The sequence below is a fragment of the Pleurodeles waltl genome, chromosome 1_2 (genome assembly GCF_031143425.1).
Source record: "Pleurodeles waltl isolate 20211129_DDA chromosome 1_2, aPleWal1.hap1.20221129, whole genome shotgun sequence".
NCBI lineage: Eukaryota > Metazoa > Chordata > Amphibia > Caudata > Salamandridae > Pleurodeles > Pleurodeles waltl.
The window spans coordinates 476,360,685-476,504,863 of record NC_090437.1 but is presented as its reverse complement, the minus strand read 5'-3'; the positions used below and the strand labels follow the sequence as shown (position 1 = coordinate 476,504,863).

Below are 144,179 nucleotides of genomic sequence, written 5' to 3'. Positions count from 1 at the left end.
ACACAAACCACATATTCAACAAGGCTTTGAACCACTCCTCCATAATCACCCACCAACAGTAACGAGGGAAACCTTACCTTACAAAACAGTGAAACACCATCTTGATTGCCTCTTTCTTTGCTGTAAAACCGTTCAAGTATCAACTGGAACCAACAACAACAGGAAACCAAAAGGTCAAACAATCCGTGAATAACTAATTTCCAATTGTCTGAAGAAACACCAGAATCCAATGACATAGGCACAGCTCAGTCCCAGAAACATCTGCAGCGGACGGATGCACAGAAAACAGGACACAGGTCACGTAGAGCCACCTGTCACAACCCCTCTGTTCACACTCAGGCCGCTACACTCACTTTTCGGAGGGTTCATTCAGTAGGCCTGGTTTAGGACAATACCCAATAAGGCACCCCCAAGAGTTGCAGAAAAAGATTCTTAATGTAACACCTGGACTATTCATCTCATCCACATTATGGGGTCGATAATGACTGCCGTGGATGGAAAAGCGAGTGGGCCGAAGTCCCAATGGGTAGGTTGCCACCAGTGTGTCCGCCTCCCGGTCTGCCCCATTACAAGTTTCTCACTGGGTTAGTGGGAAACGCCCTACAGCATTGTCGATGGCTAGTAATAGAGCCTGCGGCAATGCTGTAGTGCATAGGGTGCACCAGTACCAGTTGCAAAGTTCCCTGTCTGCTATGCAGACAGTAAGCTTGGTGACGGGGCCCCCCTGGGGCCCCGTGCACCCCTTCTCTGCCAGCCATTTCATGGCAGTGCTATCACCATGAAACTGCTGGCAGAGAGGGGAGTCATAATCCCCAGGGCAGCGCTGCTTGCAGCACTGCCTCGAGGATTAGGACTACCAGCACCACGAGTCCGTCCTGCAGCAGTAATGTGGCGGTGCTGGTGGTCCTACTGCTGTGCTACTGCCGCAGTCTTAATGTGTCGGTCGGACTGCAACATTGGCGGTGGTCCGACCGCCACCACGGCCCTGGAGGTCTTAAAACTGCCAGGATCGTAACGAGGGCCTATGTCCACACATCTGTTGTCTGCAAAAGGACTCTAAGCAATTATTTGCTCATCTTTAATTTAGCTTCCAACATACTAGTTAACTGATTTTCAGAGAATCTGAAATCATGTTTTTTTCTTCAAATGTATAAAATAATGCATATAAATAATTCTTATTACAAACGTCTTCACATAAAATAAGGGGCCATTACAAGTTTGGTCTCAGGACTGCCAACAGCCTGGCGGAGAAGACCGCCAAATTATGACCATGGCGGTATTCACAACAGAATACAGCCAAGCCACCGCCAACAGGGCAGTGTGGTCAGGCCATCACGGTAGCCTGCAGGCCGGTGGAGACCATGTTCCTCTTGGACATATTACGAGGCTGCACACCGCCAAAGTTTCTGCTGCAGTCGCACCACCACGGAAGTCCTGGCAGAAACCAACTGTATAAAAGGATAAACTTACCTTCAGGAAGCCATACCCATCCGGTGCCACCATGGAACCAGAACTACACGTCTTCCCGCTGCTCCTGTTCGTCCAACGACTTTGGAACCAGTGACGATGACAGCAACCGGGAGTAAACACACTTATTTGTCACTGTTGCAAAATGGCAAAGTACCTACGCCCACACAACATACCAATCAGGAACGGGTGGCGAGGGCGACATACACATGTAAGCTCACACCAGCATGTACACTCAGACACAGCCACATACCCACATGCACATACAGAGTGCTCACACTAAGGCCAACACACACACGGCTAAAACACACACCAACCACTAGATACACAGCACCAGCACAGTCACACACAACAACACACAACACCACCAAAAGACACAACTACACCACAACTGCAACATCACCAAAGCATCGTCAAGCACCCACAATACACACCACCACTTGACAAATCATACATACAACACAACGTACCAACACCAGAGAATGAACACTCAGTCAATAATCCAAACAACACAGCATACAACATACCCACAAACACACATCATAATGAATCTGACATACCAATCTCCACACATACGCATGCACACAGTACAACCACACAAAGACACACAACACTGCAAATAACACATGTCAACACAAACACCACACAATACCAACACAATATGTCCCCAACAAACACATGCCCATCACACAATACACACCTATCGCTGGGGGACCAATGCACTGCACACAACCACACATTCTGCCCAGACACAACATCAGCCAAGATCAAAACTGCCCTAAAAAATAAAAGCAGGGCAAAGATGTAACCTTTGAACCAACAACAGGTTGGCTGTGATATATATCAATTGTAAAATAAGGGTTGGGAACTATTGGGAGGAGCAGACTTCTTGGCAGGAGGGGGCATGAGTACTTGCAGGGGAGGCAGGGAAGGTGGTGGGGGTGGAAGAGCTGGACTTAGGGAGGGACACAGAGCATTTTGGGATCACACAGGGTGGGAGAGGAATAGGGAAAAGGTTTAACTCCGAGAGGAAAGCTGTCTTTGAGACACAGGACGGTCATGGCCAAAGGGTTTGGGTGTGGAGGGAGAGGGAGTGGTTGTCTGAGGTGTTTTGAGAAATGTATTGGGTGCATGTGTATGTGAGGTATGTTTGTGGGTGCTGGGTGGGTGAGTGTGGGCGTTTATGTGTCTTCGGAGGAGGGGGTTGGAAGTGATGGGAGATGCCATGGTGGATAGGTGACTGCCTGTTGAGGTTGTGACTGCAGGCATGGTGGATGTGATGCATGTAGTTGTGTCTGTGGTTGTGGTGCCTGCGGATGAGGTGAGTGGGGTGGATGTCTGAGGGTCTGCCGTCGTACTGATTGTGGGTAGGATAGGTGTTGTGGCTGTATGGGAGAATGGTGGTGTGGTGACTGCAGGTGTGTCAGATCTTGTGTATGTGATGGTGGGGGTGGTGGGGGTGTCAGGGCAGGTAGTCACTGTTGGTGTGTCTGCAGGTGGATGTTTCTTGTGTGCATGCCTGTGGTGGGTAATGTGGTGCTTGTGTTTGTCAGCGCTACCCTCGGGTATTGAGGTGGATGCATGCCTATCTGTGTGTGTGTTGTGGCTGGGTCAGGGAAGAGGTGTTTGAGAAGGGAAAGGTGGACGGGGAATGGAAGACAAAGGGTGACTGGCTGCCGTCAATGTGGAGGCCAGAGCCTGAAAGAATCTCTGTAGGGTAGCCAGTGCACCGTGAATGCCCTCCAGGAACGCATTACTCTGTTGTATCTGAGTTGCCAGTCCCTGGTTGGCATTCACGATGGTCGACTGACCACAGAGATCGACCTCAGGAGGTCAATATCCTCCTCACTGAGGGCAGCAGGGCTGGCAGGGGCAAAGGTGCCTGTGGCAAAGGAGACGCCCACCCTCTTGGGTAAGCGGGCATGGGCAACTGGGTGGGGAGCGACAGAGAGGGCGGTGGTAGAAAGGGGAGTGGCGGACAAAGATTGTGCTGGGGTGGTCTCAGATGGCTCCATCACTGTCAAGGAGTGTCCACTGGAGGAGGATTCCAAAGATGATATGCTGGATCCAGTCTCCCCCATAGCAATCCCCTCAGGGCCACTGGGTCCCTTGCTGTTGGTGGTATTAGCACCCCTGGTCCCGTAGCTGGCAGCATTCCCACTCGCCTGTGCCCCATATCCCTTGCCTGCCGATGCTGATGCACACAAACAGAGAGAGAGGGAGGGCGAGATAGAGAGGGAGAGAGTGGGTCATCACATTCTTCACATACACACATTACAACATGCACAACTGTAGGTATGCATCTCCTGGCAATGTAAACCCATATTGAAACCCACAGATCCTACATCATGCCAAAACATGTTACTTCTATCTATCCCATTCGTCAACTCTCTCACCAACATCATAATCCACGTAAGGGAGCACAACTGGAGCAACCCATAAAATCACCTATAAATTTAAGTCTGCATGCTCATCATGCCCTTGCTAAAGCCGATATATCGTCCTAATCCAGATCATAATTTACCATAATCTTGTCACCTTTAGGAAATGCTGTTGACTGATAACATAATCATGCCTATTCCAAATGTACACCTGACCAGTCCATGACCATATCATGTTCCATGCAAGTAAAGACAACTCTCTTTACAAACAACATGGCACCTGCTATTCCAATCACATGCTTAGCTGTTCCCTCTGTACATATATGAAACAATGGCAGCAATCTCTTATGAAGGCACAACATGTGACAGTCCCTTACAGTTGCTATCACATTTTTACATTCTATGTCTGGAGAACAGCTTTGTCACTATGCGTACCAAAACTTAGAGGAATAGCTGCAGTCATTATTCACAGATATTCAATATCACAGAATAAACGCAAGTACAGCTACAGTGGCCTACCTAGCACACATTAGACATCCACTGATAATCACAGAGAGCACAACTACTAAACAGAGGACTGCCTACTAATTCCTAATAGGTCACATTACATTCCACCTGACATGCAGAAACAGAGCCACAAAATTACAACATGAGTACACCAACATCACTCACACCGTTTAGGACATGTGATTTCCAGTAGCTAAGTCCATACAACACACATATTTCAGTGTAAATACGAGTACACATGATCCTGCACGACTGCCATTGCACTGACAATCTATTCCACAACAACAACACCTGTATGAGAAATAGTAGTACAGCCAAATCATGACAAATCATGATCCCACTACAAGATCTGCCCCCAAGTAACCATTGAGACATGATGTAGGCAGCTAATTCCATATATTGCACTCCTATTGGTAGGGCATTGGCACATATAGCATGGACATTGCACAATGTCAAAAAAGATAGGACAGCATAGCCTCTTACCTCCTCTACAAAAAGGGCATTGGGATAAAAGTGATTTGCCCATGTCAATGGCATTGGAATGCACGGTAAGGGCAAATTGACTAAATCAGACCCCTGTAGTTGGATGTCCTTCCGTTACAACCTTCACATACCCCATTGTGGGACAATGGGGACACCTTCACAAACCCATTTGAAAAGTCCAATACTGGCCAGACCTATTGACTGAATGAGATGCCAGCCTCACATGGAGGCAATACCAGTACCAGGACACAAGATAACTAGACCCTGTACCAAATATGTCAGGCACTATGTAGCAAATACAGCTACATCTTTACAGCTTATCTTTACAGATAAGAGTGGTCTAGCACCTTAGAGCTACAAAGTTATATATTCAGATTAATGGACCGGGAAATACTAGATGGGTAGGATGATACAGCAGTTTACAGACATATATTTGGCTGGTTAGAGTCACACATGTGGCACTGTCAAATGTGCATCTCCACATGCAGTCATAGATATTACTTGACACAGGTGATCTAAGTATCCACAGGCACAGCCTCAAGGCCAGATCTCCATATTTTAGTCAGGCAACCTGAGTACTATCTATTCCCAGTAGTCAACATACATGTAGCACCTACTACAGTGTCACAGCTGCTAAAGTGTGACAACAAACACCCTCAGTCCACTCTGCCTCCGACCCCGCATGTAGCTGCTGTGCTGCCCTCAAACACCCATCCACCTCAGGGTAGGCCACTGCCAAAATGTGGGCCATTGGGGGGGGGGGGTCAGGGTCCAACAGGCACCCCTCCTTTGTTATGAGGACATCCCCAGATGGGCCTCAACGGTCTTCCGGACCCAGCATCACAGGTTCTCCCACTGCTTTCTGCTTTCTGCAATGGGTGCTCCGCCGGCTGTGGACCCCCAGGGTCTGCATTCTGAGCACATTTCAAAGATGGAAGTGTTTACTAATCTGCTTCATTCACTTACTCCCCTAAAGTGTTGTATATCTATCGAGTGCCATCATGTTTGTGTACATATTGCGCAAACGTGAAGTAAAAGCTGTGTAGATGAGAGTAAACGCAAGCGCATAAGAAAGAAGAGTCCCATTTTGACATCTAAAGATGGAGTTGGTCCACTTCTATTTCTATGTTCTTGCCGCATATATAACGCCGAAGAAAACAATGGCATCTTTCAACAGCGTTCGGCGTACTTGCAGCGCATTACTGTGTAGAACAAGGTAAGATTGTAGCGTAACAGGACGGTATAAGACACATCCTCTATTGATGTAGTCTTGTGGAACTCTTAATAAGACTTGCATATTAAGATTTATGATATGCTTACAGGATACGCCGGGTTCCGGCATACAATAGCGAGCGTGTCTGAGATTCAACAGACAGCGTTGTGAATGTCTTGAAACTGATTACAGGTATGCCCTAGGGGCTTTGTGCATTGTGCACGGGTGCGTAATAGGGACTTACATTACACTGATCTGTACTAGTGCAGTCAGCACCATTTGGCTACTACTAACATTTCCATGTACCTCTAATGGGATTATGATTTGTAGGATTAATATTAGAGACTAGAGATAGCACTAATTGATTAATGTACTAAAATAATGTATACCAACGATCACAATCACTCGGGGCACATTTAACTAAGAAAGCTTGCACTTAAATATTACGGCTTTCATATGTAAAGCATGTCACAAGGAAAATATACTCATTATAGGTGGTTGAAGGAAGATATTGAGTTAATAATGATGATTGTTAACATGTATGTAATTGAAATGTTATTATAGGAGGTCCTGATGAAGTCAAAGAGGGCACTCCCTAGACGAAATACGTGTTGACAAATTGGACAAGTGGTGATGATAATAATAAGTGGTGATTTTGATGGAAATATGAAATATGACAAGTGAAGACCTAATCATGGAAACTTGGAATGCGATTTTAGGATGATTGTATGAAGAAACTTTGGACATTATGAAAAACACTTGATGGACTTTGAGAATAAATATAAGAAGAATAAATAAGAATTTGTTTATGAAACTGATCGGATGAAGACACTGTAAATGCATTTGCAGCATTTCTGTCACTCATTTCACACTTGTGTCGATTAACAATCCAAGCGTGTGCTGCTATATTTTGAATGTCAGGATAGAGGCATCTCTGAGGAATGCCTCATGGGTAGAAAGTTGCACAAAAGCATTTTTTGGGGGTGTAGGGGATCCATGGATCCCCTTAGGCACTCAGCACAGCCTGCCAGTGTGAATCCATGACTGATCCGCAAATCGAGTCCCAATAAAAAAAAATACATCTACTCAGAGACCCACTCACACACACACACGCACACTTACAGACCCACAAAACCACTACCACACCCAGTCACAGACCCACACAGGTACTCCCACTCCCACTCATAACCACTCACACACCCACTCACACATCCATACAGTCACCCACACACCCTCTCACAGACCCACAAAACCTCTCACACACCCAGTCACAAACCCGTACAGCCACTCATTCACCCACTCACACACATACCAACTTACACACCCACACAACCAAACACCCACTCACAGACTAACAACACCATTCACACTCACAGTCTCACAATGCCAATCACACATTCAATCACACACCCACTTCTACACTCACACACCCACACACACCCAGCCACACACCCATACAGCCACTCACACACCTACTCAAAGACCCGCAGCGTGGGGTTGGCATGTGGGGGGTTGGCCCCAGTCAAAGGCAGTGTGGCCAACCTTCTGCCACGCTCTGCCTTTTGAAGTGAGCTGCGGTGGTTGAATCAAAATATGATCATTAACTATTACTTTAAAAAACCCTAGAAATTCAATGAAGAAAACACAAAGGTTACAGGGACGTTATAGTTAGGAAATAAAATTAAAAAAAACTTAGAAATTAACTAAAAAACATAAAGGTTACTAGATATTAGCAAAACAAAAACAAAAAAAAACCTCTTCCTATGAAGGTGTGACCTACCAGTAACTACACAGTGGTGACTGCCACTGTGTTTATATATATATATATATATATATGTATGTATATATATATATATATATACTGAAAAAACTAAGTTTACAGGGATGTTATAGTTAGGTTCTGAATTTACTTATACAAAATTCATCAGCTATAATTAGAGTTATTTCAAGTAATTATAACTCCACCCTGACCCTTTGTTCCACTTTTCATTTTATTTTGCAGTCCCGGGAACCATGTCTCTTCACCTAAAATGGTGGCCGAAAACTTCCGGTCATGTTGCCACCAGCCACTCACAGCATTCCTGGTGGCACATGCATTTGTGAATACGCCATGATCTGCGCGAAAAAAGTCACAACAGATCCGCAGGCATAGATATACAAATGTATTTGTCCTTTAAGATCTCAAAAACTAGAGAACGGATTTACACCAAATATGCAAACGCGTAATCTACATACTGCAACCTACCTTTCTGCCAAATTTAGTGTAATTCCATCCAGCGGTTTGGGCTGTAGTCGTGTTCACAACTCCTATTGTAATTAACATGGGAAACGCATGTTTTTTGCCCCCCCCCTTTTTTCTCAGCCCACACTTAACGGATCACCCTGAAATTTCCCATGCGCAACAAAGATCACTGGTACACTTCCACTTCTTTATAGAAAATTTTGTGAAGATCCGTCAAACGGTGCCAAAGATATAGGCAAGTTAAAAAAATCTGCTTTTTCTATGGAAACATGGTCCTAACTATAACTACCTACTATGTATATATATATATATATATATATATATATATATTCACTGAAAAAACAGAGGTTACAGGGACCTTATAGTTATAGTAAATAGAATAGTTAGGAAACAGAATTTAAAATAAAAACCTTAGATTTTCATTATAAAGCCAAAGGTTACAGGGACTCTATAGTTAGGTTCACATTTTACACACATAAAACCAGACAAATTCAGCAGTTAGAGTTATCTCAAGTAACTATAACTTGTGGTCTAGGGTAACTATAACTCGCGCCCCGCCATGCACGTACATCTATATATTCACTAAAACACCAGAGGTTACAGGGACATTATAGTTAGGCTCAGATTTTAGACGCACAAAACCATAGAAATTCAGCTTTTATAGTTAGAGTTATTTCAAGTAACTATAACTTGTGCACTAAGGTAACTATACCTCATGCCCTCGCCTTGCACAGTTTTCTCATCAGTAATTTTACTGCAGATGTTACAGTGATATTATCAGTGATATCATAGAAGATATCATGAGTGATGTAATATCTGTTATAATCAGCAGTGAATGGCGAGGGCACGTGTTATCATTACTTGAAATAGCTCTAACTATAAAAGCTAAATTTTGATGGTTTTCTGCGTGTAAAATCTGAACCTAGCGATAATGTCCCTGTAACCTTTGTTTAGTTCAGTGAATTTCTAGGTTTTTTTAACATTAAGTAAGATGTCTATTGCAGTGGAAGGGGTTGGACGCAGGGTCTGGCTTGGCATTGTGCTGCTCCAACTTGAGCTTGCCACTCCTACACCTTCTCCTCCTTGCCATCCATTGTCTAAGTCAATGCCCCTGCTCCCTCATTACAGCCCTGTGTGGCTGTTGTTCTGCCATTGCCCTGCCCACCTTCCCTGAACAGTTAGCCCAGTGCCCCATCCACCTCCCCCCCACCCTTTGTTGTCTGTGTCCATGTACCAGCACCCTCCCTCCTGCCCTGCATTGTCCGATATGCTGCCACTGCCCTTCATTTTGCATGATGTCCCTACCCACTCCTCCTGCCCTCCGCTGCCCAATTGTAGGCCCTATCCACTCCCTCCTGTCCTCCATGGCCCATTTTGCTACCACTCCCTTCTGCCCTCCATGCCCTTTTGTGCTACAACTGCTCCCCCTACCTACCCTGCGTGGTCTAGCCCCTTCACCCTGCATCTGTATAGTCTGTGTCCAGTCCCTACCCCTCCCTTCTGTCCTCCATGGTCCTTTGTGCACACCCCTGCCCTCTCCATCTTGCTCACCATCGCCGTTGTGCTGCTACTAACCCTCCCGCTTGGTATACATGGTCATCTGTGTTGCCACAGCCCCTCCCACCTGCCCAGTGTGGTCAGTTTGCTGCCCCAAACCCCCTTCCACCTCCCCTCTGTTGTCTGTGTGTATGACATTATAGTCTCACTGTTGCCCTCCATGGTGTGTACTTCCAGGGCCCATCCCACCTGCCTCCCATGGTCAGCTCACTCCTCCTGCCCTGCCTCATTGCCCTCTGCTCTCAGTTTTCCGTGTGCAGGTCCCTATCCCCTCCCTCCTGCCTTGTCTGGTCTCTTGTCTTGCCTCTGCCCCATTCCCTCTTGCCCTTCATGGTCCATTATGCTGCAACTGTCCCTCCTGTTTGTCCGTTAAGGTCAGCTTGCTGCCCTAGCCTTTTCCCATGACATAGCAGTACCATCCCTCATGTCACAGTGATCATTTACATGTGACAGTTTGTGCATTATGTTAATCAAAGTACTAATAATTTGATTGCAATGTGATGCCTTGAGAAGTTATGTTAGTGTGCATTCACCATAGACTAGTCCCCTATGTGGTATTGAGATTAAATTACATGTTTGAAGAATTAATCTGTCATTATGTTATAGTTTAGAGTCTAAACTAATAGTTTGCATTAACATGATATTGGATTTCTGATGAAAAGTGATTTAAAGTTGTATGCAAAAATAGAGAAATGCAGTTTTGCTCCACATTAATGGAAATGTATTAAAAGAGTTGCTTTGTTTTAAAATTACTGTAACATGAATGTTAATTAAGTTTTATTAATTCTGAATTCATAGTTTGCGTATTAAAATGTATATTATTTGAATGTATTAATGTGCTGACCTAATTCACTTGCATTAGCCTAAGTAAGGCCTGTTAGGCCCTGCATCTGTTACTGTGCAGAAAACGTTAAGTAATCTAACTAACGTTTACTTTTCTTTTAGAATGCTAGCTTGGTAATAGACATCTATTGTTTTACACATAGTTTAGGAAGTCATCCTTGAGGATGTAACAGGACTGTGGACTGACAATTTGTATAATTGTTGCAATCTTGCATGGAAGAGTACAGATGGACACCATTCTCATGATAAACCAGTGAAACCACACCAATGTTTCAAGTTAGAGTCGCATGATTGATTTCTATTGGATGTAACCCTATCAATATCAGGTGGACTAATGAACCGACAAATCATCTTGCCCTATAAGCTTTAATATACCGATACCCAGCTGTGTTGCGGTCAGAAGAATCCCAGAACTCGTGGATCCGGGGTGGTTCTGGAGTTCTTGGATGGAGTTTCCTTTTGGACAGGGCTTCTGTCCACGGGCATTCTTGGTCCTCTGTGATGTAGGCAGTCCTCTGGAGGCTTTTCAGAGGCCGCTGGTCCTGCAGGATATGTCGCCTTCTTTTTGCAGGGCTTTGGAAGCTGGAGAGTCCGGTTGCACTGGGGCCTAGTCAGTTTGCATCTTCAGTCTTCTCTGCTGGGGGTCAGCTTAACAGTCCTTCTTCTGTCTTCTTGCAAGGTCGCCAGGAATCTGACAAGCTAGGTTCAGGGGAGCCCTTAAATCCTGAATTTAGGGATGTTACAGGGGTCAGAGGGCAGTAACCAATGGCTACTGTCCCTGAGGGTGGCTACACCCTTCCTGTGTCCACTCCCTTTGGGGAGGGGGACAGAGACCTAACCCTATTGATCCCTGTCCTCCAAACTAAGGTGGGGGATTTTGCAAGGAGAGGGTCACCTCAGCTCTGGACACCTTAGGGGTGGTCCCAGCTGAGGTGGTCACTCCTCCTTGTTTTCCCTAATTGTCCCACCGGACCTGCCACCAAAAGTGGGGTGTTGCCTGGGGGCGTGCATCTCCACTAGCTGGAGTGCCCAGGCGGCACTGTAACAAGAGGTCTAGGCCTTTGAGGCTCACCGCCAGTTGTTACAGTTCTTGCAGGGGGGAGGCGTAAAGCACCTCCACCCAGTGCAGGCTTTGTTTCTGGCCACAGAGAGCACAAAGGCTCTCACACCATGTGGTCAGAAACTCGTCTGGAAGTGGCAGGCTGACACAGACTGGTCAGTCCTTCACTAGCAGTTTAGCTAGCATACAGGGGGCATCTCTAAGATGCCCACTGGGTGCAATAAATCCAACACATGCATCAGTGTGTGTATATTGTGCTGAAAAGTTTGATATCAAACTTCCCAGTATTCTGTGAAGCCATTATGGAGCTGTGGAGTTCATAATGACAAACTCCCAGCCCATATACTCAATATGGCCACACTGCACTTACAATGTCTAAGAATGGACTCAGACACTGTAGGAGCATATTGCTCATGCAACTATGCCCTCATCTGTAGTATAGTGCACCCTGCCTTAGAGCTGTAAGGCCTGCTAGAGGGGTGACTTACCTATGCCACAGGCAGTGGTTTGTTGGCATGGCACCCTGAGAAGCGTACCATGTCGACTTTGACTTTTTCTCCTCACCAGCACACACAAGCTGCAAATGCAGTGTGCATGTGCTTGGTGAGGGTTCACCTAGGGTGGCATAATACATGTTGCAGCCCTTGGGGACCTTCCCTGCCACAGAGCCCTTGGTACCTTGGGTACCTTTTACAATGGACTTAACTGTATGCCAGGAGTATGTCAATTGTGGGAACAATGGTACAGTTTTTGGGAAAGAACACTGGTGCTAGGGCCTGGGTAGCAAGATCCCCAGCACACTCCGTGAAGTTGGCATCAATAGCAAGCAAAAAGTGGGGGTTAACCATGCCAACAAGGGCACTTTACTACAGTTTGACATTGTGGTTCCGAGTGATTTGTGTACTGAATACATAGTTAATGTTGTTTAGCTAGACCTTAAAAACCCAAGAGACCCAGTAACGGGTGCACCATCTGAAGAAGGGATGGAAAGGTATTACAAAGTGATTGAGTTCTTAAAAAACAAGGGTGTCTCTGAAAGACATTGATTGGCAGAGGATTGACAAGATATCGAAGGAATCAATTCATGCCTACTACAAGAGACTGTTGCAGGCTTTCAAACGTTTCAGTGGTACAGAAACCATAGAAGCTAAAGATATGGGTCATTTTGTGTTCAGATGTGTGCGGGGATTGAAACCAGACACAAGTGAGTTGTTTCAGCAGCATTTGATTTGTTGGCAGAACAAACCAATTGATGAGATGCAAATAACTGTAGTGATGAACTGGAATTGAAGTAGAGAATTTGAAAGAGGTGGTCACGGGCATGCAATTGAAGGATGCATAGAAAATTAGTCAAAGCCCACAGATGATGGTGAATACTGGTGGTACGCAAGGAGTACAACCGCAGGGGACGAATGTTCTCCAGCCTAAAGGGATGCAGTGTTCTGGTGGATAAGACTGGTGTTGTTGATGTCCAGGCTTTGAAGAGAACTAATCTGTGTCATGCTTGCCGAAATATGTGCCATTGGCGAAGGGAGTATCCCCTTTATAATGTAAATATCCAGGAACAGACTAATGCAGTTGCTCAAGTACAAGGCAAAAGTCAGGTTCAAATTCAAAGAGTTCAAAGATCCCGAATGCAAAATGTAAATGTGCCCCAAAGACAACAGATGCAAATACCGCAAGCTTCAATGACTCAACAAATGGTTGTTACCCAACAGAATCTAAATCAAATTGCATATGCAAATGTGAACCAGTTAGTATCACAGTTTCTCTAATGGATCTGAGTGATGAGGAATTTTCAGAAATTCTTCAAGCAGATAGCTCAGATGACGAGGATTGGATGTGAGGGGTATCCTTATAAATAGATCAATGTAGTCCCTATGTAAATGCTGATGTAATGGGTCACCATGAATCATTCCTGGTTGACACCAGGACTACATGCTCCACTGTCGGAACAGCAGAAGTACCTAATTTGCCCCTTTCAGGAAAAAGGATCCAGTTTATAGGAGTTGCAAATAAACAATTGACCAACTTAAAAACTCTGTCCTGTTAAAATAGGATCCTTTGAAGTTGAGCTCCAATTTGTAGTTTGCAAGGAATCGCAATCCAGACCAAATGAAGAAGATGTGCCCTGCAAAATCGTGAAGCCTTACCCGAGTGTCCATTGTACCCAAAGCTGACATGTAATAATTTGCCCGAAGATTGAAGATCACAGTGACACTTGAAGTTTGGGATTTTTCAGGAAAGAATATAGGACTCATTAAAGGAGTTGAGTCTGTAAACAATGAGGCCAAATACAATGTATCCAAAAACTGTTCTTTATAATATGACACCTGAGACAATTGCGGGGATAACGCCCTTAATAAACAGTTTGAGCAGGGTATCCTGAAAGAGATAATGGTACATCCATGTAACTCTCCCATCCTAGGACTGTGGAAGCCCAATTGAAAGTACTGCATAGTCCAGTACATGAGAACAATTAATGAGATTGCTGTCTCATGTTGTCCTGTGGTACCAAATCCTGTAGAGAATTTATTTGAAATTCCATGTGAAGCAGAATGGATCACTGTGATTAATTTGTGCCAAGCATTTTTCTCCATATTGTTGTGTGAGAAAAGCCAATTTCTCTATGCCTTCCAATTCAGAAGTTGTGTTTTGACATGGAGCCACGTTTCACAAGGGTATACAGAGAGTCTGTTCATGTTTAATCAGATCTTGAAAAGGAATGAGGAGTCACTTAAAATGCCCTATCATTTCATATTAGTGCAGTATATTAAAGACCTTCTTGTGGGATCAAACACTCGAGAATCATGCAGGAGAGACACAATTGCTCTCTTGAATCATTTAGGAGAAAATGTTCATAAAGTATCCTTAGCCAAACTACTGTATTGCAAGAAGGAAGTCTGCCACAAGAAAGAATCTCAGCAATTATGGAAATGAATCCCCTGCCACTCAGAAAGAAGTCTGAATGTTCCTGGGAATGATTGGCTACTGCAACCAGTGGATTCCAAACTTTTCCCTTTTGGCCGAACCTTTACAGGGGCTGACACACAAAGATGTGTCTGCTCTGGTACCATTGGATCACAACTACATATATGTGTCTTCACAGAGCTGAGAGAAAGCCTGTGTCACGCCCCAGTTATGGCAATGCATGATTATAACAAATATTTGTCTTTGTTGTGTTGTGAGAGGAATGGATGTGCTCTCTCAGTTTTGACTCACAAGCCTCTTGCTACTTTTCTGCCACTCTTGATCCTGTGGCCTCTGCGCTGTTTGGTTGTTTGAAGGCAGTTGCAGCCCTGAGCGTCAGTATTGAACAGTGCCAAGGCATTGTTATGGGTCACCGTTTGAATGTTTTTGTTCCCCATTCCGTGGAAATATTGTTAACCTGAACCAAGACTCAGTATCTTACCAGCTCACGTTTGACCCATTATGAGCAAGCTATTCTCGGTGCATCAAATGCCAATCTCAAAAGAAGTACCATTTTTAATCTAGCTACTCTGTTGCCTGACCCTGTTGAATATGCCAATGAATTTGCAGATGAGGTTGAGGATTACTATCTTGATGTGACTGAATTATGCAAAAATACCAAGACCTGACATTCAAGACATTCCCGTAACTGAAATAAACTATGACATGTTTATTGATAGCTCCTGTTTAAGAGATAAAGATGGTACCCTGAAAGCTGGCTATGCAGATTGCACAGTCTCAGGTGTGATTGAAGTTGGTTGGCTTTGAGGTGTCTTTTCTGCCCAAGTAGTTGAACTGGTTGCTTTTATTAGAGCATGCTGTGTTTCTGAACAGCTGAAAGTGACAATTTTCACTGATAGTCCGTATTGTTGTTGTTCATGATTTGGGGCAGTTGTGGTCCCAGAGAGGGTTCATGACCTCCTCTGGATCCCCTATCTGCAATGGAGGTAACATTTATAATCTTTTGAATGCATTGCAATTGCCTGCACAAATTGCTGTCAAGTATGCCGCTCATAAAAAATCTACTGACAATCTAAGTTTGGGTAATACATACGCTGATGAAATGGAGAGGTATTGCACCCTAAACTGTACCTTCTTTAATAGAGAGTAAACAATGATACCAATATTGAGACAGGACAAAATGTCCTGTTAACTGCTGTTGATATCTGGGAGGAAGTTAAGAGATTACCGGAAGAAGTGACAGAAAAGAAGCAGCAAAGTTGGGTTAGAGCAGGATGTGTCAAGAGAAATGAGGATGATATTTGGGTTTCAAGTAAGCAGTTTTGCTGAATAGTTTATTGTCACTCATGGCTAGACACTATCATGGACAGGCACCTCTATGTAGAGATACTGTGGTCAGAACCTTTAGACACACCTGATTTAATCCCAGATTCAGAATGATTTCAAAACCTGTGTGCCACAGGTGTGTCACATCAGCAGATGAATATAGAAACATGCACAGTTGTTACACTGAGTCACATAAGCAAATCAGGAGGACTGTTCAACAGGATGCAGCTGGATTTCATAGACCTTTGTGTGTGTAATGGACTGAGTGATGTTGTGGTCATTTTTTGCATTTTCTCTCATTGGGTTGAGGCCTACCCCACGAGGAGAAATGACATTCACACAGTAGAGAAACTGTTACTTAAGGAATAAACCCCTATATTTTGCTACCCGACTTCTCTAGTCAGATAGAGGAACCCACTTCACAGTCAGGTCCTGAAATTATTATGTGCGGCATAACAAGTTAAGCAAAGATGACATTGCAGCTACAGACCTGAGGCTACTGGACTGGTCGAGCAAGTTAATGGTATTCTGACATCTAGATTGGCGAAAGTATGTGCATCCACTACTTTGAAATGGCCAAACACACTGCCTCTTGTCTTGATGAGTATGCACAGTGCGCCCAACAGAAAGACTAGTTTATCCCCGCATAAAATCATCAAGGAGAGAAACATGAGATTATCAGCTGTGCCAGCAAATGGCCTTGTGAACTTTACGGATGACTTGGTGCTGTAATATTGCAAAGAACTGGCTGATGTTGTTTGTTCTTTGACTCATCAGGTTAGATAAGCCACAGTCGAGCCGCAGCACGAGCTCTGCCATGACCTATGTCCAGGCGAATGGGTAATGGTGAAGAAACGTAAGGAAATTCTGCTTGGAACTGCGTTGGAAAGGTCCCTACCCTGTGGTTTTGATAACTGCTACAGCTGTGAAGTATGCTGTTCTCCTAACTGGGCACATGCAAGCCATACTCGCAAGGTTCCAGGTCCCCTAGATGATACAGCACCTGTTCCAGAAGAGCCAGTTACAGTAAGTGAGAGGGATAGGTTAGTCAAGTTTTTAGAGCTGGACAGGTGGCTGCTACAGCACAAGAATGGTCTGAAGGGGATCTGAGTGAGTCACCATCAGTGGTTAATACAGAAGAGTCGAGACAGAATCAGTTGACTCATGCAAGCTCAGGTGCTGATAAAGGACCAGTTGCTGTAGATAAAAGAGCTGTGCCAGAAGATAACTGGCCAAGTGAGCAGAGAGTGCGAGCTATATAAGTGCCTGCGACAATTGCTGAAGGGACTGATTATTAGTGATTATGAGCTGTGCTTTCATTAGAGACATTTGAACTTTTAGTAGGAGCTTTTTAAATATTTGCAAGTAGAGAAAACTCTTGATGAACTTTCTAGAAGATCAAGGAACTTCCAGTGAATAATTTGAACTTTTAAAGAGACTATTTTTGATTTTGCTTTGCTCACAAATAAAAAGGACTGAAAAGAGATAGTGATATCATGAGACCACTTTGCTTTTTTATTTTTTACTTTTGAATTCAAATGTGTGGTCTGAAATTAGAGAACTCATGGAGTTGGGTAGAAATAGAGGTAGTTAGTGTAAATACATATGTATAGGTTTAGTGGTTGTGACAGTTAATGATCATATTATTGCTCTTTTGACTGAGCCTACCCACAAGTGATTCAGAGGAAGTTACATCCACAAGTGTCCTGAGTTTGCCAAATCCCACAACAGGTCAAGATCCATTTTAAAATGATGATAAATACACACTGATGGTTCTAGAGGCGATTTATCCACAAATGTATATTATAAGCTGTTATATTAATACGCAGATAGCATGGGAGCTACAGACTGTTACATGTGTACAAAGTTGTCTCCTCAGTGAGTGAGGAAATCACCTACCATAGTGTACCCCTAACCTATGGAATGTCATGTAGCCTGTTACTAGCACTTTTCTATCAACAGGAGTGTTATCAATATTATTCCTCAAATTATAGCCTTGTGTTTTCAGTTGTCCCAACCATGAACAATTTGAGCTGCATTGCAAAGATGAAAAACATTGACACAGTGGGAGGTTTCTTTGAGACTACATTGCCATTTAGTGCAGTCTATGCCAACAAAAATATTCTGACCTGTATTCTTACCTCAGTAGAGAAAGTGCTCACTGGACAAGTTGAAGAAAGGGGAAAAGCTATGAAGGCCAAAGTAGAAAGGAGAATAGTTTTACAAAATTGGGGAAAAGATGAGCCACATTCAGTAGCTGGAAATCAAGGATTCCTTGCTTTAGATTTGTAAGGAAGCTATGTGTATATAGACCTAGATCAAAAACTGGAAACTTTTTATTAGGCCTGGTGAATGTAGACGTGTTTCTGTTTAAAACTGTTAGGACCTTCATGTTGAATGGCAAAGACCCTGCTATACCAAGTGTTTATTTCATTTGTGTAAAGTATGTCTATTGCAAGCTGCCAAAAGGTATGGTACATGTTACCCAAGAGTAGTGTTTCCAAACAATTATCATGTGGACCATTTTAATGATCCAATTTGAGAAGAGAAATCAAACACCAGAGTCAAGAGAGGTGCTAGTGCTTCAGAGATATTTTTGGTGCCATAATTCCATCACTAGGTGTTATCTTGAATGACCTCAAGGAAGTTGTCTGCCATAGTAGATAAGTTATCAACAGGCAACCCAGGCACTGTTTTAATAATGGACACAGAAATAGTTGTTGTGAGATCAATGGTTTTACAAAATTGCCTTGCGTTAGACATTCTCCTCGCAAAGTAGGGCGGAGTTTGCAAAATGTTGGAAGCCCAACAATATTGCAATTATATTCCTGACAGTAGAAAGGAGATAAGAAAGTACATTGCAAATATGACAAACTTAAGATAGGACTGGAAGGAGTTAACTGCAATAGTTGCCTAATATTGTACGAGAAGGTATTTATAAACTATAGTTTTAAGTATTCGGAATCTTACAAGAACTGCTTACATTACAAATATCTAAGATATTCCAGCATTCATGTTGTTTTGATATGGTATACAACGTTCTAAGATGGCGCCCACACGTAACAATGTCATTATACAAATTCATGAATTTAGTCCTTTGTCTATGTCGAGTATACTGGGTGTGAGCCCCTTGTTTATGTTGATGATATTTAGTAGTATATGTATGGGGAGAAGTTTAAATACAGTTAACCCATGACAAGGCCCGGCTGGGCCAAAACATGATGGGGATGAAGCCTTAATAAATATTTATTTAGCACATCACAGCTCTGTTCAGGCATATCTCTTGTGTGTAGATACTGTTATATATATATATATATATATACGTATATAGAATCATCAAACACTTCACTGAACGCCCTTTTTGCTATAGCAAATGCCCTCCACATGCGGCGTTATGAAGCAGGCAGCACAGTTTAGCAGACCTTATAATCCTTTATTTGATTTCATCCAGAAAGTGCAATAGTGCAAACATGGGTGACATTTCGGCCAGAGCCTTCCTCTGGGCCATAGAGTTACATGTGAAGAGTGTTGTATTAAAGGGACAAGCCCTTCTCTGCGCACCTCCTAAAAATAAACTAGATTGCATCATACTCTATTCATTCAATCTTTCCCGACCTCTGCTATTTTACCCCTCTCGTTCCCACAAATGCAACTAAGAAGGAGGGAGAGACTAAACAAGACAGTGTGTTATTACAATATTGCCTTATGTGGGATACCAGATTAGGTCACCTTAAGCCTTTTTTTTGTTTATGTGCCATGTTGAAATCCTTGGTGTCTAGTGACCTTTCTGTCCCTCGGGGGCAGATTTTGGGGTAAGGACCCTCAATCCAACCCCAAAGGGCAGAAAGACTGACTGATGCACCTCTTCTAGGGCGGGATCATGGCAAGGTGCGTGGGTGAGCCTCCCATCCTTTTTTTCGTTTTGGTTTTGGTCTATTTTTCCCTGTTGTATAGTGGGATTTCTATCCCTTAGTGGGTGGCTCCCTGCTTGTGGATCGTCCTAGCGAAAAATATCATTATAAATGGGAGATTCTCCCCTTTCTAGTGATACCTTCCCCATGCAAATTGGTGCTCGGGGCTGACATATGCCCCTGAACACCGATGCAGTGAAGGGGAAATGAGCCAATTGGCTCATTTTATTTTCAATGTAATTCCACCAGCGCACTGTGTGCACTGACATCATTACAAAGAAATAAACAAAAACAGCTTTGTGCTGTGCCTTGTGGAAGATCTTCCCCAGCAGAAAAAATCCAAAGCGACAATGGCGATGATATGTGTATCTCTCAAAACAAAAGAGACTGTGCAAGCAATAGGATATTTTTAACATAAGCCCTCTTAAAAAACTCTGGCCCTCTTATGCAGCTTACTTAGAACTTATATCTTTCCCACCTAATGCTCTAGTTACGGGATAGCATAGGCTCTGAGTAACTTCTAAAAGGAAACAAATATTGCAACCATGTGAGACTTTCTGGGGATATGTCTATCGCTATCAATCCCTCTTTTAGGGGCCCTCTTGGTTACTTGATATATCACTCAGGGGGGGCATTCACAATTATCTAAGTTTTGGGAATTCTAAATTTACTACCAGAAATACATTTGGTGCTTTGTGACCAATAAGGAATGCAGACTGGGTCAGAGGAAACAAAAGTCTTGAGAATCCAAGGGGGAAGTTCAATCAACAGTCTTTGACAAAGTGCATATTTCCAATAAATTTACATAAATCCTTCATTGTCAAGAACTTCAGAAAACGGAGTATTGAAGTACAGATAAAGCCTATACAGTATGATAAGTATTACTCTAAACAACTCTTGTACATTACACCTTACCACCTTTTATGAGCATCCCTCTGTTGGGCAATGGTGCTTTTAAACTTTGTTTTTACAGGTCCTTTTCATTCTCGTGCAGGGTAGGGATTCAGGCACATAGAGAGCAGTCAGCAGTTGAAATTTCCGGGCACCAGGACTTCAGAATGCATGAAAAGGAAGAACTGAAGTGTGAATTACAAAACTGCAAAGCAGCTCTACAGGTCAGTATTGTGGGTCTGTTTAGTTTTAATAACGGGCCCAGGAGGCTCTCAGATGCGACTTTGATGCACTGCCACACCTGAGTACAAGGACCACGTGGTGTGAAGACATCTGTGGGTGTGTCTTCCAATGCACGAAGTACGACCATAGTAACTAGACTGCAATCTGCTTACAGGAACTCCCCTCTCCAGGTCACAGCTGCGCCAGCGTTTGCTAGAGAGCCACGGCAGCCATGACAGTTACACTCTCACATCTCATTACCTTCTCTCACATCTCATTACCTCTTACACTCACTCTGCCAGTATCTGGTTTACAGGACTACTAATTGATTTAAAAAATTAAGAGTGCTATATTCAAATGTTTTAATAAACAAATTCCTGGTCACAGTTGGGGGTCACTCACCTACTACTTACTGAATATTATGACATTATAAGAGTGTTCAACACTGCCAACAGCATAGAACCTTGTGCAACCTTAAACATTTTGAAATACACCACAATATTTTATAGCCCTGCATTCTAAGACACCTGAAACCTGATGCTTCAAGCATGCTCACCACTGCTTTTCTGCACTTTTTGCCTGACTAAATTAAGGTGGTGGTGCTTCTGTTGTGTGAAAATTTAGAGCTGCCTAGTGTCCCCATGGCAAATCTCACTTTAAGTCAGTTGTGACCTTTTAACAGACATCACTTTATATTATAGGCCTCGAAATTTTACAGTTAACATTGTAAATATGGGTTCATAAACACTGGCAGGAAAGTGAAGCTGGGCAAAAAGCCAGGATTACAGGATTAAAGGAAGGTATCACAAATAACATTGGGACAACTTGAGGCTATGAATTCTGTTGTATGTTTAAGGTCGCGTCATGTTTTCACCACTATCCCATGAGCATGGTGACATTGCTCTTTTCACAGGTGTTCCTTTCACTACAATTAGCACTGAATATATAAAGCCTGGGATGGTTGCCCGGTGACCTGCTATCAATACTGATGTGTTAGAAAAGGGGGCTGATGTATCAAAAGGTTTTACCTATTAAGCGTCTGTGGGTAAAGGTGATAGTACATATTGTCCAAGATTCATATAAGCCAGACATTTTACCAATTAGTGAAAGAATTTAACACTGCTACAAGATCAAACTAATTTTAATATTCCCAGATTCTCTGCTGTGGATAAAATAATTTACCAGACCTAAAGTAGGCTTCTAAACCCCAGACCTTTAATCCAAGCACAGAAAACTGGAAGAAATAAATGGAATTAAAACAATATTCTAGTGACATCCCTAAACAAGCAATTTATTCTTAGACCAGTCTTTCTTGCTGCTACATATGTATAACAAAATTACATTGTATTGGCCCCTCGTCATACAAGTAAAAGTGATCCATTCTCTCTCACTTTCTTTACTTTGAATGATATTTTAGTTTGTGGTTGTGCACGTATTTATCATTGGTCATGTGTATACACTGGCTGTTTCCCTTTTGGTGGGATTTTATCAGGTAGCATAGGTTTAAACATGAGACAGGATTGCCTAATCATAACCAACACACTTCTCCCCTTGTTGCCCAGTTTAGTGCACCTAGATCAGTCAGGCTTGATTCAAAGCAGGTCACCCTTTGACAACCTAATTCAAATGGTAAATGAAATTATGATAATTGGTAAATGGTCTAGTCTACTGGAATGGGAAGTCGCACCCAGCAACCTATGTTGACATTTCCCCTACAATGGTAGACTGAACTTATGCAGTATTTGAGCATTCAATAACATTGGGGCGTGCCCACTGCAGCCAGGGAAAATTATGGGAAATGCATAGGTGACACCTCAAATCAACTAGGAAGGTGAATTAAACTACCATTAACTGTGGATGGCAGAGTGGCTCTGATGAAAATGGTGATACTACCCTAACGTCTCTACCTTGTTAGGTGGAGCCTAGGCAGCACGCAAGCGCTGTCTCTCACCATGTTGTAATGTATATCTGTGGGCTTTCACTACGCCCATCACTTTCATTCCTCCGTGGCCTGCCTTTCAAAATTCTCTTGAATTTGTAGGTAAATGCTTTACGTTTGTTCTGCCTTGTGTCTGCTTTGTTACCGCCTTGGAGACTGACCCTGTTACTTGGATTATTATACAATCTGATATGTACCTTAGTGTGGCACACTACTTTTATATTTTACCTCGCCGCTATGTGCTGTGTGGCCATATGTTGTTTCTTCCTCTTCCTTGTTTTGGGCATGCCGCTGTTTTTTCTGGAGTCTGCGCACAAAAGCTGCAAACTGGAAGGTGGTTCATTTTTATTTATTATATATATTTTTTTTTTTAAAGGTTCAGGGAGTGCAAACTCGATCGGAGGAGCGCTTTGCATGAATACGTGAAGTTTCATATAGCGCAAACTCGATCGGAGGAGCACTTCTTATGACTATGTGAAGTTTCATATAGCGCGACTTTGAACTGAGGAGTGCTGTACATGAGTACCACTTAAGTACAAGTTTCGCAGTTGAAAAATCTAGAAACTGGAGCATTTAAAACAGAAAAAACCCACAACATCCTCAAAGCTGCTCTACTGGCACAATGGGAGAGCCGATACTACAACATTCACTGCACTTGGGAAACTCACCCCACAATCCTTTGCAAGGCATGTCTTTCAAAAAACATTTTTGCCCACAACTCAGCCTGTGGGGGTCCTAGGACAATAGGACCGCCACCAAAACGTTCAGCACGACACCCTCTTTCTGATTGTGTAATCTCTGGGTCCCTACACAATGTCTTTTTAAGCTCTCTTATTTCTGGAACTTTCGTTTTACAGCTGGGAGTAGTTTTTGTTTTAAAGGCTTTGTCTGAAATAGTATTGCAGTAGGCCTGCAAATGTGTAAGGCATTAGGACCTCTAGGGTTATATAGATGGTTATACTGCATTACTTTCTGCTATTCTGTTTTCATGTTGTTATGCCCTCTAGAGGCTGACTATATGGTTACATGACCATGTTTCCTACAAATGTTATTTTTATCATGCGGTCTTCGAGGGGTTGTCCTGAGCATTACAATCAAGATTGTACAATATTCGCTGCACACGGAAAATTGCCCCATAATGCTTTGCTAGGCATTCCTTTTACAAAACATGTTTGCCCAAAACTCACCATGTGGTGGTCCTAGGACAATGGGACCACTATCAAAATGTTCAGCACAACACACTCTTTCTGTCTAGGGCATCTCTTGGTCCCACATTAGGTTGGGGGGACCCCAAAATAATAACCCCACCCACCAGTCAATGTATTTTTAAGTTCTCTTATGGCTGGAACTTTTGTTTTACAGCTGGGAGTAGTTTGTGTTTTAAGAGCCTTGTTTGTAATATTATTCTAGAAGGCCTGCTAGGCCCCAAAATGTGTAATGCACTACACCCTCTAGGGGCTCAATATATGGTTACACTGCATTACGTTCTGCCATTCTGTTTTCATGTAACTATGCTCTCTAGGGGCTGACTATATGGTTACATGACTGTGTTTCTTACAAATGTTATTTTTATAGTGGTGCCCTCTAGGGGCTGTTCTGAGAATTACAGTCAATTACCACGATATTCGCTGCACTCAGAAACTCGTCCCATAATACTTTGAGGACCATTCCTTTTACAAAACATTTATGCCCATAACTACATGTGTGATGGTCCAAGGACAGTGGGACCACCAACAAAATATTCAGTACAACACACTCTTTCTGTCTAGGTCATCTCTGGGTCCCTACACTAGGTTGGGGTGGACCCCAAAATAATAATATAAAATAATAAATAATGGCAATGGTTTTATTTTTTGCTGCAGATGGAGGAAGAAGGTAAATGAAAGTGCTTTATTTATATGCAGGGCCACTGGAATTATGTGGCAGAGAGGACAAAACTATGCAGCAGGGTTGACCAATTTATGTGGCAAGAAAAGTCCAGTTATGCATTTACAACGCCGATAGATCTAGTGCAAGCAAATGGGGACCTATTGCATTGCAAATGCTTGTTTAAAATGCAAAGGAAAGAATGGACCAAAACGCAGAAGCCTCAACCTGGGTAGCTTTGCAGCCTCTAATTTTGAAACATACTAATTGGTGGTGCAAGCCCAGTTAATATATTACTGGCTCAATAACACAAGATAGTCGCTGCACAGCAAAATGGAGACCGGACTAGTTGCCCCCCACTCTATTGCGAAATGCCATTCAATTAAAAACACTGCACTTTCATGCTGAGATGCACATAATCAAATTCAAAGGGGGGGGGGGGGCATGGACAGAACTTGCTGCACTAACTGATACTAAAGAGATATGCTCACCACATCAACTATTAATTTGAAACCCACAACTGAACAGAACTCACGAGCCTGGAGTAATTAAACAATTTTGTTCCAGAGAATGAGAAGTGTACATTTATGGGAACCTTTTCTTTAACAGCCACTTTATGATGCTTGCAGATTATTTCGAAACTGCCCCTACCAATCCTATGAATTCACTGGCATACCAACATGTCTGTAACTTCTTGAAGGAGCAATACCCCACAATGCCTGATGAGCCTCCAGGGTGACTTTTAACAATGATGTTGGCAAACCCTAGCCATTTAAATTAACCACACACGTATAATTGCACAGTATATGCCATGCAGATTAAAGACTTGAATATGAAGGCCATGTGGGAGCATGAACTGGGCAAAGAGATCTCCAACGAGTAATGGGTATTCTGTTTTGGACAGATTAAAAGTGTCTCCTCCAACGGCAAATTTAGACTTGCATAGTTGAAATTTATACAAAGGGCATACTATACCACATTTCAATGGCTCAATACGACCTTATAACTGAGATAAGTTGCCGAAGATGTTGCACCACAGATGCACATTTTCTACACATGGCTTGGGTCTGCCACACATCCACTCATGCTGGCAGACACTTTGTGGGGAACTACAGCTAATGAGAGCCTCCGACTTTCTACCATGTCCCTGATCAAACTACTTGGATATGTTAAGTAATTGCTAAGTCTTACAGTAAATTTGTTGCATTAGCCCTCTTGTTAGGCAAAGGGACTGCCATGCACTCCAGGGGCAAAGGAACTCCCAGATGTGCTCAGAGGCTTAGAGAGTTGACCATTTGCTCTGAAAAGGCTGTCATCTTTAGCACCCTGTTACCTCTCACAGGCCATCTCAGAGATGTATGGGGACCACATTACATATATCTTGCCAATTTTTCACTGAGCTTTTTATAAATGATTTTAGAGAAAGTGCAATAATATTTCCAATTTTCACTGTCTTGTACACAAAGCATTGTATCGATGGATGGATTTGCACTCCCTGAAAATTCCCTGCCTTCACCATCCTTTCGTCCCTCAATCTGGGGACTCCTGTGCAGTGAGAGTACCATGTCCATTGAAATGGGCCATCAGTCTGCACCCTGCCACAGCCAGTCCACAATAGGAGTTAGAATTACTCCAGATCTTTTCCCATGTCCTGGGGCATTCACTGCCTTCGTATATTACCTTTTCCATTATCTTGCCAATCTTAATCACCATCCATGATTCACCAGGTTACACTCCAGCTAAGAGTACAGTATACTCATCACATTTCTGAATTAGTCTTTACATTATATATGTGTGCCATGCCTGACTCCGAAGGATGTTTTACAATTACGTTCTGCTGTACCACATGCATGATCAGTCTCTGTACTAATGTGATGCTGTCATTCTATTCTAAATATGCTGAAATGTATGCACTTGTTTGAAACTGAAAATAAAAGTTAAAACAAGCAAAAACCTTTTCTATCCTTACTGATCCAAAAGAGTCACACCATCAAGAAGGAGAGTCACAATGTTCTTATGAAAGACATAGCCAGACTAGTAATCTTGCTAGCCTCTTCCATTCAAGCCATTTTCCAAGGTCCTTTGCTGTACTGTGATTTACAGAGATTAAAGATCCCACAATTGAGGAAGGTCTGTCATTGTCAGACCAAATGCAAGTATGTCCGAAACTTCAGTGGCGGCTAGATCACATGAAGATGGAAATGGAGGGGCATTTTTGTTCTTGCTCCAGATGTGGTGATTTAAGTGGGTACCAGCCACTTCTGCTCGGGTGCAAGATGTGGGGAAATAACTTGCAGATTGTCTAAGAGCTTTCACTATACATCAACTGTGCTTCCGGCTAGATCCTTTGTGATCCTCTCCCTAAAGATGTCCCATTGCTTCATCTTTTTTAAATGGACAATGTTTTGGGAGTACAGTTTGTCAACAGCTTGAGGGGAATGAGGTCTCGCTTATTAGCAAAGATCGCCTAGGATTTTTCTCACATGACTGCCTGGTACACAACATATTTGTGCTAGCAATCCATCTCTGAGGCAAGGGGAAAATGTAGCAGATTGAAACTCCAGGCATCTCCAGGAATACAATGAGTGAAATTTAAGCTCATCTTTGTTTGCCAAGATAATAAAGAAATGGGGCTCACCACAAATAGATCTTTTTGCCTGCCCTTCCAACTGCCATTATTTTACAACTGGAGCCCGGATTGATTGTTACTTGTGACAAATGTTTTTCTGCAGTACTGGAAGGGCTTGAATTATACCTTCCATCCCATCTCCATGTTCCTGACAGTAGCACTCTATATCAGGAAACAGAAATCAAAGGTGATTTTAAGTTCCCCTCTTGTTTCCAGTCCTTTCCAAGCTATTTTGCCACAAGCCTAGATTCTTCCAATCCATTTGACTCTACACTTGGATCCAGTGAGTCAGCTACATCCTTTGATCATCCAACAAACTGCATCTGGTAGCCTGGAGACTTTCAGAGACAGATCAGCCTGATGCAGATGGCCAATTAGTGCTTGAAACAGGATTTGGATCCTGTGGCAGCAGATGTGACCTTTGTGGTAAATTTCTGGCAGAAGGTCTCTCTTACATGGCAGTGAACTCCTATTGCTCAGCTATTTCTAAAGATCATATTCTTATTGCTGACCACCCTAATGGTAAATGTCCTTTTGTTTCCAAAATGTTGCAGGCTATTGGTTTCCTTTCTGTCCCTCACCCAAAATATTCTGTTTTATGGAACGATTCTAGAGTCCTGAAATTCCATCATTCATTTTCTAATAATAGGTATCCAGGAAACAACTATTAGATGGGTTAGCCATTCTTCTTTGCCTTGATTTTAACAAAAGAGCATCAGACGTTCTTGTATTGGGCCTTTTAGGTATGTACTTTTGTCCTGAAGGAGTTCCCTACATCATATTAAGGAACAAAATTCGCATCTAAGCACATTTCTTTCATAGCCTTTTCAGGGATCCAAAAATTGTGTGTTGTAAGTTGTGTAAGAGTTAATGAAGGAGCCACTTGAGACCTCATATTGTTAGTCATATTCCGGTCAATTACTTAGATCCTTTTTTCGACCTTATGGTCCCCATTTATGCCCCACTTTAGCTCAATGACTCGTAGTTATTTAGTCCGAAGCCGGTTTTCTCACTTTTACTACATTTGGAGGTCACTCAGTAACAGGTACAGTAGCTTCCAAATTATTTAATGACGGGGCTGGCCTGGATGACATCATTCACATAAGAAAATTGGTCATCAAATACTATGTATAAGGAATTCTCTAACAAAGCAATAAATTATCCCTTTTTTCATGATTGCTGTTCAGCTTTGAAACTGCACATCTGAATCCTTCAATCCCGTCATATAATTAAAAATTTTGTACCAAACGTGAACATAAATTGTCAATTGCATTAAGGACACGAAGGCAAGGATTTTCCCACCAGGCCTTCTTTCTGTCATTTAGAAAGTGCACTGGATTTTGCAATCTGAAATGGCTTTACTTATTTTATATAAACCCCCTCCACCAGGTTTGATATCTAAAATAATTTTTTCTCATTTATTTATTTAGTAGTGTTTTCAGCGTTCTTCGATTTGGAATCACAAAAATAATAATGCTCAACGTTACTTTTCAGGATGGCTTTCACTCCTTAAAGCAAGAAGAAGCAGTTCTTATGTGGTCAAAGATGCTTACATGTACATCTATGTGCGAATTACAGACAGCCGAGTCTCACAATATTCATAGTTTTCTTTTTGTTTCTAATGGGTTTCGTAGTCTTTAGATCTACAGCGTATTGTGAAAGGCTTACACTGTAATATGGCAGCTAAAAATAAAAGTAGAGAAGATACTGCCTAACCCTCGCCTCCTTGTCCTTAATAGAATTGAAAGTACGTTTTCATGCCATATCAAAATAATAAGCTGTCAGTCTCATAATTATCTCAATGCGAGTTCATATCTTTCTGCCAGGAAAAATACCTACACCTTGAGAAGATAAAAATTTCCTAGAACTACTCAGAAATCAATGTGGGAGTCTAAACGAAACCTAACCAGGAAAACTAGCAATATTTCTATTAAACTACTTACAGGGGGACATGCATTCTGATGTGTTGCTTGACACACCTTTAGCTCCGAGTTCAATTCAGACAGCCTCCCTATGCTAAACTAAAAGTTGGTGGTGTGCTGAGATCAGCAGACAAACATTTTGCTTGGAGTCAGCTTCTCAACTATTTCTATTTCTAGTCTGAGTTTGAGAAAGTTATTATAACAGCTATTTTTTAGTGTTTCGTACAGCATTGTCAACATCTTTAAACACTTCAATTGACAGATGCTGCTTTAAACACATTTAGTGGAACTAAATGTACAAAACTCTCAGGGATAGCAGGTGGATTGTGTGAGAAAGTAGCCTCTTTCTAGCCTTGTTACCCCCACTTTTGGCCTGTTTGTGAGTGTATGTCAGGGTGTTTTCACTGTCTCACTGGGATCCTGCTAGCCAGGGCCCAGTGCTCATAGTGAGAACCCTATGTTTTCAGTATGTTTGTTATGTGTCACTGGGACCCTGCTAGTCAGGACCCCAGTGCTCATAAGTTTGTGGCCTATATGTATGTATTCCCTGTGTGGTGCCTAACTGTCTCACTGAGGCTCTGCTAATCAGAACCTCAGTGGTTATGCTCTCTCATTTCTTTCAAATTGTCACTAACAGGCTAGTGACCAATTTTACCAATTTACATTGGCTTACTGGAACACCCTTATAATTCCCTAGTATATGGTACTGAGGTACCCAGGGTATTGGGGTTCCAGGAGATCCCTATGGGCTGCAGCATTTCTTTTGCCACCCATAGGGAGCTCTGACAATTCTTACACAGGCCTGCCACTGCAGCCTGAGTGAAATAACGTCCACGTTATTTCACAGCAAGTTTACACTGCACTTAAGTAACTTATAAGTCACCTATATGTCTAACCTTTACCTGGTAAAGGTTAGGTGCAAAGTTACTTAGTGTGAGGGCACCCTGGCACTAGCCAAGGTGCCCCCACATTGTTCAGGGCCAATTCCCCGGACTTTGTGAGTGCGGGGAGACCATTACACGCGTGCACTACCTATAGGTCACTACCTATATGTAGCTTCACAATGGTAACTCCGAATATGGCCATGTAACATGTCTATGATCATGGAATTGCCCCCTCTATGCCATCCGGGCATAGTTGGCACAATCCCATGATCCCAGTGGTCTGTAGCACAGACCCTGGTACTGCCAAACTGCCTTTCCTGGGGTTTCACTGCAGCTGCTGCTGCTGCCAACCCCTCAGACAGGTTTCTGCCCCCCTGGGGTCAAGCCAGGCTTGTCCCAGGATGGCAGAACAAAGGACTTCCTCTGAGAGAGGGTGTTACACCCTCTCCCTTTGGAAAATGGTGTGAAGGCAGGGGAGGAGTAGCCTCCCCCAGCCTCTGGAAATGCTTTCATGGGCACATTTGGTGCCCATTTCTGCATAAGCCAGTCTACACCAGTTCAGGGACCCCTTAGCCCTGCTCTGGCGCGAAACTGGACAAAGGAAAGGGGAGTGACCACTCCCCTGACCTGCACCTCCCCTGGGAGGTGTCCAGAGCTCCTCCAGTGTGCTCCAGACCTCTGCCATCTTGGAAACAGAGGTGCTGCTGGCACACTGGACTGCTCTGAGTGGCCAGTGCTACCAGGTGACGTCAGAGACTCCTTCTGATAGGCTCCTTCAGGTGTTAGTAGCCTATCCTCTCTCCTAGGTAGCCAAACCCTCTTTTCTGGCTATTTAGGGTCTCTGTCTCTGGGGAAACTTTAGATAACGAATGCAAGAGCTCATCAGAGTTCCTCTGCATCTCTCTCTTCACCTTCTGCCAAGGAATTGACTGCTGACCGCTCTGGAAGCCTGCAAAACTGCAACATAGTAGCAAAGACGACTACTGCAACTCTGTAACGCTGATCCTGCCGCCTTCTCGACTGTTTTCCTGGTGGTGCATGCTGTGGGGGTAGTCTGCCTCCTCTCTGCACTAGAAGCTCCGAAGAAATCTCCCGTGGGTCGACGGAATCTTCCCCCTGCAACCGCAGGCACCAAAAAGCTGCATTATCGGTCCCTAGGGTCTCCTCTCAGCACGACGAGCGAGGTCCCTTGAATCCAGCAACTCTGTCCAAGTGACTCCCACAGTCCAGTGACTCTTCAGTCCAAGTTTGGTGGAGGTAAGTCCTTGCCTCCCCACGCCAGACTGCATTGTTGGTAACCGCGACTTTTGCAACTTCTCCGGCCCCTGTGCACTTCCGGCTGAAATCCTTTGTGCACAGCCAAGCCTGGGTCCACGGCACTCTAACCTGCATTGCATGACTTTCTAAGTTGGTCTCCGGCGACGTGGGACTCCTTTGTGTAACTTCGGGTGAGCACCATTTCACGCATCCTCGTAGTGCCTGTTTCTGGCACTTCTCCGGGTGCTACCTGCTGCTGAGAGGGCTCCTTGTCTTGCTTGACGTCCCCTCTACCTCCTGGTCCAATTTGCGACCTCCTGGTCCCTCCTGGGCCACAGCAGCATCCAAAAACGCTAACTGCACGATTTGCAGCTAGCAAGGCTTGTTGGCGTTCTTTCGGCGGGAAAACACTTCTGCACGACTCTCCACGGCGAGAGGGATCCGTCCACCAAAGGGGAAGTCTCTAGCCCTTTTCGTTCCTGCAGAAACCTCAGCTTCTTCTGTCCAGAAGAAGCTTCTTTGCACCCACAGCTGGCATTTCCTGGGCATCTGCCCATCTCCGACTTGCTTGTGACTTTTGGACTTGGTCCCCTTGTTCCACAGGTATCCTAGATTGGAAATCCACCGTTGTTGCATTGTTGGTTTGTGTCTTTCCTGCATTATTCCTCTATCACGACTTCTTTGTCTTTGGGGGAACTTTAGTGCACTTTGCACTCACTTTTCAGGGTCTTGGGGTGGGCTATTTTTCTAACCCTCAATATTTTCTAATAGTCCCAGCGACCCTCTACAAGGTCACATAGGTTTGGGGTCCATTCGTGGTTCGCATTCCACTTTTGGAGTATATGGTTTGTGTTGCCCCTATCCCAATGTGTCCCCATTGCATCCTATTGTAAAAATACATTGTTTGCACTGTTTTCTAAGACTATACTGCATATTTTTAGTACTGTGTACATATAACTTGTGTATATTTGCTATCCTCACTCTGAGGGTACACTCTGAGATACTTTGGCATATTGTCATAAAAATAAAGTACCTTTATTTTTAGTATAACTGTGTATTGTGTTTTCTTATGATATTGTGCAAGTGACACTTGTGGTACTGTAGTAGCTTCACACGTCTCCTAGTTCAGCCTAAGCTGCTCTGCTAAGCTACCATTATCTATCAGCCTAAGCTGCTAGACACCTTATACACTAATAAGGGATACCTGGGCCTGGTGCAAGGTGTAAGTACCCCTTGGTACTCACTACAAGCCAGTCCAACCTCTTACAGATTGGCACTGTTAGGATTTAAGCTTGGTATCTGCAGGCCAAACTTGATGTCAGTATTGAGAGTTTAACTCACCGAATCACCTTGCTGGCATAGTTCTATAACATCAAAGTACAAACTGAAATTACATTGCTTATGCTGTGCAGCATAACTAATAAAGAATAGGTGGAGGGGCTTATACAGCCAGGTGGTCAATTTGTAGGCACGCGGACCAAGTATGTGTGCCTTCAAATTGATATGAGTGTTTCTTTTTCTTTCTGTTTACCAATCCGAGTTGATTTGGCAAACACAACAATAACACAGGTGGGGGAAAGAATGCTGAAGGGTGGAAAGAACGAAGACGAGCGAACAATCCAGAGGTTGTAGAAACAACACAGGGGGTGGGAAGGAGCAACACTGTGTGGATGAGGGTGTAGAGACACAAAAGGGTGCAAGAGGAGAGGCACACAGTGACAGGGCGACATGGAGGGAGTGGGAAGGAACAAACAAGAGTGGAGTTGAAGTTCACTGTAGAGCGGCTCGCTGGGTTAAACTGCATAAAAATGAAAGCGTTCGTAAGATTAGCTTGAAAGGCAAAGGTGTCGAAAATTTTAAATTTTATTGTGTTAAGAAAAGAAATGTGCTGAGAGAAGCAGGCAACAACACTGAATGGTAATAGAAGAAACACAGGCAATTTCATAGAATGCATAAGAAAACTGTGGCTTAAGTTTTTAAACTTATGATTGTTTTAACGGTAAGGAATAAAATTTGCACAAATGTGTAAGAAAGGGCCTAGATGAAATGGTTTAAAATGGATAGTGCACAGGAGGCTAAATGGAAGGGGCAACCTGTATAAAACTGCAAAGGAACTGAGAGCCACTCAAAGGAAAAAGGTGTTGAAAGTAGAACTTTCATAATGTTATGAAAAGAAGTGTGGTGTGAGAAGTGGGAAAACGCATGCACTCTCATGGAGTGCTTTTTGAAAAAGAAAGAAAAAAGTTCCCAAAAAGCAGATACTTGTGGTAAGATAAAAGGAGCCAATCAGGGAGATGGTGAACAGGCTACTCCCCACATACGTGACAAAGACTAGATGGAAAGACTAAAACAAATAACACCACTGAATAGAAAGCAAGTAAACAAGAGTGACAAAACAGAAAGCCAATGGAAGGCAATCAATCCTTGGAGTTAATTTCCAGGCCAGCTATCGAAATGTCTCCAATGTGAGTTTTGGCAGTCAGAGCAGAATTCGACCTTACACAGCTCAATCATCTTGTCTTCATTTGGATTTACTTCTGCTTGGATCCTTGAAGCAACGCTAGCAGTATTTGTGTTAGAAGACAGCTCTTTTGCAGGTTGATCCAGAGATTAATCATCATTTCAGCAGATCCAATGACTGAAGGGGGCATACCATTTGCTGCACTCTATGCATTCCACTTGTGGGCTGAGCCAAGAGATGAATGACAACCCAACTGAGCTATGGCTGAAGGGGGTTGACCAAAAGCCACTTATTCTATATATTATCAGTGTGAACAATGTATTAAAATGTGGGGAAAAGCAGTAGGCTGGCAAGCCTGATAAAGCTGATATAAAAAATAAAGGGGTCACAAACTCTGTTGTATCCACTGAACAGAATGAGCTGGCACAGGGCTGGGTGCAGGCTAACCATTGCATCTGAACAGGAAGTATTTGTTCTTACCTTTCTGAAGTCAGGATTGCCTAAAGAGGTTGGTCCAGTCTTGCCACTAAAGCCCCTGGCCTAAGTGACTGTGCCTATCCTGGCTTCCAATTTCAATGGCTACCTTTCTGGCATTCTGATCAAAAGCTGGAAGGTGAGGGGTGGTTAATCATTCCTCTTGAACCCTAACTTGGATTTACATACCAAATCCAACTACAGACCAATCACAGTCCTCTCCATCATGGCCGAAATTGGGGAAAACATTTTGCTACACGCCTTACTAACCACCTTGAAGAGTTTAGTCTTTTACACTCTAGTCAGGTGGGCTTCACACCCAGTACAGAAACCAAAACAGCTCTAATTACAGTTCTCGGTGAGGGAAGGATAGGTGTAGATGGCTGACATATCACCTGCCCCAACTTGCTTGATCTCTCTCTGCTGCCTTGGATCATTCTATTCTTCTTCATCTGTGTAATTACATGGGTTAGCCCTGACTACTTTGCCTCCTATCTATAAGAAAGAAGCTGACATTTTGCCTTACTTCCCCATTACTCTAAACCTAGCATGACATACTGCTCAGGTGCTCTTTGACTTTCAAATAACCGACCATAATATAGTAAACCATTTCTTTAGAACCCATGTACCTTTCATTTCATAAAAATACTTCTTAGGCAACATTCTGCTACATGTTATGGGCATTATATGGAGACCATGATGCTGATTTTATCTAACCACCCTGAGAGGTTCCACTGGACTTAATAAAAATATAAATATCAGCATAGACTGTGTGTTTCTGTCCTGGTTCCAGCATCTGATCAGGTGCAACTGCAATTCCCTTAGATTAGCATAACCTACAAAGGTTTATGCCATGCTTAAAGGGAAAAGGTTTGTATACATGTTCGAAGAAACATACTTTGTGATCTGTGTGGTAGATTAGTTCAAAACATTGGGTGGCTATTCTGAAATCATTTTTTGAAAATCCTCGCACACAGGAATATGACAATAAATTGTCACAATATGGAGGAGTTTGTTAATAGACTCAGTGAGGGGCATTGTATTGCACAAGGTCTCGCATTTGCACAGGCATCCTTTGCACAATTTGAGAAAGGAAAGCTTCTTTCACGTTTTATTAAGACTTACATACGCAAACATGTTTGGGAAGTGTCATTTTAGTTGGAACAAATATGTTTCAGAATAACAGCGGCATTCACATCCTAAGAAGCGTTTTCCCAAAAATGTAGTGAAAACTGCTTGCTACCAAGAGGATGCCAATCGGGCTTCTCTGTCCATGAACACTGAAAGGCATGTATTGAGACATCCCCAGACTGAAATTTAGAAAACAAACTCTATGGCAGAATCAATATATTTGGTGCTTCGATCCAAACGTCCTCATACTGGCCCTCGAGCAAAGTTCAGATTCAATCAATCCACAGGGAAATGCAGGTTTTTCCTTACAGTTTGTAAACATTCTGAGGAGTAATCAGCACATGTAATCTCAGTGCCATCAAAATTATATTTCTACACGACATTAAACATTGTTCAAGCAAACTATTATCCATACATTTCCTTCTCTTATAATTTGTATTCCACTCCTGTTTTAGGTAATGTTTGTCTCGCTGGCCTTGTTATTATACACTAACAGCACCTCCACAATTTTCTCAAGCACCCTTCCTTACAGTGACATTCAAGCAACTCTTAGTGCAAGGAAGTGCAAATGGTGTAGTTTTCACAGCATAAGATATGCTAATTCTATATCATGTAAATATGCGATTACAATGTAAATGAATACTTCACATAATTACAATCAGGTAAATTGTGAACCTTTTATTATGGACCTCATCCATGGAAGTTTATAATGTATCTTCGATTTCTTTCCTCTCTAGCTACAGATCGATGTGTTTTGAACGTTATAATGGTGTGAGCTACAATGAAACAAGCTTACTTGTAAAACCACATCATCAATTACATTTTCTGTAAATTATGTTTTGGTACATAGAAATTCGAGGTGGTTACAGAAGTGCAGACATGTTTTACAATTATTAAAAATGCCAACCTTATTTTATTGCACCAGTACAACAATGCAGACCATTTTCTATTTGTTCCGGCCAGAAATGTACTCTGAAATACACATTCTCAAAATGATTTACTGTTGTTTTCAATAACAAATGGAAGGGGTTACCATAACTAATGTGATAACCGATTTACACCGAGAAAACGAATGTTTTCATCTTTCTCAGAACCCAGGTCTGTGAGCGGATGTTGAGACCAAGAGTACCAAAATATTACATATTGAAGGTTTCTCGTTCCCTTACCGGGAGTGTATAATTGTTGAAGCAAAGATGAGTAATGTATCTTATCTCAAACTGGGTGATCACTGTAAGCCTAAAAACATTGCAGTTGTTCAGCCATGTACAACAATATATTCTGTTAGTCTTTATTTTCGAGTTAACAGCAGTCTCTGGTGTGGTTTAAGGAAATGAGATAGATGGGCAAACATGCATTTTCTTAACACACCAAAGACCAAGTGAAGTGACAAAGCGTAGTGATGCTTTAGCAGAAAACTGATGGTTGAAATAATATGAAGCCCTGTGGAAGAGGGCATAACATCTCTAGTTTGTATCTAAGGACAATTAAAAGACAATAAAGGCAGGTTTATGCATCATGAAAGGCTGAAAGGGAAGTTCAATATACAATGACTTCACCACCACAGAACTGAGATAGAAGAATGCGCCATATTTGGAAGTAATCACATCCGAGTCATATTTCATGCCAGGATCAGGATGGACCTTAAAATCATTCCTTGAAAGCTCCTCTTTGATAAAATATTGTTTCAGACGCATCAAGAAAGAACAATCGAGTATCCTAGGATTCATCTCCAGGTCAGGCAGAAGAGGATGAACAGAAAATTCATTCATGCTAGCAGAATGAGTCCAGGAACATGACCTGTCTGTAAACTTAAAATAGCATAAAGAGATCCAGACCAGACAGAGACAAGGAGCTTCTGGCAACTTCGATTACTCATTCACTGTTTTGAAGAAGCAACAATGATTCGTGTTTCTACCCTTAAAGAGAGTTTTCTGCTGGACTACACAGTGCCTCTTACAAGGAGGTAAATGTCTGTGGCTTGAAATGTTTACAGGACCAGAAAGGATTAGAAGACTGCAATCACAAAAGGGCTTCTAGAAGAGCCACTAAAACACCACAGCACACCTGTGGTCTTCAGCATAACATAATGTCATAGTAAAACATCTCGTACCATTGGAGATGGTCTCTGGTGGATAGGTTGAAAACCTGGAAAAAATCCTGGGCTCAACACTTGACAAATAACTGTCCGATTCTGGGCAAATAACCTTGCCTCTGTGTGTCTTCAATTCTAAATATGTGTATTGAAATAATGTGCAGTGCACTGTTATTTCTACTGTTATGTGCAAAGTACTATTAATGAATTGCTCCATTCATCACAAGTCAGTTTGGCTAACTCTGTATGTAACTGTTTCGCCGCTAATGACCCACTATGAATGAGACTTGTGGTAGAGAGGCTTCCTTCATAAATAAATAATTAAAATAAATAACATATAAGACATGATGCATAAAACTGAGGCTTTGCTGACTACATGAATAGCTAGATGGCTCAGTGGATTAACCATTCACTGCAGAAATCTACCAATTCCAATCCTGGCAATGACAATTCAGCCTTTCATCCTTCCAAGTCAGTAAATGAAGTACTCTTAAATTACTTGGCAGTATCAACTATTATAAACTGTGCTTACAGACGATCAAAACGGCAGTGGGAAGCACTATATACAATTTAAGTATTGCATTAAAGTACTATCAACTACCACCAAAACTGATGAGTTTCGCACCTCTGAAGTTAAGTCACAGCAGCACTCAAAGGTTGGTAGAGCTGCTGATGGGTCGGACAGCCGCTATAATATTAGTGTGGATGTGTGGATGAATGATATGCAGATGTCCTTTCTGCATTCCCTCTGTAAGCCTAAGTGTACTTATCCTAGGGCAACACAGCCACGTCTTCCGAGAGAGCATGGGGTAGGTGAATCCAGTGTATTGGCCTCTGACCTAGTACTTGGGTGCTCACTGGATCTGTTCCAGAGTGCTTACCTGAATTCACTCCTGAAAACATAAAGCCTACCAGAGAGGGTTGGTGCAACAGAAACTACCAGACCAGTGCTGAAACAAGGTACTCACATTCCCTTTTTTTTGCTCATCATGATATATAATGTTGTAGATTGAAATCAAGAATTAAAGAGTACCATCACACTTAAAAACAAGACAAGTTAGTAACATGTCAAAGAACTTGGAAAGACAAACCAAAACCTAGGCAGGTCTCCACGCAAGACCCTAAAAAGTGTGTCACTTGCACTGCATGTCAAGTGGGAAGTACAGAGACCCGTAAACTCCACCACCACATACAAAAATGATGGGACAGGGTGTAACTCCACGAGTCTACAGCTTTGCAAGCCAATGTTCTACAAGAGGTGGAGCTTTGTCATTGAACACAAGGGCAGTTATGTCTTAAACGACATTTTGGAAGTCAAAGCATGCCACTACAAAGATTAAGGGAAAACCCTGTCTGGGTTGCTATTGCTACTGGAAGATTCCTTCTCAGACTCCAATAAAAGCACATCAAAATCACACAAAACTAGTAATAGCAGCTCAAATGCCTTCTGAGCCAAGCTCAAATGCCTTTCTCCCAACTTTAATCAGCTGTACCTTATTCGCTATCACACGCACTGAGGCACACATATGTGGGCAGCGAATCAAGGGCTATCGCTGGTCTGATTTGAAATTATTTTTTTTACTAGGTTATTTAGTTGTCAAAACCTACACCCTAGATTTAGAGTGTGTCCAAGATGTCCAGTGGTAAGAGGCTGAACAAGATCTGCTTGTTCCAACGCTGGCATCAGACTTTGGCTGAAGATTAAATCAAGATTCTACAGAAGTACAGTGGGCGGCAAACAATGCTTTGTAATGCTGCAAAGAGCAGTTGCCAGTGGTTAAGACTATTTGCAAACATTCCACCCATCATCTTTTGTGTGTTTGGCTGAAGATTAGCCACAAATAAAACAATGGAATCCCAAGTCCTCAAAGTCAAGGCATTGTACACATTTTAGGTTGGAATTAGATAAATAAGGCATTTTTGCAGGCGAGAGAGTTTTTTTTTTTAAAGTAGATATGCCTGCTGCAAGGACAGAGATGAGTGTAGCCAAGGTGCTCAAGTGGAGAGACACTTAACACTGGCATAATTTCTCCGACTATCATGTTGAACAGGGGCAGCAGGCAAGAAACAAACTGGAGTAGGAAAGATAGCATGAGTAGTACCAAACCTTCATACACGAGTCAGTAGTGTTTCAAGGTCCTTCTTCACAAGTAAAGTAGAGGAAAATGAGAGGCTGAATACCATGCAGCAGGGCAGACAATGTTGTGTTTGTTGTTAAGGAAAGGAACAGTTGTATTATTTTCAACATTTCACACAGAGGAACCCCTGCATTACCAGCTTTGCCATCTCTCAAGTAGGTTAGCTTAAACAGATAAAGGTCCAAATTGTCTATAACTGTAACTTCTGTTTATCAGTACAATTTGTAACATTCCAATGCTGGCAGTGAGGCTGCTTCAGAGAAAAGACAATCTTTGAAAAAAATGACTTTGAATCGAAGAGTGGGATACCCTACTAAAATTTGATACCAGGAAAAAGCGGACAACGTTCAGTGGAGGTTTACATGTGCAAAAAAATGGCTATACCCTAGTGAAAGTTTACACATGCATGCAAGTGGTATGTACTTTAATTTTCTAGAGAAAGCACCTGTCCGAAGAAGGCAGTTAGGCTCAGGTGTAGTGTGTAAACGATCACAGGAAATGTTATATCCCCTCCCCCCCCACGACTTTGCGCAGGGTGCTTTTTCTCCAACACCAGTGTTTTGCTAGGTGCAGAATGCTCTTATTGAATAGTAAAAGGCCAGACTGTACATTTTCTTAGTATGTATTCACAGTATTCCGATTGCTATATTAAATTTGAGAGTTAGATCTAAGACATCTTAACAATTGTTAGTCCTTGCATCCTTGGTGTGGTTTATCCTGTCTTTTTTGCCTTTGCCTCCTATATTTTTGACTGTGTGTCTGATTTTTGTTTTTGCTGGTTTTGGTACTCTGGGCACTTTACCACTGCTGATCAGTGGTAAAGTGCAAGTGCTGCCTGTGTTAATTGTGATTATGATTGGTTATCCATGATTGGCATATTTGATTTTCTAGTAATTCCCTAGTATAGGTCACCATGTGTGCCCAGGGCCTGTAAATCAAATGCTACTAATGGGGCTGCAGCACTGATTGTTCCACCCACACAGGTAGCCCTGTAAACAGGTCTCAGAACTGTCATTGGAGTATCTGTGTGTGCAGTTTCAAACTGCCATGTCGACCTGGGAAGTGCACTCTCTTGCCAGGCCCAACACTTCCCTTTTACAAAATGTAAGTCACCCCTAAGGTAGCCCCAAGGGCAGGGTGCAGTGCATTTAAAAGGCAGGAGACGCACTGCTGTGTTTTACATGTCCTGATAGTGAAATACTGCTAAATTCGGTTTTCACTATTGCAAGGCCTATTCCTCCCATTGGTTAACATGAGAATTGCCTTGAAATAGTTTTTGAGTGTAATTTCCCATTCAAAGCAGATAGAGATATAGAGTTTGGGGTCGCTGAACTCAATTTTAAAATACATCTTTTGGTGAAGTTGGTTTTCGATTGTAAGTTTGAAAATGCCACCTTTAGAAAGTGGGCATTTTCTTGCTTAACCATTCTGTGCCTCTGCCTGTCTGCTAGAATACACATCTGGATCAGACTGACAGATGGGCTGTTTGTGAATTTACTCTATACAGTCACACAAAGGGAGCAGAGGAGTGTCCTGCAGATCCTGATGGGTCTTCTTGGGGTAGTGTGGAGGGAGGTGTTGAAACACCTAAATAGGGTCCTGTTCTTACATAAAGAAGTCTCTGACCTCCTGTAGTGTGTCTGGGGCCAGGAGAGGTGTGGTCTTGTGCACTACAAAGACTTTCCTTTGAAGTTTGCCTACTTCAAAGGCAAAAATGTGTATAAGGATTGGAATGCTGACCACCACAATTTTAAAACACTTCTGGATCAGGAGGTGACTCTGCCAAGGAGAAGAGCTGAAGAGCTATGAGGAGGAGTACTACCCCACTGCTGTGTGTGCTCTGCTGGGTTGGCCTGCAGTTGGTGCTTTTGCTTTGGAGAGCACAAAGACTGGACTTTGCTGTGTATCGTGTTTGTGAAGTTTATCCAAGGGCTTGACTGAGCTTGCCTCCTGTTGTGAAGTCTCAGAGACATCAAAGACTTCATCTGCCAGTGCCTGTGCTCTGCTGCTGAGAGTCCTGACCTGCTAAGGGGTGTCAAATCCAGGCCTTGGTCCCTTAGAAGTCGAAGTTGGTAACCTATGGGGGACAATCCACATACTGCTGTGTGCACATCAATAAAATCGACACAACGCTTGCCCCACAGCTGAAAATTCGACACAGCGCCTGCCTCGTGGCTGGAGAATTGACACAGCACCTGTTCTCAATGCAGTTCCTTCTCACAGTACGTCAGAATTTTCCATGCATCAATCCTGGGCATCAAATCTTTGACATTGCAGCAAGGACCTGAGGCTGCATGTCTGGAAATTGACACATCGTTCCCCTGCGGGGGAAAGAATCGACGCATCGCACACCCGGCGAGCAAAGAATCGACACATGGCCTCATTTGCGAGTAAGGAAATCAACGCATTGCTTGCTTTTCTGACGCATCACGTCTCCAATTGCTTTATTTTTGACGCATACTAGGTACTTTGTGCTAAAACAATGCATGCATTGATTCCTATGTATTAAGACTCTTAAAATTAAAAATGTATATTTTTTCTTGTGATTGTTGGATTTTTGTCATTTTGGTCTTGTTTAACTTAGATAAATGTTGCCTATTTTCGTAACTGGTGTGGAGTACTTTGTGGTGTTTTTATTGTGTTACTCTGTGTGTATAAATACTTACCACATTGCTTCTGAGATAAGCCTAACTGCTTATGCAAAGCTACCAAGGTGGGGTTATCTCGGGTGTGTGACTCCCTTACCCCGACTAGAGTAAAGGGCCCTACTTGGAAACGATGTAAACTGACTTCTAACTAGAAACCCCATTTTTAACAACAACTAACACAAGTCTACCTACATAAACTACGGTGAGCCACAAAGGTGTAATTAGGATGTACTGGTTCGACTATAAAACACTCCTCCTTTCAAATGGCCCTCTACTTCTAATTGCGAGAATGATGCATAAAAATTAAGTGATTAACACTAGTTTCCTGACCATTGAACCATTTTTGATTTCCTTTAAAATAGAATATGTAAGTGAGTTCACTAATACAAATAACTTAAAAGTTAGAATGAAATAAGTGCCTAGACAAAATAAAATAGTTTATCTTTTAAATCGGATTCTATGATTACAATACACAAAAATATATACAAAAAATCTGTAACAAAGTCTTATTCACAAAAGGCACGTTTTTGCTTCATAAAAAAACATAGTTCATTTGCACTGTCTTCTGTTTCTTTTCCTAGAGGTCAATTTTTTCTTCATAACGACACATACATGCAGACCGTTGACTTTCCAAATAGGGTTTGCATCCTAGATGTATAACAGCACTGAAGAGCAGTGCCACTGTTGATTCACAAGCTGAAAGACACACAAAACAGAGATCAGTTGAGGTTACAAGACAATGCTCTCTCAAATAATCCCTGACTCAAGGATACATTCCTCAAAGGCATACAACGATTTTTTATATATTTATGTTTTCTGGGATATTTAAATATATATTGTCACAAGGTATTGTAGATGTATTCAAGAGTTAGAAAGCACTTTAGGCTTTGCAAGTGTTTTAGAAAGAGCAAAAACAATACTAATAGAATAAAACTGCAAAAGAATGCAGTATTATAATAATCCCATCAACGATTGAATAACATGAGGGCAGAAGTGGAAGGCTGGAAATAGCCGTGCTCTTGAACACAGAATGCTCTTTCTATTACCAAAGTCTTAGGGTTTGATCATAAGTATAGGTGTTTTTTATTGCACCTGGTAGGTTCTTTATTTATCAGGTGGAATAAATAGCTCCTATTATGCGTTTCTGGGGAATAACATGCAGAATTTGGAGTTTAATGCACCAAAATACTTGTGTCAAGGTAATCACCATATGATTTTTTCCCCTCTTAAATTCTGTCAGGTTTTACCTGCCAGAATTTTATATAAGCTGAGGTATTTAACAAATCCGATAATCACTGTTTTCGATCATCACCGGGTGCACTAAATAACACTCACCTCGTAATTCCGACCAATATGTAAACAGGGGGTTTATGCACAGACAGGAAAAAAGTCCAACTCATAATCAGGTACTTAGACTGAAAACTGACAATATTCTGAAAACACAGATTTTTACTGGGACCATATCTATTTGTGACCTTTTAAGTATAAAACTAATTGAACAAGAGTTAAGAGTTTTGAAGAAACAGTTTTGCCTCTGGTAGCCAATAAGATGTTCTAAGAGGCACAGTGTGGCAATTCAAGTGTTTTAACTTATGAAGATTTATCAGTTTTCTGTTAAGTTCCAGGTAAAAAAAAAAAAAGACTCCCATACCCAAAATTTGCTCTACCTAGACCAAAAGCAGTTATTGTATGATGGGGCCGTGAAAAAACGCCTACACAGGATGAATGGATGAGAATTCAGACATAAAAGTGATATATTTTTAACATCAGTAATATGACGTTTCATAGCCATACACGACTGATATGCCCAAAGTGTGTTACGTGTAATGCCACCTGAATGTGTTAGATTCAGTTTACCTTCAGGCAGTGCACAAGTTGGGGTAAACGCAGGCACACAGCATCCACCCACTATTTTCACAAGGTGGGCACCATCCACCCTGCCAATTAGCTATGCTGCACTGTAATATGCTGAACTTGTCCAGGTGTAATGTTTAAACACCACAACGCATTCAGCAGCTCCGGCATGTTATCCGCTTTCCTTTTGAGCAGCAACATCCTGGTGGCAGTGAGGGGGCTTTTTTTTATTTTAAATTCGAGCTGGGACCAAAACAAAGTTAAGTTGTCATTAGCCTCCTTTTGTTCTTGCTGGAGCTATCTGGAGCCTCACACTCTCCTGCGAAAGCAATGGAGTGAAAACAAAGGCATACCGCATGTTGTCACTTCACAGGTACTTGAGAGGCACGGTTTTGATTTTGGTCAGTCCCTGGAATTAAGAGATATGCATGCAAAGTAAGAATGTCAGATATGCTGGTCTGTTCCTGTATTTACACAAATAGCAATTTAAATATCACTATTTTGTTTAATTTCTTTTATAGCACTACTTATCCCAATGCAAAGTGTCAGAGCGCTTTACATCACATGTACACATTATACATTGTTAATAAATCACATAAGTAAATTTATGTACATGATGTGATACATAGGATAATGAGGGTTACAAGGCGTAATAGTTACATGTCTTTCATAGCTCACTGTGCTATATTTAATTTCTGAACTGCAAGTAACAAAAGGATCCTGTGATGTCACTTGCGATGTCACATGTCAGGATGTCACATGCTGTGATATCAAGTGCCATGATGTCACTCGTAAAATGTCTAACTTGGTGATTCCCTCCACTTGTTATTTTAGGACTTGTGCCCTACCTTTAGGTGGTAAAGGATAGCACTTTGGTAGGTTAATAATAAACAGAACAGCACCAGTTCAGATGTTTTCGATATCAAACTAAGCTAACTGTCCTACATCCGTGTATAAATGGTCAGCTCATGTTAGATGCAGCATGTACTCTGCCTAGTTCTCATAGATTTCCAGAAAAAAGCCTGGGTTTCATCAACATTCAATATGAAACAAATCCACATCCTTATGGCACAATTTTATGACAGAGGTGATGTTAAAGTCGAACAGGAATTGGTAGAATATCGAGCCATGTAGAACTTGCATAGAATGCATGTTGGATTCAAGGAAACACATTTCTAGATGCGAGTTGTAATATTTCTTGAGAAAAAAATGAAATCAATTTTGGGTGCAGCTCATACTTTTCGGCTTTGTTAACTCTTGTTTTTGTCATGGTTTTTTACAAATGCTATCGTTAGAAATGCTGCCCATACCACATCAATCTAAAAAATGCAAACAATGGCAAAAAGCAAAAACATTTTTGGTCACAAAAAACACACACTCATATGGTAGTCCTGGCACCTATCAGAACTGCTCTTTGTGGGTCTGCTCCTTGTGATAGGACAGAACGCTGTCACCCACAGTGGCGTTAGCCAGAGAGTTAAGTGGGCTGACCCACTGCCCATACTGTATGCTGAAGTGGGCAGAAGAAAAATGTGAGGGACATTACAACAGGCCAGTGGACAAACAGGACTGGCTAAAATCCCTTATAAGGAGAATCACAAGGTCTAGCTGGCGCCAGACCAATGCGTGGAAACGTCTTCATCTCCCATGAGACAGCACAGCTTTGCATGGCAGGTTAGTGTCTACACACTACAATTGCATTTATGTACAGCACTCAAGCGCATGGATGAGTTTATGCGCGAATGTATGTATGTGTGTGCTAGTAACCTTTTATGAATGAATGTCATTTGTATGTTTGTTTAACAATATATATGTAAGTGCAAGCATTTATAGAAGTATGTGTGTGTCTTTATACACGAGCCTTCCTGTACATGTACTCCTGTGAATACATATGTAATGGGTTTAAAGTTGATCAAGTATAAACATATGTGTGCATGTAATGATATACGCATGCTTACAATGTTTTTTCATGTGTATGATCTTTATAGTATGTCTGAAATTGCAACGTGTAATGAAGAAAGTACAATTTTACATTCGAAACTTATTTAAACTTGAACATATATTTCTAATGCTGTTTCCCTTGCAGGCCACGCGAGCTGTTTTGCCCCAGATTTAATCTACTTGTTCTTGTGCAGCTGTGACGTGCATAATTTCCCACCTGTTTAGAATTCTGCCCACGCCTTCCTGAGGTGCAGTTTCAAAGCCTGCTGCCTGGACGCCTCACTGAAGATGACCAGTGATGAAGAGGGTGCTGCTTATTAGATTCAATACTTCAATCTAGGAAGGTGGCATAACCGACAAGGCAGCGGAAGGGAGCTCTGTAGCATAAACTATTTACAGCCAGAGACGGACTATTAAAGCAGGAACAGCAGCTGATCCACCCTCACTGAGTGTTAAAGAACGTTGACACTGTGGATTATTAGCTAAAATGCCTGGCTGAAGGTATAACACTTTAAAATATGGGTACACCTGCCGGCCATGGAAGGTTTGCCCCACTCTGACCCATGCTTCTCCGGAGGCTTCACATCTGCTTCCCGTACTGTACGTTTTACAAGAGGGAACGCTGCAAGGTGTCCCTGTGCTCTACCTCTTTTTGTGATGGAGGCTTTCTGGGCTGCTTCCTGTGACACTTCTGTATGAGAGAGGCTTGCATTGCTTCTGTCCATGCTGTGGAGGCCTGCACTACTGGCATTGCTGTATGTGAGAGGATTGCTCGGCTTATACCATCTGTGCAGCTTTAACCATAAGGTGGGGAACAGAGGTACGGTTGCTTCCTTTGGTTTTCATTTGTGAATTACACAGTTATTCTGTAAGAGAAATCCATTGTCAGATGTGTAAAAGAAAACTCTCTGTGTGAGTGGGAAGACAGTGGGTGTATGAGATCACTGTAATATGTATGTGGATGTATCCGGCAACACAGGGCCTAAGAAAAAATAAAACATCAGATCCTTGCACATACTGTTAGCAATGTGGTTGTTTATTGTTCTAATTATACATTACCAATCAAAATGTACTACTGTGGAAGTAGATGCAACTCATTTAAAAAGGGAATACCTTTCTAAAACATTAGCAAAACCAAGAGGTTTCACCTCAGGCTTTTTCTCCTTACTTTCTGCCGATGCTGTTTTGGCAAAGCTATTAGGGCCAATAGGCGAGACCAAGTGGTTTTGTCAATGGTATATAATGAGCAATATCCGATACATCGATTAAACCACGAAGGCTAACTCTGCTGAAATTAAAAGAAAGCCATGAGGTCAAATCTCCAGTTAAGTGGACGTTTTCAACAGGGGTCTAAAGTTGATTAATAAAGTTTATCCCTCCTGTAGTTCCTGCTTATGAGCACAAGATGGCACTAGACCACTTAAAATGTTCCACACTCTGTTTCGTTTTCTTATTAGGAAAAGTACACAATGTTTCGGGGACGCGGAAAAATTTTAGGCAAAAAAAATCTGAAATTTCCGGAGGAAAAATTACAATTTAGCACATCTCTCGATACTCAATCGCACTACAATGGCAATGAAAAATCACAGAGAAGGGAACGAGCACAAGCATGGAATGTTCATTAACATGTAGAACGCAGGTGAATGGTTTCTGCGCTGCAGAATATCCAAGAGTTTTACTGGGAAATGGCTAAGGATGCTGAGCCTTGGCATGCAAATTACTGATATGGGGAAGGTTTTGGTGGTTAATACTTTTTGCTTTTTCAAAGTGGGGCTGACAGAGTCAGTAATGTTGCGGAGAGGGATCAGGATGCATTAATAGTATCTATTTAGGAAATAACAGTTATGGAATGTTTCAAAACAGGTGAACACGGGGTGATTCCTCCATCTCTGCAGTGGGGGTACGGGAGTGCATTAGATAAATGTCCGGGTGCTGCTCAGCACGTGCGCTCTCGGGGAGATCACAAATCCCACAACTGGTCCTTAACCATCTCTATAGAGCCTTCGACGATTACCTTGGCTCCCTCTGATGCCATCTGTTGTCTATCAGAGATAGGGTGAGCACCTCCCTACAGGTCATGACAGATAGTTTCCAATGGCCCCGTAAACTCAGACGAACATCGGAGATCCTTAGTATGCCCTATGACACCCACAGAAGGCCTTGAGAGACCCTTACCAATGACCTTCAAGATCAACACACAACCATTGCCAGTCAACCCTTAAACAAGCTGACAACCTTTGGAGATACTCTGCATGCTCTCACCCACGCTAAGGCTTCAGACCTCTTCAGGCCATTAGATACTTCAGCAAGTCTTGTACCCACCTTCACACATCCCCAATTGCCAACTAACTGCCAGATGTCCCTCAGACAATCTCTGCCTTCTTCAGACACCCCACAAGACCCTGACAGACCTTCAGTTAGCAGACAGCCAGACAGACACCTCCTGGCCATTCACATAATTGCCGGGTCAACTGATAAGGGTGTCTTCAGAGACTGACCTACCAGGCAGACCTTAAGAGACCACCAGCAGCCCCTCATACACTCCCAGGTAACCCTCAGAGGTCACCTGTAGATACAAACAGCTTGCCCTTAAGAGAAAAATCAGGCTGCTTTCAAGCACACTCTATTGGTGGAGACAATTAGAGACAGACTGATAAATGGAGATCGGCCCACTTCTGTGAACATGCTTCTGAACTCATGGACAATGGCATCCCAGGGTTCAAGAATGGTGGGAACATGTCTTCTGCACAAACAATGCAGACATACCATCTGCCCTTCTCTGCGTTCTGCTGACCCACTAACAGGGTAGAGTATAGCCATTCCTGAGGGCACTGGTTTCCATCAAAAGTATCCATATGGTACCTTGATGCCATCAGAAGCAGCTTTAAAAAGGCCACCACAGCCTACTGGACACAATTCCTCAAAGTGTAGCTTCTACGCGGCACCACCATTTAAACAACTACAGTCCTGTACACAAATCTTCAAAAAGGCCCTTCATGTGCTGTAAGAAAACTCCCAACAGGCCAGGCATATTTTGTATGTTGGCCTTGGAGATCATTGCAGAACATGCATTAGTTTCAGTAGTTTCCCCAACGCATCGTGCACCTGCTTTTAAAGAGATTTCACCTCCACTCCCCTAGCCCTAAAGCCATTCGCAAAGCAGCTCACGCTATCTGGATAAGCGGGGCGTCAGGAAAATAATATCAGTCATATCAGTGGAAGATACTAGATTTTGGCCCCCAATCATGGAAAAATCTCCTTCGATCTTGTGCTATGCCTTTACATGTAGAGTTAGATTACTGCCCCGTGCCTGTCCCAGACCCTTCGGATTTAAATACTGATTTCCCCCGGCTTGTTTTGCTGCATATCTTTAAGTTAGGATGTTTCCTTTAATGGTAGTGCATGTGAACACATTTGCATACCCCCACCTCCAACTTGTTCCTGAAATACAAAGTGTCGGCCATTTTCATTTGTGAGAAAACTCTAAGCTTAGAGTACAGGGTAAAGTACTGTAAGATAAAGAAATGTAAATACCCCATCTGTACCACTCACTTGTCCCGGTATTTGCACCTCACCTACCCTCACCCTGGTGCTTAGCTCACCGTGTCACCACGATGCGTCCATTTCATTATTTTCAGGACATTTTCTTGTGGGTATTTAGTCATGTATTACATTGTAATTGCAGACCATGCTATCGTTAGTCATTTCATTGTAAGTTATACAATGAAAAATCATATATTTTAGGATAAGGAGTTAAGGTCAACGGTTTAGGAGTTAACAGTTAAGGGGTAAAGGTAGTTGGGGGTTTGGTCAGAATATCATGATTCAAAACTTAAATAAAGGAATAAAAAAAAATAACTTTAAAAAGAGGTACGGAAAAAGTCACTAGGTAAATGTACAAACAAACAGCGATAATTAAATAGCAAAACGTGAGTTTACCTACACAACGTTGAGGAAACGGAAAATGAGGAAACGGAAAATGAGGAAAAAGCGGCAACGAGATGGGGGACATATACACGAGAGTCGAGGAAATGGTATGTATCCTCTGCCCTTACCCGCACAAAGCATTAACATGTCCTGTAATCACTCCTCAAGGACCAATGATACTGGCAGGATTCTTGCCTCTGATATGCCGCTGTCCTCTGCTGAAGTTACACCAATCTACTCTATGGAGTGACTTATTAAATGGTTTTGTAGCACTGCTCCTCAGTCCACTCCCCCATTCTATTAGGTAAATGGTCTTCATTTTGTAAGCCTAGGGAGGATGGGAGGCTGAGTCAGCCTTACCAATCCTTTAAACTTATTCTCTTTTGTTTATGAAAAAGACTGACAGTGATTTTGTTTTTTGGCAAATTTACAGTTTCACTTTAAAATAATCTAGTTAAAAACATCACTTTTAGTCAATCCTGTTTTTAAAATCATACAACAGGCCCTTTCCAAGATGTTTTACTAAACTGGGTTGTATTTGTTACAGGTCAGCATTAATTAGGAGAACAGAGAAGTGTACCATTTATTCAAACCATTCTTGCACGTTTCATCATGGGGAATTCTGCAAAGTCCAATCCAGTTCAAAAAAGCACTTTATTTTTCTGCTGGAAAGTTACACAGTTTTCTTAGACAGCAACAGTTTTCTTAGAGAGATGCAACCTTTGCCCAACAAGCGTTGCTTTTACTTAGTCTCCAATGGGTGATGTTGATGCATACATAGCAGGGCCCGACATGATACCTAACGATCGCAATCTTGGCAGTTAATGAGATTCCCAAGTCTAGGAAAGTGGCACCGATTATTCCTATATTCAAAACAGCATTGCAGCCATTCGTGCAACTACAGGCCTATTTGCCTGACAAACGCTGTATTTTTTTTTGTCTTCAAAGACATTTTTACCCATTTTGTAGATTGGATAGACCATGAAGTGTTATCCAAATTCCAGGGGGGCTTCAGAAGTAAAGTTAGTACAATCAGCCAGGTCTTTCGCTTTACCACCATCTACTGGAAAACAGCCTTAATTGATGTCGGCAAACTGCATGTTGCCTTGGTCGAGTTATAGGCTGCCTTTGACATGTTCCCTAGAGCCATACTTTGGAAGGTCCTTGAGGAAATGGGTATCCGAGCCAATCTCCTGAACCTACCGATTTAGCTGCATGCACAAAACTATGCACAAGTGAGGTGGAGTGAACACGGCCAAATCATTGTTTTTTTTTTTGTATAAAGTGAGGTGTTCCACAAGGCTGCATTTTGGCTCCCAACCTATTTTCGCTGTATATCAGTGGGGTGAAGAGGTTCCTGAGTGACAACATGTATGAATTGCCAAAGGTGAGGGGCAGGAGGGTCCCTGCCCTTCTTTTTGCAGAATATGGGGATTTGGTGACACCCAAATTCTTACTACAGCAGAGAACAGGTTTTTAAGATCGCTTTTTGGATTACCAGCAAGTATCTGGATGACACCTCTTTGTTTTGATTTCGCTCACAGGCATATTACTCGGAAAATCAAGTGTAGAATGCTTGCCTACTGGCATTGATTGTGGCCATCAGTAGAGCTAAGCTCCTATTGTGTGGGTCTGAAAAGCCTCATGTCTCCAACGTGTTCGTAAAATTCCATGGCTGAATTCCATTTGATTGCTCCTGGGTAAAATTGGGGCTAGAAGGCGTTTTGGACTTCTCCTAAAGAGATCTGTGCAATGTCAAAAGCTAGATTAAAATAAATGTACTGGGAATTTGCATCTACCCGAACAAATGTGTCCAGTAGTGGCTCCCTAGTAAACGATTTTCGAGATGTAAAACCACTTCCAAGGTATGAACAAACTATAGATAAAATTACACATCCATCCCAGCCCACCCCCACTCGCAAATTGTACATTCAGTTCAGGTATAGCATGCTCCCGACCAAGCAATTTTGTAGCAAATGATTAAGCGATGTACAAGGGGATGACTTGTGCCCAATCTGCTGAGAGGCTTTGGAATCATTATCGCATATATTGTTCTTTTGTCCTGTGTACAGACTCCAAAGAAGAAAGTGGGTAGCTCCCCTGTGCAGGAATCTGGGCACAGACAGCTACATGGAGGCATATAGAATCCTTTCAAATGATCTAAGCAAACCAATGTTTTTTTTTCTAATTTCTAGAGGTTTATTGTCAGTGTGAATGCGGCGCACCAAGTGTATTAAAGCAGCTCAGGCAAGTGTAGAGCCTTTGTAAATCCTTGAAAAGAGTGGCTTGCAGGAGGGAGCTTTTCATATTATGTCTTAACACTTTATTACAATTATGTACATCTTGTGGATCTCCACTTTACTGCAATTTTTGCACATTTTGATAGAGCAAGGCCCCCCTTTGCTTGTCCATTTTAACTTTTTCATCTTATCTACTGGAGTCAATCTCTTTTTAACTTAAAATGTTACACTCATGTAGACCTGCTATCGGACACTGTGTGTTTGATGACAGAACTATTTTTTTGATCTTCCATAATATTTTGTATGCCTCTGCGAGGATGTTTTTTCTGTGTCCTTTACATATGTTGTACGTTTATGATCTTAGAGATCGAAGTAAAGTTATTACACACATGCATATCTCTGGTGCATAAGTAGCCAGTGAGTGTTTTCCAAAAATATTCCTCTAAATGGAGATTAACCTGGGCATGATTTAGGGAAGAGAGAAATGTGTCTCCTTCCTATTCTTCTTTGGAACTAGGCAAAGTTTTATGGCTTCCTCCTTAGGAACAAGTTAAATACCCGGATGAAACAAGATGCTGTGCTCTTTGCTAGTGCTCCACGTGGTTATATTTAAGTTTCTTACTTTAATACGCACTACAGTTCCATGGACCAGCTACAAAAAAACATGGATGTGCTGCACTATATTTGCTTCTATCCTCTCACACCTTTTGTCCTCTCTGCCTGTCCTCTCCCTCATATACCATCTCAGTGCCCATGTCTGTGTGTGTGAATAGTCAAATGTGTTTAGGATACCAAGGCTAAAATAAATGGCTTGTTTAATAAGTGGAGTGGGGGGATTCGACACTGCAGTGGAAAATGTGAGCACATATTGTAGAAATGTTTTCTGCAAGGACACCCATCTCCCGCCCACTCCCCACACCACCCCACAACAGGACAGCTGTCCAGACGGGCTCTACCAAGGCATCTCATCACGATGCTAACGTAAGGTGGTCATGGCTAGGCATTACCTCCTCATTTGCCGCTCGTTCTTTCAAAAATGAAAGGGAAACTGTATGCAACTTCTTTTTTCTGCCGTGAGTTAAACCTTGTCTCGTCACACTATCCTGTTCCTCTGTCAGTGGGGAGTGGCGGAGACGGCCATAACTTCTCTACGGGATAAGTCATTTTACTAGTAGATCGAAAAGAAAAAGAGAATGAAAGACTCAGCCCCGAACTTGGGTACATTTTTGAGGATGGGATTGAAGTGAATAAACTGTGTCACCGAACACGAGTTTGACAAGAAAATACCCTCCCTGCATGTACCAGTAAACTCTGAAGGCTTGAACTGCTCCATCCACACGGGGGAACAGTGCCATCTCGTGGCGTCGACTACATCATGCGGGAAACTAATTGGTGAACGACAAGTAGAATCAGAAGTCGGAAGCACGAAGCCTGTCGCCGTCTCCCGCGCCCCTGCATTTATCGAGAGTGCCTGATCTATTTTGGGAATGGAACGCATAACTCATTTCTCCCTTACTTTGGCCATGATCCTTGGTTAGAGAGAAGTTTCATGGCTCATGCGCAAAGGAGTCTAATTAGAACCTTGATAAATAGTAACGTTTGGGACTACCTCACAGCCTTTCATGGGTCTCCGTGAAAGGCCCCATGCTCCCCCTCCCTCGCGACAGTCCCGATTGTACTGTAAATAAATGCTTATGATATGTATTCATTTTATTGTGTGTGCCACATACACAAGTCTTTCAACAGAAACAAGATGACAATGACTGTAAAGTTGGGCGGCGCATGCGCGCTACGCTACTAGGTGCACGTCCTTGGCCTGACGAGCATGGCCTTTTCTGCTATTCAAGCAGCAGTCAGCAGGACCCATGTGAAGTGCCCCACCTCGTGCTGTGCAGGAACCCGCAGAGGCTCAAAGCCAGGACGTCGCTTCTACCAAAACTGAAAAAACGAAATGGCTCAAGGGCCAGGTCTTCAATGGCGCATCATCGGACATTCCGAACATACTGGAAGACGCCTATATGAAGCCAATGTCAGCTGCACACAGGCAGGGGCGTAGGAGACAATACATTTCTGGGGGGGACAGGGACAGCCTTGGGGACTTTCAATCAGCCCTTTACAAATTGCTCGTTGTTTACGAACTGCAGGCTCCGATAAATATACACAATCATATATATTGGAAGTGAAATAGGGAGAAAGGAAGGCATGTTTTCACAGTCTGAAAGTATCTTTAATTGTTATTTACATTCACAAAGTAATTAGCTAAAATGTGAAAATAACATGTTGATTAACCTTGCATCTTCATGCACCAAGCAAATAAAGGTAGGAGGGTAAAAAGGAAGAACATACCCTTTGCGCCCCACACCCACCATGCTCTTCGCCTCATGCCAATTGGAACCGCACTGGAGATATCAAAAGCGATTACGTACAAGAGTTGTAAACTGTGCTCGGAAACCATAGTTCTAATAACACTTCTGCTCCTTTGTGTGATCTTGGGCAGCTCAGCTTCACATCAGTCATAACTAGAAGCATTTCAACTGAAGACGCTCTTAGAGTTACAGGCTTTATGAAAATGGATTGTCTAATCTCTGTATAAACTGCAGTCACTAATTTCTCTAGAAACGGCTGTTTGTGATGCACCAAGTCACTGCGTGTAAAGAAAAGACATTCACTGATTATAAAGAAAAGACATCAGAAAATGACTATGATAGGGTTGTTACAGTCCAGTTCTGACATTACAATGCCTTCTGCCAGAGCTAGCAGCCAAGGTAAAAGGCAGACCAGGTCACAGAGCATAATTAATGCAGCTGTTTAAAGCAAAAAATGGAATGTTGCTTTTCTTTCACCTGCTCTACTTTCATAGCTTTGAATGTCAGAAGCTATGCACTAAGGTTTTAAGTGGTTTGTGGGAAAGTTGGTGGTGTGACCATGTATTAGATGGGGTAAAATACCCCCTGCGTACATAAGGATATTGCAAGTCACCTTGAAGTTCATACCTTATAAACAAGCATTGGCAAAGGGAATAGGTCTCGCCTATGCAAGTTCTATTGCCTTTGCCAATGTGTTTTAGCCATGCTGTACACTAGTGAGACTACTATTCAGCATGGCTCAAAGTTAATGGCATAAAGGAGAATGATGTGTCATCGACTGGTGTGGTGTAGTGTCATGGAGTAAGTAGGGTGTCCTAAAATGGAGCAGTAAACTAACTTTAAAGGAACAGGGGTCCCTTGAATAAAATGCAACACCACTCCCATAAACAATGATATTAAAGTAGTATGCAAATGGATTGTTTCATACATTTATTCAATCACAATATAAAAGATCAAATGTAGTGGGAAAACATCAACAGGGGAAATCGAGAAAGACTGGTATTCGGGCATTACACAAGTTATCTGGATGACCCAATTACAAGAAAAATGTAAAAAGTAACCTATATAGTACAGTGGTTTAGAGGAGGCTGGCCTGGTTTGTATTGGGTACCTATGGTACTTACACCTTATACCAGGTCCAGTTATCCCTTATTAGTGAAATGTAGAGAGTGTCTAGAAGCCAGGCTCTTTAGGGGTAGCTGTAGCCAAGGCTTATCTAGGAGACGTGCAAAGCTCATGCAATACCACTGTAGTCACACAGCACTCACACACATGAAAGAAAATACTCAGTGTTACAAAAATAAAGGTACTTTATTTTAGTGACACAAATGCCAAAAATACCATAGAGACTATACTCCCTTAGGAGGTAAGTAATACACCAATTATATACACTAGTATGCAGCAATAGCAATAAAAAGTTAGAAAAGTGCAATTAGTGAAAATCACAATGGTTAGAAATGGGCCTAGGGTAAACACAAACCATATACTAAGAAAGTAGAATGCGAATGTCGGTTTCCCACCTAGACAAGTGTGGTGTGTAGAGGGGCGCTGGGAGTATTAGAAAACACCAAAGGTAAGTAATAGAACCCACCTCAGAGCCCAGGAAAGCAGGAGTAAATGACAGTAACTTTCCTAGAACACACAAGAACACGAGAAAGAAGATAATGCAAGAACCAGAAGATACTTGAAGACACAAAGGGTAGATTCCTGGACCTAAAGACCTGTGGAAGAATGGGACTAGGTCCAAGAAGCACAGAAGAGTCCAGGGAGGACAGGAGCCCCTGCTAACCCGAATCTAGGTGCAAAAGAAGAACCACTGGTGAAGAACAACAGTCAGTACTGCACCCAAGAAGATGGATGCGGGTTCCTGGTTGGTGCAGATGATATCCCACACCGGATGGATGATTGCAGTCTGGTTGCGTCGCTGGATTCTGCCAACAAACCTTGGCACACGCAAAGCTCACGGTTAGCGGAAAATGGCACTGCCTGGGACCAGGAGGGACCTGGTGGACTCTACCCAGGAGGAGGAGTCAGATGGGGCTCTCAGCAACTCAGAGAGTCCACAGAAGACCAGCCAGTGCACACAGGAGTCCTCCAGCACAGGGACAAAGGAGTTGCAAAAGGAGGCCCACGCAGCACAAAAACAAAGGATCCCACACCGCCAGAGAACCGCTCAGGAAGCTGTGCATTGCCGGAAGGAGTGCTGGGGGCCAGAATTACATTGTGCACAAAGAATTTCATAGAAGGATGCCAACAAACCTTGGCAACTGAAAAACACGTGGTGAACAGGGTTACTGTCTTGCGTGGGAAGGTAAGCTCTTACCTCCACCAAAGTTGGACAGTAGGACGTCAGGACCATCGGGACCACTTCAGTCCACCACCCGTGATGTAGGATCCATACAACTCAACAGGAGAGGGGACCCAAGCAGATGGTCGTCGTTGAAGAGAGGTGCCTGCTGAAGCAGGGGAGTGACTCCTTCACTCCAAGGGAGATTTGTTCATTCTTCTGGTGCAGGCTGAAGACAGGCTGTCCTCTGAGGATGCACGACCAGGAAACAGTTGCATATGCTGGCAAGAGCTGAAGATACAATGTTGCAGAAGTCGTCTTTGCTTCGTTGTTGCTGTTTGTGGAGTTCATGGAGGGTCCAGATGCAGTTTCTTCGGTGAGAAGGTGAAGTAAAGGATGCAGAGGATTCCTGGTGGAGTCTTGCAATCCGAATCTGAAGAACCTCCCAAAAGAGAGACCCTAAATAGCCATGAAAGGGGGATTGGTCAGCTAAACAGGTAAGCACCTATCAGGGGACGGCTCAGACACCACCTGCTGGCGCTGCCCACTCAGATGCTCCCAGAGTTTGCTGCCAACTTGGAATCCAAAATGGCAAAACACAGGGACCCTCTGGAGGAGCTATGAGCACCACACCTGGGGTGGTGATGGACAGGGGAGTGGTCACTCCCCTTTCCTTTGTCCAGTTTCGTGCCAGAGCAGGGACAGGGGGTACCTGAACCGGTGTAGACTGGATTATGCAAGGAGGGCACCAAATGTGCCCTTCAAAGCATTTCCAGTGGCCTGGGGAAGGAAGCTACCCCTCCCAAGCCTGTAACTCCTATTTCCAAAGGGAGAGGGTGTAACACCCCTCTCCCAAAGGAAATCCTTTGTTCTGCCTTCATGGGCTTGAGCTTCTCAAGCAACAGGAGGGCAACAACCTGTCCGAGAGGTGGCAGCAGCTGGGCCTGCCTGGAAAACCTCAGAAGGCTGGAATGGCAATACTGGGGGTCCTCTAAGGAGCCCCCAGAGTGCATAAAATCATACAACCAATGCTTGCAAAAGCCTTGGGTTATGATTCCAACATGTTTGATACTAAACATACTTATGTTCCAAGTTACCATTATGTAGCTGGGAATAGGTAGTGACCTATTTCAAGTACATGTGTAAAATGGCATCCCGCACTCAGGAAGTCTGGGAAAATGGTCCTGGAGGTCGTGGGGGCACCTCTGCTAGTGCAGGGGTGCCCTCACACACAGTTACTCTGCACCCTGCCCTCAGGGCTGGAGGGCCTGCTATAGGGGTGACTTATAAGTGACCTGGTGCAGTGCAACTGGCAGTGAAAGGGTGCATGCACCTTTTCACGCAGGCTGCAATAGCAGTCCTGCAGAAGCCTTTGCATGGGCTCCCTATGGGTGGCAAAAGAAATGCTGCAGCCCATATGGATCTCCTGGAACCCCAATGCCCTGGGTACCTAAGTACCATATACTAGGGACTTATAAGGGGGCACCAATATGCCAATTTTGGGTGAAATACTGGGTTACCAGTATGCAAAAACCATAATTTAAGGGAGAGAGCATAACTACTGGGGTCCTGATTAGCAGGATCCCAGTAGACACACGCAAACACACTGGCAAACAGGCCAAATGTGGGGGTAATCAAGCTAGAAAGAGGCTACTTTCCTACAAGGTTAGCATCCACAACAATGATTTACAAGCTTTTATACACCGACTTTTACATGAATGACTCAAATAGTGAATCAAGAAGTCATTAGCTCATAGTACCTATGCTAATGCCAACTTATGTACAATATCACAAATTCAAGTCAAGGTACTTTGGCCGACAATATTTTGATCCCCTAGACAAGTATCAGGATCATCCTAAGCCTTCGTTAAGCTTGAGTTAAAAGGGTTACAGAGTGCTTGTAACCATAACGGCGAAGATAAATCGGACTCACGTCTCATATGAGTGAGAAGGCAATCAATGGAGATCTGAATCTCTAATCAAGCGCCAATGCCATAAAGTAGTATTAGAGTGGCGTAGTGTCACAGTGTCATAGAGTGGAGTGGCAGAGTGTCGTAGAGTGGAAAGGCATAAAGAAGAGTGAACTGGAGTAGAGTGAAGTAAAGTAACGTGAACTAGCATAGAGAAAGTTGGGTAGAGTGTCGTTGAGCACAGTACATTGTTGTATATTGGAGTGGCGTAGAGGGTTGTGCAGTGGCATTGAGCAGAGTATCATAGATTGAAGTGGCATAGAGTGGTATGGAGTGGCATACAGTGGAGTAAAGTGGAATGGAGTGGCGTATAGGGAGTTGTGTAGGGAGTTACAGAGTGGAGAAATTGTTAGAGTTTAATGGAATAGAGTGTCAGAGTCTAATATCATGGAGTGTAATGTCATAGTGAAGTGTCATAGAGTGGAGTTGGGTGGTCTAGAGTGAAGTGGCATAGAGTACAGTGGTGCAAACTAAATTGGTGTAGAGTGTAGTGGTATAGAGTGCATTGGTTTTGAGTAAAGTGGTGTAGAGTGCATTGGCGAATACTGCACTGGTTTAGCGTACAGTGCAGTAGCGTGGAGTGGTGAAGAGTAGAGGGGAGCACAGAATAGATTGAAGTGGTTCAGAGTACTGTGTCACAGAGTGATGCGGTGCATGGTAGAGTGGAGTGGTGCAAGGTAGAGTAGACTAGTGTAGAGTGCAGTGGTGGAGTGCAGTGATGCTGAGTAGAGTGGCATAGAGTGTAGTGGCATATAGTACGATGGTGTAGAGTGCAGTAGAGTGGCATATAGTTGAGCGGTGCAGAGTAGAGTGCCGTGGTGCAGAGTAGAGAGGAGTATAGTTCAGTGGCAGAGTGCAGTGTTGCAGAGTAGAGTGTCATAAAGGGCAGTGGTGTAGAGTAGAGTGGCATAGAATGCATTGGTGTAGGCTGCAGTGATGCAGAGTAGAGAAGAGTGGCTTAGAGTACAGAGGTGCAGAGTAGATTAGAGTTGCATAGAGTGCCGTGGCATAGAGTAGATTGCTGCAGAGTACAGTATAGTGGTGAAGAGTAGATTGTTGCAGAGTGGAGCATAGTGATGTAGAGTGCAGTAGCATAGAGCGGTGCAGAGCAGATTGGAGTGGTGCAGGGAACATTGGCGTGGTGCAAAATAGATTAGACTGGCATAGCATAGAGTAGAGTTGCGTAGATTGCAGTGGCATAGAGGAGATGATTTCAACGTAGAGTGAAGTGCCCTACAGTGGAGTGGTGTAGAGTAGATTACAGTGCAGTGGTGCAGAAAAGAGTGCAGTGGGACAGAGCACAGTGGCATTGAGTGCAGTGGTGCAGAGTAGAGTGGCGTGGAGTTCAGTGGCAGAAAGTGCAATGTTGCAGATTAGAGGGTCGCAGAGTACAGTGGTGTATTGTAGAGTGACAGAGTGCAGTTGCATAGAGTGCTGTGGTGCAGAGTACAGTGGCATTGAAAGCAGTGGAATAGAGTGCTGTGGTGCAGAGTAGATTGGCAGTGGGATAGAGTGCATTGGTTTTGAGTAAAGTGGTGAATAGTGCACTGGCAGAGTGCAGGGGTGTAGTGTACAATGGTTAGAGTAGAATAGCATAGATTGCAGTGGTGTGGAGTTGTACAGCATAGATTGCAGTGCCGTAGAGTAGCACAGAGTGGAGAAAAGGGGTGTAGGGTGCAGTGGCATAGGGTAGATTGTTTCAGGGTAGAGTGAAGAAAAGATAGAGAAAAGATAATATACTTCAATATGCTGAAGTATGTAACGATAACAACAACATAAATAATAACGCTAGGCATAACGGCCCAAAATGAAATATGGCTTCTTCCTGTTAGCCATGCTGTAATCAAGCACTTCATTACCTAGAAAACAAAACATTAAACATAAATGTTAGAAAAATATACCCTTCTCATAGCTAAATTGTTGTGTAAAAATGTAAAATCTGGGCTCAGTCTCGACTTCACTGTTTCACCAACTGGTGTGATCTTAGGCAAATACAAATATTGTGTTTCACAGAGTCTCCTTTCTAGCCTGCAGGCATCACGGTGAGTGGGACTCTGTTCTCTCTTTAGATCTTCCTCATTGATTTGCAGCTCCTCTTGAAGGTATCCTGCAGTGCTCCTCTTCAAGGCAGCAGGTGACAGTAATCATCCAAAACTCTTTTCTCCTCCTGTGCCCTTTGTTCTTATGAGCACCCTTAGAACAGGACAAAAGGGCAGAGGGCGCAGGGGGCCTCCTGACTCACCTTCCTTTGGTTACCATCAGCTTGGAGGATTTGTCTGTACAGGGCTATCGTAAGTAGCGCTTTTGTGCGCTAATGGCCCTCTGAATGACAGATGTGAGAGGGGAAATTATTGTGTCCCCTTGTCCCCCCCACCTTCGTCCCCCGTGTCCCCCACCCTCCAAAATCTGGGGGGGATACATCCCCCGCGTCCCCCACACTTCCTACGCCCATGCACACAGGTCAGTATTAGAACACACGCTACTTACTGAGCAAGCAACTGCTCTGAGGCAGTCTGGCACTCGTTTGTTTCTCCCAAGGAATTTCGGGAAATGGGGACTTTAACACCTCATTTCTCAATACATTTGGCCAGTCACCGTTTTCTCCATTCATTCTACACACTTTCTATCCATCCACCTAACCTTCTGTCCACCCTTTTCCTCATCCCTCTGCCCAATGGACGTCAATTCACCAAATTGCCAGGGTAGCTGAAGTGACATCACACGCTCTTTGACCTCCAATTTAATCCATTCACATACATTCAAATTCACACTTCCATACACACTCGTTCACATCAACACTCTCACCCACGAGCACACAACATACATTTAAACGCATTCTTTACTTACCTCAGCTCCATGGAAGGGCATATTTCAGCTGATTGTACTCCAGTTTTATTACAATAATACTGAATAATATATTGTTATTTACTATTAGTGTCATAAAAAATTGACGGGAAACAAAGAATGGCACCCCACCTGACGTCCATAGCGAAGAGCTGCCATTGTGTACCTGGCACTGAATTTGCCACCTCTGAGGCCAGGGGTCGAAAAGGCAGTGCCAGGGTTAGCAAAGGGCAAGCCAGGGGTCGCAGCTCCGACCTCTGGCGACCCCTAAATGACGTCTATGCTCTGCCCCCTTCTTTCTTTTTAGGCCCTCTTCTTTCAGTAGCTGCCCCTGCCCACACGGCTTTCATATTATTCTCTTGTAGTAGTTTTTCGGACCTGTTTCAAGACCAGTGACTGAAATCACGGTCAAAGTAGACATACGAAACATGTTAAAAGTTTTAGTTTTACACGCTGCCCAGTGACACACATTCAGCTCAAGCTGCTGAAGTGGGGAATTCATGACACTCCTGCTTTGGAATGTGTTTGCTGCCTGGAGCGCAAGACTGAAAGATCAATTTAAACTGATGGATAGTTCCGCGGTAAAATACCTCACCCTGTGTATTTATTTTAACATGAAAATCAGAGTTTCTGTAGGAAGCCTCTCCTGTTGCACTGATAAGTTCTGCAGAGCACACTTAAGCAACTATACTTGCGAAATGTTTTGAGTATTCCGCCTATAAGTTTATAACATTTATAAATACCGTCAATGCTCTGGAAAGAGCTGCAATGTACACAGCATTTTTCTAAAATGAATCTACTGAACCAGAAGCACTAAATGTCTGCTATTTGGTTCCTTTATTGGTGGATGTGGGCTAGCACTTTAGTCTGGGGCAAGTGTAAAAACAGGGGCATATGCAAATTCTACAAGTTCTTACGTTAGCAGGTACTGAGTTTACTGAAGGCAGCACTCACTTCTGTGTTCCTCAGACAGCACCAATAGCCCTCCTTTGTGGCAGCTGCCCATGAAAACTGTACTCTGGGTTAAACATGTCCCAAAACATTGTTTGCACACATTATTGCCACACAACCAATAACCTGGTAAAAACATACAAAATGCAATGCAAATGTTACTTGTGCAAAGTGTTTTGGACCCAAGAGTTGTGAAAATAGGCCTCTAAAATATGTAGTGCCCAGGGCCCCATCAATGCTTAAGATGGGTCTGCCAATCCCTGCCTAAGCAAGTTATCAGCTATACCCAGTTTGGACCTGGACTGGAACATTATAACCGTGGGATTCAGTACAACTCTACATTTAAAAGGCTAATCATTCACTTTGGAGCAACAAACGGCTATATCAGAACCTGGGGGCCTTCTCGTACCCATCATCAGTACTCTGGCGTAGTGTAAATAAGGACTTTCCTCCACAAATTAACATTTTGGAAAAAAAGTTATGCATTTCCTTTCCGAATGTCTCTAACTATCCTTACTTAAGAAGTGCTTATTTTTTTTATACAAGATATAATTGAGTGCAGATGGATTCTTGTGCAGCACAAGTTAGCTGACTAGCATTTAGAGCATCAGACACAAGGTACCAACGTACTGAATGTGGAAGTTAAGTACATACACAAGGGAAGAATGAAACAAGAAAGATATGTACATGTTGGTCTCTGGGTATTTGTGACTTCGTTCTTCAGTCACTTCCCAAGCCCCTGAAATATTACACGCTTCAGCTTGCGTAAAAGGATTCTTTGTATCAAGTTGCTTCATGAGTGCCAAGTGATAACTGATTCCAATCCTCCAAGTAATAGGTGAGGAACTATATGTGTAGAACCGGACAAGATTATAAAGGATCGTGAGGTGGCACTAAATATGATTTTCAAGACACTGGCAGTTTCTTGGCCATTTTAATATGTTAAAGGACTCAGTAAGTGATTTTCAGTTTACAGTTTTGCGGAAAGGACGTGTGGGGTCTTTTATGAGGGTATTTAGAGGTGGATGCTTTTAAAATTGTAAAGTTTTCCCCTCAGTTTTACATGTCCTCATTTCAGGTTGGCTTACATGGCAGATTCCAACAATAATACAACCACCACTTACTTTTGTAATAGAAACTCCTGCATAAAACCCTCGTTTGGCTTCTTTTCACTTAGCCGCACAAGAGGTTTATTCCTTCAGCCTCTTCCAGTTTATGCTTCTTGAATTTGGGATTTCACAAGTTGTAACGTTTCTTCTCAACTTTATTTCTTCTAGAAGGCTTTATTCCACACTAGGGGACACTGATTCTACAAATTCAAGGCGTTACCAATGTTCTTTGTGTGATATCTCTTTTGACCCCATCCCTGTAGTGTTCTTTAGAGCACACTGTAGCCTGCGATTTTGGATCTCAGATTTTCCATAAAAGGATGCTAAACAGAAAAGGAACACCGCAGGCTGGAATGGAGTGTGGTGGCGACAAGGGCAGGAACCTGCTTCTGGGGCCGAGTTAATAATCTGGTATTTTTCCAAGAGTTTGTAAAACATGCAAACATTTGGACACTAGCTACTCATGACTTCATGGTTAGGCTCTTTACTTCCATTGTGTTGTTGTTGTTATTATTATTATGCATCCGTTTCATTAGGCATCAGACAGACTGGTGCATTACTTGCTTTGCTCATTCCTTCTGACATCTGTTCTTCAATGGAATTAGCATCTCTTATAACTTTAAGACCTCCAGGAGAGGTGTCGCTGCCTTTCTTTGACCCACCTCTGCTGCTTCAGGATATGTTTGTCGTATAGACAAACCATACGCATTTTTTCAATTTACTGGTACTGTAATGATTGTGTTTTGTAGTGGAACAAACCCGCATTTTTCCTTTGGGCCCTTGCTTAAGAAGCAGCAGGCCTACGTTGAAGCTAAATTAGCGAGTTTTTTCTTATTGTATTTGAAATCGTAAACTTGACTTACAGTGAATTTACACTACTGCACACGAATAACTAAATAATTGTGAAAATGATGTTTCTTATAAAAAAACTAAAAAAATCCAAGCGATGTGATTACTGTTGTGCGATTCTGATCACTAATCAGTCAGCTTTGAAGAATCAAGAATGAAGCGGTAATTCAGGGGTGATGGATAAAGCAGGAAGTTTAGAGAGTGCGGGCACATTACAGTACTTAGAAGATAGCAGAGTAGATTCTAATAACACTCCCACACAAATCATTGACAAGTGAACTCCGAAATCCTGCACGTTTAAAGATAAAATAGTCAAACATAACAAAAATATTGTGTATGGTGGATCAACTTCAGACGCGACTTACACTCGGGTAAGACCACCATCTTTAGAAAACACCATTTCAGACAAGTGCAAAATGTCATCCTTCAGAGGCCAGCAGAAATGTATTCGATCATTGAAAGAACGTTGTTCCACAAATGACCTTTACAGGAAACATAAGCTGCATCCTAAAGCCGGAAATCCTTCAGTATATATGATTATGGCAACTGAATACTGCTATTCACGGCTTCACAAATGTGATGCAAGGAGTGCGAATGAAAACATGATTAGTAAACAAAGTAATGAATCCCGACTTCCCAGGCAGCAGCACAAAACAAAGCACTGAAACATAACACCGCTATATCCTGAGTGTAAGCCGGATGCAGTAAGATAACCGAAAGCAGGTTAGACTGGCCAGTAGATGACTGCTCTTATTCGACACGTATGCCTGCTCGAAACATCTGCAAATGCTTCCTCTGTTGCTCTGAAGCTGCAGCTTCAACACTGGTAATAGTAGCAGCCCCTGCCAAAGGTCAGGCAGACACATATTTAGAAGGACAGGGCATCGGTGGCTACTTATTTCTCCCCTCCTTACCTTGAGCCAGTGTTGCTATTAACTTTCCATTTGTCTCTATTGACTGAGCAAGGTGACATCCAAGTGGCAGTATTCTAGTATGTTTAGTGGCATCATCATCCTGAGTAGGGCTCGCCTCAATAATGGAAATAACTGGGGGCCAGTTGCAGCCACCGCTTCCTTACCCACAGAATCACCTTATGTCGGGGAACTGTGAAGGAAGGTAGTCTCAAAGCCACTCTGTCTTTCAGTGGCAGATAGTGGAAGGCAGACAATGTTGAGAGCAGGCTTTTTGGCACACACCTCATAGACTACATCAGACCCGAGGGTGCGCCAGAGAAGATGGTGGCTGTTCAGGTGAAGTTCAATCATGGCAGCAAACTCTTCATGGCAAGGCATTTGGGTGCTTTCATCATGACCGAGCAAACAGAACGGTGAGAGGGAAGGCATGCAAATCTTAGGAAGTAGGAGGAAAACGTTTGGTGGAGCCTTGAAATAGCATATGTATGAGCATATTTTCAAACTGTGGGTCGATTTAACAAATTTGACTGTTACACAAAGGCAGCACTTGGAATTGGGCTTAGTTTCTTTTCCATTCAACAAAAGGGATACTGATGTCACCCAACATAACATTTCATTATTATTCTCAGGGAAGAAGGAGAGTTTTTATGACTTCAATGTTGGTTCCCATGATAACAGCTTTACTGATGGGCAGAAACACTGATTAAACTTGCAAGCTCGTCCATAAAAGAAGTAGCAGAGAGCAACAGAGAGGTACTCCGCCCAGGATCAGAATACCATAAACGAACAAGTTGCTCTAATAAGCCCCACTTATCCGTCATGGAAATTAATTTCTTGACACTAGATAGAGAGACCTATAGGTGACAGCTTTACATTATCAGGCATGGGCATCTAGAGGTTGGAGGGCTGAGGGGACACTGAAAGGTCAACCCAGGCTTGAGCCACATGTCTGGCTCGGGCTTAGCTCGAGGTCTTCTTGGGCCCTCGATCCCAACAAGCCGAGCTTTCATTTGTCTGCCAAAATGACCTAACCTCTTGTACCAAGAACTGAAGACAAATCATTAACTGTTGCAAAGCAGGAGACAAAAAAAGATACTCATCTAACGCCACAAGAAAACCAGTGGTTAATCTCAGCGGCCGTGGTCGCACACTGTATAACCCTAGGCAAATATTTACCTCCAGAGCCACTTTTTCTTTATCACCACTTATGAGAGCCCCTACAGACAGGTGAGTGCCAGATGTGCGCTGTTTAAAGACCACTTCTGCTTGATTTAACAGACTACAATGTTGCTAAATGTATAATAAGAAACTGTCCCACTCTTAGATTATGCATGACAAGTGACTTGTCTTTTAGTTTACTAATGCCACTATAGCCATGGTGGAGTAGGCGTGGGCAGAAGTGTTTCCATGTTCATGTTGAAAAACTATCACGTTTAATAAATTATTTTCAATGCAGTGTTATAATCTAATGTATTAAGGTGAATCGTTTCCGGTTGCTATATAAATACGGTTCTTTGAATTTTGAAGAGACTTTATCATATTTTTACCTGAGCTTGGTTGCATGATTTAATTGCCTGACATTTCCAGGGCTCTACTCTTACATGGGATGTTACAGCCGAGTCAGACTTTTGGCTGCTCTCTCCCTTTTTTTAGGGCCGAGCCAGCGTTGCATGCGCTCGCGCATGCGTATTGCAGTGAGACTCTTTTGTATTTAGAAAAGGGCTCGGAGCCCTGTCAACTTCACGTCAGTGTTTTTTATTGGTTTGTGGGCTTCCCTAATAAAATCTGCTTGCTTTCATTAGTCGAAGGCACGCATAAGTCATGCCTTTTCTGGTGGCTAGCCCTCCTCGAGCTCAGCGACCAAGTACAGAAAACATGCGAGGCTTGCTGTTTACCATCGGGCTCGTGGACTTCTTTTTCTCTAGTTTACGAGCGCGATCTCGCTTGGCAGAAGTCGAGCGCTTTACATAGTTGATTACACTTTTTCGGGTTATGTACATAAATGCACTTTTGCCCTATAGGTGAAAAGTCGGGTTAGGAGTTTACAACGCGATCAGCTCTAACATGAGCAAATGAGAGACCCGTTGCATTGTAAATGCTTGTTATTTTTTATTATTGATTCCCCCATCTTTATGGGCATCTATTACGAAAAGCTACTGTGACAGTTTCTGCCTTTTCGAATGCACTCTTTGATTCCCAGGAGTGGCGTGTTGGCTTTTTGGTTAATATCGAATTATTAGAAGTTGCCAAGCCATTACATTCATATTTTCAACACCATTGATTGAAAAAAAATATTTTTTAAACGTTTGTGATTAGCCCGTGGGACATTCAGTGTTAAGAGACCTCCATGCTGAGAGGTAGAATTCTCGAATAAGGTCGGCAGAAATAAGTTCCAACTAATATGAAATTTGATTCACTTGTGGCAGGAAGACAGATGTGTTGCCATAAACATTTCCTGGCGGAATATTGTATACTTTTTCTGACAAAAAGGTTCTGAATCTACTTCACTATATGAGCTGATATTATCACTAGAAAAGTCACATTCCAAGAATAACTGTGCACTGAAGATTTATGGGTGCGTTTGAAGGCAGAACCATCACATTCTAAAGTGTACAATATTGAGTTCATATGGACAGAAATTCCTTCTAATATGGGTAGTGGGATCCGGGGTGGAGAATTTTGCCTTGGAAATAGAAGAGGCAAAGTACAGATCTGTGTGGCTTCTTTTATTTTAGTTGCAGATTTGGGAACCGCCACAGTCAATGACATTCTGGACACAGAATCTGCAATGGCTTCAGAATTACAGTCTGAACCAGAAGCATGGGAAGAAAAGTGTCAAGATATTTCTGTGACCCGCTAACTCAAAGGATATGGTCTTTTCTGAGGAACCTGTGGTGCCTTGTCACACTGAAAGGCAATTTTAGTTGCTCATGTTTACAAATAAATATTTTTTGCGAATAGCATAATTCCTGAGGAATACATTGTGCAGGGCTTAGTTGTATTTGAAATCATTTTTTCATTTTCTTGAATAATTCTGCTTATCGGGTCTTCTTTCACATTTTATACCTGGAAGATGGGTTGCCTTTGCTATAAGATTTCTGGTTAACAGCCAGTGCCAGATCACCAGGTTCATTTGGCAGGGTATTGAACTGTATCCTCCTTACTGCACAAGTAGTACCCAGATGTAGTGGTACTGGGTAATGGGTAGAACAATTTAAGGGCTAGTTGTTCTGTCCTGCAGTGCAGAAGACTAATATGCTATATTTACACCTCTGGCAAACAGGAGCTCTGAACCTTGAAACAGCCATGTGTGTATTAGTACCAAACCACTGAGCATCTGTCACCACTGTTTGAGCTGGGAGCTGCTGATGGAAGGAAACTTCTGCCACCAGGTCCCTCTGAGAACACCACCATTGAATCAATAGTAATGCTGGTAATGTACGAGACGGTTTGTTCCCCAGTTCTCAAGTCCACTGGCTTTAATGGTACTACAGATACTATTGCAGGGGCTGTAAGTACAGCAAGTCATTTAGGACCATGGACGTACAAGATGTCACCAAGCACTGTATGGTAGAAGTGAAACAATGAGCTAAAGGATGGAATGAGAAGAGTAGAAGTGAATATTCCGTAGAAGAATACATTTTTCCTTTTTGTGTTCAAATTGACTCCCAATTAATAAACCACCTGCATCTACGTAGACATGGATTTGGGGAGATGCATCTGGAAATCCTTCAGCTGAAGAACACCGTTGTCTGAAAGTGGGACTGTGCCTTTTTTGAAGAATGAGGTTTTGATTGGGCAGCAGTCCAGGTAGGGCTAAATTAAAAATGTTAGTCTCCCCCAGTATCCCCAGATGTGCTGGCTGACACAATCATGGATTTGGAAAGGCATGTAGAGGTGAGTTCAGATCCAAGGGCATCACCTTATACATGCTACACAGTTTACCAAGAATGAAGCAAAGGAACTCACAACGCTTTGCTGCAATGCAGGATGTGAACAAATGCATCCTGTTCTCATCTGTGCATATCCAGTACCCAGGTGGATTTGACAGACATTTTAATTTAGGGCTAGCATCCTGTATAGTTTTCATGCTCTGCATTTATTTGCCATTTTCATGTTAAAATGAGTGGGCAGTAATTATGTTAATAAAATGTATTTGTTTATATAGCGCTTCATAGAGCCCTTCTTCCTTTTCTAAGCTCTGGATCTTCTTTGTATTACAGCGTAGTAAAATTAAACTCACTTTCCTTTATAGGGTGAAGGAAAAAAACTCCACCTCAGTTTTTGCAGATGCTAATGACCAATGTTATCAGCTGAGGTTAATTAATGATTAGAATTATGGCTCATAGTATTTATGATATTTATTTTCTTGCCCATTTCCGTAGGTATTGACTTATTTTTGTTGTGAAAAAATGAACCTGCAGCTAGTATGTTTGCAGATGTATTTAACTGATAAAGTTACACTCAGTCTTGCAAAGGCGGTTCGTTTTAGTGCTACAGAAAGCCATATACATTGCATCACTTATATGCGAGGCACTCACCTGCAGCTGTTTAAAGCTTCATTAGGAAAGCGTTTTTCTTTCTGGGAACTCCCCTGCACGTCAGTCCGCAGAGGTGATTGCTGACAGCATCGAAGAAATCTCAAAAATATTTAGTTTCTGTTTTTCCATAATTAAAACTAAATACAGATCGAAAAATAGATGGATTTCTGTTTGTATTAATCTGCAAAATTCAGTAAATGGAAAACTGGGAACCTTACTCATAATACACGGTAATACGTGCTTTGCATGGAGTGGAGGCTTCCATTCCACACACAATAGGAGTGTTCATTCTCACCTGCTTCTTTGCTGTACTCTTTCGTAGTATGGTTGTTGGCTACCGTCATTCCCAGTAAGGGGTTCAACCCTATACATATACTTGTTCTTTCGAGACTTTGAAGTGAGGTTTGTGAACGTCCTTCTTTTCCTCCATTCCCATAACGTAACATTTTCTCCCTCTGCCTTTCTTGTGTGCGGGTGATCAGTTTCATGAGGGCCAAACAGCAAAGAACCGGGGAGGGGAAGGCTGTGTTTTTAATACTAAATACATGGCTTCAGGCCTCTCACTCTTATTCACGATGGTAATATTAGGGGAACTCCCTGTCTATATCCATGAGCTTCATTCAATGTTTATGAGCAGCCATGCCAGATACGTCAGCTGCAGCTTTTTCATTTTACCTGAAACCAAGAGACATGCACTAAGATATTATGCCTTTTACCTGAATGTTATTCCATTAGAATTTCTCTGCAAAATTGTAAATGGGGGTCAGCGAGCTCTTGCTTTTAACAGTGAAGTGGAGCCAAAGCAATGGCCACCTCCACTGAAGACACTCATTCATTAACTGAGATACCAACAAAACCCAGCTTCTTCCTTTCCTGGCATGGAGGCGTGATAGAAATCAGAACAGGTGAAATCATTTTTCTGAATGCCACAATGCTCAGAGAATCAGGAATGGGCACATTGAAATGGGTGAGCTGGGTATTTCTTTTGAAAGTTTGAGTATGCTGGCCCAGGGGATAATAGACTCCTGCAACAAACAACAAGGTGATGGTAGGAATGCCAGAATTATTCTCAGCCACTAGAGATGGCTCAGGGCAGCATCCCAGGCCATCTTTTTTTCCATCCACTATGCTACTCTAGACAGGGACCTGCTATGTGTTGATTCTGCTTCAAGGGAAACGGCCGAGCTCAAGGGGCAGACCTCCTTTAGATGGGAATAGAAGCACCCCAGACAAGTTTCGACCTACTTAGGTCTTATCAGTGAGGAACAGCTTGAGTCCTGTGGCAGTCAGCACACAACCTACATCCAGGCATATCTGTTGAACTTAGGGTGTCGATTGCAACAAACAAAAAGGTGACAGAAGAAATGCATGTATTAATCTCAATCAATGGCAATTGATTGGGGCTGAATTCAAGACCACCCTTTTCCACCCACTATGGTACTCTAGACACAGACCTGCCATATGCAAAGTCTCTTGGTTCTGCCCCAGTAGGAAACTGTTCAGCTCAAAATGCCAGACCACATCCTCTCCAGATGTTACACAAGCAATCCCAGGCTGATCTGTACCTACTTAGAGGCAAAGCAAACAATCACAGTCATCTGAAATTCCAAAGTAGTCAATAGCAGTAGTTTCTTCAGCTCAATTAACATTAGCGACCAGAGCAGGTTCATGATGTAGCCTACTAGGGCCAGCTGGAGTGAGAATTTTAGTGCTAAATTCTTCTAGATGTGGAAGTGGTTTACCTTTAAGCTGCAAATTAATGGCGCAAGGCAAGGAAAATCTATATTCTATCCTTAATCAAGCCCATCACATCCACATTAGAAAGAAATTAGCAAATTAAATCGAGTGAGAGCAGGAAGAAATTCTCTTATTCAATACATGACCGCATTATCGGATATCAGTGCCTCAAGTAACTAATCTAGAATATAATGTTTATCTAATATTTATTGAGAAGAGACTCCTGATCTCTGAAATGAGAAGATAATTTATAAATAACCTCCGTACATACCAGACAACCTATTTGCTTAACTGCAAATCGTGAAAAAGGCAATCTGGATCTCAGGGGAGTGTAATGAGGTAATGGGCCATGAAAACTATGAGGATCAAAGGAGGGAAGCTACCCCTTGAAGGGAAATATTGGTCATGACTTTTTTCCCTCAGATCAAATGAACGAGGGACCGTTTAAGCACATACTTTAGTGACCTTCTTCAAAGCCTAAATTGTCATGTCCCATGTTAACCATAATGGTTTTGGCTTCAATTTTTCACCATCATGAGTTCTTCAGTGGTAGTAAAAAAACACATTCTTTCCAGTAAAGAATCCCAACATACTCGAAAAAGAGACAATTTCTTCTTAAATACACTTTTAAGATATGTGTATAGGTGTACATACAGTCTACATTAAAATATTTTTTCTTTTGACAGAACATCCTTCATGACGACAAAAACTCCTGAAGTAGATTCCTATTCCTGGGACATCGTTCAGTAATCAATTTTAAAGAGAAACAACAAAATAAATCCGGGTAAAACAGACTAGATAACAACTGTCCGCTATAGCTACAAAAAACAAAAGTAATTTGTCTTTTTGCTAGGCAGCAACTACTCTTTCCCACAATGCCCTTCACTGGCAGTTTGTCTCATTTATTTTTTTCGGACTTTTTTTTTAATAACAATCTTGGAGCTATTGATTCTCTTCTTATATCCTTGTTCTTTCAGAAATGTTGACCCTTTTTGTTAATCTTTTTCACTTCCATGCCATATTTTATTGTTAAGGGTGCTTTCCTCTGGTTGCAAAAACTGCATGGTTTTGCAGTTTTCTTTTACTCCCCTTCTCCACTTCGTCTCTGTAGTCTTCCACCCGATCACATTTTGTGAAGTGCCATTCATGTGGCAACAAAAACCTCTTACCATGTAAGTGCTTGCAGCCTTTGTATGGTGTTTTTTCCTAAAACCCACAACAAACGGATGCCCAGTATACCAGCATATGGCACAGAGACTTTCAAGAAGCACTTGGCAATCTGGCAGAGAGAATTCCTAGACGGTGCCAAAAAATGCAGTTGGTCTATAACTGCAGTGATAACAGAAGTGACTAGGTGTGGTGCCTCCTCTATCTCAGAACATGACAAGTTCTGAGGCACAACAGGGGAGCAAGTGGGAACATTTTCAATGTAAAGGCCTTTACCATCAAAGTTAAAAAATGTTATCAGCGTTGAATTAAGAATCATCCTTGTCTTCAGTGAACTCCTTTGAAGAACTTCAACCACAGATTCTATTGACTCTTCAAGATACACTCTTAATGTAGTACAAGAACATTGTTTCTTCAACTTCGCAAACACCTAGTGAGCAGGCCATACCACACCACTCCAGACCATACCATTGCCCCAGGACACTTTGCTCTTCCAGAATGCCTCAATAATCTAGGAGTCCTTGACCGGAGGGAACACTGCAACCAGTAATGCTATATCCCAGTACCCCCAAAGAATTGCATGAAGTCTAGCTGTACAAAGGAATGTCAGAAACTTCTAGGTGTACTACGTTTGATAAAAATATCTCAATGGAGGCTCCACATATCTTTACTTGCTTTCCTCTACTCTAACATCACAACTGAGAATCTCAGTGGTACATGACATTGCTATCTTTCATGTCATCTTGGTGGTGGCAGATCTCAGTTTCCTTTGTTGACTACACAAGATAAGTCAATTGGTCCCTGGATTGATTTAACCAGCTCCTGACATTTTCCTGACTTTACCCTCTTCTGGGGAAAACACAAAAGTTCTGGGTGGATTGCGTCAATTAATCTCAGCTACTGGCAATTACTCTGTGCTGCAGTCAAGTTAATCGTTTTTTGCCCACCATGCCACCTCAGACAGGAACCAGCCATATTCTGATCAGCCTTGGTCATTCTCCAATGGGACCATTCTATTTATATACAGATATGATATTTCTATAGCACGAACCTAGCCAAAAGGCAGCGGAGAGCCTTATATTGTCAAAGAAAAGCATAACTCCAATGATCAGGAGCATGCATTGTGATGTCTAGCCCGAACCGCAGGCCCAGGTCCCCTCAGAACCAGAACACAAGCACCCCAGATTGGTTTCAATCTATTTGGGCCTCCTCAGCAGGGTGCAGCTTGAGTCCTATAACACAGTGAGCTCATATCCATTCATATCCATCACGCTAAAGGTGTCACACTGAGGAAATCACAAAAGCGGTGGGTGGACTGCTTATAATAATCTCAGCTACCGGTAATCACCTTGGATAAATCCAGAACAGGAACACAGCCAACCAGGACACAAGCTATAACTGACTGACAACAATCACACAAAAAGTGATATGAAGAATGCTTAGAAACAGTCTGCTAGCACTCGCCCTGGGTAGCATTCCAGTCCAGAAGAATGGTCAGTATTGACCTGCATAAGGCAGACCTTTGTCTTCAGTGGCACAGTGGGTGAAAAAAAACATTGGAATGCTACCCTAATCAACTGTCAGTGGCTAAACGTTTTGCAAGTATTCGTTCAATCACCTTTAGTGTGATTATTGTAACAGTGTTTGCCTGGTAAATGACACTGCTAAAATGGCATTCTGCAAATGCTTCAAATACGGTGAATAACATGTAGGGATTTTGAATGCCTTTGAGAGCTGCCTGCCTATGGCTTATAGATTTACTTTAAAAGCGGCACACACGTTAAATCATGGTATTTTGAGATCTTGCATGGCATCTCTGAAGCTAAAAAGATGGTCTACCTCAGTGGAAATGTGCATGCTTACAGAATCAGAATAAGAAATGAGTTTGCAGTGAGAACTGTTGATTGGTGACTGGGATGAGCGTGTCTACTATGTATATCACAGGGAATGTAATTGCTTTGGTTGTCGAGGTTGCGTAGAGCAGAATCATGATCGAAACACAAATCACTATTCTATAAATAAGAATGAGAACAGATGAAATATTTATTTGTGGTACTTTCTTAGATGAGCCCTTCAGTTCACTGATGCTGCATGAACTAAACATCACTTTTGCTCATAAACCCAGAACCTCCTTATCTGCATGCCCTACAGTTCAATACTTTTTCTAATTTCACTTTATTGAAATTTGAAGTCAGGGGATGATTATATCATTTTTCCAATCAAAGAAATCACCATGTCTAATAACAATGTACACGTTGTACAGTCTAGCATTAAAATATACATGATTTACACAGCAATCAATCATCTGTAAGTTATTTGGGAATGCACTAAAATCATGGAAGAGAAACTCTTCCACGGATAGGTTTCATTATTCTCAGTAGGATTTCCTTGAGGAAAGTGTACACAGAGTAGGTGTCTAATCACTGTTGTTAAGTATGCAGTTGTATTTCCCTATTATTCTCATGTCTTTACATATGTTCAAAAAAGGGCCCTATGCTGTCAAATCTATTGACCTTATATCGGACTATAATTTTTTCCATAACATAAAACCAAATTTGTGTACACCAGATAGCTACTGCCGTCGGCAACCTAGTTGCCAACAGAAAGTGCACTAGAAGCTCACCTATGGGAGATACTAGTGCAGAGGAGCTATTGCTTCCCGTGTACCAGAACAGATATATTATTGTGTCTCGGTGAAAATTTTGTTATGTCCTTTGTGGATTGTTTGAATGATGCCAGTAGCGTTGAATCTTTGGGCAAGTCCACGACATATGAAATGATGAAATGAAAATGAAAATGAAAAATAATGTATAAAGCGGAGTATACCCGAAGGGGTGAAAGAGCTAAGGGAAAGGCATTCTGTCGCATTCACCAACACTAAGAGAAAAACTAAGGGGCTTAAGTAAAGAAGAGCCATTTTTTCAGGTGTTTTTGTAAAAGCAGCCGGCAAGTCTGTTTCCGAAATATGAGCAGGTAGGGTGTTACACAGTTTGGCCACTGCCACTGAAATGGAAACGGCCTCCCCATTAGGCCTTCCTAAACCAGGGAATTATCACCTTCTTACAGAAGGAGAATCCAAGAAGCCTGCTAGACACAGATCAGCAAAAAAAGTGTATGTATTCATTTGGCTGAGACATTTCTGATGCAGGGCTAAGGAGACCACGCAGAGAGCCTTGAAAGTGATCCACTTTCTAACTGTAAGGCAGTGGAGGTCACCAATCCAATCTCTGATCGAAAGGCATCTGGGGGTATTAAGGACAAGGCCGGCAGCTACATGTTGAACAACTTGATGTTTATGGAGGCTGGAAGCCATGATGTTGAGATACAGTGAGTTACATTATTCCAGTCACAAGGTGACAAGTATGATGATGACTGATGGGCGCACTTCCAAGGGAATATATGGGAAGATCTTTTTCAGGGTCCTGGTAAGGAAGCAGATATTAGTGTTTGGGCCGACCAGAGTCTCAAAGCTTAAGGTGTTATCAAAGATCACACCCAGGTTTTTGGCTGACTTGACCAGAATGGGAAAAGGCCCACTATCCTCTAGCCACCAGGTATTAGACCAGATGGGCTCCTGAATGGCAAACACCAAAACCTAGGTTTTGTCTGCATTAAGTTTTAAGGCTTTGCATTCATCCATCTATCGATGCTGGATGTACATAGATTGAACTTCTCAGCCACAGATTTCAGGTCATTAAAGATGGACACGATAATCTGGGTGTCATCTGCATACGATAGCACATGAAACCCAAAAGAACACACCAATTCAGCCAGCGGGACAACATACACACTAAAAAGGGCTGGGTTAAGGGACGAGCCTTGGGGCACCCCACAGGGAAGACTGAAGGCCTCTGCCCTTAGACCCCCACAGCTGACAATTTGTACTCTATTGGTTAAAAGAAGAGGCAAGGAGCTTCAAGCCGGTCCCACTGGCCCCGATTTGCTACAGACATCGGACCATCCGCACACACGAGGCGGTGTAGAATGCTGCAGACAAATCTGCCAGAACTTGGCAACGGATACTGTCTGCAACCACCATGTGGCCACTCCCCTCTTTGCGAGGTGTTCAGGATATTATGCGTATCTAGGAATTTAACCAATTCCTGGTTAATACTTTTTTCAAGCATATTGGCAGGAACTGGTAGCAGGGATATAAGGTGGCAATTCTTCATATCATTAGGATCCGCATTAGATTTTTTGAGTAGCGAAATAATGATTGCGATCGCTTCCTTCCAGGGGGTACAGAAGATTCCTGATTGCAGCGTAAGGGTGAAAACGTTCTGCAAAAAGTCAGTGATTGGATCTGGGGCCGGTTGAAGAGTTTTAGGTGGACAGGACTCCAACAGAGATCCAGAAGGTATACTCAGCAGTAAGTCATTGGTTTGCTGCAGGGATGTGGGGGAAAATTCAGAGAGCTGAATGGGCTGAGAGCAAGAGGTAGCGATTTCGGAGAGGGAGTTGCTTTCCATAGATAGAGTAAAACCAGAGAAGATATTCAAAAATTGATCCCAGGAACAAAGTGCTACTCTGTCCTAAAAGTCTTGAGATGACTTCAAAAAGCCCTAGACGGGGGGAGCAGACAGTTCTTTTACTACTGTGAAAAGTAGCTAAAAGGAATTGTTAGCAGCCCTGATTTTCTCAGTGTAGAAGGACTATTTGGAAAGTTTAATGGCTTGTTTGTAGCACAATAAGAGTGTTTTATGTTTCTCATTTTCCCCGAGGCCGGTATTGGACTTCCATTTCTTCTCTTGTCTACGGCAATCGGGTCATAGGCCCTTAAGTTCCTCAAAGAACCAGGGAGCAGACGGTTTGCATCTGGTAACCTTTTTAACCATAACAGGGGCTATAGTATCCAGTGCAGTGCTGATTCAGGCTTGAAAGCCTTCTGCTAAGTATACAGAGAAGTCGTCCGGTCTGGCTGTTGTGAGGTTGAGCGCCTGTTCTAGGCTGTCTGGTGTGATCTCACTCAGGTTTCTACATATTATAGCAGGCTTCTACAAGAGCAGCTTGTGAGCTACGGGTAGGTCTCCAGGTAGAAATAGCTCTCCTATGTGCATTCCAGCTTACTAAATTGGAACCTTTTCCTTAGTTGAATTAATCTAATCTAAACTCATAAGCTAATGTTTGGAGACAAAAATAGTATTTCCAAAATATATTTAAAGCTTATTTTTGTTTGATAACTCATGTTGGGTGATTTATTACTAATATTATTACTTTCATGTTAGGGGCACTGCAGATGTGATTGCCATGTATTACCTACGTAGAGGCATTCCAAATGAGCAAATATTTTTTTACATTAATACTGGCAACCCTGCATGATGTACTGAGGTGATCACTGCTGGTAATCTTCCATATGGTAGGCACTAATGTGATCTTGTCTGATGTAGTCGCTAATACAACAATAATAATATTAGTAGCTCACAATGGTTTTTAATTGAATATAAGTAGCTCTTAGTAAACAAAAGTGTGGAGACCCCTAGGTTTAGAGGTGCTCATGGCCACCCCAGGTGTAGGTTGTGAAAGACTGACTCAATGTGATTGTCTGATGGTCTGCCCAGATGAGGGGATGAACCAGTGCTTAATTTGTAAATAAAGACGTGCCGGTGCCCAAAGCTCTCTTCTTGAACATGCGGCTGCTGCAATTAATTGTGCGAGCAGGGAATACTGAGGCGGGGTAATCCTGAAGACATCTCGGGCCTCTTCAATCCATTTAAAGCCACTCCCTGCTCCTTCAGCTCACTCTAGCAGCTTTCTACTTTCTCCCTTTGTGACGCTTTTTCATTTTTCCCTTCTTCCGTCTTTACCATACGTGTCTTTTGCTCGTAGCAAATGCTAGAGGGAGAAGAATAAGCCCCGGCCCTCAAAAATAAGTGCAGGTGCTCAGCACCGGAAACAACAAGCACAAATTAAGCACTGGGATGAACACAATATATAGCCAAGTCATTGTGGTTGGTAAATATGCCATCTAGGTCATGTCCCGCGGAATGGGTTGGTAAAGGTACCCACTAGGAAAAAAAACAAAATTGGACATAAGTTCGAGAAGGGACGCAGTGTCTATGCAAAATGAGTCATTCAAATGAAAGTTAAAATCCCCCCAAATTGTGAAGTGATTGTGTACCAGAAATGGCTCCAAAGTCTAGCACCAGACCTCTGGAAAATTGTTTTGTGCACCCTGAGGACGGTATACCAGGAGACCAGAGAAGGTGTTACTAGCAGAATGTCCAAGCCTGAAAAGGGCTACCCCCGTGGAGTCCTCTGTACTCATGGCAGCACAGTACATATGTACATAGTGCCCCTAAATTCCCAACTTCTCCAGCAACTATCAGAAGTTCCAATCATGGCATTCAACCTCACTGGTGTGAAATACCATTTCATTAGTATTTTGTATGCATGTATTGTGGGCATATTGATGATTTTGCAGCGTTAATCAACTTATGTCCCAAGTACTGCCTGGTATATTCAGATTACGTTCAGTCTCTCTTTTTGTTATGTGTGTGTGCTGGTGCTTGTTTGTAGAAACTCCTATCTATTTGTAGATGGTCGAAATACCGGTTTTCAGAGTGGGATCTAAGAAAACGTCCTCTTCTCATGTCTTCTCCTTATGTCCCGTCTCTATTGCGTCCTATTTAGTTCCACTGGAGCATCTGTAACACCTGAAGGTATCTTTGGGGGTAAAACACAAAATTTCCACGCATACATTTCCATCTTTGAGCACCTCACCACCAAATGGGTCGCCCAGTTCGGCAAAGTGGACAGTCTCAAACTACAGAATCTGTGAGTAGTCACTTCTGGTATGAAGTCTGGATTAAGCATTATAAGTGTCATGCGCAACAGCTACATTCTCATACCTCCCTCCCCGACCAATGCTTCCCATTAATCCAATATGGTTGCAGTCAAGAGCTTTTAAGTCTTTGTCTAGGTGGCAAGTTAAGTTTAAGTTCTGTGATGCTACAATTGTTGGCAGGTCGCAGTAATGCAAAATATTCTTCTTGAGATGATTTGAATTTGCCTTATAAATCGGTAATTCTAGTGCTTTATGGCGTTAATTATAGGATCGAAACCCCACTGTCACAAACTATTTGGTTTATTTTATTTTTGATGTTTGGTGAAGCTTAAGGGTACTTTTTAAATAGGTGTAACAACAGTCTATGTTAATTTTCTAAATAATGTTAATTAATATCATAGAACAGTCTAAGCATTTTGCCCAAAGGTATGATCTTTAAATGCTGCAAGTGTTATTAAAAAAATGTTCAAATGTTTACATATTAAAGTACACAAGACACAGAGGCTGTGGATTTGGGTTTCCTCCCAGCTTAAAGTATTTGATGTTTACTTTTTTATTTTCATGTATTTGTATAGAGTCAAAACATTTAGCCTCGCAGAATTTTGATGTCACATCCTCAGCTATGAAGATTGGGTTAATAGATATCCTAGTGTATTGCAAACGGTGTAGCTAATTTTTCCATGATGTCGACTCCACAAGCAGTCACTCCAATTTTGTGGGGACTGGTGGGGGGAGAAATATCAGTCTCATGCAGTACATACATGGCCCTCATGCAACTTCCCATAATGTTTTAGACATGACTACAGCCTGAACTGCTGGATGGAATCACACCAAATTAGGCATAAAGCTAGATCTTGGTCCGCAAAGATCTCTTTATACAATTTGGTGTAAATCAGTTAATTAGTTTTGGAGTCATTAAAGAAAAAACAAAAACAAAAAAAAATATATATATATATATATATATATATATATATATATATATATAGTGACGCAGATCCATGCGCACACACCAGTGCCGTGATTGGCGGGCCGCAACCTCAAGGGAAAGTTGCAGACACCCTTTTGTGTGTCAGCACTTGGTCCTGGGGAAATAAAATCTAAAACTGACAGAATGGTTTAGGGTAGAGGTACCCTAACCTCATGGGCAAGAAATTCTCCCAACTGTTTTTTTTCTGGGGGTGCATGAGGATCCTCCGTGGCTCTCAGCATGGCTCCCTGGGTGAATATGCAACAGATCAGTGGATTCATACCCCCAATAAAATTTTTTTAAAATACACCCACTCACAAACTAATTTATACACCCATTCTCTCTCTCACACACATAAACCCACATAACCACTACCACACCCTGTCATAGGCCCACACAACACCCACTTACACACCGCACAACCAATCACACAATCATATAGCCACTGATACACTTACTAACCCACAAAACCACTACCACACCCTGTCACAGACCCACACAGCCACTCCCACAGCCATCCACACAACTAATCACACACCCACTCATACACCAATACAGCCACTCACACATTCACTCACAAACCCATAAAACCATTTGCACACCCCACTCACAGGCTCACACAGGAACTCATACACTCACTCACACACCTACTTATACACCCACACACCCACTCACTGATCCACACAGCCACTCACACACCCACTCCTACGCTCACACACATCCCCAGTGTCACAACCATACAGCCACTCAGACATCCACTCACAGACCTACAGCGTGGGGTTCACTGCATTTGGCCAAAGGTCTGCACGGCAGTGGCTGGATTAACATATGGTAATTAAATATTATTTTATGTTAAAGAACCCTAGAAGTTCACTGAAAAAGGTTACAGGGAGGTTATAGTTATGAAACAGAATTAAAGAACCCTTAGAAACTCACAAAAAAGGTTACACAGACATTATAGTTAGATTCAGATTTTACACACACAAAACCACAGAAATTCAGCAGTTATAGTTATCTCAAGAAACTATAGCTTGTATCCTACATTAACCATAAACCGCACCCTCACCATGCACTGCTAATTACCCCATTTATTACATCACTCATGGCATCTTCTATGACATAATTGATAAAATCACTGCAACATTTGCAATAAAATTATTGATGTGCATGGTGAGGGAGCGAGTTGCAGTTACTTAATGGCATGAGTTATAGTTTCTTGAGATAACTATAACTGAATTTCTATGGTTTTGTGTGTGCAAAATCTGAATGTTAACAAACTATAACGCTTTGCCCAAAGTTACTTTCCGGCATGAGCTATAGTTTCTTCAGCCAAGTATAATTATAAGTATAACTATAACTGCTGAATTCCTATATGTTTGTATGGGTAAGACGGCAACATAACTCTAACGTCCCTGTAACCTTTGTTTTTTTTGTGTGAATTTCACGTTAATATTTGTGTCATGTTGTGGCAAGCCAATCACAGTCTTGCTTTTCCCCAGAATTCGAGGAGGCTCCTCAAATCCGCATATCAGCTGGAAGAAAAAAAAAAGGGCATTTTTTTTGCCCATGACAGGTCCCTAAGGGACACCTCATTGTGTCCTATGGGGTTAGGATATCTGTATCCCGACCACTTATATGTTTTTACACTGTTCCCCCCCCCCCCCCCACCCCCACCCGGCAAAGCGAAAAACAAAATTACAGTCGCAACCTGATAAGTTGCAGCCAGCCAATCAGGGTCTTACTTTTCTTCTGAATCTGTGGAGGAGATATATATACATATATTACGGATTTACACCAAATCACAAAAATGTAGCTTTCTGGACCAATAAGTAGCTTTCTGCCAAATGTGGTGTAAATCCATCCAGTGGTTTGGCCGCTATTCCTGTTCAAAATCCCTATGGAAATTGACATGGTGCAAAACTCGCTTTGGGAACTGCCCCTTTTTTTCCTCGGCCCCCACTTGACGGATCCCCCCAAAACGTTGCAAGACAGTGGCTGACGTGAGCGTTGTATTTTTTTAGAACATTTTGTGAAGATTTGTCAATCGACACAAAAGATAAAGGCAAGTGACAGAACGCTTTTTCTATAGAAACTAGGTCCTAACTATAAATACCTAGTGGCATTTGCCACTAGGTATTTATAGTTAGGAGCACGTTTCATAGAAAAAGCGTTTTTGACTTGCCTATATCTTTGGCACTGTTTGACAAATCTCTAAAAAATATCCCTGAAAAAGTGTGCCTGTGATTCTTGTTGCGCATGGAAAGTTTTGGGGTAATCTGTCAAGAGGGGCTCGAGAAAAAAAGTTGATTTTCCCATGTTAATTCCCATTGGCCCTTTGAACACAACTATAGCTCGAACCACGGACGGAATTACACCAAATTTGGCAAAAAACTAGCTTTTGGTATGCAGATTACGCTTTCACTTATTTGGTGTAAATCTGTTCAGTAGTTTAGGAGATATTAAAGAGGAAAATAAATGTGGATATCTCTGGTCGAGAATTTGTTGCAACGCAATTGTGACAATTTCAGGAAAAACTGACAACAGGAATGCTGTGATTGGCTGGCTGCAACATGACTATAAAATAGTTGCCGCCATTTTATGTTATGGGAGAAGGTCCCTGGGGTTGAAAATAGAAATGATAAGTGGTATAGGGTGTCAGGGTGGAGGTACCCTGACCCCAGGGGTGTGATAGGGGTCTTTGAGGGTCAATTATGGGTTTTAAATTATTTTTCTTCACCATGTGCGATATTCATGAATATTCAAGAATATCCTTGAATGTTCAAGGATATTCAAGAATATGCAAAACAAATAAACATTCAGACTCATTCATACACTAATTCACTTACTCCCACATGCACTCAGAGACTCATGCAGCCACTCCGACTGACACACCCACTCAGACCCTCACGCACCCACTCACAGATCCACTGACAGAGATAGGTTCTGTGGCCAGCCCCTGCTGCGCACGGCCAAAGGCGGTGTGCGGTGCGGGGTTGGGTGGTTATAAAGGCTTGGCTGCAGGGCCTTGCCTCCGGCCAGGTGCCCCTCCTGAAAGTTTGTGTCTTGAAATCGCAGTGTTAGAGCTGAGCTCATCTGATGAATGCGCTGTGTAAACACAGGAAATCGGTGATGTGCTTGTTGTATGGAGTCGAAGGGGCAGGATGAAGTGTTCCCGGTTTCCTTCTCTACACATTATGCACTAAGGCTGGCAAAAAGTGCCAAATTTGCTTCTCTTGGCCAGACCTCAAAAACATGATGTAACCTTTCGTTTTATTGCGCAACTTCTATTTTCATGTTCAAAAGACTCGGGGTCAAGAGATTCATTTCGATTATCAACGCAGCCACTGGTGTACAACCAGGAGAGGAAGGGAAGAGCAGATTGAACTAACAGTCCAGAAGACGAAAAGGAGAGCAGCATTGACCAATGTGTGTGTCCTGATCAACCCATCACCCAAAGCAGAGAGAAAGCATTCGATTTACTTTGTAAGTGGACTAAAACAACTGCTGCCCAGTGAGTAGCGTGCGCAGTGTCAAAACAACACGTGGACGGCACTAAATCAACTCTTGCTTCTTAGCTCTTTTTCTGGTGATCACGTTAAGTCAGGCAACATCATTGCACTTTCTTGCCAAACTTAAATGTTACTACCTTTTACAACATTGGTTCTTATCCATTTGACTTCAGTGGACCTCCACTTAATCATTACTGGAACCTGGAGAACCCTACTGAATCGTTATTGGAATATGGGGACCTCCATTGAGTCTTTGAGCCAAATAAGAAAGTCTACATTTAACTTTAAATTTAATGGGAAGGGTGTAGCTTTTTTAAGTTCAATTGAGGCCACTAATCGTCCTTATTATATTCTGTTTGACACAGTTTCACTGCTCTCATGAATCAGTCTGAGGATATCACCTAAGCATGTCTCATCACCACCTCAGCATGAGTCAGCACCACCGCATCAATTAGCACCACTGCAGCATCAATCAGCATCACCTCTGCATTAGCACAGTACCACCTCCTCATCAGTGCACCACCACCAGTGCAGCACCAACTCAGCATCAGAGCAGCACCACCTCAGCACCAGCACAGAACCACCTCAGCACAGCACCACCTCTGCATCAGTGCACTATGACCAGCTCAGCACCAGCACAGCCCAACATCAGCAGCAACTTAGCACCAACACAACACAACTGCAACATCAGTGCAGAACCACCTCAGAATCACGGTAGTATCACCTCTGCACAGCACCAACTCAGCACCACCACAGCATCACTCTGCAGCACCTCAACATCAGCACAGCACCTTATCAGTGCAGCAGTACTGATGCAGCACCAGCACAGCACCACCTCATCACCAGTGCAGCACCACCTCAACAGTAACAGCACCATCTCGGCACTTTACCATCTACATATCAGTGCACCAGCGCAGTCTGACCTCAGCCCCAACAAGGCACCACTTCAGCATCACCTCAGCACAGCACCAACTCAGAATCATTTAGCACCACTTGAGCACCAACTCAGTGCCACCACCTGAACATAACTCTGCACTACCACAGCATTCACTCAGCAACAGCACATATTCACTCAGTGCCATCTCAGCACCAGCGCAGCATCTTCTCAGCATCACTCATCACCACAGCACCACCTCAGAATCAGCAATGCACCACCTTCCCATCAGTGCACCACCACAAGTGCATCACCAACTCACCACCAACGCAGCCTGACCTCAGCACCAGTGCAACCCCACCTCAGCAGCAATTCAGAACCAACGCAGCACCACTTGACCATTAATGCACCACCTCAGCATCACTCAGTATCACCTCAATATCACTCAGCATCACCTGAGCACCACCTCAGCAACAACACAGCACCATCTCAGTACCAGCTCAGCACCACATCAACATCAGCACCATCTCAGTATCTGGATCAGTGTACTACCAGCACCAATGTAGCACCACTTCAGCACAGCACCAACTCAGCATCACTTTGCACCACCTGAGCACCAGTGCAGCACCACCACCTCAGCATCACTCGGCACCTCCTTAACATCACTCAGCATCACCTGAACATCAGCTCTGCACCAGCACACTACCAGCTCATCACCACTCAGTACTACCTCAGTCTGTCCTCGGAATCTGGCATCTGTTGATTCTCCTCTAGTATCCATCCCCTGCTCGTGTTGTAATTCAGATACTATTTCCCATCCTCCACTCTCCTGTTGTTTATGCCCCCCAATAACAAAAAAAAGCAATAACAAACAAGCATTAGAGGAGGCAAAACGAAGTTGCCATAATTGCAAAGACATAAAAACCTAGAAGACATTTTATATGTTAATTCATTTTTTAATTTGGTCGTTCAGTTGTCTTCTTAGAGATATATATATACATATATACACACAACACTTTATTATAACTTTTTAACATGCTGCACAACAGCCACAATGCTCTACAACATAGCTTAAAGACAATGGCAAAACTAATAACTCTGGCTTAACACTTATAAGTTCCCAAAGGTGAGGCCTATTGGCTATGCCAATGCTTGTTTTATTTTGTTCTGCATTTAAATTCCATACAATTCATTCAAAATATTATTTTACCAATTTTTATTATAGTGTAATAAACGCTTAACATGTTTTTGATATTTTACCAAAATAGGATCTCTGCCACAACAGCTTCTCTGTATGGATTATCAAATGCACTGACAGTTGCTAAATTGAAACAAGCAAAAACCAACAAAACCTCAAAATAAGACAGCAGGTACTGATTCAAGAAACAATGGTGCACCACAAGGAGCTCCTCCGACAGAGCCACACACAAGCAGCCTTCAGCAACTACTTCCTGCGCACCAATGAAGCCGAAAGAGCAGCTATCACAGCCTGCATCGACACTTCGCCCAACCACACGAAGGAGCTCTTCAAAATAGTCAAGGAATTCTCCAACCCAACAGCCACAGAGAACATCATCCACCCCTCCCAAGAACTCTGAGACACCCTCTCTGATTACTTTCACAGCAAGATCACCACAATCTACATCTTCAACACCCAACCCACTGCTCTCACCCTCAACCAACCGGTGCATACCAGCCAGCTGATCACCACCTGGTCTCCTCTCACCACCCAGACCACCATGGACATCATGTGTTCCATCCACTCTGGGGCGCCCACCGACCCCTGCCCCCACTATCTCTTTAACCTGGGAACTAACGTTATCAGCACGAAACTTACTAGCATCATCAACCCTTCCATCTCCACAGCAGCCTTACCAGACAGATGGGAACACCCCTCCTAAAGAAACCCTCTGCCAAACCCAGCGATCTCAAACATTATTGACCGATTTTCCTGCTCCCCTACCCAGCCAAAATACTCGAGAAAGCGAACAACCAACAGCTCAACAAATACCTGGAACAAAACCACCTACTTGAAGCCTCATAATCAGGATTCTGTGCCAACCACAGCACTGAGACCACATTGATCACGGCCACAGTTGACATCAGAACTCTCCTTGACCACAGAGAAACTGTGGCCCTGATCCTCCTTGACCTCTCTGCTGCTTTTGACACCAGCTCTCACCACACCCTGATAGACAAACTCTACAACAGGTGTCTCCAACCAGTTGACTGCAAGCTACCAGTAGCTCCCAGACACCTTCAGAGAAGGAGCCTGGAGTTCATTTTTAAATAAGCACAGGCTCACATTTTTCCCTTTAAAGTTAAGGGAAGGCTGTGTCTATTTAACATTATTATCATCAGGCTGCAGACAGAAGGGCCTGATAAGGAGCAGTGGTAGAGTCAGATTTATGACCCAGGTCACAGAGGTGAAGAACTTAAGCACTAAGCTATTTAACTCTTAAATAAAAGTCCTAGTCAGCTCAATATTGGAGGTGGGAATAAAACAATGTTTCTCAATGCTTTTAAATCTGAGAAAATTCAAATAAAAAGTTACCTTAATTATAAGGTAACCTTTCATTTTAATGATCTCAATTTCTTTTTCAAAGAGTTGCATTTACAAACAGAAGGTCTCTTGTTCCCAGTGGGGCACTGTGCCATATTTATAACTGAACAATACAGTCATTTTTTTAAATGGGAGAGGAAAAGTGCAGAAAAATGTTCCACATTATGAACATTTTTGTGCTCTTAATTTCACCAATTTAATAAAATGGTTGTATGTTTGTATTATACATGTAACTGTGCCACAAATGGGAAAAGGTATGTCCTGTGCCACAGTTACATACAACACAGTCTCTCTGTTAACCATACACATATATCCCATTCATATGCAGACATGTTCACAAAATCCCCAAATATCACACTCTCACTGACACACATGGCAGCCACTAGTCAAAGTATTTTTTGCAAACCATACTATCTGGCTCTATAGACATGAGGCTTATAGCCAAGGAAGCTGGGCGTGAGGGTGTCTGGTAATAATGCACAACTTGTTTATCCTTCAGTAGCTGGCAATGATTTTCACTGATCAGAAGTAGCTCTTGCTACAGAAAATGTTGGAGACCCCAGCTCTACAACATTGGCACACAGCAAAACGCCCTCAAGTGGACTGCCTCTTTCCTTATAGGACGCACACAGAGCATCCGGCTGCCTTCTTTTACCTGCGAACCCAAGGACATCTAAATACAGCGTATTCAAAGGATCATCCCTCAGCCCCACCCTTCTCAACACCTCATGACCACCCTAGCACTCAACTAATCCTCTTGCACATTGAGAACCCCTCCAATGCCAAAACTATCTTCTGCTATGCCATGACCAATGTAGCTAAATGGATGAGAGAAAACTGCCTCCAACTCAACCCTGACAAGACGAAAGTACTGATCTTTCGGAAGAACACCTCTGTTTGGGACCAAAGCTGGTGGGCAACAGAACTGGGACCAACAACCACATTAACAGACCATGCACGCAACCTAGGCATCAATCTCGACGGCGAAATGACAATGAAATAACAAGTCAATGCTGTTGCCTGCTCCTGCTTCCGCTCCCTCCGCATGCTCCACAGAACCTTCAGACGGATCCCAGTCAATAGCAGAAAGACCGTCACTCAGGCCCTTGTCACCAGCTGTCTCGACTACGGCAGCACTCTCTACACCAGGATCTCCACCCAGCTCCTCAGAAGACTTCAGACCATACAGAAATCTGCAGCCAGATTCATCCTGGACCTTCCCAAACGGACCCACCTCATAAACCTCCACTGGCTTCCCATCCAGAAGAGATGACTGCTCACGATCCTCAAGCATGCCTACAAAGCTAAACACGATCAAGGACCGCCCTAAGTCAACCATCGTCGTCTGAACTTCCATCTATCCACAGGACATCTGCGCTCCTCCTCACTTACCTGCACGTAAATCCCCTTCATCTGTCGCAGCCACAGCAGGGGTTGCTCCTTCTCCTACATCGACGTCAAGACCTGGAATGACCTGCCCTTCCACCTCTGAACAGCACCCTCCCGGGTGAACTTCAGAAATAAACTCAAGACCTGGCTTTTCGGCAGAGACATGGCCACCCAGATCCCCCTACGGGTGACAGTGGCGTGCTATACAAGTTCTGATTGTTTGATAACAGCCACAAATTCCTCCAACATATGAAATTAAATATTTAACTAATTTAAATATATTAAATTATAATTACTATTTGCATTTTTTCTCAACTAAAGTATTTATCTATGTTGTTCTGCATCTGAAATACATTTATACAATTTATACACTTGACATAAACATATTTTTACTAATCTTGATTGAAGTTTAACAAAGTTGTACATTTTCCCTATACTTTACCATACCAAGATCTCTGCCCTGGCGTTAGTAAATTCCGCCCTACATATGAAATCAAATATTTAATTAATCTAAAATTACTGTTTTAAAAATGTAGCACCAAAAAACTCAAATGTTTGTTTACTTTTATATTACAAATTATAAAATTGTATTAACTGAATTTAAACTAAGTTATTTAAAAAAAAACTACTTAGTTATACTTATTAAACTAAAAAAAAAAAAATACCTACTAAAATATATGATGAAAAAGTACATTTTTTCACTAAATTTATATATATTTTCAAAAAGGCAAACAAATGTATTTACCTTAAAGTTATTTCCTATGGGGCTCTATTTTAAGTCTCTTTGTCCATTATTTTCTATGGAAGAGAAATGCTGTACCAGTGGCTGACCTTGGGTGGTGCTGGACTAACTCAAGTGCATGTATTACTGTTTTGGGCCCTTTTTAGATGCAGTATCTTTATACTTATAAACCAAACAGGGGGTGGAGACACACAAGTCTACACTTTGTGGTAGATTTATAATCTGAAATGTTGACTAGACAAAAATAGTAAATTTACTACAAAGTGTAACACTGAATTCACTGTACGAGTAGACCCCCTGTGTGTCTCCCAGATTTAACAGAAAATAATGAGCATATTATGAGATTTGTACACATGTGAAAATGACTAACGTGTAGTCTTAAAAATCCCTTAATATTTTCCTAAGCAACAACAAAATCAAATCACGGATATGGATGTGTTTTCTTTAAGCCTACTAAGGCAAGAAGCTATCCCAATCTGAAACCAATTTGTGACGTCACCGAACAATTACTGGCAATCAAAAACTGTACTTACAGTAGCAATTACACTGGAACAAGTTGATAGATGGCCTTAATTTCAAGTATATTAAAGTAAGAAAAACTTGATCTTGGATTTTAATTCCAAATGCTCCATCATCCTCCAATACTTTTTTCTCCTCTTGTCTCTAGTACTCTACAGGGACCCATACTTACCCCGGTTCCCGCCAATGTATTGGAAATCTAGAGCACGTTCTAAAACCAGGACTGTCTCTACAGACCTTAGCTGCTCTAGATTTTCAAAACACAAGAAAGCCTTTAAGATTACAGCTTTTCTGCCTCATACTCTTTCCCAAATATTATTAGATTGTTTGGATTTAGCAGCAAGGAACAAAGCATGCTTAACATAAAGCATTTTACTGTAGCAGAGTCACCTTGCAGTTTCGGATACATGATTTCGACAGAAACATACAGTTTCTGGTCAATTGTAAAACTCAGGAAGTCAGGCTCCATGACCAGCAAATTATCCACTAGCCTCCAAATTGCACTGTACAGTGGCAAAATGTCTCAAGTCCTGATGGACACATTTTCTGTGCACTAAAAAAAAAAAAAGAAAAAAAAAAAAAAGCATGCCTCCAACAGGATGGGTACAGCTCTTACGCTAGCAAGTGCTTTCTCAACCTTACCTTGAACACTTTGCGAGATCCCGAGTGTCTTTTGCACATCCCTGCAGATCTTGGAGAGGCATGTCTGGAACTCTTCATCACATTCGTTTTTCTTATTTCCACAGGTATCATAGCAGCGATCATGCTGATTGCAGCACTTTGTCATAGAAGGAATGCCCACGTCAAACTGATGCGGAGAGAGAAGTTATGCAGTGGCATCAGATTTCCCCGTAAAACATGACAGCATCATTCACATGAATCTCCGTGCACTCAGCTAGACCATAAAGAAGAAAAAGCTATGCACCCAACAAATAATTTTTGATTTGCCTTTACTAATCAATATTTTTTATCGGTAGGTCCCACATCACTTGTCCAATACCTATTACACCTTCAGGACTTTGAAAACAGAGGACAATCTATTGCTAGAGGTGTCAAAGCTATTTAACACTGGTAAAAGTATCTTTTAGGAAGCAGGACCAAAGATATATAAAAGCATCTACAATTGGCAGAGTCAATGTGCAATACAAGCATATTGCATTCACAGTACTAAGGAGTCTTGTGGATGAATCAGACACACACCTTTACGAGTGTCTTATTGGGGAATCAAGAAGGATACTGAATTTAGAGCCAGTAAATGCATGTTTTTATAATTCAAAACAAATGCAAAATAATGTAGTAAAAAAACACAACTAAACACAGTTTACAGAGTTCAGCACTTTCATTCCGCTTGTTAAACTCACAAAGAAAGAGACATGCGTAAGAAAGAAAGCTACCTTCAACACAGTCTTTCCCTAAAACTTGCCTCATATTTCATTTTTTACAATGCCAACAGGCTGATGAAATGGTGGAGTCAGAGCTGTACAAAAATGTTACTAAACATTTCCTTAAGTTTCTTAATTTTTTAAAGACATTTTGTGATACTACACACAACTCAAGCAAAGCAAATGGCTAAGGCGAATAAACTGAAATTAATTAAAAGGAATAACTAAGTTACTAAAGAAAAGTAAATAGCTAGATATAAAGTGCATTTTTAAAATAACTTTATATTTGGTTGAGGCCCCTCTGATTGTTGAGAATGGCCAGAAATGGATGCCGCCTGAGCTGCACTACCAATTATGCACTATAGGTGTTCCAAATGAGTGTAGAATGTAGGCACACTCCAGGTGAAAATGGCTGTGAATCTACCAATCATACTGAGAAAATAAAAATTTTCCCTATATGGTCCCTTCGAACTTCTTAAGAGGACAAGTTTTCTTCAGAGCTAAAAGCACATGCCATATTCCTAACCAAAAATAAAGCCCACCATTATTGGTTCATCAACCCTTGAAAAAAAAGGCACTCCAACACCATTTCTGTATGTCACTGCCTGACCAAGAGTAGGGGAGGCGGACTACTGTGCATGTAATCCCGTAATGTTTCTACAATAGTACAAGCAGCTACGCAGCGTCCATGCTCCTAGGTGACTTTTTACTTTAGAAGCTGCTTGTTTAAGTGTGCTGGGAAGGGAAAGTGAAATTTAGCCCAGGTGGGCTGGACAGGACAAGGATAAGGATGACGCTCTTACCACCAAATATCATACAACTGTCCCAGAAGGAACAAGAACACTCAAGGTAGACTCCTTTGACACTGGTCGGGCCATACAGAGAACAGCGGTGCGTGAGATTGCAAAATCAAAGGATTAACAACTTCATTTTCAGATCTAAACTAAGACAGCACGTGTGCAGTCTGTTGCGAGACATATTGTTATCTTACATTGGGCTTAGACCCACCCACCGGTTACCATTGGTAGGCTTCATGGTCACTGTCATTTGCTTGCTTAATCCTTAGCTGTGTGGGCTTTTCTTCCTCTTCTTTTTCATGCACTACTTTTTTTTATCTTTTGTTTAAGCACTCTACAAGAGTGCATGAGTTTTTCTGCGGTTTCCTACTGTGCTACTCCCCACCCTCTGCCGGGTTTGGAGCTTCTCTCTTTTACTTGTTTGCTTCTTCCCTACTCCTCCTCACTGCCTTCACCCCAGAGTGCTTTCTCCTCACAAGCTCCATGCTGTTCTTTTTCATCCTTTTGACACTCCGACCCATGGCCCAATATTTTGCTTTCGCCCACCTGCGCCCAGTCTTGCTTACCCCACCCAGTTTAAAAACCCACCACCACCCCTGCCCCTGTGGTGCATCTGCCCCTTGACCCCATGTTACTTCCGGCCCCCACTTGCGCACTCCTGTGTTTCTTCCTACACCAACTACTACAAAAAAAGGACTTTGTGCATGGCGGTGTGTGCACACTTACAAAATGATGCGGCTTGCTCGTTCATTTTTTTTTTTTTGCCATATGGCACAGCTTCATGGATGCTGTGCTGCATGGCTAAAACTATTAGCAAAGTCAGTAGGTCTCAAAGGAAAAACTGCTTGATTTAAAAGCTAGTCAGGCTAACAAAGTAAGCAAAAGTTAAAAACAAAACGTGATTAAATGAAACTCTCTGTAACCATATAAAAACATTCCCAATGTTATTTAAAGACCTGAAATATCATGCAGGCACTGACCACCTGCCCCCAGCCCACAGAACAGGTGGGGAATTGTCTGTGTCCTGCTGCAACTTAGAGCCGATGGTACCCCCTAGTGGCAGCAAGGACAACTTCTTCTGCAGAGCAGCCAATGCACTGCAGCCCAATTTCACACCCTTTTTAGAAAGAATATTCAGCAACAGGGAATTGGTGCCAGAGAAGCTAAAGTTCGGGTTGTTGAATTAGGGAACCTTTGCCTGTCCTTTTCAAGGGGCTAGGTTTAAACGCTGCACAAACCTAACAAAAAGCAGGATTTGTCTCTCAGAAATGCTGATGGTCAGGGCAATCACAACGGGATATCCCTGAGCCCCAGGGATAAATAAATTAAAGGGCTCTTTTCTGAACTCGCCAGCTTTAATGATATTTTTGTCCGTTTCAGTAGTTTACACTATTTCAAAGTTTTCGGGACTTATTTAGATCTCGGCGGAGGGGTTACTTTGTCGAAAGAGTGAAGGATATCCCATCTGCTGTAATATAAATACCCTTGTTTTCTATGGTATTCAGATTTCAGCAGACAGGATATCTGTCATTATTGCGATGGAGTAACTCCTCTAGGCCCTTATTTCTATATTACAATAAACAGAGCAATCTGTTGTGTAATTATGATATTGCCAGTGGTGTGTTATTGCCAAGCCTGCACTTGCACAAGATTCAGTAGCCCTTCCTCTGATGCACTTACTCATGTCTTATCATGGGATTCTATTTTCTCCTGACAGATACCAAAAAGATATGTATCACAGACAGACACCGTTCTGTAATTTCAGTATGGCTTGTTCACACAAATCAGGTAAAGGTTTTACAAATCGTAAAGGTTACCTAATTTGGGTCAAGTAATACACAATCACTGGTAACGCCAATAGATCTGGCCTAGGCAAATCTGCACTATTTCTACTTACGGTTTTCCAAATATATATCACTTAAGAGTGGCAAGTAATAAAAAAGTAAAAATACTGCAATATAAAAGTACAAATACAGCTATTTAGGAGAAACATGTAAAAAAAGAAACATAAAAAAAGAACCATCACGAGTATAAACGCAAAAAAATAAATTATATTTTGGCTATCAGCTGTGACACTGAGACAGCCTACTTTTCTGGCAGATGTGTGCAGGAAAAAATGCCGTCATTTACAGTGAAGTGAGCCAAAGGCTGACCATGCTGTAGGCTGTGGCCAGCTAAACTAAGAGCAGATGGGACTTGAATAGACCAGAGGATGAATGAGTGAGTGAGACGGGGAGGGGGAGAGAGAGAGGGAGGGAGAGAGAGGGAGAGGGAAGGAGAGATGCACAGTTGTGAAGAATAAACAATTTTGAACATATTGAATTTAGACTGAAAAGACAGTTAAGAGCCTGGGAACTGGGGGCCAGATGTACGTAGCTTGCCATTTGCGATTTTCTAATAGCAAATATTTGCAATTAGCTATCGGGAAAGCGCAAACAGCTATGTACACCAGTGTCTCAGATTCTGTTTACAATTCCTAAATAGGTTGCAAGGAACTTGCCTCATTAATATTAAAGAGGCAGGTCACATTTTGCGACCCATGGGGAACAGCTAAAATCCCAGGGATGGTGGCCTGCTGGGGTGAGCAGACCACCATGTCAGTGACCGCTTTTTAAATAAAGCAATTGTTTTCGTAATGCATCCTGTTTTCCTTAAAAGGAAAAAACATGTATTGGCAAAACCAACAGGTGTCACCATTGGGACCTACTGGATTGGCCAATACATTTTGGTGATACTCTACAGCATTAGCCTCCGCCCCCTGATGCTGTGCAGCAAAAGCAAAAATGTAATTAATTTTTTTAAAATATGATGACGTGACTGCTGCTTTCGGTGACGTCATTCCAAAGGCATGCGCATGATGAGGACATATACATATTCGTAGGTTAGATTGCATATGAGAGCCATTTGCTCTACATACGAGAGCCATTTGCTCTAATTTTTTCTTTGCTTATCCAAAAAAAGCAGACGCTACTTGGATCAGTAAATAAAAAAAAAAGAAGAATGAACTGCGGGGGTTATGTGTAAGGAGGAGAGAATGGGGAAGCTGGTGGGGGACAGAGGAAAGAAAAAGCATTGCTCGGGAGAGAGAGCAATACAGATGGTGGGGAAAAGCAAACATTGAGAGAAGAACAGTGCGGGGGAGCAGGTGGAGAAGCACACAAAAGTGACAGCAATACATGGAGGGAAGGGAGAAGCATGCAAAAGTGACAGCAACAAAGGGAGAGAATGAGAACCACAAAACGGTGGGAGCAAAACAGAATATGAAGGGGAAGAAGTACAAGCGAGAGAGAGAGAGAGAGAGAGAGAGAGAGAGAGAGAGAGAGAGAGAGATAGAGACAGACAGACAGACATACACACAGAATGTGGGGGTGGTATTTTGCAGTGGCAGACAAGGGTGAGCGAGAGGGAGATAGATGGAAAATACATGAACTGTCATGAAATGCTTAACTCCAAATAGAACAAGCATTTACAATGCAACGGGTCTCGCGTTTGCTCATGTTAGAGCTGATCACGTTCTAGACTCCTAACCCGACTTTTTACCTATCGGGCAAAAGTGCATTTATTTACATAACCCGAAAAAGTGAAATTAACTATGTAAAGCGCTTGACTTCTGCCAAGCAAGATCGCGCTCGTAAATTAGAGAAAAAGAAGTCCACGAGCCGATGGAAAACAGTGAGCCTCGCATGTTTTCTGTACTTGGTCGCTGCGCTCGAGGAGGGCTAGCTACCGGAAAAGGCATGACATATATGTGCCTTCAACTAATGAAAGCAAGTAGATTTTATTAGGCAAGCCCACGAACCAATAAAAAACACTGACGTGAAGTTGACAGGGCTCCGAGCCCTTTTCTAAATACTAAAGCGTCTCGCTGCGATACGAATGCGCAAGCGCATGCAACGCAGGCTCGACCCTAAAAAAGGGTCCAGTCCAGGTCCAGTAACATAAGCCTGCCAATCAGAGAGATGATAAAGAGGCTTTGTTTCATGGACACAAGATGGACAAGCTGAGACGAGGAAAGCCATAGAATAAGAAAGCAAAAGAGATGGACAGTAAAGTCACCCAATGGTAAGCAACAGGTGGGCTGTATGCCATTTTATGGTGTATGGTAGGCTAAAAATTAGCCTCACTCAATGCCCTATGTTGATCTCAAAGTGATCTACATCAGTATGCACTACGTTTCTGCAACATAGCACAGACTACGGAAAAAAAACCTAAAACAAACAGATGAACATAAAGATAAATAGTCTGAACCCAGTTATATTTTTTAGCCATTTACACATTGAATTGTATGAATAAGAACAAGCTATGAAGCCCGGCTAAACATATGCCCAAAGACAATGGTAGACATAACTTGTCAATAGCTGCCATTGCATTAATAAAAGAGAACTTTCAAAAGCCACTATTTAGTTGTGATATTAACACGATGTAAAACAAATTTATGGACTGTGACCTCTCTATAGGTAGCAGCACAACCAGAATATATAGGTATAACTTCATTTATTTCCACAGAATAGTTTCAATCAGGGCACTGAGGCCATATGTCATGACTGGATACAAAAATGAGTAAAAATAGCCCCTCGACCTTCTACCCTTTGCAGCCCCTCCCCTAGCCCTATAGAAAGAAAGCAGAGGTTGTAGCCTCTCTTCGTGCCCAAGACAAACAAGCATTGGCAAAGTTTTTATTACATGTTGTGGTGTAATTGTTATTGTAATATAGTTCAATGTGTTTGAATGTGTGTGGCAGGGGTGTGGGAAACACAGGCAGAAGTTGTCTTTACTGTGGTGTTTCACTATAACTATAAACGGTTTAATATGGATCCACAGTTCACGAAGCAACACAATAGGCATGATAAAGAAATAAAAGGAGAGGTTGTTATCCTCGTGTAACTTGCTTGTGTTAACAAAAGCAACATGCTGTGAAAACATTGCAATTCAAACATATAAAGAGGAACCAGACGTTGATGGGTTTGTGAAAATTCATAACAGATGCTTTTTGGTTAGTTCCTCTCACTCCCCACTATTGTTGTAGGGTGCAGTGCATGAGGGCAATGTGTTAGTGCAGCAGTTGCCCTAAGTCTCAGACTAGGGATTCCATTCTAGACCCTAAAATCAGTATTGCAAAAACACCACAACGTCAGTTGGGAGGCAGCACTTATTTTCCTAAAGCAGAGTTCACAGATAACCTCTGTGTGCCATCTTAATTCCAGGTATGTTCGTTTTCTGTATGTACCTTTAACCGCGTGCTGCTGCGTTTGGAACTGTAAAGAACCAGGTTTGAATCGCAAAGTCAACTAATACCCTATGTTTATGGGTAAATCAATTAATCTCCCCTTTTCCTAAAATAAAATAAATCTGGTCTTGGGTAATGTGCCTTGTGCTCATGTAATGTGCTCCAATGCCCTCATCCGAATGCACTCTATATAAAAGTGTCACAAAAAATATATAGTTGTTTATTATTATCAAGAGCTGAATGTGTGCGTAGTGGAGTGGAGCAGTCACTCAGGAGGCAGATGCTCTACAACCCGGGAATTACTATCCCTCTCATTGCTATGAGGGTAGCCAGGTGTTAACGTGAGTGCCGGTATGATCCAGTGATTTTGCGTTGCCCTGACCAAACGCATGCTACCAATTTTAGATTAAATACATATGCTTTTAAAATAAAAGTTATAGACAATATCACTATTGTTTTTTTACATAACGTTAATGATAGGGCAACCTATTTCTGAACCCGGACAAATGGGTGAACTGAGGCGTATGAAGATGCCAGACTTAGTTCTGACGTGTGTCCACGAACTAGTTCCTGAAACATGACTCCTCCGCATCTCCATTTGCTTACTAACACGCTCTTACGACTCAGCGCTGCACAGTGATGCCAGACCGAGAGGCGTTTTGCTGCTGCCTTAGTGCCTGCTGACTACAGGACCAGCGTGACTGCCCAAGTCCTTTTCACCAGGAAGTCAGACCTGGGGTCACTGCCATCTGTGCCCTGCCTGCCAATGCCAGCCCCTGCATCTCTCTCCTGGCTCACAAAGCCAGCAATGAGGTGAAGAGGACTGGTGCCTGGACGGTGGAAGCTATTAATCAGTGTTATCAGGTGAAGAGCGGTGCACACACAAGAGAGGGCCGAGGCTTCCCCGGTGCAGCACACTACAGAAAGCATCCAGTTATTTTAGCCAATAAATCCTCTTTTGTGCATTAATAACTGGAATCCCTGCCAGACAGGAGGTCGGCAGATGAACGTCACTGGGATTACCATATCCTTTCATAACCACATGTAATCAAGTTATTTTGTGTAACTGAAGCACGACTACAAAACATACTCCAGAATGCATCGGTTTAATAACTGAAGAGTCCAACCGGAGCTGCAGCGTTCACGCAGGGCACATTCAGAAAGCCTCTGTGAACTGGGTCGCTGATTACTGCATTCACAAGAATGTTAATTTTGAGCATGTGGCTTTTCGGAATGGCCTGCTGTCTTTAGAACCGTGGAGATCCTAGATGGAATTTCTGTGTCTAAAAGAAAGTAAATCTGACCTAAACACACACACAGACGCACACACACACACAGTTAAGAAATGCTGCAAATATAATTTAAGTGCGCCAGCTTGGCGCGTTAGTGAGTGGGGGCAGGTGCAAGGACTGATGTGGGAAAAGTGTCTGGAAAGAGAGAAGAGGGCCGGAATGCTAGAACCCAAAGGGTAAAAACGAAGAAACAAGCACCAATTGGGAGACAGCAGGCACATAACAGGCTGAAAACAGCACCTGACATTTGATCTTGGTCTTTGAATGATCGGCAAATGTGACAAGTTAAGAACAAGATTTACAGGCCTGTTTACAGAAATGGATCGAAGCTCGAAGGGAATGAACACAGGACTGATTGTGTGCATTTCTTTTCAACAAAGAAAAGAATAGTTCCAAAAACATATGCTCAAATAATGACCAGTGGATTGATATAGTATTTGGTTACTGCTATCAGGCAAGGCTAAACACAGCAAGAGGCATGACAAATGGTTGCCATGGACAAATGGGAGAAAGAACAGGAGAGCGACGATGGAGCCAGCAAATGGGAAGCCTATGGGCAGGCTGAAGCCCACAAAGTATATATATATATATATATATATATATATATATATATATATGTCTTGAAGAGACAGCATAAAGCACTCTCTATAAGATATCAACAAAGAAGGTATGGATTGATAACAACTGTCATGCCTTCCTCAGCCAGAGAATTTCTACTTACTGAATATCTGAATTCTAGAGAGAGCCTGATAAAGGTAACAAAAAAAAAGTACTGGAATTCCCCCCCCCCCAAAAAAAAAAAAAAGAGTCTGATGCAAGATAAATGCAAAGTAAGTCATGGCAGGTCGTGGAGAACAACAAACTATGTTTTAGGGGCACTGAAAAATCCACTACTCCAAGCTTTTCACTTGATGGTAGCTGAGCAAAGATGCAGTAATGCTGCAGTGATGCAATATTAGTGCACCACAGCACAAAAAAAAAAAAAAACTGTAAAATTGTCTCGTTACCATCAGCTAGCAGCTCCCAAACATGCGGTATAAAGAGGCTATTAAGAGTTATTTGGTATTTTTCCATAGGAAGTCCAGATCAAGAGCTACCATCCAGTAGAACGAAATCTGTTCCACAATTTATTACCTCCTGGATGTTTAATAGAGCATGTAATTTGTCAAGGAAGCACTGTCCAGTTTTATATACATGTGCAAGGTCTATTAGACCCCTGAAAAGAGAGTAGGCTTTTGGTAGGGTCAACACGTTTCCTTCTGCGATCGAAATCAGACTGTACACAACCTATGATAGAATTCATGACTTGATTCTAAGTTACACAAAACAGAAATGACCTTGTCTGCTTCACCATGTGAGACAACATGCAGCTATCTCCCATGATAAAACCGTGCAAAGTTAAACACAGACAAGTAGCATAGCACCAAAATTACCTGGTTAGTAGTGGACTACGAAAATCAATGCTTCTATTTTCTCACTTCTGAATGCGTACCCTTTGCCTTTTTGCTGAGTTATATCTACTTTCCCAATCAAAAACAAAACAGTCTTCTCGGCTTTGCCACCTGTTACAAACAAATGGTGCTGTTTAATGTCAAGTAAAACAAATGGATTCCTTTTATATTTTGCACCTCCACTTGTTACTTTTTTATCAAGGTTCCTGCTTTCCTTCTAATATAGTCAAAACTGTTTTCCTCACACGAATGAGGCCCAGAAAGGAGTGCGAACTACAAATTGTGATCCGTTTACAAAACATGCTGCACTTTTCTGATCAAGAAGTTTGCTTAGCAAACAAAAGCCCGAGAAACAGAGGAGAGTGGAAAGCGCTGAAATAAAAAACCACACGATGGAGATGAGGACTAGAAAACACATGAACTCGCATGGAATGCTTCACAAAAAAAAGAAAAATATAGGTCCTGAAAAGTGGACACTGGAGGAAGCTTATAAGCAGCCAATCACAATGGTAAATAAGCTAAGCTCCACGGGAGGAGCAAACAGAAGTTGGACGGGCTAAAACAAATAAAACCATCAAAGTGAAAGAAAGAAAATAACAAGCATTTACAATGCAACGGGTCTTGCGTTTGCTCATGTTAGAGCTTATCGCGTTGTAAACTCCTAACCTGACTTTTCACCTATCAGGCAAAAGTGCATTTATGTACCTAACTCGAAAAAGTGAAATTAACTATGTAAAGCGCTCGACATCTGCCAAGCGAGGTCGCGCTCGTAAATTAGAGAAAAAGAAGTCCACGAGCCCAATGGAAAACAGCGAGCCTTGCATGTTTTCTGTACTTGGTCGCTGCGCTCGAGGAGGGCTAGCCACCGGAAAAGGCATGACGTATGCGTGCCTTCGACTAATGAAAGCAAGCAGATTTTATTAGGCAAGCTCACGAACCAATCAAAAAACACTGACGTGAAGTTGTCAGGGCTCCGAGCCCTTTTCTAAATACAAAAGCGTCTCGCTGCGATACGCATGCGCGAGCGCATGCAACACAGGCTCGACCCTAAAAATGACAAAACAAAAAGCTAATTAAAAGCAGTGGGCGGAGTTGTGTTCCAGATCAGCTAGCAACATGTCCCCAATAAGTCTTTTGCAACCAGACAGCTGCGTTGTCTGGCAGCCTTTCGACCTAAAAAAAGGACAAACATCAGCAAGCAGGGATGACTGACAGGGAATGAATGAAGAGTCGCTAGTGAAATATGAAATATGTTAGCGCATCTGTATTCCAGACTCTTGCATCATCACCTAAAGGCAGTGTTTTTTTACTTCGTGAAAATATATACTCAACTCTTTCCCCTCCCCTTCCACTACATAACTATACACAAGTAAATCCTACACTGGAAGCACATTTTTTACACATTTTTCCTTTTACTGAGCACATCCTTTACTATAAACAAATGGTGTTACTGTAACAACTGTGCTGCTTTACACAGGAGGTACTTTACATAGATATGTGTGTGCAGTGTATAATTAAGGAGCAAATCACCAATGGCTTGGTGGCAACAGTGTTTAACTACCGACTTCAATACCAGTTACTAAACATCTCCCTGTACCAGGACTCCATGCACTCAGTTGACTGCCAAGTCAAGAGAAAGAGAAAAAGAGCTGAAAGTGACAAACAAGAAATCCATGATGAAAAGAAAGAGATGCCCTACTTTGTAAATCACAATGCAAAAACGAGGTAACAGGGTTCATTACCATTATCACAGTTATGTCAACACACACTGCACTTGAAGTCATTAATCCTGATAGTTTAAACGCTAGATGTTTCTGTTCAAGTATGCACCTCATGAGATGCAAACCACACTGTAACAGATGAAGGCAAACATTTTATTTCTGATTAACAATATCCAGCATCAAATGCCATACTTGTTATGTTCAACTCTCAAAATGGGCAAAAATACATTAAGAAATGTACAGTTCATATCAACTTAATCAGGAACACAAAGGCTGTGGCACAACCCTATTATTTGTGCGAGATATCGGAGTATGGAGAAATAGGAGGAGGGAGTAGGGGGGGGGGAAGTGAGGACATGCTTGAAAGAGTGCTGGGACAACTATTTATTCATCTACGCAAATAAATCGGTGGGAGCTAACCAAAAAATGAAGATGTCAAAAGTATTCAATGCTACAAAGAAAAGGGTGTGGGTTCTGGCAAGTAATAACCTCCAATTAATATGCAGGGGTTTAATTCCGTCTAACTAGTTTTAGAGCTAAATACGACCTGCTTCCTTTCAAAGTAATGCACTGAATATTTACAGTACATTTGACTGTATACTCTTCTTCGCCCTTCTCAAACATTTACATTTAAGTTTATGAAATGTCAGTCAATTGGATAGAAAAAGCCATTAAAGGTTCCCAAAATATTTCTTGACGGAAAGAAATACTTACATGGACGCCAAACACCTCAGATCCACATCCATTTGGCGGAGAAGGCTTATATCCATAGCGAGGAAAAGGTTTTGATCCTGGAACGAGAAAACACTCTTTAATGTAAATACATAAAACCATTCTGTGCTTAGTTTGATTATTGTTAGCACTGTCTGTTGTCCAAATGGAGACCCATAAAGGTGCTCCACTACACAGAACAAATGAAGACCCTACTCTTCCCTAAGATTCTCCAAGCAGTTGCAAGGGTAAGAAAAGAGTAAATGTGCAAGATTTGGAGGACCACTTGGAATCTCATGAATGGCACAAAAGTCTTCCTTCATACATCACATCCCATCCCCCTACTCTTCCAACCGTGCATGAGTGTGCTAGCCACCAAAAAAAACAATCGATGAGGACACCCACAAAGCAAAAACGTGTTATAAAAACATCAAGTAACAATACATTTGCACTCATTTTTTTAAACCAATAAGTAATTCAAAGTGGCCAAGTCAAATATCTAAAGTAAGCTATGGTATGAACTCGCACTGGAAAATGGCACTGTACGTTAAAGGATAAATTTAACAAGGCATGGAAAATAAACATTGGCATACCCAGTAGTTCTTGCCTTTCAAATGTAAGCATCAACCTTAACCAGTGCTTTTTGCTAATGCTGTTGGCTCTACCCATAAGAAAAAAAAAAAGACAAAATGGTGATGGTTCATGTTTGTACAGCAGGAAACACTTCGCAGCTGCTGGGCCTCTGTGAAGCAACAGATGAGCAGATGGAAACACCAGGGTAGAACACCAAAAGATTTCTGTGCAGTGATGTGGTGGCAAACAAGGGGACCGGGAAAACAGCAATAAAAGACATGAACTTCCATTATGTGCTGCAACACAAATGAAACAAAGTAGTTCCCCAAACTCAACAGTGGACAGCTCATCCAATCAAACACAAAAAGCAGCAATGCTCCAAAGTGAGTGTGTAGTGGGCAGACTGGGGTAGAGTGGAGTCGGGTGGGCTGGAGTGGAGTTGGGTAGATTGGGGTGGGCTGGAGTGGAGTAGTGGAGTAGAAGGGAGTGGAGGTTATTGGAGTGGAATGGGGTAGACTGGGGTATATTGGAGTGGATTGGGTAGACTGGAGTGTAGTGGGATGGAGTGGCGTAGATAGTAGCAGGGAGAAATGGGGTGGATTGAAGCGGGTGGGGTAGAATGGGGGTGGAATAGAGTGGGGTATACTGTGTAGATTGGAAAAGAGTGGAATAAATCTTGGTAGAGTGGTGTACCCTGGGGTGGACTGGGGAAGATAGAAGTATAGTGGGATAGATTGGAGTGGAGTGGGGTAAATTGAGGTGGCAAGCTCCTTGGTTCCTCAACTCATAGGATGCCCATCTCTCATTGGGACAAAGATACCTTACTTTGGCATTATGTGGCACAACATAACATACACCACGCAGAGTAGCAGCATGCCCCTGGGATAGAGGCTGGCTGGTTGACAGAAGTAAATGAACATCTGCAAGTTTCAGATTTTTCTCCTTCTGGTCTCTAAACCACATAGATGCCAAGAGTGGTGTGCCAATGGGCAGGGTTAGGCTCTGCCTCAGTGAGCAGCATTGAGTGCACCTCTCAGTTCAATCACTAGAAAGCCAGCGCCTCCATGTAACAGTAGATGTTTAAACTGAATCAGGATGTTTAGAGACACGCTCCTGTAATTCATGAAAGAGGATAACCAACTATTAGATTATCACTTTCCAGGGGCTGGTTTTTAGTTAAAGAAAATCCCAGAAAAGTCTTGGAAAGTCATATGATGTAAAAAATATACTTTTAGTTTACACCTTCTTTTAATCCTCAAGAGGTAGTGCAGGAGGCTGGCTCTCTATGTAGTGTGCAAAGCTAGGCACACTGTGCAGGGGGTCCAGGCAACCACACATTGGTTTACCGAGGTAAAAACTAGACCACCCAATGCTCTAATTTTTATGGTAGCTTGGTCGAGCAGTAAGGCTAATCCGGGAGAAGTGCAAAGCATTTGTTGTGCTCACAGTATCAATGAACTGAGACACACACTCAAAAGAATACCGCAAGACCAATTTACAAAAATATTTCAGGTTTTTATAAAATTTGGAAGACCAAGATCATCGAGATCGGGTAAGTACTTTTCAAGTAAGTATACTTTGAAAATTCACAGTAAATCAGGCAATGCGCTCACCGGTGTCTCTTTTTGCAGGTACGCCAAGGTTGTCGGTGGGTACCCTGGACCAGCTAGAGAAGTTTGGGCGACTCCCGGTTCAAGCGGGAGCAGCCACAGAAAGTCAATGGAGCTGGTGCGCCAGGCCACTGCAGGGACCACTTGGAAAACCACTGCACAGACGGACTTAAAGGTTAGTCCAGTGGGTCCACTTGGGGTGTTGAGGTGGCAAGGGGTGGGGGACCCCTAGAGCACAGCTGGATCTTCGGTGCAGGGCACCGGGAGGGCGGGTGCAGAACGAATCAGTGAGCCAGGAGCTGTGCGCTTAAGTGCTCCTGGAAGCAGGAGGTAGGTCACTTTGAGCATCACTTGCAGGTCAACAGGAACACTTTGGTGGGAGGTCCGGGTGGTTCCTGAAGTCCCTCAAGTAGGGCTTCCTCCTGGTCTTTTTTCAGCCCAGAATGGACTGTCCTTCTGGGTGTCTGACATGAGATGAAAAGTACCTTGGGCTATTACACGGGCTGGCCACTGGAGTGCACAGTGTTATCAAGCTTGGCACACTGGTAGGTTTTGTCCTCACGGTCCGACTGGTGAAGTTTGGTCCGGCTGTGGCGCCTGGTTCCTTGGCCAGCAGTCGGTCAGTGAAGTGGCCTTCACTGTGTCTTTAGTTCCTTGGTGTTACAGAGTGATGCCTTCACTCTGAAGGGAGATCTTTGGTGATTTTTGAAGAGTGGAGGTCCTCTGGGAGTTTGCAGAGTCCGTCCGACATCCAAGCAACCCCTCAGCGGCGACTGATGAGTCCTGGGTGCAACAGGCAGGTTTTGGCGCCTTTTCTTGGTGCAGTAGGACTTCAGTTCTCAAGCCTTGGGTCTTCTTTGTTGCTGGTCTTCTTTCGTCCTTGGAATCTTTTTTCTTGGTCTAGGGATGCCCACTAAATACTATATTTACTGGGTGTTTTAGCAGGTACCTAGTATTGACCAATTGGTGATCTACCTTAAAGTGCCTACAACCATTAAGTGACCACTTCCTGTGAGCAGGACACTTCCATACACCTAATTGATTATTTTCCTTCCATGCAAGATGGAGGAAATGAAATGAGTAGGTAACCTCGCATGCAACACCTTAGGGGTGGTGCAAGACAGGACTGACCACTCCTCCCTTTGTTTGTTTTCCCGGGGTTGCTCCCACCAAAAGTGGGGGTTTGCAATGGGGGTGGCCATCTGCTGCTAGCAGCAGGCCTAGGGGACGTCAGGTTTCAAGGGCGGCAAGACCTTTGAAGCTCGCCAGCAGGGCAGTACACATTCCTGAGGGAGGGGGTGTTAGCACCTCCACCCAGGAAGGGCTGTGTTCTGAATCCCAAAGAGCAGGATCTCTCACCTCAGGGATTCAGAATCGTGTCTGGTGGTGGCATGCTGGTTTTGACTGGCCCGCAACCATGTCAGGTTAGTTAGCTTTTGCAGGGGGCACTTCTATGGTGATCCCTGGGTAAATTTTGGGATAAAGCCAATACTGGTACTGGTGTGGATTTATCGTTCTGATTTTATTGATACCAAACAACCCAGAGTTCAGGGTAGCCATCATTTAACTGTGAAATCCATACCGACCAGTGTCCAACAGATGCATTAAAATGGCTGTGTGGTTCACTGTTCAGGCATCTATGCCCACACATACCATATATCTACCCTGAACTCTGGGTTGTTTGGTATAAAACAACTCAGAATTATAAATCCACACTGTTCCCAGTATTGGATTTACTCCAAAATTCCTTAAGGCTGGAAGGACTGCCGGGGGGACGTGATCAAGATGTTGGCCATGGCGGACGCTTGTAATCGCGCTCCGCTCCTTGCCCCCACAACTATCCTGACCAACACTTCCGGGGCACCAGCCACGCACCGAAAAACGGTGGCGGAGGCGGTCTAGCAGTGCTGGAAGCGAGTGGGGCCATGTGTGGTGCTCGAGGCGGTGTCCGAGCCCGCCGGATCGTGTGAGGCCTTCCCGGGAGCTGAGGCCTGCAAACTGAATGGCACGAACCCGGGCGTGGTGTGCCAGTGAGCCGCGCCACTCTGCCAGCGGACCGCACGGAGTGGCGCTATAGGAAGAACGGCCCTGCAGAGTGAGGCTGCGACTGGCTGGGCGGTAGGTGGACCGCTGGATGCTGCCCTAAACGTGCGGCGAGGAAAGGAGGCCGCGCGTGATAGGAAGAGTGCCGAGTGTGGCCTTCCTCAGGAGCTGAGGTCTGGAAGTTGGACAGCGCGAACTCAGGAGTGGCGAGCCAGTGAGCCGTGCTGTTTTATCAGCGGACCGCGCGGAGCGGCGCTGCAGGAGGATCGGCCCTGCGGAGTGAGGCTGCGACTGGCCGGGCGGTAGGTGGACCGCTGATTGCTGACCTACACGCGAGGAAAGGAGGCCGCGTGTGATAGGAAGAGCGCCCTGTGGGGCGCAGGGATCGGCGTAAGCTTCTTGAGGACGCTCCGCTTGTGGACCCGATTGCCCTCATCCAGCCCCCCCATTGTTCACCCGCCTACCACTCGTCCCCTGGGCTTCACCCTGCGGTGCTACTGTGAGCCTGCCAGCGGAAGTATATCTTTGGGCTAATCTGAGACCAGGAGGAGCGGCGACAGTGGCGCACAAGGGAGTGGGGGCCCATGGATGGAGACCATGCGCTGCTAGGGGGGGAAATAGGAGGCACTAGGGTAGCACAGCTGCAGGAAGGCCTAGAATTGTTGCATTAAATGGGGCGGGCTCCCCTGTGGCTATGAATAAGGGGAATTGAACGTTGCACGGAGGCAAACCACAGAGTACTGCACAATGACGCTGATGCACTGAACAAGCCTGTGCCTGCTCGTTACTTGCCTAAGTGGTGACAATACATGGAACCGGGGTAGACTTAAAGCAGTTGGCAACTCGGTGCAAAGGATGTTGAACTGCCTGGCGGCAGTGAAACGAGCGGCCCTTCTGTCACGGTGTTGGAAGGAGGAACATACTGGGCGCAGATAGCCTACATTACAGGTCCAACACCTGTTCAGGCAGAATGATGGGGAAATCCAAGACACCCAAGCCACAGGAACGATCTAGTCACACTACTCTTTCTGAGACACCAGCTGAGGTACTGAATCTACGCTCTTTGGAGAGCACTCTGCAGTCACACTCGGGTCAATTTGAGGAGATCTTGCAGGCTATCATGGACACTAAATTGTCTCTCGAAAACAGAATAGACATGGTCTCTCAAGATCTTAACTTGCTCAGAGTGGACCACCGCAGTCTGGTGGAGAGGGTTGGAGTGACGGAAGCCACCCTAGGCGCTCTGAATCCTGTGGTATCAGACCATCAGAAGCAAATACAGAGATTGGACAAGGAAGTGAAAGCCTTACAGAGACATGCGGAAGATGCTGAAAGTAGGTCTTGACGGAACAATGTTCGGTTCCTGGGATTTCCGGAGAGTGGAGGGGCACAGCATGGAGCTGTTTCTAGAGCAATGGCTTATTAAAGAGGTGTTGAATGGTGTGGTGCCGAAGTTCTTCTCTGTGGAAGGGGCACACAGAATCCCGGGTAAGCAGCTGGCTCCGGGACTACCTCCCTGCCCGCTAATAGCGCGTTTCCTCAATTTCAGAGATCGGGATGCGATTCTACAGCACTTCCGTAACAAAGGCCCGATACGTCACAAAGGGGCCTCCATAACGACCTACCCGGACTACGCGGCAGAGGTGCAACGCCAGCACTACTCCTATGTTAAAATTAAACAACGCCTTTGTGAACACAATCACAAATATGCCCTGATATTCCCCGCCAGGCTCCGGGTGATAGCTGAGGATCACACTCACGTCTTTGCCACACCAGCCGACGCCTGGACGTGGATGCATGCCAAGGGTATAGCCCAATCGATGGAAAAAGAAGGGGGAAATGGAGAATGGCTATCCTCACCGGTCCGCAGAAGACCCAAGAGGAGATAAAAGGCGCAACCCACGAAGACACAGGCAGCTGCAGAGAGAGCGAAGGTGCTGAGGGACACGACACTGCACACCCATAATTCCTTCGCCGTTCTGGGCTCCGCTGTCCGGGAGCCAATGGATTCGGACTCTGGTGGATCCGACTTGACCATTACAGACGTGCTGAAGGGACCGGAGATTACACCCAGGACTGCAGATGAGCTATGATGCTTGAACAGTAACTCCCCCAACTGGCGGAGCTTGGCAATGGGATTTAGAAAGTCCTTGTGGTGTCAGACAAATGAACCTAGGATCATATGGACAAGAGACTCGAGGATACGAAAACACTCACATCCTTTTGGATGGAGTCTCTAACAATGTGATGGTTCTGCCCACAGGTACTGGCGGAGGTCTCCTTGTTGACCCACAGGAGGGAGAGGATCCTTATCGTGATGTGGTTGGGGCTAATCGGGGGCGCCCTCACGAATATCTTCTAATCTACAGTGGGGGCCTTAGAGACAGGCCTCCAGTGATAGCCACCACGTTCCCCCAGATGGTTTCCAAATCGACACAGTATTTTTGCACTCCATGTATGTTTTATTTTATATTATTGTTGGTGGGGCCCTGAGAGGTACCTGCGCACCACCGTTGTTGTTGGGGATGCTGGGTGCTGATGAGGGGTGGCGGGGTTTTGTTTAACATGTTTTAACAGGTCACGATGCAGGTTTTCACAATTACTCTATAAACACCTTTTTCAGGGTTACAGATACATACTCCCGCTAGGGGTCGACCACGAGGAGAAGCGAACACACGCAAACGGCTTACCAGATTGTAGGCCCACACATACCACATACTATGCAGGAATATAGAATCATAACATGGAATGTGCGTGGAATGGCTGTGCTGGGTAAGAGGCATCGTCTATACACTTATCTCAAGCGCCAGGGGGTACACTTTGCATTATTACAGGAAACACACTGGCTGAGTAGTGATCTGCAGGCAATACAGAAACGCTGGCAAGGACAGGTTTATGGCACATCTTTTTAAGCATATGCGAGAGGAGTACTTATGTGGATAGCACCTAGAGTACCATACGTACTGCATACAAATAAGGTAGACGAAAGGGGCAAATACATAGTGTTGGAAGGGCAGGTTGATGGTAGACCATTAACTATAGTAGGGGTTTACGCCCCCAATAGCGCGGTCAACGAATTCCTCCAAATACTGACCCCTGCCTTGTTGGCGGACCCTGGTGCCCCTGCCATCTGGGGTGGGGACTATAACTGTGTTCCAGATGCACTGATGGACCGTTCGATATTACCACTACAAGGCGCAGCGAGCAGGTGAAACTCTAATCTGTTGGCGGCTTGGGCCGATGACTTGGGAGTATATGATATGTGCCGCATGAATTATCTGACACATAGAGAGTACTCCTTCTATTCCGTGATACACAAAATACACACTAGAATAGACCTGCTATGGGGAACCCCAAACGTGTGCTCCTTAATTAAAGAGTTGGAGTATCTAGCACTGACCTTGTCCGATCACTCCCCATTGCTGCTGACTGTGAAATGGGGAAGAAAGCGTTCCACAATACCCACCTGGCGTTTACAGAGAGAGGTGCTGCTAGACCATACTTTCAGAGAGGAGTTAAATACCTGTGTTAAACAGTACTGGGATTTAAATAGTGGCTCCACTGATTCGAGGGCTACGAAATGGGATGCACATAAAGTTGTGGTGAAGGGACATTGTCTTTCGGCCTCCTGGGGAGCACGCTGCTCGCTGCACGTTGAGGGTTTCACTCTGGAAAAGGATATGCGGGTGTTGGAAATAGCAGTCGCACAAAATAGGGCATCACCTGAATCCCTTCGCGATAAGCGAGTGCTATATGAAGAGGCGGATCAATGTCTCAGACGTCATGATTATAATGATCATCTTATGAGATTGCAAGCGGAGGGTGACCGCTCGGGGAGACTGTTGGCATGGCTACTGCAAGAGGACCAGCGACATACCCCGATTGGGGCTAAACACCTGAATGACGGAACTCTTGCAGGAGGCAATTAACAATGCCTTCAAGAACTATTATATGACATTATACCACGGGCAAGCGAGCTGCGATGCTAGGCAATTGGAGGCCTTCCTGGGAGAGGCCCTTTTTTCACAGTTATCGGCAACAAATATGGCAGCGTTGGATGAACCCCTCCAAATAGAGGAAATAGGAGTAGCAATAACACGAAAAGCCCGCAATAAAACACTGGGGGTGGACGGTTTGCCAATAGAGTACTATGCCACTTATGCACAACACCTGTCGCTGTGACTGTTGTCGGTGTTTGAGGAGGCGTGGGTCAGTGGGAAACTCCCACGGTCACAGAGTGAGGCGCTGGTGGTGGTGCTCCCCAAACCCAGTTGTGATCCCTTGGACGTGAGATCCTACAGGCCATTATCTCTTCTTAACTTAGATTGCAAAATTTTGGGCAAGGTGTTGGCAAACAGACTAGTCCCCATAATACACACACTGATACACGAAGATCAAAATGGTTTTATACCAAAGCGTAATACGTTTTTGAATATCCGCAGACTATTGGGCATCATTGGAGATACTCCCACAGATGCATATGGTAATGTAGCAATGTCTTTGGATATAGAAAAGGCGTTTGACACACTAGGCTGGGACTTTTTGTTTGCCACCTTACACCGCATGGGGTTTGGCCATGGTTTTGTACGATGGGTGCAGACATTATATGCTGGCCCTACAGCTAGGGTTAAAACGGGAGGAGTAATATCAGACAGCTTTCCCATTGGTAGGGGGACCAGACAGGGGTGCCCTCTATCACATTTGTTGTTTGCCATTGCAATGGAGCCGCTTGCGGCTCGGTTGCGCGCACTGGACGAGCAGTGGGGGATTTACCAAATGGGGATGCACCATATAATCTCCTTATATGCGGATGATGCATTGATTTACCTTGAGAGGAGTGGGACAACATTGCCCGCGGTGATGTTTCTGCTAGACGAGTATGGAGAGATTTTGGGACTGAGAGTTAATTGGTCTAAGTCCTGCTTATTCCCTCTGGTTGACCTGCCTACAGAGGTAAGGGAGGAGCTTCCTGCGGGAAGGTTGAAATGGTGTTTTGACACATTTAAATATCTGGGAGTGCAGATTTACCATAGACCTGATGACCTGAGAGATGACAATTTGGGCTGCGCGGTATGATCTATGAAGGGCTCGCTCCGGTTCTGGTGTTCGCCCCTTTCCACCATGGGAAGGGTGGCAATAGCAAAAATGCTGGTGCTCCCGCAACTCCTTTATTACTTTGCTGCATTACCCATAGTTCTGCCTAGAAGCTTCTTCCGCGAGCTGAACAGACTACTGCTAGGACTTATAAGGGGAAACAGTAGATCCTGAGTGGCGCTAACTAATCTGCAGCGGCCGTTGCGCGAAGGGGGGTTGGCTCCTCCAAACTTTGAACATTACTATGCTGCAGCACAGCTACAATGGATATTACACTGGATACGTAGACCTGAATCCTCAGAGGCAGCATGGGTACACACACAGCTACAGAGCATCCCAGTGTACACCTGGCTAACAGACCGCATAGTGAAACATAACACCGACAACTGCTTGTTGAGAGCGGCACATGTCTGTTGGAAACGATATGTACAGAAAGGAGGAACTAGTCCCCCATATTCATCCCTCATTCCCCTGGATCAGATACTAGGAGGCATGCAATTGCTCAAGACACACCCCCTAACATTATGGCCAGAGGAAGGGATAGAGACAGTGGGGGATTGCTTTGATGATGGTATATTGATTTCATTCACGGCTATCAGGGATCTCACCTCGGTGGGAACGGGACAATTTATATTGTACTATACTATACGTCGCCTAATTAAAACAGCATGGGTGGGGGGAGATCAGGGCCTGCGCCATCTCCCACATCACACTTTCTGCTCTCTGATGATGGCCTATCAAAAGTGATTACAAATTTGTATAAAGCTCTGATGGATATAGACGGTAACAGACTTGAAGTAGCGAGACAAAGATGTAATACAGTTCTCCCTGCACCTTTGACCCCCGAAGCATGGCTGGTGACCCTCCAACAAGTGCAGCGAGCATCACGAAACCCTGGGTTTCGATATACCCAGTTTAATTTCATACACCAAACGTATCTGTCCCCATCCCGTATTCACTTCATGTATCCTACAGCTAGTTCGGCGTGCCCCCGGTGTGGGTCACACACGGCTCACTTCTATCACATGGTGTGGGATTGTGGGCCCCTTCAGAAAGTTTGGCACGAGGTAGTATCAGTAGTTACTGACATCACAAAGCATGTGTTCTCACTGGAACCGAGATCTTGTTTACTGGGGATTAGAACCAGAATTAAACAGGACATATATATTCATAGGTTTGCCGACCTGGCATTTATTATGTACAAGCGATTGATTGCTATGAATTGGAAGGCACCAAGAGCACTGGAAATGCATAAGTGATGAGTAATGACACTGCGGTGGGCACGTGCGGAACTGCGAGTGTTCCGAGTTTTGCGAAATGGAGGGCAGACACACACAGGTTATGACGTTTGGGATACGCTTGTTGCACAGTTGGAAATCAAAAACGATGAACGCTCGCCATGAACAGGGAGGTATAGCAGTAATGTCTGTTGTAAAATGTTAACAAAGCTGTTTTTTATCTAACTACTTAAGCCTCAGTTTGTATCCAGCAGCGAATCAGATCAAATAGATGGTACTGCCGGACTGCGACATCACTTGTTACTCCTCGATAGATATATCTGTGTTACACAATAGAAAACAAATGCTTTACTAGCCCTTGGATAATGGAATTCACAGACCCAGTTTTTGGTTATTGATCTTTGACTCTTGTATTATGTTATTTGAATTTGTAACTGCATATATGTGTTTGAAATATTAAAACAGATATATAAAAAAAAAAAAGTCTGGAAGGCCTGCCAGAGGGGTGACTTACCTACAGTGTATGCAGTGTATAGTGGACAGGGCACACAGGTTGTGTACCATGTCGAGTCTGTCTTTTAGGATTGCATCAGAACACTCAGCCTGCAATGTCAGTGCTGGTTGCTTCTGGTTGCATAGCCCCAGAGGTTGGCACAATCTGTGCTGCTGCCCTCAGGGACCTTCCCTTAGTAACCCATGCCATGGTGTTTTGCTTTACTGCTGGCTGAGCCAAAATGCAAGCTCAGGGGAATCGAAAAGATTCTCTGGAATGCACCTCTTAATCTGAAGAAGACATTTATTATATCTTTTTGCAAGGCTCGTGAAGGAAGGCCTATATAGCCAAAAGTGAACCTTTACAATGTACAACAATGAAGTAAGACCATGTACAGAGAATCTTCAATCTATAAACGGCAAATATATACATGCAAGAATACAAACACATATTGATATATGTATATATATTTATACACAATGCAAAGCAAATAATTAATAAAAATGCATCACCGTAGGGCCCGTCTAAATCCTGATTGAGGTCTCTAAATTTCCCACTGTCGACTAGGGTCTCTTACATATTTTAAACAAACAAGGAAGGAGCTTTCTGGAAAAAAACCCTCCCGGTGCGCAAGAAGTATTAAAAAATGCTGGCTATTTTAGGTAAGTTTTGAAAGAAACACGTTGGAGCTTGGCCAAAATCCCAAGGTGTCTTTCCCAAAACTAAACTGTTCCCTGATGTACCATAAACATCAGTCTAGTACATCCTTATCTTGCTAACTGACTCCTCCACATTATGTCCTAGCCCTTCGGTGAGAAAAGAACAAGCAGAACAGAAAACATGTTGCATAACATGTTTTGTACGGAAAACTATTTGCACCTTTAACGTGGCAGTGAAGCTAAGGCTAAGCTGAATACAAAATGGAGTCTGTAACTGGTGACCACTAATGTGATGGTGGACAGCTAAGCCAAGTGCAAAGTGGTGTGACACGAAGTCAGTGGTCAAAACACAAGTATCACTACACCTGGGTACCTAAGTACCATTTACTAGGGACTTATAGTGGCAACTAAAGGTGTTGCCAATTGTGCCAATGCATCACAATAGTTTTAGGGAAAGAGATCTGGCCCAGGGAACCTAGTTACCAGGGGCCCTGGGCGCTAACAACTTCGAGGCTACATCACATAACAGGCAAAAAGTGGGGGCTAACCATGACAAAAGAGGTCTTTTCTCACAGGGAGACAAGAAACAAACAAAAACAAGTGACAACATCACACTGGGTGAAGAGGAAGAAAAAAAGTAATCTGAACCCGACCAGTGATGGATGCTAATTAAGCAATCAATCAGGACTTGGTACCTAAACCATCAAATGGACAAACACAAACAAAGTTGAAAGTGAAACAGGGCTCAATGACCAATGAGACACAAGGACACAAGATTGACCATAAGGCCACTAATGGGTGGGCTAACAGACCGTTTTTCTTATTTATTTTTTTAAGATACAAGATATCAGTGCAAGCAGCAGCGCAAGTGTGCTGCCTGAAGGCTCGACAACAAACAGCACACAGGCTACCATGATGCACTGCTCAACAGATTCAGAAATAAAGAGCAGGTGGCACAATGGCACACTCGGCAATGTCAATCCATTTTATCTCAGGCCTCGAAAATTCTACTCACCCACTCGCTATGACAAGCCACATTTTACCAGGAGGAGCTATTTTTTTAGGACTTAATGACCCCTTCTGGCCAGTTGACATAGAACAGGTGTTCTATTCAGACAGAAAGTGAAGGAAGCCTTTAAATCTTGTTATTGTCACATTTTAATTTGAGTTCAGAGACAGGGGTCAAAAGTCAGTTTGTCTTACAATTTATTTTCCTTCTGACAGCACAGTTGCAGGACTTTGTCAGTTTTTCCCTAACACACAACATTTAAATAGATAGATATAATATGTACAAACATTACAAAATATATTTCAGTAGTTGTAAAATCCCATTGTTTGTGCTTTTGTGTGATGAAAAAAATATTTTAATAGGGTGAAAACAGATCAGAACACTTTACTTGGTGATGTGCAAAGAATAAATAGGTTTTCTTTAACCACATTTTCACAGATTTGGTAAAACATTATATAGTGTTATCAGTAAAGCTGCAGGTTAGTTGGAAGGATTTTGGACATTTCTTGGACATTTTCTTTCTGTAAATGACAGTGTGTGACCACATCATGCTTTAGTAACATATTTATTAAACGTGAGTGTTTAAACATAAACCCTCCTGCCCTGGTAGCAATGCTATTAGTAAACTAAGAGGCAAGTAATGGATCATGTGTACCCTACATGTGGGCTAGATTTTTTTTTTTATACATGGTGCAAATGTTTAGTCTATTTAATGAAACAGACTTTTTTGTACAGCAGAAATGATGCACTCACGTATTTGAAGGTACACTCTTATGTGAGAATGAAGAAAAGGTGACTCTGTTAACTGAAATATTTGCTTAGGATCACACAATTTGAGGCCTGTTTACGGGTCAAGTACATTATTACACATATGGTCGAGTAGATTATTCAAATTACTTGACCTGCAGGTCTGGAAATGTTTTTTTGATTTTTGAGGCCTGTATCTAACCTGCATACATTACAGGTTTTATAGCTTTATTCCCCAGTCTTATTTTAAAGAAAATATGTAATTTTCATATTTAGCTGCTCTTCATAATTGGGACAATATGAGTTTGTAGCACAATAAAAAAAATTCTAGCTTTCGCAACAAGAATTTTCAGTTCTATTAAGGACACGGAGGCGAGGTTAATGTTTCACTATCTTTACTGTAAAACTGACAGCAGCCAATTAAACACAGTAAAATCAAACTACTTTTCCCATGAACAATGTGAACACTGTCACAGATCACATGCGCCAATCCTCTTATGACTATTCCCTTATGTACCTAAACAACCATTTTGCCCCCTCTTTCTTTGCACACGTAGAACATTTAAACCACAAACATAACCCTTTGAATGTCCGACGACGTGCCAACCCAAGTAGGAAGAAGAGGAAGCAGAGTCATCCAAAGGAACACTCCTGTTAGGGGTCTTGTAGCACAAGAAATTGGAAGGGGCATAATAGCTGTGATTCCCAACTTAAGAACCAGAGAGGTTTTCCAAAGCCTCCAATTGAGGCCATCTCTTAGTCTTACTTTTCACCTTTACCCTTCGCAGAGGGTAAGATAGTTCACTCCTGCTGGAGGCAGGATTTTAGGCTCCCAGCCCTTTTGCCTGACACACTGATAAAATTTCTTTGAAAAAGGGCCCACAGCTAAGGCCTAACTAATCAACTGTTGTATGCTGTTCTTTAAGGCGCCAACCAGGTTATTCTTCAGGTTTGATTCAGGCTATGCAACACAACCATTGAATTCTTCCTCATAAGTCTGATATTGAGCAATGACCATAATTATAGAAATGGACCCAGAACAAAGTAAGAGGAATTAGAAGGGGTGGGCGAATAGTGTGTACTCCCAGCCAGGTCAAAGGAACCTGAGTGTAGAGGGAGACTCCCTACTGACTGCACTCTCTAGAGGAACACCCCTGATGATAATTGTTACAACCCTGACCAGTCTCTGCCTATCAGGGAGTTTCAAGGGAGTCTTTTTAGATGCGTTATTGAACATAAAAAACTGATTATGAAAGTATGTGTTTTACCACTAGAATTAAGTCTTGTGGGAAATGGTTTTCACAAAATTAAGCATGATATTTGTGACTGATCTGAGGATTTTTTTTACATTTAAAAGCATTAATTTGGCCCCACTTTGACCAGTTCTTACGGGTCAGAAACCATATCTATCCTCTTTAACCTTCCCCTTTCTGAAACTATGACCACTACTTCATGGAACCAAGAGACATACCTTTGCCGGTACAGGCAGTGGCAGGGCAGTGATATTCTCCTCCCCCACAACGTGGTTTATCCTTAGCCATGAGTGCTTCACCCACCAGACAGAACAAGGTATCAAACAGTGGCTGACAAAACCAAACACAGCATTCTAACCATAACAACACTGCACACTAACATCTGAACTAAGCTTGCAACTGTACATTTGCCTTGATTGCGAACAGACACCAATAGAAGACAGGAGTAGTTAATGAGTGGCAGTGATACATACACAAAAATAGTGATGACGCAGTAACACTTCTTGAAGTTAAAATAGACGCTCTAACTCTCAATGCCCTCCGACAGAAAGACTTGACAGCTCAACCTCGCTATCGCCTGAAGTTCAACCCCTAAGAAGAGATACTTGGCAATTTAGTATGTGTACAGTAGTATCCTCACATTTGTGATTCTAGGAAAAACAGAAATACTAGTTTCAAGGATTGCCATGTTGTGTCAGAGTACCACAGACACCGGAGCAGTGGCTAGGACAATGATGATTCTACCAACATAGACTACTTTGAGGAGTTCAATATTAACGTCAGTCCTGGGGTTCTTTAACTACATGAGGCTCCATATGAAGGCTTATATGCAACTATTTAAGCTGACATTATTCAGCCAACCCTTCAGGGACACAGATGTTAAACTTTATAAGTCAGAAGGGGTGTCGTGGGATGTTAGCAGCTTCTAATGTGGAGCAGAACACATGAGAATTGGTCAACATCAATAACAGTAGATGTGAATGGTGCAACAGAAAATCAGTTTATGTGCACCGAAAATAAGGGCAATTCAAGTATATTTTTCCTAATTATTTTCTAATTCTGTGGTTTCCAGTCTTAGAGTTTTAATATATGTAGGGTTGTTAAAAAAACTACAAACACTGTCAATGCCAACAGACTTATAACTGAAAATGCCACTGCAGTCATTATCCATTTTAGGCACTCAGTATTTATCATATATTCACTCTGTCACTCATCCTTTCATCCATGTTCCCCCATTGACTCATTCTTGTGTTCACCCACTCACACATCCACAAGATCAACAAGCATGTGAAAGAAACATTAGGATAAGTTTAAAAAATGCCACATCCTATTTATGGCAGGTATATGATTCGCTTGCACTAAATACATAAAAAACTAGGTAGAAAATGTAACATGGTAGCAAGCAGCCATGCTGGAAGGTTATTTAGTGATGTGTTTTATTAAAAGTAAGATTATATCCTCCCTTCACACCCATAAGCAATGTGTCTGCCAGCAATGAGGCACTATGCACAGTACCATTCGAAGATGGAAGCTCAGTCAGGATCAAAGTAGGGACTATCTAAGAATGGTATTATGTAGAGTATCATTGTACCGATCCAAGATGGTCAAAACAATTCGCAGATCAGACCAAAGACATATAACAAAAACTTTCCCAATTAACTAATCAGGCCTACTGCCTCGAGAACAAGCTTTCATAGGTGGCTACCATTAGGCATACACCCCATAATTTTACAAACATGTACAAAATCAAGGTGGTAAAACTATCCTAAGAGGATATAACAAGATTCTCACTGTGCAAATGTTCTACCGTCGGGTTTGTAGGGGGAGGGGTAAGCAACAACAGAGCCCTTGCTCCCTTGCTTACTACAGTAAACTGTGAGATTTCATAGAACAAAGTATTCATCTACAGGCTTTAACATGGGGAAATAGGAATCTGTCATAAAAGTCTATTGGCTTTAAAATACGCTTTCAAAATAAATAACTCAAGCCTACCGAATCCAACCAAACAAAATATCATGCATTTAGCACAACTTTTCCCAATAAATTAATCACGCCTTCAGTGTCGATCATCACTCAGGCGTACTTTGCTGCACATAAACTTCCCCACGTGGCAAATACAAGCGCTATTTCTCCAGGGGTAGCACACACTTTCCGTCCAATGAAGAGATAAAGATCAGCATGTGGGATGAGACAATGCATATCTCAGTAGTGCTTCCTAAAGCTCTTGTTCTGGTGATTACATAAAGTATGCAGCAGCAGCATTGCCAAGCCAGATTTGAAAAGACAACAATGAAATGAATGCTTGTTAGCGTCTGCCCTCTTTCATGCCTCCATTGTGTCTTTCAGTCTCCTTTGTTTCCTGGATACATGTACTGTGATCCTTTGCTCACCATCAGTTGGGGAGAACCAGGTTAAGAGCTCAGGGCGGAAACAAAAAAGCCAATTCTACAATGGCTGAACCCACCATCACGTTTGTTAATTATCTCTTTACAAGTGGCCGAATGCAAAAAAAAAAACATTGCTGGGATGTCTGGGTCCAGCATTGTCCCCATGATTCTCATAAGGCTTCCATGACCTTACAAACAAATTTTAGAAAGGGGTACACTTGGAGAAACAGATGACCTAGCATCCATCCATAACCACTGACGCAGGCTTCTCCAATGAGTAGTTCGCACGCTATTTGCAGCTCTCCATCTACCTGTAACTAGCTCAACTGCGTGCAGCCCAGTGAACTAAATTGGAAGCTTTTGCTTGGTTGGATTAATATATGTACAACAAAATGAAAATCGTGTGTTTGAAATGAAAATGTGCGTATTTTTAAAATTCATAAGCGGAAGTTTAGATAAAAACTGCTGGATTTCCAAAATGTATTTAAAGCTGATATTTTAGTGAAACAAATCAGATGTGTTGGGGGACACTAGTACTTACTGTTTTAACTTGGCGCTAGGGGTACTACAGCTAAGGATGTTATGCATCTCCCATGTAGAGGCATTCCACACTGACAAAGCATTTTTTACATTACTGCCAGCAACGTGCCTGATGTACGGAAGTGACCACTGCTGGTAACCTTGCATTTGATGGCCACTAATGCAAATTAGTCTGATGTGGTTATTATTACAAAGCTAATGACATTGGTGGGTCAGGAGGATTTTCATTGAACATAAGAAGCTCCCTGCAGGGAGGCAATAGTCATTTGTCACCCCCACCACGATCCACTCCACTAATACGAACATGAACGCAACACCACCCTATAATCTATGACGCTAAAAGTATCACTTATCAGATACACATCTAACATCTTTAACACAATCACCACCTTCAATGATGACAAGACTAGACATTTGGCCTCAACGCCAATGGAAAGCAATGTTAACCATTTCATTATATTCATCTGAAAGCACTCACATAATCATCCAGCCACTGTCCTCCCTCTCCCTCCAGCTTTTATGGACGAAACATGAGCACTCATACGAACCCCCACTCTCAATTCCATGGCAGTAAAACAAAGCACACATTTGGAGTGCTACCACCTACATTTAAATACAACACAATCACACATCTAACAACTCACCTGGCAGTGCCAGCCAACAAGCATTCCCCAACCTTTGCAATACGTTCACCTATGTGCTCCCCCCCCCCACACACATCAAAATCCCTCCAACACTGCCACTCACCCTGCAGCATTGCTCCAGGCTTCCACACATCAAGCTAACTTGGAACTGACAGTGCCCTCGTGTGCAGTATCACCATGCCACACTTTGCCCTAAGCATCGCTCTCTCCGCACAAGTCATATGAAAAATTAAAATGGTCTACAACAGTGTCCGCTATTACCATCGTTGCACTTATATTGGCAGAGTCCGTCATCCCCTCCCAGCAGGTCCAGGGCCGCATTCAAGTACATGTCGATTTTGTGTACCCCGTTGCGAATGGTTTTGAGGGTCATTCTCCAGTCGGGGGTCTGGGCTGCTTGTTCTCCTTGGCAATACACTGGAGCCACAGACCACATACCACAAGCTAGGAGAGCGTACAACAGCAGACAAAGCATGGTGACCGATATCCGAGACAGCCACGAGGCTACTGACAGTCAGGAGCGTTGCTATACTGTACTGGAGTGCCAGTAAACCGTGGCTAACCAATCAAAGTAACAGAATTGTGAAACCAGGTCTCGGGAGGATAGTCGCTTAATCCTGGTTGCAAACAGGAAACTGTGCTCTCTGCGTAGTAAAGCAGCAGCTATGGTACTGGTACTACTACACATACCGAGTGCCCTATTAGGAACTTCCTTGTTTTGTCGCCAAATTGACTTTGTATACGTTCTACGTTCCGACACATCTGCAACATCAATTTAAGTCAATAGACAAAAAGACGATTCGATTTTAAACGTCTTTGTAACGTAAAATCTCCCCAGGATGTCCGAAATGTTGTCATGTGAACTATGTAGAAACCAAAAGTGCACCTGGAGGCTTTTGACTCATAGGGAAGAGTGCACTCTAAAGATGCCCCCCACGCAAGGATCTCCAGCAGATTATTGACTGCTCCAGTAGAGCCACGGCTCGCCCTCCAAGCGCAGTCACCCTAAAGTGCAGGGATAACTGTCCACGGAATCAGGGTGGCAAGTGCCCCACTAAGCAAGAAGAAAGTGAAAGCAGACCTCCGGAGGAGCTGAAGCCAGCAGGATTAACGGGGTATAACCGGAGCTGTAGAGTAGCCAGCTGCTGCTGTTTACCTACAAAGCCGCTGCCAGTGAAGACTACAGTTCCAAGCACACTACAAGCAGCAACGTGTACGAATCAACTTTCAGAAATCGTCGCATCAGCTGAGCAGAGGGTCACGACTTCCGCCTTCTCACCCGTTGCTTTACGTTATGACGTCACACGTCAGCACCTAGGGCTACTTCTGATGGCGCGCGAGGCAGTGCAGTGGCTGTGGTAGAGAGGGAGGTGGTGGTTAAGGGCGTTGTTGGCTGGCAGCCAGCCCACAGACGCTCGAGGCACTGTGGCCGAAGGAGTCGTGAATTGTCACCAAGGGCGTGCATTCCAGTTTGAATGGAAAACTGCTCTCTGACTCAGAGTCTGCCCCAGAGGTGCAACACGCACTTGAATAGCCAATAAGTCTCTCCTTTAGGAACTTACAAGTGTTTAGCCTTGCACCACATTATTCCGGATTCTGTGCCGCTAAGCACTGAAGAGCTATACGATTACTAAACACTGGGTCATGCAGTCTGTTTAAGTAATACATGCTTGCCTTGGGAAACATTTATGGACACATTCAAAGGCCTTTTAAAACACAGGCAGAAATACAAGTGCGTTGATGCAAGTCAACCACACTATAACATTATTAGTATTTAACAGCCTATTTGCAATGCAATAGATCTCATATTTTCTTGAGTTATCATAACTGGACTTCCCACTTAAATTGGTCAACCCTCCCTCATAATTTCGTCTTTTCCTGCCACATAATTCCAATGGCCCAGCATTTAACTAAAGAATTTCCATTTGCCTTCTTTCTCTTAAAACATATACAATTATCATATAAACCTTTATCAGAAATAAACTTTTGGCATTAGATTGTAATGCTCCAAACACCGTAACATACTATCATTTGGGACGGATTGGAGGGTGAAGGAAAGAGGGAGTCAGGTGTAAAGATGGAGAGGACAAGTGGCACAGTAACGGTGTCATGGGCCCTGGAGTAAGAAACGAAAATGATTGAATGTAATTTTGGTAGGAGAAAACAGCAGTCATTAGAGTTGAGTGAGGTCCATAGGTCTCTGGGCCCTGGTGACACTTCACCTGTTGCTCCATTAATAACTAGTCCTCAGAAGAAAAAGCGGATGGAGAAGAAAAGGAGAAGCAAAAGGTATACAACAGAGACAAAGAAAACACAACTAACAGAAGAAATAGAGAAAACGTGAGACAAAAGAAAAAAGGAAAGGAAGCTAGCAAACAAAAGATAAACAGGGAAAATTAATGAAAGAAGTGTGAAAAGAAAAAAGAAAAATGGACATGAGAGAAAAAGAGAGAGAACATAGAGAAAAAAGAGAGATGGTCAGAGAAACAAGCAGCGAAACAACAAGGGCATGTATGTACTGACACATTTCTCAAAGACACAGAATGGGAAAATCACTTTGACACTTCGGGTCCCGACAAGTAACTTGTGGCTTCCACATGGAGACAGGAAAAAGAAACACCAGAGAAAGGAAGGAGGCAATGTCTAACAAAAAAAATGAAGGGACGCATAGCAAGTCAAAGGAAAGAGCAAATAAAAAAAGACAAAGAAAGAATGAAGGAAAGAGAAACAAATTGTGAAAGAATGAACGCCTAGCAAAGAAAAAAAGAGAGGAACAAAACAAGGAAAGAAATAACCAAGTTTTTGCGTGTTTAAAAGAGGAGGTAGCAAGAGGAAGAGGGAAATAAAAAAAGGGGGAGCGGAGTAGAAATAAACAGTCGAAAGAAAGAGCAAAACTGTTAACGTGGATTTTAAGAGCTGAAAAAGACAAAAATGGGGGAGAAAAGAAACATTGAGAGTAAACAAAGTAAAGGAAAGAATGGAGTGAGATAGGTGAAACAGACCCTCCCAAATAAAGATGGCAGCTGAGAATAGATTTAATTGGCTCCCCCACGTCCTCAAAGAGAAGTCAGGATGTGGAACAGCAGGAGGTGCATTAACAGGGTTGTATGTGAACCCAAATACAGCAGTATTGGGGTGCTTCAGATCAGTATTGGGGGTATAGACGGAGCTTTGTCCTGTCCCAGTGCTGGAAGAACAGAAAGGCAGTGGGTAAGGAACGAGTAACGGAGTGCTGTTTAATTCCTGGTATTGGAATAATGGGGCCCTGCAGGTTAGGGTTGAGGTGCGTTGACAGAGTTGTATGTGGGCTGCAGTACTGGAATAGTAATGGGCACACAAGGTAAGAAGTGAGGTATGTTAATGGAGATATGTGTGGAACCTAGAATTGGCGTGCCGACTGAAGCTGCAAGTGGGGCCCAGTATGGGAATGGCATTGCCTCTGAACCGCAGAAGCGAGAAGTTGTGAAGGGCGTGTGTGTGAGCCTTGGCTCTCAGATCAAATGTCCACTGAATGTTAGATTTGATGGATTCTGGTGGAGCTGTGGTGGTTCCCATCAACAGTGTCATTGGATGTTAGACTTGAGGTGCACTAGCTGAGCTGTGTTTTGTTCTTTTGGGCCCAATATTGGCTAGGCAATGGGACTGAATATTAGAATCGTGCTGTTGTAATGGAACTGGGGTCCCAGTATAGGAAAGGAAGTGACCTCACCGGGGTAGAAATGAGGTGCACTGTTGGAGCTGTGCCTGAGGTCCCAGTATTGGAGCAGCAGGGTGTACTGACTGCAAGAACTGAGGTGCTCTGGCAGACAGCGTGTAAGGGGTTCCAGGCACTTGAACGGCTGAGGGCTTTGAGTGTGTGAACTGCAGTGCACTGATGGAGCTGCACCCGAGGTCCCAGTACTAAAGCAGCATGGTGTACTGACTGCGAGAACTGAGGTGCTCTGCAGACAGCATGCGTGGGGTTCCTGGAATTCCTGAGGGCTTGTAGTGTGCTATTTGCAGTGCACTGGTGGAGCTGTGCCTGAGGTCCCAGTACTAGAGCAGCAGAGTATACTGACTGCAAGAACTGAGGTATTGTGGCAGACAGCATGTGTGGGGTTCCTGGCACTGGCATGGCTGAGGGCTTGGAGTGTTTGAACTGTGGTGCACTAAGGGAGCTGCACATGAGGTCCCAGTACTGGAACAGAAGAGTGTACTGATTGCGAGAAATGAGGAGCTCTGGTAGACAGCGTCTGTGGGGGGGGGTTCTGGCACTGGCACAGGTGAGGGCTTGGAGTGTGTGAACTACGGTGCACTGATGGAGCTTTGTCCGAGGTCCCAGTAATGGAGCAACAAAGTGTACTACCTGCGAGAACTAAGGTGCTCTGGCAGACAGCATGTGTGAAGTTCCTAGCACTGGCACGGCTGAGGGCTTGCAGTGTGTCAACTGCAGTGCACTGATGGAGCTGTGCCCGAGGTCCCAGTACTGGAGCAGCAGAGTCTACTGATTGTGACAACTGAGGTGCTCTGGCAGACAGCATGTGTGGGGATCCTGGCACTGGCATGGATGAGGGCTTGGGTGTGTGAACTGCGATGCACTGATGGAGCTTTGCCTAAGATCGCAGTATTGGAGCAGCAGAGTGTACTGACTGCTAGAACTGAGGTGCTCTGGCAGACAGTGTGTGGGGTTCCTGACACTGGCACGGGTGAGGACTTGGAGTTTGTAAACTGTGGTGCACTGACGGAGATGCAGCCGAGGTCCCAGTACTGGAGCAGCAGAGTGTACTGACTGTGAAAACTAAGGTGCTCTGGCAGACAGCATGTGTGGAGTTCCTGGCACTGGCAAGGCAGAGTGCTTGGAGTGTGTGAACTGCAGTGCACTGATGGAGCTGCGCCAGAGGTCCCAGTCCTTGAGCAGCAGAGTGTACTGATTGCCAGAACTGAGGTGCTCTGGCAGACAGCCTGTGTGGGGTCCCTGGCACTTTCAAGTCTGAGGGCCTGGAGTGTGTGAACTGCGGTGCACTGATGAAGCTATGCCTGAGGTCCCAGTACTGGAGCAGCAGAGTGTACTGACTGCGAGAAGTGAGGTTCTCTGGCAGAAAGCATGTGTGGAGTTCCTGGAACTGGCATTGGCACGGCTGACGGCTTGGAGTGTGTGAACTGTGGTTCACTGATGGAGCTGCGCCTAAGGTCCCTGTACTGGAACAGCAAAGTGGACTTAATGCGAGAACTGAGGAGCTCTGGCAGACAGTGTGTGGGGGTTCCTGGCACTGGGACGGGTGAAGGCTTGGAGTGTGTGAACTGGGGTGCACTGATGGAGTTGCGCCTGAGGTCCCAATACTGGAGGAGCAGAGTGTACTGACTGCGAGAACTGAGGTGCTCTGACCAGCAGCGTGTGTTGGGTTCCTGGCACCGGCACAACTGAGGACTTGGAGTGTGTGAACTGTGGTGCAATGATGGAGCTGCACCTTAGAGCCCAGTACTGGAGCAGCAGAGTGTACTGACTGTGAGAACTGAGGTGCTCTGGTAGACAGCATGTGTGAGGTTCCTGGCACTGGCATGACTGAGGGCTTGGAGTGTATGAACTGCTGTGCACCGATGGAGCTGTGCCCGAGGACCCAGTAATGGAGCAGCAGAGTGTACTAACTGTGAGAACTGAGGTGCTCTGAAAGACAGCATGTGTGGGGTTCCTGGCACACTTGAAGGCTTAGAGTGTGTGAACTGTGGTGCACTGATGAAGCAGCACCTGAGACCCTAGTACTGGAGCATCAGAGTGTACTGACTGCAAGAACTGAGGTGCTCTGGCAGACAGCGTGTGTGGGGTTCCTGGCACTATCACGGCTGAGGGCTTGGAGTGTGTGAACTGAAGTGCACTGATGGAGCTGCACCTGAGTTCTAGTACTGGAGCAGCAGAATGTACTGACTACAAGAACTGAGGTGCTCTGGCAGACAGCGTGTGTGGGGTTCCTGGCACGGGTGAGGGCTTGGAGTGTGTGAACTACGGTGCACTGATGTTTCTTCGTTCGAGGTCCCAGTACTGGAGCAGCAGAGTGTACTGACTGCGAGAACTGAGGTGCTCTGGCAGACAGCATGTGTGGGGTTCCTGGCACTGGCAGGACTGAGGGCTTGGAGTGTGTGAACTGCTGTGCACCGATGGAGCTGCGCCCGAGGTCCCAGTACTAGAGCAGCAAAGTGTACTAACTGTGAGAACTGAGATGCTGTGGAAGACAGCGTGTGTGGGGTTCCTGGCGCACCTGAAGGCTTGGAGTATGTGAACTGCGGTGCACTGATAGAGCAGCATCTGAGACCCCAGTACTGGAGCAGCAGAGTGTACTGACTGCTAGAACTGAGGTGCTCTGGCAGACAGCATGTGTGGGGTTCCTGGCACTGGCACGGCTGAGGGCTTGGAGTGTGTGAACTGAGGTGCACTGATGGAGCTGCACCCGAGCCCTAGTAATGGAGCAGCAGAGTGTACTGACTACAAAAAATGAGGTGTTTGGGCAGACAGCATGTATGGGGTTCCTGTCACTGGCACAGGTGAGGGCTTGGAGTGTGTGAACTACGGTGCACTGATGGAGCTGCGCCCAAGGTCCCAGTACTGGAGCAGGAGAGTCTACTAACTGCAAGAACTGAGGTGCTCTTGCAGACAGAGTGTGTGGGGTTCCTGGCACTGGCACGGCTGAGGGCTTGGAATGTGTAAACTGATGTGCACTGATCGAGCTGCACCCAAGGCCCTAGTACTGGAGCATCAGACTGGACTTACTGTGAGAACTGAGGAGCTCTGGCTGACAGCGTGTGGGGGGTTCCTGGCACGGGTGAGGGCTTGGAGTGTGTGAACTACGGTGCACTGATGTTTCTTCGTTCGAGGTCCCAGTACTGGAGCAGCAGAGTGTACTGACTGCGAGAACTGAGGTGCTCTGGCAGACAGCATGTGTGGGGTTCCTGGCACTGGCAGGACTGAGGGCTTGGAGTGTGTGAACTGCTGTGCACCGATGGAGCTGCGCCCGAGGTCCCAGTACTAGAGCAGCAAAGTGTACTAACTGTGAGAACTGAGATGCTGTGGAAGACAGCGTGTGTGGGGTTCCTGGCGCACCTGAAGGCTTGGAGTATGTGAACTGCGGTGCACTGATAGAGCAGCATCTGAGACCCCAGTACTGGAGCAGCAGAGTGTACTGACTGCTAGAACTGAGGTGCTCTGGCAGACAGCATGTGTGGGGTTCCTGGCACTGGCACGGCTGAGGGCTTGGAGTGTGTGAACTGAGGTGCACTGATGGAGCTGCACCCGAGCCCTAGTAATGGAGCAGCAGAGTGTACTGACTACAAAAAATGAGGTGTTTGGGCAGACAGCATGTATGGGGTTCCTGTCACTGGCACAGGTGAGGGCTTGGAGTGTGTGAACTACGGTGCACTGATGGAGCTGCGCCCAAGGTCCCAGTACTGGAGCAGGAGAGTCTACTAACTGCAAGAACTGAGGTGCTCTTGCAGACAGAGTGTGTGGGGTTCCTGGCACTGGCACGGCTGAGGGCTTGGAATGTGTAAACTGATGTGCACTGATCGAGCTGCACCCAAGGCCCTAGTACTGGAGCATCAGACTGGACTTACTGTGAGAACTGAGGAGCTCTGGCTGACAGCGTGTGGGGGGTTTCTGGCATGGGTGAGGGCTTGGAGTGTGTTAACTGCGGTGCACTTATGGAGTTGCGCCTGAGGTCGCAGAACTGGAGCAGCAGAGTGTACTGACTGCGAGAACTGAGGTGCTGTGGCAGACAGCATGTGTGAGGTTCCTGGCACTGGCATGACTGAGGGCTTGGAGTGCGTGAACTGCTGTGCACCAATGGAGCTGCGCCTGAGGTCCTAGTACTGGAGCAGCAGAGTGTACTGACTGCGAGAACTGAGGTATTCTGGAAGACAGCGTGTGTGGAGTTTCTGGCACCGGAATGGCTGAGGGCTTGGAGTGTGTAAACTGTGGTGCACTGATGGAGCAGCACCTGAGACCCCAGTACTCGAGCAGCAGAGGGTACTGACTGAAAGAACTGAGGTGCTCTGGCAGACAGCGTGTGTGGGGTTCCTGGCATTGGCACGGCTGAGGGCTTGGAGTGTGTGATCTGATGTGCACTGATGGAGCTGCACGAGGCCCTAGTACTGGAGCAGCAGAGTGCACTGACTACAAGAACTGAATGTACTAACTGCAAGAACTGAGGTGCTCTGGAAGACAGCGTGTGTGGGGTTCCTGGCACAGCTGAGGGCTTGAAGTGTGTGAACTGCGGTGCACTGATGGCGCTGCATCCGAGGTCCCAGTACTGGAGCAGCAGAGTGTACTAACTGTGAGAACTGAGGTGCTGTGAAAGACAGCGTGTGTGGGGTTCCTGGCACACCTGAAGGCTTGAAGTGTGTGAACTGCGGTGCACTGATGGAGCAGCACCTGAGACCCCAGTACTGGAGCAGCAGAGTGTAATGACTACAAGAACTGAGGTGCTCTGGCAGACAGCGTGTGTGGGGTTCCTGGCACTGGCACGGCTGAGGGCTTGCAGTGTGTCCACTGCGGGTCACTGATGGAGCTGCGCCCGAGGTCCAGGTAACGGAGCAGCAGAGTGCACTCACTATGAGAACTGAGGTGCTCTGGCAGACAGTGTGTGGAGTTCCTGGCACTGGCATGGCTGAGGGCTTGGGTGTGTGAACTGCGATGCACTGATGGAGCTTTGCTCACGGTCCCAGTACTGGAGCAGCAGAGTGTACTGGCTGCGAGAACTGAGGTGCTCTGGCAGACTGTGTGTTGGGTTCCTGTCACTGGCACGGGTGAGGACTTGCAGTGTGTGAACTACGGTGCACTGATGGAGCTTCGTCTGAGGTCCCAGTACTGGAGCAGCAGCGTGTACTGACTGCGAGAACTGAGGTACTCTGAAAGACATTGTGTGTGGAGTTTCTGGTACCGGAATGGCTGAGGACTTGGAGTGTGTAAACTGCGGTGCACTGATGGAGCAGCACCTGAGACCCCAGTACTGGAGCAGCAGAGTGCACTGATTGAAAGAACTGAGGTGTTGTGGCAGACAGTGTGTGTGGGGTTCCTGGCATTGGAACAGCTGAGGGCTTGGAGTATGTGAACTGAGGTGCACTGATGGAGCTGCACCAAGGCCCTAGTACTGAAGCAGCAGAGTGTACTGACTACAAGAACTGAGGTGCTCTGGCAGACAGCGTGTGTGGGGTTCCTGGCACTGGCACGGCTGGGTGCTTGTAGTGTGTGAATTGAGGTGCACTGATGGAGGTGCAGGTGGGATCCCAGTATGAAATAGAAGTGGGCACTGTCCCTAAGGATTGCAGAGCCCTGGTAGAACTGGGTGCCTAGGCTATAAGCAATAAGAAGCAATCCTCCTCCCTTGCTCTCAGCACAGAGGCAGGCACACTTGGTAAAGAAAATCCAAGCCATGGATGGGCGAGAGCCAGGCAGCTGAGAGAGGGTGCAGAGAGCCCACAAAGACCAAATGTGACCAAGATAACAGCCTGATTTATAGCCTTGTTTACAGCTAAGCTCAGAAGAAGAATGCTGTACAAATGAAAAGGGAAGCTTCCCTGGACAGGAGCAGGAAACAAAGTAAAAAAAAGTCCCTACAGACCAGATAAACAACACAAAGCATAATTATGCAGTAGTTGGTCCCTGCTCCCACACAAAAGAAGGAGGGACAAAGGGGCATGACTCACCACTAGCATGCAAGGATTTTTAAATTACACTGAAACGAACAAAGAAATAGCTGGAAGCCTGCAGAAGAAGTATACTTAAAAGTATATAAGAGGTCCTACGCTTACACTCAACCTAAAAAGCAGTGAAGTACTTTACAATGTCGGAGATGTCACATTTCTTCTCCCCAGGCCGCTATTCACCAGGCTCCCTTCTCCATAGTTTTCCATTCAAAACACTGCTCGCACCATCCATTTACCAGCAATCCCTCGGCCCTCCCTCTGTCCCAGCCAATTGAGTATTGGAGCCCTGTACACAGCAACAACAAAATGCTCCCATTTGTCAGGTAGAGGGGAAATAATGAATAAAAGGGGATGGTGTCTGCATCAGTTAATCTCCCCGCACCTAAAAGCAAAATAATTTACCTGACCTTGTGTAATGTAACTGGTGCTTTTGTAAAGCGCTCCAATGCATTTGGGTCAGTTGAGTTCGCTCTGTATAAAAATGCCCCCAAAAATGAATCTGACATTGTGTAATGTAGCTAGCCCTACATTAAAGCGCTGCAACACCTTAGGTCGCTCAAGTTCACATTATATATTAAAAATTGCCTCACAGTCCCTGGGGAGGTGGCGTGAATGTGCTTTGAAATTAGAGCTCATGGAGGAGGATGACAGGAAGAGGCAGCAGGGTGGGCATGCAACAACTTGGGAGGAGGTGGGAGGGTCAAATGCTCCTCCCATTTGTGAGGTAGAGGGGAAATAATGAATAAACAGGGATGAGGTCGACATCACCTAATGTCTGTGTACCTAAAACCCCAAAAATTAACCTGACCTTACGTAATGTAACTGACACTTTTGTAAAGTTCTCCAATACCTTACTGTCATTCGAGTTCACTCTCTATAAAAATGACCCCAAAAATTAATTTGACATTGTGTTATGTAACTAACACTCATGAAAAGTGCTCCAACACCTTCAGGTCACTCAAGTTCACATTATATAATAAAAAATGCCTCACAGTCCCTAGGGAGCTGCCATGAATATGCATTGAAATTAGAGTTCTGTGAGGAGGAGGACAATAGAAAGAGGCAGCAAGGCGGTCATGCAGCGACATGAGAGGAGGAGGTGAGGGGATGATTGCTGCTCCCATTTGTCAGGTAGAGGAGAAATAATGAATAAGCAGGGGCGGCATCGGCATCACCTAATCTCTGTGCACCTAAAAACAAAAAAATTAACCTGACCTTGTGTAACATAACGGGCGCCTTTGTAAACTGCTCCAATACCTTCGAGTCAGTCGAGCTCACACTCTATAAAAATGCCCCCCAAAATTAATAAACCGCTCCAATACCTTCGGGTCAGTCGAGTTCACACTCTATAAAAATGCCCGCCAAAAAATTATTCTGACCTTGTGTATCATAACTAGCTCTCATGTAAAGCGGTCCAACATCTTTGAGTCGCTCACGTTCACATTATATAAGTAAGTGTCGGAGAAAATGCGGTGTGAGTTGCCCAAGCCTTACCCTTAACTGTGCTCTAAGGTCAAGTGACTGATGCTCGCTAAACCAACAAGCAGCGAAGTGGGAGGGGTTTGGGGGAACTCCTCGCACTTTCAAGTCAGAGACAATTGAAGAGGCACCTCCGAAAACAGCATTTGAAGCATCTGACATTTCATCTTTGTATTTGAATGCACAACAAATGTGAGGAGATTACAAGAATTACAACCCTGTTTAGAGAAATGAAAGTCTGAGTTTGGAGGTACTGAAAACATCGAACTGTTGTGTGGGATGCTGTTAGACAAAAGTAAAAGTACGCCCTTGTACAGTTGTTAAAATGGGACAAGTGGAAGCTGACAAGTACAGGTGCGCTGCTCAGTGAGAGTGAACAACCGATGAAAAGGAAGGTCAAAGAGAAAATATTAACCACATTCAAGGAAGGATTTTAAGAGACACTGAAAGAAACAAATGAAAAGCAATGGGTGGGTAGTAACCCCACAAAGTGTATACAACATGTCTTGAAGAGATAGCGCAAGCGCTGTCTAGGCCCAAACTGAAAATTGGGTACTCAAGAGAGCTAGAAGTGGACAGTTCATTGCTGCTAGGATCAGTGGTAGAAAGAGGACTGAGCTAAGAGGAACCTTTCGAAGGTAGTCAGCATGTGCATTATTTTTACGACTTCTAACACCAAACAATTAGGCATTATGGGAGTAAAGCAATAGGAAATTTGTTCTAGTTCACACAAACAATCATAACAAAACTGCTTCATAGGTGCCAAGTTTTAAGATTGCTTTCATGTGACTGACAAACATGCCAACATTTTAGAAGAGCAAATTGGGAGATTAAAAAAAATAATAATCAGGAGAATGTATTTCCCACATTGACTTCTATAGAATCAGAGACAATTTCAGGCAGGAGATAGCCAAAGTAAAGCCGTTTATTACTTCTAAAATCAGGAGTCTCCCAATTTAAAGGGCTTATTGGCATGTGTAGGAGGCTGGCCTGGCTTGTAGTGGGTACCAAGGGGTACTTACACTCTGTACCAGGTCCAGTTATCCCTTATTAGTGTAGAAGAGGTGTTTCTAGCAGCTTAGGCTGATAGAAGGTAGCTATAGCAGAGCAGCTTAGGCTGAACTAGGAGACATGCAAAGCTCCCACTATACCACTGGTGTCATATGCACAATATCATAAGAAAACACAATACACAGATATACAAAAAATAAAGGCACTTTATTTTTATGACAACATGCCAAAAGTATCTCAGTAAGTACCCTCAGTATGAGGATGCCAAATATACACAAGATATATGTACACAATACCAAAAATATGCAGTAATAGCAAAAGGAAATAATGCAAGCAATGTAAAGTTATAATAGATTGCAATAGGAGCACACAGGTATAGGGGCAACACAAACCATATACTCCAAAAGTGGAATGCGAACCACAAATGGACCCCAAACCTATGTGAGCTTGTAGAGGGTCGCTGGGACTGTAAGAAAACAGTGAGGGTTAGAAAAATAGCTCACCCCAAGACCCTGAAAGGTAGGTGTAAAGTGCACCTACAACCTCCAGAGAACACAGAAATCGTGATAGGGGGTTTCTGCAAGGAAGATCAACACCAGCAAAGCAACAACAGTGGATTTCCGAACCTGAGTGCCTTTGAAACTAGGGGACCAAGTCCAAGAGTCGCGACAATGTCGAGAGTGAGCATATGCCCAGGAAATGCCAGCTGAGGGTGCAAAGAAGCTGCCACCGGATGGAAGTAGCTTTGGTTTCTGCAAGAACGAAGAGGACTAGGAACTTCCCCCTTGGAGGATGGTTGTCCCACGTCGTGAAGAAGCTTGCAGAGGTGTTCTCATGCATAAAGACAGCAAACAAGCCTTGGTAGCTGAAAGGGTCGCGGTTAGGGTTTTTGGATGCTGCTGTGGCCCAGGAGGGACCAGGGTGTCGCCACTTGGATGAGGAGACAGAGGGGGCACCCAGCAAGTCAGGGAGCACTCATAGAAGCAGGCAGCACCCCCAGAAGTACCGGAACAGGCACTTGGAAGAGGAGTGAACCGGAGTCCACCTGAAGTCAGAAAAGGGAGCCCCACAATGCCGGAGGACAACTCAGAAGGTTGTGCATTGCATGTTAGAGTGTCGGGGACCCAGGCTTGGCTGTACATGAAGGAAACCCTGGAAGAGTGCACAGGAGCCGGAGCAGCTGCAAATCACGCGGTACCCAGCAATGCAGTCTAGCCTGGGGAGGCAAGGACTTACCTCCACCAAACTTGGACTGAAGAGTCACTGGACTGTGGGAGTCACTTGGACAGAGTTGCTGAGTTCCAGGGACCACACTTGTCGTGCTGAGAGGGGACCCAGAGGACCAGTGATGCAGTCTTTTGTTGCCTGCTGTTGCAGGGGGAAGACTCCGTCGACCCACGGGAGATTTCTTCAGAGCTCCTGGTGCAAGAAGGAGGCAGGCTACCCCCAGAGCATGCACCACCAGGAAACAGTTGAGAAAGCCGTCAGGATGAAGCGATTCAAGGTTGCAGTAGTCATCTTTGCTACTTTGTTGCGGTTTTGCAGGCGTCCTGAGCAGTCAGCGGTCGATCCTTTGGCAGAAGGTGAGGAGAGAGATGCAGAGGAACTCTGGTGCGCTCTTGCATTCGGTATCTGAAGAATTCCCCAATGCAGAGACCCTAAATAGCCAGAAAAGGATGTTTGGCTACCTAGGAAGGAGGATAGGCTAGTAACACAGGTAAGAGCCTATCAGAAGCAGTCTCTGACGTCAACTGATGGCCCTGGCCACTCAGAGCAGTCCAGTGTGCCAGCACACCTCTGAATCCAAGATGGCAGAGGTCTGGGGCACGCTGGAGGAGCTCTGGGCACCTCCCCTGGGAGGTGCAGGTCAGGGGAGTGGTCACTTTCCTTTCCTTTGTCCAGTTTCGCGCCAGAGCAGGGCTGGGGGATCCCTGAACCGGTGTAGACTGGCTTATGCAGAGATGGGCACCATCTGTGCCCATCAAAGCATTTCCAGAGGCTGGGGGAGGCTACTCCTCCCCAGCCCTGACACCTATTTCCAAAGGGAGAGGGTGTAACACCCTCTCTCTGAGGAAGTCCTTTGTTCTGCCTTCCTGGTCCAGGCCTGGCTGGACCCCAGGAGGGCAGAAACCTGTCTGAGGGGTTGGCAGCAGCAGCAGCTGCAGTGAAACCCCGGGAAAGGTAGTTTGGCAGTACCCGGGTTCTGTGCTAGAGACCCGGGGGATCATGGAATTGTCCCCCAATGCCAGAATGGCATTGGGGGACAATTCCATGATCCTAGACATGTTACATGGCCATGTTCGGAGTTACCATTGTGACATTGTGACGCTGTACATAGGAAGAGACCTATGTACAGTGCACGCGTGTAATGCTGTCCCCGCACTCACAAAGTCCGGGGAATTTGCCCTGAACAATGTGGGGGCACCTTGGCTAGTGCCAGGGTGCCCACACACTAAGTAACAATGCACCCAACCTTCACCAGGTGAAGGTTAGACATATAGGTGACTTATAAGTTACTTAAGTGCAGTGGTAAATGGCTGTGAAATAACGTGGATGTTCTTTCACTCAGGCTGCAGTGGCAGGTCTGTGTAAGAATTGTCAGATCTCCCTATGGGTGGCAAAAGAAATGCTGCAGCCCATAGGGATCTCCTGGAACCCCAATACCCTGAGTACCTCAGTACCATATACTAGGGAATTATAAGGGTGTTCCAGTATGCCAATGTGAATTGGTGAAATTGGTCACTAGCCTGTTAGTGACAATTTAGAAAGCAGAAAGAGCATAACCACTGAGGTTCTGGTTAGCAGAGCCTCAGGGAGACAGTTAGTCATCACACAGGAACACATACAGGGCACACTTATGAGCACTGGGGCCCTGGCTGGCAGGGTCCCAGTGACACATACACCAAAACAACATATACAGTGAAATATGGGGGTAACATGCCAGGCAAGATGGTACTTTTTCTACACCCCCCCTCCCCCCAAACGAAGGACAATAAGACTAGCCATGACCTGATGAGTCTTCATTGTCTAAGTGGAAATATCTGGAGAGTCCATCTGCATTGGAGTGGGTACTCCCAGGTCTATGTTCCACTGTATAGTCCATCCCCTGTAGAGATATGGACCACCTCAACAATTTAGGGTTTTCACCTTTCATTTGTTTTAGCCAAAGTAGAGGTTTGTGGTCTGTCTGAACAATGAAGTGAGTGCCAAACAGGTATGGTCTCAACTTCTTCAGTGCCCAGACCACAGCAAAGGCCTCCCTCTCTATGGCAGACCAACACTTTTCTCTAGGGGTCAACCTCCTGCTGAGCAACAGGTTGATCCTGGCCCTCAGAATCGAGTTGTGATAAGACTGCCCCTACCCCTAATTCAGATGCATCAGTTTGAACAATTAATTTCTTGGAGTAACATGGGCTTTTTAGGACAGGTGCAGTGCACATGGCCCGTTTCAGCTCCTCAAAAGCATTCTGACAGCTAGCTGTCCACAATACCTTTTTAGGCATTTTCTAGGAAGTGAGATCATTAAGTGGGGCTGCAATGGAGCCATAGTTCTTAATAAATCTCCAGTAATACCCAGTGAGGCATAGGAAGGCTCTCACCTGGGTCTGTGTTGTAGGGGGAACCCAATCTATGATAGTTTGGATTCTCCCCTGAAGTGGTGCAATCTGTTCTCCACCTACCAGGTGTCCCAGATAAACCACTTTCCCCTGCCCTATCTGGCACTTTGAAGCCTTGATAATGAGGCCTGCCTTTTGCAGGGCCTCCAAAACGTTCCACAGGTGGACCAGGTGATCATCCCAGGTGGAGCTAAAGGCAGCTATATCGTCCAGATATGCTGCACTAAAAGCCTCCAACCCTTGCAGGACTGTATTCACCAACCTCTGAAAAGTGGCAGGTGCATTTTTCAAACCAAAGGGCATTACTGTGAATTGGTAGTGCCCTCCAATAGTCGAAAATGCAGTTTTTGCTTTAGCATCCTCTGATAACTTGATCTGCCAATACCCTGCAGTCAAATCAAAGGTGCTTAGATACTTGGCAGATGCCAGTGTATCTATGAGCTAATCTGCCCTGGGTATAGGGAGAGCATCAGTTTTTGTTACCTGGTTGAGACCTCTGTAATCTACACAAAACCTAATCTCCCTTTTTCCATCTTTTGAGTGAGGCTTTGGTACAAGCACAACAGGAGAGGCCCATGGGCTTTCAGAGTGTTCAACCACTCCCAGTTCAAGCATTTTCTGAACTTCTTGTTTTATGCAGTCCCTGACATGGTCAGGCTGCCTATAGATTTTACTTTTGACAGGCATGCTGTCTCCAGTATCTATTGTGTGCTTACACCAAGATGTGGTGCGTGGCACAGTTGAAAAGAGTTCAGAAAACTGACGTAGGAGAATTATGCAGTTGTCTTATTGCTCAGCAGTAAGACAGTCTGCCAATTCACCTTCCACTAGATCATCCTCTTCTGTGGAGGAGAAGAGATCAGGGAGAGGGTCACTCTCTTCTTCCTGTCCCTCATCTGTTGCCATGAGCAGGTTGAGATCAGCCTGTCATAGTAGGGTTTTAGGCGATTGACATGGAGCACCCTAAGGGGACTCCTGGCAGTGCCCAGGTCAACCAAGTAGGTGACCTCGCCCTTCTTTTCAACAATGAGATGGGGTCCACTCCATTTGTCTTGAAGTGCTCTTGGGGCCACAGGCTCCAATATCCACACCTTCTGTCCTGGTTGGTACTGAATCAGAACAGCCTTCTGGTCATGCCATTGCTTTTGGAGCTCTTGGCTGGCCTGAAGGTTTTTACTGGCCTTTTTCATGTACTTAGCCATTCTGGATCTTAGGCCGAGTACATAGTCCACTATGTCTTGCTTAGGAGCTTTTAAAGGTTGTTACCAACCCTCCTTTACAAGTGTTAGGGGACCTCTTTCAGGGTGCCCAAATAGGAGTTCAAAGGGCTGAAGCCCACTCCTTTCTGGGGTACCTCCCTGTAAGCAAAAAGGAGGCAAGGTAACAGGACATCCCATCTCTTCCTGAGTTTTTCAGGGAGTCCCATTATCATTCCTTTGAGAGTTTTATTAAACCTCTCTACCAGTCCATTTGTTTGTGGATGATAAGGTGTGGTGAATTTGTATGCTACACCACATTCCTTCCACATGGCCTTCAAGTATGCAGACATAAAGTTGCTACCCCTGTCTGATACAACCTCTTTTGGGAAACCCACCCTGGAAAATATTCCCAGGAGGGCTTTTGCCACTGCAGGAGCTGTAGTGGTCCTTAGAGGAATAGCTTCAGGATATCTTGTGGCATGGTCCACTACCACCAAGATAAACCTATTGCCTGAAGCAGTAGGAGGATCAAGGGGGTCAACTATGTCAACCCCTACCCTTTCAAAGGGAACCCCAACCACAGGCAGTGGAATAAGGGAAGCCTTTGGGGTGCCACCAGTCTTGCCACTGGCTTGGCAGGTCACGCAAGATTTACAAAAGTCTTTTGTGTCCTCTGACATCCTAGGCCAGTGAAACAGGGGGACAAGCCTTTCCCATGTTTTAATCTGACCCAAATGTCCACCCAAAGGAATGTCATGTGCCAGAGTTAGGAGGAACTCTCTGTACTGCAGGGGAATGACCAATCTCCTGGTTGCTCCAGGTTTTGGATCCCTTGCCTCTGTGTACAAGAGGTTGTCCTCCCAGTAAACTCTATGTGAGTCACTGACATCCCCATTTTGCTGTTTGACAGCGTGCTGTCTGAGACCCTCTAATGTGGGACAGTGCTGCTGTGCCACACTCAGCTCCTCCCGGGCAGGCGCCCCTCCACCCAAAAGCTCAGCAGTGTCTGCTGCTAGCTCTTCTGGTGAAGGTTCTGCACAGGGGGGAAATTCTTCTTCCTCAGAAGTAGAATCATCTGTAGAGGGAGGGATAGTGGGTAGGGATTTACCCTTACTAACCCTAGCTTTAGGGAGCACTTGGTCCATTGTTCCAGGATCCAAGTCACCCTGTCCTTTTTGCTTTTTGGCCTGGGCCCTTGTTAAAGCAAAAATATGCCCAGGAATGCCCAGCATTGCTGCATGAGCCTCCAACTCCACTTCTGCCCAAGCTGATGTCTCTTAATCATTCCCTAGTAGACAGTCTACAGGTAAATCTGAGGCAACCACAACTTTCTTAGGACCAGTAACCCCCCCCCCAGTTGAGATTCACAACAGCCATGGGGTGGCTAAGAGTGTTGTTATGAGCGCCTGTCACTTGGTACTGGTGACCAAGTAGGTGTTGTTCAGGGTGTACCAGTTTCTCTATTACCATGGTAACACTGGCACCTGTGTCCCTGTAGGCCTGAACCTCAACACCGTTTATTAGGGGAAGTTGCTTGTACTTATCCATATTAAGGGGACAAGCAACCAAGGTGGCCTAATCAATGGCACCTTCAAAGACTAACACAGCCTCTGTGGTCTTCCTAACAAGACCAACCCCAACTAAATTACTAAAAGTGAGCCAAGCTACTCCCTTGGATTGGCTATTAGTAGGTTTGGTCCCACCACCACTGCTATTACTAGGAGCACTAGAGGTTGCAGTAGGGAATGGTGGTAGTGTGAGGCTTGGTGCTTTTCTTTGGACAACTGGCATCAGTTGTCCAATGGCCTTTTACTTTACATAAATAGCACCATGGTTTTTTTACTTGATTAGAAGAGGATTTGGACCCACCAACCCCACCAGAGTGTTTTTGTGGGCCTGATGAAGACTCATTTTTAGATTTGTCCCCTCCCTTGTCTGAAGTCTTACCATCCTTCTTCTTGCCATCCTTGTCACCCCCTGTATGAACATTTCTGTTCACTCTTGTTCTGACCCATTTGTCTGCCTTCTTTCCCAATTCTTGGGGAGAGGTCAGATCTGAGTCCACTAGATATTGGTGTAACAAATCAGACACACAGTTATTCAGAATATGCTCTCTCAGGATTAGATTGTACAGGCTTTCATAGTCAGAAACTTTACTGCCATGTAACCACCCCTCCAAGGCCTTCACTGAATAGTCAACAAAGTCTACCCAGTCTTGTGAGGACTCTTTTCTGGTTTCTCTGAACTTAATCCTGTATTGTTCAGTGGTTAAGCCAAATCCATCCAAGAGTGCATTCTTCAAAACTGTAAAATTATTGGCATCACTTTCTCTAACAGTAAGGAGCCTATCCCTACCCGTTCCACTGAAAGATAGCCATAGGATAGCAGCCCACTGCCTTTGAGGGAACCCCTGTACCATACAGGCCTTCTCAAGTGCAGCAAACCACTTGTTAATGTCATCCCCCTCCTTGTAAGGGGGAACTATCTTATGCAGATTCCTAGAATCATGCTCTCTCACAGGATTGCTATCAGGAATACTGCTGCTGCCACCATGGGGTCCTAACCCCCACCTCTGTCTCTCCTTCTCTAAGTCTAGGGATTCCCTGTCTAGAGCCAGCTGTTGCTGTTTAAGCTTCAGCCTGGTCTCTTCCACTCTCAACTTATTGAGTTCCCTTTCTAACATTTTGTCATCAGGGTGGGTGAGTTGGGAATGTATTGACACAGAAGAAAGATTGGAATGAGCAGAGGGAGACCTGTCCCTAACAGTTGGCACTCTAACAACCTGGCCTCCTGGAACAAAAACATCCCTACTATGATGGGAGCTTCTATTACTACCAGCATTGCTAGGTGGTCTGCTAAGGGGCAGATTAGGAAGGGAACCCTGTAACACTCCCACTAGGGGCTCCCATGAGTCAGAGTGTGAGCTATCTCCTAACTTCTCAATTGAACTGCCAGCTAAGGCCTTATCATTCTCAATGAGCATGTTAGACAGTAATTCTCTAGAAGGGTGGTTCTTTCCTACCACTAAACCTCTATCAATGCAGAGACTCCTTAGGCTCTTAAAGTTAAGATTGTCAAAAGTTGTATTGACTAAATTAAGAGGAGTTCCTACACCAGACATGATAGAAGAAGTTTTAGAGACAGATAAAAGAGAGAAAAAGTTTCAGGACTTTTTAAAGAACAGAAAAAAAAGTTTTCAACTTTTTGAAACTTTTAGAAAGTTTAGAGGTACTTTTCAGCACTTAGCAGATAGTATAAGAGAAGAAAAGCAAAACTTTTTGGTTAGGTGTACATACACTGAACTTGTTTTGTATATTATTCTCTTATGAAAAGTACACAATATTTCACCACTTGGATGAGGAGACAGAGGGGGCGCCCAGCAAGTCAGGGAGCCCTCACAGAATCAGGCAGCACCTGCAGAAATACCGGAACAGGCACTTAGAAGAGGAGTGAACCGGAGTCCACCTGAAGTCAGAAAAGGGAGTCCCACGACGCCGGAGGACAACTCAGAAGGTTGTGCACTGCAGGTTAGAGTGTCGGGGTCCCAGGTTTGGCTGTGTGCGAAGGAAATCCTGGAAGAGTGCACAGGAGCCGGAGCAGCTGCAAATCACGCGGTACCCAACAATGCAGTCTAGCATGGGGAGGCAAGGACTAACCACCACCAAACATGGACTGAAGAGTCACTGGACTGTGGGAGTCACTTGGACAGAGTTGCTGAGTTCCAGGGACCACGCTCGTTGTGCTGAGAGGGGACCCAGAGGACCAGTGATGCAGTCTTTTGTTGCCTGTGGTTGCAGGGGGAAGACTCCGTCGACCCACAGGAGATTTCTTCAGAGCTCCTGGTGCAAGAAGGAGGCAGGCTACCCCCAGAGCATGCACCACCAGGAAATAGGCGAGAAAGCCGGCAGGATGAAGCGATACAAGGTTGCAGTAGTCGTCTTTGCTACTTTGTTGCGGTTTTGCAGGCGTCCTGAGCAGTCAGCGGTCGATCCTTTGGCAGAAGGTGAAGAGAGAGATGCAGAGTAACTCTGGTGAGCTCTTGCATTCGGTATCTGAAGAATTCTCCAAAGCAGAGACCCTAAATAGCCAGAAAAGGAGGTTTGGCTACCTAGGAAAGAGGATAGGCTAGTAACACAGGTAAGAGCCTATCAGAAGGAGTCTATGACGTCACCTGCTGGCCCTGGCCACTCAGAGCAGTCTAGTGTGCCAGCACACCTCTGAATGCAAGATGGCAGAGGTCTGGGGCACGCTGGAGGAGCTCTGGGCACCTTCCCTGGGAGGTGCAGGTCAGGGGAGTGGTCACTCCCCTTTCCTTTGTCCAGTTTCGCGCCAGAGCAGGGCTGGGGGATCCCTGTACCGGTGTACACTGGCTTATACAGAGATGGGCACCATCTGTGCCCATCTAAGCATTTCCAAAGGCTGGGGGAGGCTACTCCTCCCCAGTCCTGACACCTATTTCCAAAGGGAAAGGGTGTAACACCCTCTCTCTGAGGAAGTCCTTTGTTCTGCCTTCCTGGGCCAGGCCTGGCTGGACCCCAGGAGGGCAGAAACCTGTCTTAGGGGTTGGCAGCAGCTGCAGTGAAACCCCGGGAAAGGTAGTTTGGCAGTACCCGGGTTCTGTGCTAGATACCCGGGGGATCATGGAATTGTCCCCCCAATGCCAGAATGGCATTGGGGTGACAATTCCATGATCCTAGACATATTACACAGCCATGTTCGGAGTTACCATTGTGACGCTAGAGACCTATGTACAGTGCACGCGTGTAATGGTGTCCCTGCACTCACAAAGTCCGGGGAATTTGCCCTGAACGATGTGGGGGCACCTTGGCTAGTGCCAGGGTGCCCACACACTAAGTAACTTTGCACCCAACCTTCACCAGGTGAAGGTTAGACATATAGGTGACTTATAAGTTACTTAAGTGCAGTGGTAAATGGCTGTGAAATAACGTGGACGTTATTTCACTCAGGCTGCACTGGCAGGCCTGTGTAAGAATTGTCAGATCTCCCTATGGGTGGCAAAAGAAATGCTGCAGCCCATAGGGATCTCCTGGAACTCCAATACCCTGGGTACCTCAGTACCATATACTAGGGAATTATAAGGGTGTTCCAGTATGCCAATGTGAATTGGTGAAATTGGTCACTAGCCTGTTAGTGACAATTTAGAAAGCAGAGAGAGTATAACCACTGAGGTTCTGGTTAGCAGAGCCTCATTGAGACAGTTAGTCATCACACAGGGAACACATACAGGGCACACTTATGAGCACTGGAGCCCTGGCTGGCAGAGTCCCCGTGACACATACATTAAAACAACATACATACAGTGAAATATGGGGGTAACATGCCAGGCAAGATGGTACTTTTCTACAGCATGTATGGTGACCTTTCCATGTTTTCGGTGTCACAGGACTGTTAATCCTCTTTGCCATCACTGAAGTGGCCTACTGTGGATATCAGTAATATGGATAAAAAGATAAATACCCAAATGAAATATGGCCACTTATTTTAGAATTTTATTAAGTGGATTACTAGTCACATTGGATGGAAAAGCTAGGTACAGGGCTCACAAAGATGGATATGTTTACTCCCTGTTAACTGATTGTTTCGAGATTAGTACATGATAACAATTCCAGAGCACTATGAAAATAAATTGGATGCCAGATAAAGTTGAGTTCAGATACATTAACTTTTCATTTCATTTGAAAGTTATAAGTCACAGACCAGAACTAAAAAAAGGGCTGCAGAATTCTGTAGAAACAAAGCTTTAGGATATGGGATACAGAATTAATAAATACTTCTTGCAAGGAGACGAGG

The 144,179-nt window shown here is 43.9% G+C and overlaps 1 protein-coding gene across 1 annotated transcript; it reads right to left on the bottom strand.

The window, feature by feature from the left end:
* Positions 1 to 36,249: 36,249 nt before the first annotated feature.
* On the bottom strand, positions 36,250 to 122,681 carry PLA2G12A (phospholipase A2 group XIIA). The gene is made up of 4 exons (XM_069241074.1): positions 121,652 to 122,681; positions 103,104 to 103,180; positions 91,162 to 91,327; positions 36,250 to 43,171 (listed from the first exon to the last, which is right to left on the bottom strand). The coding sequence occupies exons 1-4, from the start codon at positions 121,863 to 121,865 to the stop codon at positions 43,053 to 43,055; spliced, it is 576 nt and encodes a 191-aa protein (XP_069097175.1). The 5' UTR covers positions 121,866 to 122,681; the 3' UTR covers positions 36,250 to 43,052.
* Positions 122,682 to 144,179: the final 21,498 nt, after the last annotated feature.

Coding starts and splice junctions, on each gene's coding strand:
- PLA2G12A (XM_069241074.1), bottom strand. CDS start 121,865: ATGCTTTGTCTGCTGTTGTACGCTCTCCTAGCTTGTGGTATGTGGTCT. Junction 103,181..121,651: donor CCAATATAAGTGCAACGATG/GTAATAGCGGAC, acceptor TTCTCGTTCCAG/GATCAAAACCTTTTCCTCGC. Junction 43,172..91,161: donor GATCTCGCAAAGTGTTCAAG/GTAAGGTTGAGA, acceptor TGTGTCTTTCAG/CTTGTGAATCAACAGTGGCA.